The 144,179-nt window shown below is 33.7% G+C and overlaps 3 protein-coding genes across 8 annotated transcripts; 2 read left to right on the top strand and 1 right to left on the bottom strand.

Annotated features, from left to right (window-relative positions):
• Positions 1–29,923: 29,923 nt before the first annotated feature.
• Positions 29,924–75,082, top strand: LOC128239041 (deleted in malignant brain tumors 1 protein-like). 2 transcript variants are annotated; one of them, XM_052955473.1, is made up of 14 exons: positions 29,924–30,147; positions 47,737–47,913; positions 50,521–50,668; positions 50,970–51,136; positions 53,749–53,896; positions 54,239–54,405; positions 57,960–58,136; positions 60,290–60,437; positions 60,710–60,876; positions 62,505–62,652; positions 63,000–63,166; positions 68,782–68,967; positions 72,417–72,584; positions 73,852–75,082. In XM_052955473.1, exons 1-14 carry the CDS (start codon positions 30,078–30,080, stop codon positions 73,893–73,895), a joined length of 2,082 nt encoding a protein of 693 aa, XP_052811433.1. In that variant the 5' UTR covers positions 29,924–30,077; the 3' UTR covers positions 73,896–75,082. The 2 variants fall into 2 exon arrangements, with proteins under 2 accessions (XP_052811433.1, XP_052811432.1); XM_052955472.1 differs by having other exon boundaries at positions 72,417–75,082.
• Positions 75,083–75,204: 122 nt separating this feature from the next.
• LOC128238806 (uncharacterized) lies at positions 75,205–84,948 on the top strand. Of its 5 annotated transcripts, none has more exons than XR_008261775.1 (7): positions 75,205–78,083; positions 78,602–78,673; positions 79,914–80,022; positions 80,812–80,913; positions 81,807–82,231; positions 82,581–82,652; positions 83,367–84,948. XR_008261775.1 is itself a non-coding variant. In XM_052955065.1 (6 exons), the coding sequence occupies exons 1-5, from the start codon at positions 78,173–78,175 to the stop codon at positions 81,823–81,825; spliced, it is 330 nt and encodes a 109-aa protein (XP_052811025.1). In that variant the 5' UTR covers positions 75,205–78,172; the 3' UTR covers positions 81,826–81,898; positions 82,126–82,155. The 5 variants fall into 5 exon arrangements, 2 of the variants coding, with proteins under 2 accessions (XP_052811025.1, XP_052811026.1); XR_008261774.1 differs by having other exon boundaries at positions 75,205–78,200; XR_008261776.1 differs by lacking the exon at positions 79,914–80,022.
• Positions 84,949–88,354: 3,406 nt separating this feature from the next.
• Positions 88,355–108,487, bottom strand: LOC128238947 (pyrokinin-1 receptor-like). The gene is made up of 4 exons (XM_052955289.1): positions 107,919–108,487; positions 93,669–94,202; positions 91,371–91,496; positions 88,355–89,432 (listed from the first exon to the last, which is right to left on the bottom strand). Exons 1-4 carry the CDS (start codon positions 108,232–108,234, stop codon positions 88,837–88,839), a joined length of 1,572 nt encoding a protein of 523 aa, XP_052811249.1. The 5' UTR covers positions 108,235–108,487; the 3' UTR covers positions 88,355–88,836.
• Positions 108,488–144,179: the final 35,692 nt, after the last annotated feature.

Genomic DNA, 144,179 nt, shown 5'->3' with positions numbered 1-144,179 from the left:
TTTTTATGTATTTCAATAATTGTAATATGTTCTCTAAAACTATCCTTAAAATAATTGGAGATACCTCCCACTATAACGATATTTTCTTGTATTTTTATATTTAGTACCAAAGAAAGGCTCATAATGAAAATTTCCTATGTCTAAATTTATAGTATGTTTTTCTGATAGGCATGTCTATGTTAAAATTACTATATCATATTCACATATAATGTTCACAAATTTAGTATTGCCAAGTTTTCTACGAAGTCCATTTATATTTCACGATCGACTGCAAATTACAAGTACTACTAAATTGGGAGCTATGTTTTGTTATATTAACAATTACGGATAATCATTAAGTCGTAATTATATAAAAAAATAACTTTTGAAATTATCACTTGACCTTTGAAACTGTGCAGATAATAAATGTTTTGCAAATCAATAATTAACTTACGACGTAAAGTAATCTTGAATAAGCATACACATAACGCACAATGACTATTGGTCGAAAGAAGATATGACCTTCTGGTGAAAATTTTCAATGTCTCCCAAAGGTCGCAACGATGTTACCCAAAGGTCGGATTTGACCAAATACTTTGGACACTATTTACAAGCATTTTTAGTATATTCTTACTGTGGCTCTACATCTGTTATTGAAAGTGTCATGTGGGTGATATTTCGTTTCTCATACATGCAAAATATTCAAGTAATAAAAATATAAACCCATCCAGATGAAAACAATAAACAAGCAATCTTGATACTAATTTAGTACGAATATCTTAGGTTGTACCGAGTACTCTCGAGATTGCTCACCATTTGACATTTGTATTAATTCTTTTATTTGGAGAAACATTCAGCGCATTATTTTTATGTGATCATCAATACGCCTTATCAAAATACCTTCAGATTTATACCTGTCCATACAAGTAAAACGCTTATTAGATGAGTTTGACATACATATATGTAGCATAATGCAAATGTTACGAAAGCTGAATTGGAGATGTTAATCCAACGTGCTCATGACCAATGCGTATTATGTTGGTTTGAAGATGCTAATAATAGCAGAAAGTTAAAATCGTATGCAGTTATGAGGAAAAGTTATATATATGAACCCAATCTTAACTATATTAATATTATGAAGTATAGAATAGCATTACCACGATTCAGGTGTTCTAAACATAAACTTATCATTAAAGAAGGTATATACAGAGGCATCGATTGAGCAGAAAGACTGTGCACAAAGTGTAATATGCGTACTTTATGAAATATATGCTGAAATATTTGTATTTAAATGTGCTATGTAAACTTTTTATACGCAATAAGGCCAGATTTTTTTTTGATTTTTTTCAAAATTTTCAGAGAAAGTTTTCAAAGTTAAGCGCCATGAGGAGGGAATAAAATTAAGAAAAAGATGTCGAAAAATGAGCGTCGAGGAAAAATAAATAAAAAAGATTGATTTTTCGTATTTTTTTTCTTTTTTTCGGAAACATTTAAAGAATGTACGTTTTGAAGTTGTGCACTCTTGTTTCGCACTCCATACTGCCTGTTGTATAATAGATCTGTATAATAATGTCAAAACAAGAAGACGTTTTCACAAGTAGCCTCAATCATGCACCATTGAATTGTAACCAGCCCCTCCCCCAACCCAGGTCTTGAGAATTGCGGAGACTTTGACTTTCAGTCCAGCTAATCCTTGGTAAAACCCTGCCCTGCGTAAAGACAGGCGACAATCTACTGGTCAAATCCACGCCAAATCCCCTGCACCCTGAGGTAAGGCCCATTCCCCCACTATTTTCGGCGCAAAATCAAAACCACCGCATTCTCTCAGCACTGCGGGGCCACCTGGAAGGTAAATAACCGCCCATTTCTCTCGTTATCCCCTTTATACCCCCGGACCTAGGGGCCGTGGTTACAATTGACTGGTGCATAACCTGGTTCATAATGCACGTTTAAGGAACTTATTTCAACATTAATTTTGGATATTCATTTTACTTCCTAAACGCCACAAGTCAACTGATTCACACCACATGTAAATATATTCTTCAACTGTAACTCCACAGTATTTAACACTGCACTTTTAAATAAAAATTAGTAAAATTACAAAAATTATTATATATGCATGATTTTAATATGAGCATATATACTTTTGTCGTGCTTTTTATAGTCACTGAAACTGCACCGGCAAAACATAAGGCATCTGGCATATTGTTTGTGTCTAAAATGTTGATAAATATCATTGTGGGTACATATATTGAGATAAACAACACATCTGAACAAATTTAATGTCTTTGATATACAAGAAAAGAAACAAGGTATGTAACTCAAACTTACCAGATTTCACAGTAGAGTCCATTTATTTCAGTTTCTTAATCAACATACAAACAATCCATTTTAAAATGAGTAACATGAAAAGAGGAGCCAATGCCCATTAAAATGGTATGCGATATGTTGGTATAACTACATTGTCTTTAGACAAACAAGCCAAATCCAATGTCACATTCTCGTCTTTTTCTGTAGTCGGAACATGTACAGCAAATTACAATTCTCAATGTTTCCCCGTGTAAACAGGTCTACACACAGAAATATTTTAGAGATCTTATGCTTTGGTATAAATATCACAAAATGAAAAACGCACTGATTTTTATAAACAACAGTCTTCAAACTAAATCCACTTTAAAATTTCGTAAAGGCGGCCACTTTCCTTGCAATCGCTTAGATGATGATAATAAGCAAGTTTCAAGTTTTATTTTCATCATCACATATAATATGCATGTGCTATCACAAAACAATGAAACACATTTCAGTTAACATCATAAGCAAGAAGCGCCAGCTTCCGCCATCTTGGAAATTGTGTGCGATAATTTGTTGTTGTTGTGAAATTAGCAATAAGTTAAAAAAAACACTAAATTTTATTTTCTATCGGAGATCAAAAAAACGGGCGGCGGAAAAAAAAATAAAGTTAGGAATTTGAATATTTTTCTTATTTGGGTTTTGCAATATTTAGGTACGGCGCTCCCGTAAAACGAAAAATAAAGAAAAAAAATCTGGCCTAAGATATGAGTAAACCAAACAGGCGGGTCCGTGTAGATGCGTTCGTGCGTGGGTGCGTCAGTGTTTGCGTAAGTGCGTCCGTTAGGCTTATTAACACTATAAGTTGAACATGCAAGGAGGATAACGAGTGTCAAGATTATAGTCTTAGCTTTATAATAATGAACATTTCTAGAAATAGCGAAGACTGATAATTATTTTGGTTTAACAAGAAATATATATCTCATCACATTAACATAATTATAAGACAAAAAGAAAATAGTAGCTCGATTAGATAAAAGGTCTTCATTATTTATCACGTACATAAGTGCTGAAATAAGTTTATTTATGCAAAGATCTTGAATAGCTTAAACACCATAGTCATATGATTCTTTTAAAAATGATAAATTACACTTTAATCAACAAGTTATTTATTACAGCAGTACAAGTAAGTCAAGTATAAATGCGTACAAAAAAAACGCTATGGCGTATAAAAAAGGATAATTTCGAACAAAATATTACAAAAATGCTATTCAAAGTACATGCAAAATACAGATATAATTTGTTTAGTCTGTATAAGATTAAAACAACACCAATCTTATTTTGGTTACGATGTATGTGTCGTCTTAGGTGTCAATATATTTCCACCTTTTTTGTGTCGTCTCTTCTTGTGTTCTGGCTTTTAGTGACGTTAAAGCTTTACGATCACTTCTGATTTATCTCTTGCTAAAATCATTTTTCATACAACATTTAAGAAACATAGCAATAAGTCTTATAAAGAAATATGCAAAACATGTTTTGTGGCATACTTCTCACTAACTACATTCCCTGCTTTGGGAGGGTTTCTGCATGTTGCCTAAAAATACATCAAGGCAAAATCTGCATGTTTAGTAACGTAATAATACTGCCCTGTATCACAAATAAGTCTTATTTATTTCATTATATTTCATTATATTACTGACAATTTCTTATTTCAATATGAGATATTCATGAAAACACACACCTTCCCCACCATTATTTGGTTTTTGCTGCCCGACATTTTTTAAGGAACATTTTATGTGACTGCGCAAAACAACTTGAGCCAGCCAATTCTTTGAAGGTTTGTGTAATTTTCCGTCTTAGACTTATGCTTTATGGCTGGTTGTTGGTACATTCATGTTTTCTGTTCTTTTTGATAATAGTCAGTGTTCTCTGTGACATCTTGTTAGGAAGAGGCAGTGCATTTTTTCTTTAAATCATATAAATTTGACTTCCCAAACCTTTTCGGTCAGAAACGATCACAATCAATAATGAATTAACCAATATAAAATACTGCCATCTAACTGTTATGCTTTCATCAAGGCTCCAAATTATAAACAATGTGGAATATTTGAGTTATAAACGATTAAACCCAGCTGATTGTGAAAATGCCGATCACCAGACGGTAGGTGGAGTCGAGATAACAGGACTGACTAATCAACAACCGTATCCGCTAATGCGGTATGCATCTTCTTATAAAGAAATCTATGTAAACACCGTGAGAGGTATAAAATCTTAACCGATAAATCAATATACAACCCCATAAAAATGCACTGAAGATAAGTATGAAAGTTATATTATGCAAGTTCACTTTTTATGCTTTATGGCATTCGAAATCATTTTTTTCTTTTGCTAATAAAAGTGAATTTGCTGTTATATGTATCTTTATAAATGTATATGTATTTTGAAATATAACTTGAACTTATTTTTTTTTTTGCTTTTTCTTGTGAATAAAAGATATGGTTTCCCTATTCTTTGTCTAATACATTTGACTTAATCATTTACCTAATAATAAGAATTTCAATGTATGAACGCTTCAAATATATGCTTATTTATTTGTATTTAAATGTTTCAAGCTTATTTAGATTGAACCCACTATAGGTGCTATAAAATGCTGTTTAAATAAAATAAAATTATATCGTCCGCATAACAATGTTTACATTTTCTAAAACGAAGTGGGTAACCAAATATAGCAGAGCGTACTCATAAGGGGTCGCTGTTTAATAATTACTTCCTTTACGGACGTCAAAATCACACCAGGTTATAATATACTACTATTATGGCGTTTCCTCCATGTTTTATCATACTAATAACAACCATCTTCTAACTAGTTTAAGAGGCATTTCTAGTTCTTCACATTTGCACAAATGCGATTGTTTCAACTGGTAAATTATTAAACCAATACTTTGAGCGAATAAGCCAGGACACGGTGCCTTTGGGTGCCATTATTCGCTTATACCAAGTTTTAGCCCTAGATGTCCCATACGTACCGGTACCCAGTCTTTAGGCGTCACACCACCCCATCTAGTAGTATTTACCCCCAACAAAAATCCACACCCTGGCTTATAAAGGAAAACTCTGTGGTCCTTGACACTTAAAGTCATTTTGAGTAGACCTACCCGATCCTCCCTTATTGGTTCGGGTCCGGATGGTAAACTAAATGTCACCTAACTGCCTGTATCCAGTTTCCGGAAGTCACATTGCGCACTTATAATCCTCCCAGCCCAGAGTCCACATACTCGCGTATAATAGCAAATTCCGCGGTTCCTGACATTAAGACTCATTACTAGTCAACTTGACTCAAAGCTGGCCCTTATTGGCTGGTATCAGATGGTAGCCCTATATGTTCCCTACGTACCAGTACCCGGCCTTTGTGCGTCACATCACCCCCATCTAGTAGTTTCAATCTTAAAATTTGCATATATGCCTATTTCGCTTAATTATGTAAAGGATAAATTTACACCGTTGCCCATATCGCTATTTCTGAAAAAGGGTATAGGCGTAGACAAGTTTAGTATATATATCTAATATTCACATGTTATTTAGCAATTCACCATTAATCAGTCTAAGTCATTTTTGTCTAACTGGCTCCTACAATGATATTATATGCTAATAACTTGGTTATACTTTTTATTTCGGCTTATCCAATCTAGTGATTGGCTTCTGGTTGTAGTTATTCTCTTTTTCATTTGTATCAGTTATCATCACTTGATCAAAATGAGGCCTATTGTTTCATGTGGCGCTTGTACCCCCTAAACCTTCAGCTCAGTTTGAGGTTTAAAGGTTTTTTCCTGAAATAATTAAGTTAAATCAATACAAAATGATAAATTCAGACGGTTGGCTTCCTTTTAGACAATAAATTATGCTTGGGAAATAAAAGGTGCAGGGGCTGCTGCCCAATTAAACTGCATGTTTAATTTAATTTAAAAAAAAAACAGAAACTTATTAAGTTATAAAATGTAATCGAATCAATTGCATGATTATTTAATTTCTGATACAAAAGTCAGCTTTAAAATTAAGCTATGCATGTAATTTTGAAAATCTTGTTGTTCAACTGTACGACTTGTTAGGGGGCATTTCTACATCTTAAATCAAGAAAAATCATTATAAATGAACTATATATGTATGTAAAAAATAAAATATAATATGCATGCAAAACTTGATTTTGAACACATTGATTTTACGTTTCGATTTGTGAACAAAGATCTGTGCACTTAATTAAAACAATACCCGATTAGTTTTAGCAATATTCTAATGCATTCAATTAGACCACTTTTTTCTAATATAATAGTTAATCAATATAAATACAACATAATATTCTCGATTGTTATATCTAATATGCAATAACACCCTAATGATGGCTTACTTCACTTTAATTTGTAATGCTTATGTGTAAAACAGCTAGGCTGGAAACTCGAAGCAGGAAACTAACTGCTAAATGTATCAACTTATCTGTACCAGCATCTTAAGGATTGGGGGAAAATGGCGAAGTGTATGTTTATACAGTAGATATCAATAACAGTGTTTGTTTATCTACCTTTGAGAACGTGTCAAACCATTTGAGAACGAACCATACTTTATCAGCTTAAACAACCTAATCTCTTTACCCAAGTGATGATGCTATGCGTTAGAAATACCGTTATCAAACCTCTGATGAATGAGAATGAATACTAATCCAATGTCTAAATACATGACCAAAACAACTCCAATAATCCTTTCGAATGCAGACAATTGATTTCCCCATCCGGATGAAAATATCATAGTATTTGAATAGGTTAATCACGAAATTCTTAAACATCAATTTAAATATAGAATTTTTAGCTATAAGTCCTTAAAACATTTAATTTTGTATTTGAACGATAGACATCAAATTATTAAGCTTGGAATGAATATTCACGAAGATTAATAAACTATGTAGTTCTCCATTCTAGGACTCATCATGTTTCTTATGCATGAATGTAAATAGCATTTCCTTTGAAATACAAAATATGATTATCCTGTATGCGGATGGTATAACAAGCAAGAATTTGAATGTTTGCAGAAAATAAACTTAAACAGATTGTCGGAGTGGAGCGATTGGGAAAAACAGTAACATATAAATAAATAAATAAATAAATATATAAATAAATAAATAAATAAATAAATAAATAAATAAATAAATAAATAAATAAATAAATAAATAAATAAATAAATAAATAAATAAATAAATAAATAAATAAATAAATAAATAAATAAATAAATAAATAAATAAATATACTTATTTACTTTTAAGCTGGGAAATATGAGGTCATATTTACCCAAAATAAATTATTGAACGAGACGATAGAATAGAGAATACTGATTTTGAGGTTAACAACAACTGTATATTATTTCACAAAAATAAGTTAATAGCTGTTTATCTACATGATAACGCATGACGTAGCATCACGTCATGATAACAGTATAGTTAATTGAGAATTCAACTGATATTAAACGCATTGTCAATCAGGTACGACAGTTGTATATTGATCAGAAAGAATAGCCTTTAATCATAGGTCAAATTAATCAATCTTAATACATGAATATTTATTGAGAAAATGAAATACGAACTATAAGATCTTAGTGTGCAAATGTTTGCTGTCTTTTTACAATGGAAAACTAAAATATATTTTGTCAAACTATCTTATATGTATTGCTATGTTCATAATTCGGGAACTAAGGGACACATTCAGAACAGCCGCTCGCACTAACACTCTAACCACATTCCCGCAAGGGACACTGAAGTAACTTTAGTGGTACAAGGGGGATGACACTCAAGAGATATGTTCGTAATCACACGCCTCACTAACACTCCACTTCATCAAGTCACCAATACAATAACAAATACATGTACTTGTTCATGATCATTTCGGATTATGGTGGTGTTTTCAGTAAACATAAAAAATATGTTTATATAAGATTTGGGTACTTTATTGTTAGAAATGGTGTCAAATAAAAGACAATTACTATTATAATTTGAAATTAATATCTTAAAACAATCGCTTGAATAAACATTTTGGAAATAAACAAAATGATGCAAAACGCATTGAAATGCACGTGTGTGTGTGTTTTAATATGCAGCCGTTATGCAATGTATCACGTTAATTAATTAAAAACATTTTTATATTAGTTTTTTCTAAAACAATGCTGAAACCATTGGTTTTTTATGCGAAATGCAATACTCTGGAGCGATTATTAACATTTGTTTCAAAAACTTGATCGAGCAATCCAGCGTCATAGCAGCGTAAATCTTGGGGCCTAACGGCCTGATGGCCTAGCGGTCTAAAATTCCGATACCACTCAATCCAACAGCCTAAAAAAAAAGGAAAAATGCTTATATGTTCGTAAGAACATTGACCTTTGAATAGAAACATCTAATTTATCATTGTTGAAAAGAACGCATATTAAAAGTTTTGAAATACGGAACGTTGTTAGGCCGCTAGGAAGCGGGGCCGCCAGGCCTCAAACTTCATGCTGTTAGGCCGCTAACTTTGCGTACATGGTTTTACGCAACATGTTCATTTCAGACCTTGGTCAGAGAAATAATATGTATTTTCCAGCCTACATTCAGTTGGATTTATTCTATTATTATTATTATCATCATATAATGATATTATTATTATTATTATTATTATTATTATTATTATTGTTGTTGTTTTTGTTGTTGTTGTTACCGTCATCATCATCCGATCATAGGCTCCCTATATTTCTTGATTTGCTTTCAGTCCGAGATGTAATTTTCTTTAAAAAGTAGATTCATTCGTTTATTATTTCCATATAATGTGCTTTTTATAAAGTCTTAATTTATTTTCAAACTCTAAGACCTATTTAAAAAAAAAAAACTACAACAGAAAACGAATTTTAACGAATTTTGGAACTGTTATTTTAAATATTCACAATCCAAAACATATGTTAACATTAAATACTGTAAACACCACCATAGTGAAACAGATAATCCGATATGATCATGAAAACATACATGTATTTGTACTGAATTGGTCATTTGATGAGATGGAGTGTAAGCGAGGCGTTTAAAAACAGAAAGATCTTTTGAGTGTCACTCCATTCATTCAACTCAAGTGATCTCTTGAGTGTCCCTAACGGGATAGTGGTTGGAGTGTGAGTGTGAGTGCATGTTCATTCGGCCCTAATTTTAAAGAAGATTTTTAAAATAAGACTAAAAAAGAACATGGAAATCCTTGTACCACACAGGGCCAGTCTAGAGAGCAAAAAACCTTAATTTGAACAAACTGTGTAAAGCACCATTACACCGTGCTCAAAAACTTTATTTCAAGGGTCTGCGACTTGCGGTTTCAGGAAATTTTCTTTATTTTCTTTTTTGACTTCAGACGCTATTTACTAAGGCCAAGGCATGCTTTGGCCAAAGGAATATTATTTGATTTTTGTTAGTAAACAGCAAAAATATGAGGCTACATACAACTTATCAAAATTCTTGTCCTTGTGATTGAGAGACATCTTGGGCAGGCCAATTTTTGGCAACAAAGCAATCATTTTATGTTGTTGTTAAATTGGCATTAAAAAAAAAAATGAGGCACGGAAGAGTGAACACCGCCTCCCGCACTCATCCACCAATACTTGCACGTGTCTTCTAGGGGAAGGCCTTGATCTTAGGTAAAACCAAACACACGTTCAAAAGCATGTCAATACGAATATCTTAGTGTTTGGTTTACAGCCATAGTCAGGCGCGTAGCTAGCCCTCTATTGATGAATGTGCTTGCACCCCCTTCGGAACATTTGTAAACCACGGTGCAATCTGGTTCATTCTGGTCGTTCTGAGGTGCTTTATTAAGTGTTTTGAAATAAACATCAGGTAGTCAAGTATGCGTATTGCAACGTTGTCTGTTTTGTGTCAATATCATATGGATTCAGCCGAGTACTCGTATATCTATATTTACGCGCCTGATAGTCCATTTAACTCTGAATTTTACTAACCTGTGACGGATATCGACCGACACTTGTATCCGAGAACAAGGTGCTTGAAGACAAATATATGTGTATAACGGCCCAAATAGACCTGCAGTACTAATGTGAACATTGCAGTGTAATGGGGATTTGAACGTATGTACAAGGTAATATTATGATGCACACCAATTGCTTGGTCCGGGGTTGTAAGAATCCAATTCAAGCAGAAAATAAGTGTCATCTTCAATGTTTCGATATACACTTTTGCAAAGAATGGTTGTTATTGGGTTGATTGTTAAAACAAGAAGTGCAAAATGCATTGTTTGCACAATATCACAGACGGCGAATTTTGTCACCACATTTTCACAGCCCATTCCTGAACGTAGTAGTCTGGGTCTGTTTCAGCATTGATTCAAACCCGCCACTACTAAATAAAGTCGAAACATGCGAGAAATTTGAATTAGCTCGTGAGACAAAGACATTCTGCAGGTCACAACTATAATGGGTTGTACCTGCTATAACCCCGTTATTGCACTTTGGACACTTATTCATCAGAATTTTATGAGGATGTGTGTACTGTTGCATTAAAAATCATATTTTTTTATACTTTAAATGTTATATCTAATGTGCATGCCCTACTAAAACGGGCCAGTGTTTTTTGAGTGCCTATTTGACATGAACAATGATGACCTTAACCCTAAACTAAAAAAAAAACATGAAAGTTATTTATACGGCCGCTTTTTAGAGTCATGATCGCGCCATGGATTTAATAAAAATAAATACCCTGTAAAATACATCTGATAAGTTCAATTCAAATTGACGAAAGTTGTGCATTGATATATTAACGCAACTGCATGTATTCAGAAAGTCTCTGACGTGTGGCTGAACCAGTGTTAAAATGATCATAGTGAAGAAAGTGAAATTTACTGACTAGTTAATTAAGATATTTCGCGCTAACTGTACAATAAGTAAACAGTGAAGGCGTGTCACAATGGAACTGAAATATATGGATTTCAATACAACTTTTGAAGAAGCGCAACATTTGGATTTTTTTACTATTATTTTGGTCTTTGAAGATATTATTTTAGCAAACTTTTATACAATTATCTAAACGAAAAATAGCTCATTGTGATAAGCATACAGATAATTCCCTTTCGAATTCCCAAAACGCTTAAAAGGGTAAAATGGCACAAATTAAACCAAACAAAAAAATCGGCTGAACTTAATACTGTTTTAAGGGACTTAAGATGTATCGAGCAATTGGGGCCGGAGGTCTGTAAATGGTACATGATAAAGCTGACGTCACAGTAATCTTGGACCCTTTTTTATTATCGAAGATTTAATCGGCTGACAACGCGATCTGATTATTTTTGAAACGTATATATCGCCCATGTGCATTTTAGTCTTAGCAACAATAACTGTTTATTCGTCGTTTTGTTTAAAATTCGAAAATCATATCACGAATAACGTTTGAAAAGTGAATTCTTCGACAGTGTATACTTTTGAAATTCTTTTTCGGGCGGATTCATCTTCCATAAAAACGTGGTTTGAAATATTCATTTCAATTTGAACATCATAACTATTGCATTGAAATTGTAAAAAATAAAATAAAAAAGTTCATTCAATAAGTTTTCATAGAAAACATTACCGATAAAAATAGGAAGATCAACCATAATTTATGTCCACTGCCTCATGGGTTTTAGACCTATTTGCGTCGAAATGAGAAATCCTGAGATGAATTGTGCGGCTTCTGCAGTCTGCTCAAAACTACATGTAATCATAACGAATGAGATTTCGGCGCATCACCTTCTGCTCTTAAGAAATGTTTTGATCAGTCCCACAGAAGTACCACAAAGGTTTAAAACAAGCTTTACACTGAAGAGCTGGCCGGAACGATAAGTATTGAAAATGTATCTGTTCACAAACTTTGACATTGACTCATAGATGTGAGTGCGAGGTTGGTGCCACGACACTTGAAAGTGACGATAATGCAAATGGGGCAATTACCATAAAAATATAAAAATGAGTCATTATCACCATGCGGTTGTGCGGCATAGTTGTTTCGCAAGAGACCCTGCTTCGAATCCTAATCCCGAGTGGAACTATTGCTTATCTAGGAAACATAGTATACTGGATACTTAATATTGGCACCGTTTAGGGGCCATTTTGAGTTAACAGTTTTCGGTTTCTAACTTATATTGTCTGAAGGTTGCAACTAAGTTAATCTTATCACTTTCAGCTGTTAAATAAAGCTTAAAAAGGTCATTGCTTGGGTTCGCGTCTAGGTCCTCTCACTAAGTGACCGATATTCTATACTGTAATAATTAAGAAAACCCAAATTATTTTTCTTATAAAGATTACACATAGTTGAGAACCTAAATGTTGAGAAAATGCATTTATCAAGGTTATGAAAAAAATATCATTATATCGGTATAGAAGCTAGAAGCACATACTTGTACAATGCACAAACCCCCCTTGACCTACAATCACGCCCACTGCTTTATTTTAAGAGATTCTATCGACATTTCAAGATATTTATGATGTTTTTCACATTTCAATTTAAAAGTTAACTACTGTGTATTCCAAAGTAATAAAACACGACTTGCATGAACATATATCCTTATATACTCGGTTTTAAAGTCATGCTACAACACATTTAATTGTCAACATTTAAAAACAAGTATCTCTAAGACACAAGTATTATGCTATTCTTGAAAATGTTAACTCTTACTTACGCTTATATAAAGGCAATTAAGTATCCATGAGTTATTTACAGCGACTAAAACATACATGCTATGAGTAAAGGGTCTGGCATTTACAGACTATTCATTTGCATATGGTAGACATATTTCATGCATTACTTGTGAAGTGGTAATGCAAACAACACAATGGAACAACTCAATGAAGTCCGAATTCGTCGGTTTAAGTGTCAGCGGCCAGTCATTGTCAGACGGGATACTAGTGTTGTCTTTACGTCGTTCAGTTCAGGATTCAAGCGATTGACTGTTGAATGTTCGCAAAAATCATATTTTAGTATTCTTAGAATTGGACTTTCTTTGGACATTAAGCAAGAGAGGACTTCTGTGACATTTCATGTGTTTCAAATTTCGTTGAAGAGTTACTGGTCAAAAGATCTTATTTAAAGATTCACTCTCACGCCCAAATTAGAGTAACCTCAATTGAAAGAAGTGTTTCAATTTATCAAAATTAAGAAATATAATTAAAAAATATAATGAAGGACACCGTCTTTAATATGAAACAAAGGAACATAAAACGGTATTTCTTTTATGAGACAATACTTGATGACTATTATTATCTTAGGACCCACCAGTCATTTATGTTTTGTACGGTTTTAGCTACTGAATACATGTTTATAATCTTGTTATAAGTAAGAAATATTTTCCATAAATGCATAATTTCGCAGTTCGTTTCGCCGATAATAGTTAACACATATAAATACACGGAAACAGCCAGTCATCTAATTATTCACTAATAACGCATCATTACGCGTTAAACAGTATGTAACAGAATTAAACTTGTGTTTTACTTTTTTAAACCGTTCTTTTTCTAAAGTAATATGCATATATCAACTGAACCTGTACCAATAAACAAGTATAAATTGAAAATAAATAACCTATTACACTTGTTTTATTTCTAATGATTTCGGCAACATTTGTTGACAACGGAAATAGAAAAGGCTATTAATGGCCTGTATGATTTGAACACAATTTATGGAATGAATATCAGCAGCATTCACTCCTTACGCATTCCATAAAGAAAATCTTTTACCTTTGATTAATGTTTATGTAGATCCAGACCAGTTAAGTAACATTAAAAGATGACAGCTTTTGTATATATAAAATCACAGATTTCGTTGGCTTCAAGACAAACATATCAGTTTGCATGATAAAATAATACGTGCAGGTACATAAGTGTATATTTTTACTCTCAAATACAGATATTGTTAAATTAACCACCAAAACCTGTTTTAATATACTTGAATTCCGATTCAATGTTTTGTACAAGTAGTTAAGTGATAATCCTTTTAGATGTATCATAGTTTCTTAGCTTAAAAGAGTCATTTAAATAAGAGTAATTATCTTTTTTAGAATAGACTTAATTGTTTTTCATCCTTTATTAACAATGTCAAGATATGTTGTTGTATTTTTAGTCTCCTGTAATTCAATTTTATGAATGGATGTGCACTGAACTCTTAAATATTTGTAGTTTATGTTTTGTCATGTTGTGTACATATGATACATGAATATACTATAAAACTGCAGTGAAAATCATTTATTATAGCACATTATAAAAAAATATCAGATAACTGTTGTGAGTCACAATTGTTCAATTACTAACTAAGATATAATATGTGCTTTATTTAGCTTGCAACTCCGAGCATATTCATTTTATCTGAAGTATTATATCCGAACGTATTTGTAAGTATATGTACCTTAAATGGTTTTGAAATGAACTGTTCCCATTTATATCAGTATATAAATATAGAACACGGTTTTCAGTAATATAGAGACGAAGCACATGCGACCATATTTGCCATTCGTTATTCGCAAATAGTTGCGTCAGGTCCGTCACCCTTGGTAGTGACTGTAGGCCAAATTGAAACTTCCTCGACGTTTGGTTCGAATGTCCAATTAAACATTTTAAAATACAACTATTATAAATTATATATTAGCACTTTTGTCATTTGTGTTTATTAAATTTTCAATAAAATAATTAATACAACTAAAAAGAACATGCCGTTCTTATAGTCTGCAAAGCATTGAATATACATCAACCTTTGGGCGACACGAAAACACGGAACGTACGCTTATTGCGAAAATATTTTTTTGAGGGAATTTCGGAATCTTTAAAATTGAAAACCATTTACTTTTCTGTTAAAAAATATTATGTTCTTTACATTTATGAATTCTTATCTCAAACATATACCTATGACAAGAAAATTATTGATAAAAAATTAAATGTATCCCAAAGGTTGTTTTCAAAATATACACACTTTTTAAAAATTCATGATTTTTCCTTAAATGGTATTCCTGCTGATTAGTGCTTAATGACTGAACCTTTTTTAAAGCGTTCAAAATCGTTTGCAAAATTGTTTTATTATTTTAAAAAATAAATTGATAGAAAAAAACACAATTACTTTTGGGCGACACAACATATATCCTATGGGCGACACGAGTCTCCCAAAGGTTGCATCAAAGTTACCCAAAGGTTGGATTGGTCTAAATATATATATATATATATATATATATATATATATATATATATATATATATATATATATATATATAAATATATATATATATATATAATATTATAAATATATATATAAAAAAAATAATATATATATATATATATATATATATATATATATATATATATATATATATATATATATATATATATATATATATATATATATATGATGTTACAGTTTTTAAAGAGTTTGTTTCTAAAGTATTAAAATTATGCATTCCAAAATACATCTGAGTAGACATAAAATGTTAAGACAACCGAATCTCTTTCAATAATGTTATTAAATTGTTTTAAATAAACCATGGTTCAAATTTACACAATAATTCCATAGCATTAAGTTACTTCTCCACTGTTGTTGACATACCGTTTTCCATTGTTCATTTGGTATTTGTTAAATCTGCTTTTGTTTCCTGTATTGTGTCCAGGACTTTGCATATTTTTATTAATAAAATGTATTGCTTTCAAGATGTACACGGTATTGTAGAAACTATTTTATCAACGAATCTATAGCTGTTATATAAGAGCCGCTTTGCTAACAAATAACAATTATACAATTTGTCATTTGCCAGCAAACTGTCGCATACAAAAACACATCGTTACAACTAACATAGGGGAAATAAAACTGCCACACCTTATCCGAATACACAAAAACAACACCTGAATGTGCCGATATTTACTAAGCAAATGGGGTCTAGGGTGATTTTATCTAATCCGACCATACAGAATACAACCTCCGTACATGTGCTTTCATTAACTTAACATACGGAGTATACGAATTCTATATACTTTCCGACCACATGGAAAACGACCTCCCTATAGGTATTGATATTTACCAAACAAACGGGGTCTACGTGGACTTTATTATATCCGAACACGCAGTATACAGCCTCCGTACACATGCCTACATTAACCATACAAACAGAGTATAGGAAGTCGATATACTTTCCGACCACATTGAAAACCACCTCCCTACACGTGCCGATATTAAGCTAGCAAACGAAGTCAGTCAACTTTTTATCCGACCACACATAATACTACCTCTCTACATGTGCCGACATTAACTAAGCAAAAGAAGTGTGCGGGGACTACGTCTTTTAAAACAAAACATACGACAAGAGTCCTTAATGTGCCAACATAACCCATTCTTGCACACCTGATAGGCGTTTCCTATGAGTTCAGCCGTGCTGGAAAACTCAATGTGGCACCCCATGGCTAGATGAGTCACGCGCTGTGACGCAATTTTTTATATCTTTTATTTTATACTTTAATGAAGCATAAGAAGGATATTTCATTAGATGGTTTCCATAAACATAAACTTCACAATATTTTAGCTTGAAAATTGACAAATAACCCTTAAAAAACGTTATATTGAAGGAAAACATCATCGCAGGCGCTTTTTGGTGAAATGTGAGATATGAAAAAATATCAATCATGTGTGTCCGGTCCAAATAAAACAATCCGACACCGGTAACTCGTTAAGCCTCGTTACCTGGCAACGCAGGTGCCCTCGGATCGGATTTGTTCAATCCGGACCGGAAACACATTTTATATATTATTAAGAAAACAACAACTTCAACAATATTTAGTACTCAGTGGATCTGTACAATTAAAATTATCGGCTGATATCTAGTGAGACGCCAACAACGTCACTGCTTTCCAATTATAAAATTATTTGACTGATTACGAAAGAAAGAAACTTTCGTTGGTATTTAACAAGCCATTACTTAATTGATTTCTACTAAACGAAAGTGTTTCTTCCTTGACTTGATCAAGTGTACTGGTCAACAATGTGCGACAAACCTACTAAAGTATCTGCGTCGGTGATAGCTGTTCCTATTGCGTGTGTGCTTGTATTGATTCTGGCTGTGACAACCCCATGCTTCTTCAAGCAACAAAGAAAACGACGGGACGCTGAAAAAGGGGAATGCACTAGTGCTGTCTAGGAGTATTGTATCGCAAGTCGGCATCAGAACAAGATTATTATTACTTGCAGAAAAAATGATGATGGTAATTACACTATATAACCACACAATATAACAACCAATTCCGCCAATATGTGCCCTGATGTCACCTCCGCCATAGAATTGTCGAGCTTGGCATGGACATAATAAAGAAAGCAATATGTATATATTAAATACACCAAAACGACCCACTATAGACTAAAATTTGCCAATCATGGCTTGAGAGAGAACCCCGACCCCCCTTAACATCTGAAAGGGGCACACGCCCTTAGTTGTAAAGTACATTTATGTTTGTATTCTAGTGTGCTCAGGTGAAATTAATGAATTATGTCTTCTATCATACTGACATGTAAATGTCGTCAATTTTAGAGTGGATGGCCACTGAATGCGTCCCCTGAATCTACTAGAATGATATTAAAAGGCATAAAACGGTTGCTACTTATGTATAGTGGATAAAAATATCTAGATGATTTAAAGATGTATCCAAATTAAGTGTAACTCTAAACTAATATGAGTTTAATATGCAATGAATTTTAAAGCCAAGCGCTTAACAGCTGCCAAACAGTTGACATCGATCTAACTGTTTCGTCGTCATATTGGATTGATGTGTTTTGTTTAAAATTGTTTTACAAATTTTGGAAACGATGCAAACCGTTTCTTTTCCAAAAACTGTGTGTCTGGTATATATACATGTACAAGCACGGGCAAAAGAAGCCGTTGTGGTACCAGTCGTACGTTTCATCTTATATAAGACGTCAACCTGGCTCGTAAGTTTCGGAGCGTATACTCGATTCTATGTGAATAATAAACCTACACTTACATACACAAGTCCATGAACATACCCAGAAATAGGTCAAATAAACGCCAAGGAAAATGAAATCATAACATGAGCCCGTTGTTGACACTGCATTGTTCACGACTATTTTCAGTGTCCTAGTAAAGAGCATGTTTTATTTTCTCGAACTTAGCTTAGTTAATGTCGGCATCTGCACGGAGATGGAATAATGTGTCTGGTCTCTGTAGACTTCGTTTGCTTAGTTAATGTCGGCAATTTAAGGGAGTTGGTATTATGTGTGGTTGGTAAAGGTGTGGTCTCTGTAGACTTCGTTTGCCTGTTTGTTGTCGGCACATGTAGGGGTATTATTTGAGCATTTAAGAAACACATAACAGCTGTCATCATCTGAGACAATGTTGAAGATATATATGTATATTATCCACAATTTGTTAAACAAAATTCTAAAATAATCAGATCTAAATAATATATTTTCAAGAGTTTCAGGATTATTCTGCGTTGTCATGTAAATGACATATTCACACTGTTACCTGGATATATACGTTTTTATTGAAGAGATGGATTTTTTTAAAATACCTGAAACAGGTCTGCTTTTGTTATAGGCTTTGAGATAAAATAAATAAAGATTAATCATTTATTTTGAGTGTTATAGACACTGACAACTGTTGTGGACTGTAAAACGTAATGGTTAAAACATATGTCAATTGGGTCTAAAAGCTATTTCTCGAAACGTTTAATGAAGAATAAAACAAATGGTATAGCCTCTTAGTGTAAACAATGAATTTAATTCACCTTATTACCTACTTTATGACACAAGCTTACCCATAGTGAAATAAAACCTAGGCCTATATATCAGACCAGAGACAAAGAGTATGGATAAGTTTCATGAAGCCCTCAGTGTTCAGTGTTAACCCCGGGCGAGTTGTGTAGGGAGATTTCTTATTCGGGGGAAAAAGAAGAGCAATGATGAAATTTTCAAAATAGCTTCCTGTAACAAAGTTAATAAGTTGTCCACTGTATGGCATCAAACTGTAAACATAGTGTTCCTTTTGAATTCTTATTTTTGAAACATCGTACTATGTCTCAAGACTTTGCGTACACAGGATTGGTATTATCAGAATGATGAAATTCTGGTATAATAAATATTTAAGGTTAACTTTAAATGGTTACATCATACTTTATTTATAATAACAGGCTGATGTTTCAGTTTTTATAACCTTCAAACATGCGTTATTTATCATTCATTTCTTTGTCTTTTGGTGGAAACCAAGACGTCAGTGGTTCCATCAGTCCTACAGAAATAAATTTGTTTATCAAAGAATGGTAATTTTGCACAGCGTTTCGAAAGGAATACAGTATAGGAACATATTGGTTGGTGAGATAAAACACTTACTCATTATAGTTTTCTTTTTTATATTGAATTGTTATAAGTCGAAACAGTAAACGCGACACGGACCTTACATACTTACCATGTCTTTGAACGTACATTTTCCATCTTCTACATTGTGTTCGTTGATAGTTTATTTTCTGTCAAGTACATCTTAGTTTAAACCAAGTGGGTTATCTAACTTATAATACGTCTATAACGTTGGTGTCAGTTTATAGTTTGCCGGCATAACAAAACAACAAAGATCTGATTGTATTATAAGGACACTGGATTGTCCACTTAAGCCTACCATAATTTGCTTAAACAATATAATTCTCCGATACTATCACACACTCATAAATTGTAATAATGCATGAATATTAACAGTCTATTTTATCCTATATTCCTAAATGTTTCAAAGAAATGTGCAACAAAACCAGTTAAACATATACTAACGATTGAAGCTGTACATTTATGCTCTACAATATATATATACATTTTTTTCAATGATTTGAAATTGTTATATTAACATTTTTTCGTGATTCTAGGAACAATTATCAACAACCTAATACAAGGACCTAACATACAATTTTAGATATGAGTTTTAGCCATTGGTAATCATGTGTATTGGATAACGATCGAGGATAAGGTCATTCTGTACAAAAAGGTACATGTGCACTGTATTCATGTGATCCGTGCATAGAACTTTGATATGCAGAAAGATCGATGTAAGAGTTCGATATTCGACTTACACACCCCAAACATTGTTACATAAAGAGATGTTACGAAACACTATTTGAACGGGTGCGTGTTCGTGTGATCTTTGTTTTGAGTGCTACGTAGTTAAGGTAGGAGTATTTTGTAGAACGGAACCTTTGACAATTGTAAATATATGATCTACGTCACCGAGGTCTGTGTACTTTGTAGACCTTTACTGAGTGCAGACGATACCTTGTAATTGGAAAATTTTAAACATTCAACTTACGTCCTACAGGTATGAGTTTGCTCGTGCACGATGAAAGGTATTGAAATATATACTATCACGATAAAAGCATGTTATACACGGGCTGGTCAGCCTACGCGGTAAAAGAAATAGTCTTAAAACATCTCAGTTATTTTTTTCCTCTATGATGCTTAATTAATACGGCGTCAAAATAGTGTCGCAAACGCCTTTTAATGTCAACTGCAACTAGCAGTACAGGTAGCTACATGTAGAAGTACAAGTAGTGTTTCGAAACCTCTTCAATATTTCTTCATTCCATTTTGGTAATTGATAACTATTAGGGAACTATTTTATTTTGAATATTTTTATTACATTAGCTCTGCCAAATTGCAGAAGAATGAAACATTTATATGAAATGAATATTCCGTGTGGTATAATTATAATAAGATGGGATATAAAAGTAATATTTGATAAGGATTATAATTATTTATGTACATTACATATGAATGTATGGTTCCGCCTACTCCCACTGATGTTTTTAACAAAATGGAAAAAATGGCTAGCATTTTTATTTTTTTAATTCGCTTTTATTTTTGATCCAACAAATACAGAATTAAATTCATGTGGCCGTTTTGAGTTGTTTTAGCTTTTTAAACTAACTGGAAAAGTAGCATGAACGGTATTATCACAGTAAGGAAATGAATCCAGTTTAAATTATAATTACTAGTCTTTATGAAAATTGCAATATAAGGCCACACCAAATTAATGTTTCGTTCCTCGGATTTTTGCAAAAAAAAATGGAGCGAGCGAGCGAAAAAAAAAAATACAATTTTGTCAGTTTTCATTAAACCCGAAGCGAGCAAAAAGCAAAAACATTTTTTTTTCCTTATAATCAAGATAAAAAATCAAGGTTGTTTATTATAATTGCCCTTATGCCCATTTAGATGCAATCTTGAACTAAACCTGTAATGGGCATTAGTACTACTATTTATTCATCCGTGTTTAGTACAAACCTTATATGGATAAATCAAATTTCTAATATAATTAAAACATATTATTATGACGATCATTCATAATACAAAAAAAGCCTTGCTTATAGTTAAAAAGTTGAAATGAGTATATAAATCTTCCTGAATCACTTTATCATCATTTGCAATTGTATTTAGACATACTTTGGATTGATTTTGGATTTTTTTACACAGGCATCATCAAACATCAGACTTTATATATATTTAAATTTCTAGACTAAGTTTTGTTTTTATTATCACAGGAAATGCAATGGCATGTGCTTATCAAAACAAAAAGAACAACATGTATGTTCAGAGTACTTTTATGGACATTTAGATGTTTTATGCACCAGTCAATTGTAAATGGCCCCCCTAAGTTCGGAATAGCGGGGACTTTGACTTCTGGTCCATTCAATCCCGGTTAAAAAACCCGACCCGCAGGGACAAACTGCTAATTAAATCCCTGCCAAATGCCACCGCACTTCAGGATACCTAGGTTAGGCCCATTCCCAGCTTTTTTCAGTGTGAATACAAAACCACCCCATTCACTAGGCGCTGCGGGGTCACCTGAAAGGTAAAAACACGGCTCATTGCCCCTGCTGTCCCCGGTATAAACCCTGACCGGGGGTGAGGGGTGGGCGGGGCAGTGGTTACAATTGACTGTACTGTAGTTAAAATAATTGTATGTTGACAGATTTTTTTTATATGGCATGTCCCGTCGTATAACACATCTAATATTTAGGACTACAATTGACAGGTGCATTATAATCCCGGATTATGATGCAAATGAAAACAAAATTTAAATATACTTATATAAATTAAATATACTTGATAAACTTAGGCTTACCTATGTTTTGATATATCCAGACCAGTGCTTATATGGCTATTTGTGAAAAGATATTTGTTCAATGTTGTTTTGTCAAAATCTGGTCAAAAATGAGCTTAATACATCAGTTTGGACCAACCAATGACTCCTGTTCCTGTTAAGTCATCTTCAACATCGTCGTAACAAGGTAAAATTTAGGTCACTTGTATTATGACTTGAATAAAATATTACATAGTTGATCATTCCGATTTCCATCCAAAACAGGTCACTTACTCACTAACAACGTAATATAATATTAACCAGTCTCAGATACACATGCTTTATTGTATAATTATTGCTTTAATTAATGATCCGTTAGTGCATGAGACGATGAACAATGACTTCAAGCATGCTCAAAACATATTAATTGTCAAAAATAAGATTTAATTTGCAAAAGTCGAGCTACATTGTTTATACCGGAAGCCGCAATTTTGATTGAATTTATTGAAACTCATGCTAAACCGATCGATACTGTATACAGTATAAGAACACCACGCATCGGTAACTTCCCTTTACACGTAAACTAGCGTAGATAATTATAATTGATTATTTTTTAGCCTTTAAAAAAAAGATTACCCGAAAAAATCTTGTTGGCAATCAAAATGTAGGTGCGAGCGCACAAAAAAAATATTAATATTTTTTTTTACATTTTCAAAAAATTAGGAGCGCTAAATCCGCGGAACGAATCATCAATTTGGTGTGGCCTAATGTCACACTTCAATTTTAGGCAAATTGTCTTTTCCGATTAATGAGCTCATTGTACGACTAATGGCCCCTTATTGTTGCGAAACAATAGAAACATCGCGAGACAATATAAATGAAGTGTGCTGCTCACGAGGTTTCTATTGATTATCCATAGATGTGAATAGATGATCAGAATTGATGACTTATCAAATTTAGGTCCAGTTCAAGGAATCCGATCCTCTAATAAACTAGTTTCCTTGTAGCCCTACTAAAAATAATGTTAACGTTTGATGGCTGGTGATCTCATAGTATATTGCTTTCACTTGAAAAGTAATTAAAACCACGCTGATAGTGAAGAGGCCATCCAGCATACAGTGTCACGTGACCGAACAATAAAGCCCTCTAACAAGTGCGCAGTTGCAAACGATAATTCAAACACCGTTTATTCACGCATTCAAAATATAGATAGCAAAATAGGTTATATACACAATATATTTCTTACAGGAAGGCAATCATGATCAGAAAAAGTTTTATATCATACGTAGTGACAACCAGCTGAGTATCAGATTCATTCATTATGAACTGAACTATCATTGTATACAATACAAGATGTTCAAATTGGTATTCAAATTAATTTGTACTGATAGGCACTAACAATTTTAATTCAATGTTATACAAAAATGAGAAAACAAGAACAAGCCAATATATGTTAGTACCAAAATCGCTAAACAAAACTGTATGTTATGTACCTTTAAACTTTTATATTGATAAATATTTCTAATAACAAATAACAACTTCAAGTTTGACAAAATTATCACTTACTTTAAATTTTTATGCGAAAAACTACAGAAACAAGCTCAGTAGCAAAAAGTTTAAACATATCCCCGGTTTAATGGCACAGGGTAAACGCCAAAGACATAGGACATAAAAGCAAAATAAGACTTTCCGCATACAGAAGAATAAACATAATGTCCAAGAAACACATGGTGTATATGTGGAATGATATGATTTACGCAAAACATAAATATTTTTCTTTAATCTAAAACGTGATTTTGAACCTATAACAAATGTATATGTACATATACATACACATGCATATACACAAACAAACTCACACAAACATATACACGTACACATATTAAGATACACACATCCTGACATACATACATCTGTACCCTGAGAAAAGTTGCATATATCAGTAAGGTCATTGTAATGGTTTACCTAGTTCTAGGTAATATAATAGACCATATGTAAACTCCTTTATAGACCCCCTATTCGAAACGAAATAATCTGAATCCCTAAAATGATTAACTAAAATTAGAGCATTAAATAAGTTTTCTTATCTAATAAAACAGTTTGTTTCATTAAGTGTAATTTCTACAATTGTTTATATATAATATAATCCTGCAATAAATTTTTGATCTTTAAAGCTGCACTCTCACAGATTGGTCAGTTTTGACTATTATTTAATTGTTTGTCTCAAAAATAGCTGATTTTGGCATCAATGACTTCAATTCAGTATCTTAAGATAACTCACCAAAGAACAGATCTCAATTGTTTGAAAAACTGCCGAAAAATCATTTTTCTTAAAGCGTTAGAAACGCGTTTAGCCACATAACACTTTTTTTGAAGGAAAATGTGAAAAACTGCGATCTGATCTTTTGTCAGCATTCTTTTATAACTGGTTTTCCGACTTTAACGCAAAAATTGGCTCATTCCAAGACAAGAATTAAAAAGTTGTCAAAACAATAAAGTGCAGCTTTAAATTTTAATATATCTTAACATATTTAAACAGTAAAATAGCCAAATAAATTCAGCTACTTTTTCATTTATCTTTCATCTCAAATTAATTAAATCAAAATTAGACAATTACACGGAACAAGGAAAACATGTTAAGTGTAAGACAAAAGCATGAAATAAGTGGTCAGAAGAATATACGGAAGTTTTATTTGACAATCTGATCACAAGAAAATGAAACAAAGTAAATTAAAACTAAGTATTCATTATATTATTTAGGAAGATATTTATTGATCCAAAATGAATTTATAACAAAATAACATCGGAACAATGTAACAATATAGATAATCTTTGAATTTCAGCTCTGATGTAGGGAAACAACGTGGGCATTTGTTACCTTTCGAATTTAAACAAAAAACTCAAATTATTTTTTTTTAAAAACCGTCAAAATTGCTTTTTGCTTTGTCTTCTTTTCTCTTTTAAGATTGGCTAGTTTTATTTGTATAAATGAATACTTATTAAATATATGATTACACAAATGTTTCTTAGCATCTCCACGTCGATGACAAAAACACTACGTGTGTTTCATTGATGTGACCTTCTCTTAATTTGAAACATTTGTTATTTAAATGATTGTAACGTGATTTGTTATCGTTTTCCATAGAACAATAATTCAACCATATATAATGTAGTTCATAAGCGTCTTCCGTTTACTCACAATAGGGAGACAAATTATGAAACATAACCATCACAAGATATAGACATTATTATTCACTGAGATTGATTCAGTGTACTTCCTCATTTAGCACTTACAAATACTTAACTTATTATATTTAACGTTTAATTATTACATGTACGCATACTAATAACAGAAAATACATAACAGTGAAGCTGTTAAAGTTTGTATATATTTGGTCTTTGTTTCAATTGAAATTGGGCGCCAAAAAATGCGTGTTTGTCATAATATATGATTTTAGGTTATATGTTAGGTAGGTCGAAAGGTTAGACTTTCATCTTTACAGTAAAATTGTTATACTTTGTATATTTGTTCTTTGATTTAGCTGATATTGGACGACAAAACGGCGTGTTTGTTAAAATGTATGAGTTTAGGTATAATGTTTTTGTTTTCTCTGTGTGCACATAAAATCGCTTCAAATGATATCAAACTATTATGGGGTCACAAGGCATCCAAATTTCACATTTTCTTTTTATAGGATATCTTTTAGAGCACAGCTTGCTATTTAAGAATTAATAGAAAAATGCGTAAATATCTGATTGACAAAGAGATCGCAGCGTGTATTTTTATGCACGTGTAACATCGTGCCAATAAGAGATCATAAGTATAATGTTTTAATAACCTAATCTACATTCAACTGAATGAGATATACCATATTCAAATAATGTAGGTTCGTTATCTTGAAAGCCACAACATACAAATACTTGAATGGTTCAATAGCAATATTTACAAGTGCGAATTATACAATGATATTTCAGATGAATTCTGAGATACGCTTCCAAGAAAGAAAACAATCGTATCCATATGTTCCTTTCCAGGAAGGCAATACGAATTCTGTATCATTATATTTCCGTAACCCGTACGATATAGGCCAGATGAAATAAATCCTTGTATAGCGGTATATTAAAAATATTTATTCTCGGAAATGATTGCAGTACCATCGCTATCATTTAAAAAAATGCAGATGAGTTTAACCCTTTTACTTTCAAGTACATTACGTAACTGTTTATTGTGAGTTTTGGTAATGCTTAACGGTTTGCCATTGTTGTTTAAATTTGAGCATTTAAACCAGTCTTCACCATGAGGACAATGTATTCATTATGAGGACAAGTGTTCGCTAATCAGGCGGTGTATAAATGGTGAGCATGAAGACTGTGTATTAATTCTTTTGACCAGTCCTTGACATGAAATCAATGTATTAATGATAAGAAGTCTTAACTATGAAGGAAGGTACAAATATATATTCACCAGGAAGACCATGCTTCAATTCCTAAAACCATTCTCCATCATGAAAACAGTGTGTTAATGATTTAAAGGTCTTCGCCATGCAGGCATAGTAATAATGCTTACCTCACCGAAGTCTTCACCGTGAATGCAGAGTCTTGAATATCACCATGAAGACCGTGTATTAAAACTTTTCATAACGACAGTATATTTATGATCACCATGAAGACAGTGTATAAATGCTTAAGACAAGTATTCCCCACGAAGATGTCAAGATTAGTTTATACCATAACAACAGTGTATTTGTGATTAAGACCATGCTTCACAACGAAGTCAGTGTATTAATGATCACCACGAAGTCAGTGTATTAATGATCACAGTAAAGGCAGTGTATTAATGATCGCCGTGAACACAGTGTATTAATGATCACCACGAAGTCAGTGTATTAATGATCACCACAAAGACAGTGTATTCGTCATAAATATAATGTTTTCATGGTGATTATCACTACACAAAGACAGTGTATTTATAATCACCAGTAAGACAGTATGTTTATGATGAAGACCAGTCTTCACCACGAAAATGGTGTATTAATGAATCCGACCAGTCTTTGTCACGTAGACAGTGTCTTAAAAATAAAACAATGAAGACAGTGTATTAATGATCACCACGAAGACAGTGTATTAATGATCACCACGAAGACAGTGTATTAATGATCACCACGAAGACAGTCTATTAATGATGAAAACCATTATTTACGTACAAGACAGGGTACTTATGATTAAGACCATTCTTACCATGATACAGTACATAAATGCTTATGCCAAGTCTTAACCGTGTAAACAGTGTCTTAATGAATAAGAAAAGTCCTCGTCATGAATACAGTGTATAAATGATAAACACCATTGTTTGACACAAATACAGAGTATAAATAAATATAAACGATTTAGACCACACGTAGGCCTCGAAGATGTTGTACTTATGCTTTTGACCAGTATTCACCATGACGACAGTGTATTTATGACGTATGCAAATGATTTAGACCAGTGTTTGCCACGACAACAGTGTATTAGTGAAGACAAGCCTTCGCAACCAAGACCATTTATTTATGATTAGGACTAGTCATTATAACGAACACCGTGCATTTACTTTTAAGCGCAGCCCGCTCCATGAAGACGGTCTATTAATGCTTAAGACCAGACTTCACCATGAAAAAAATGTATTCATAAGTGTCAACAACTATTCATAAGTGTCAACAGAAAAGCAAAATTATAATCGTCTTACCAACGACAGCAGATGTTTCAATCAATAGAAACAAATATGATCGTGATTAATCAAATCAAAATTGTTTGGGTCACAATAACAATATGGGTCGTTAGATATTTAGAGAGAAAGGAGTCTCATCTGATAAAGAGGCGAGAAATGAATTTAACTCTGTCCATGCCAAATTTAGTTTTGACGAGCAATTTATTTCAAGAGTCTTTTGCGACGTCTGTTTGGGTAATAATGAGATGAACAAATTGTAGGAAAGAAGATTGTACAAGATTTTGGATAAAAAACATTTACATTCTGTCGGAAATGTCTGTCGAAAATATAACTATGTTTTTTGTGTCAAAATGGCACAGACAACCTGCTCAACAATGGAAGCAAATTTCTGTTTCTCTAATCTTATCGGCGTTAAAACACATCCTCCTTCTTTATCTACAAAAATGGTGACAGCCAACAAATCTCCATTGATATTTATATGACAATACTACATAAACAAGCTCAGTAGCCAGAAGTTTAAACATAAAACACGTTTAATGGCAAAACATGTGAAAATGGAAGTTTAAGATGGGAATCTGGAAACGATAGTCACCAACCTTTAGATAAAAAAATGTGTCATTTATGTTTTTTTATGTTATTAAAGTATTTCACATAAATGATAATCGGGCAATCAGATACAGTGGCACTTTTTCTTAGATATTCGGTTAAAAAAGCGTTTATTTTAATTGAATAAATAACATGACAAGTATGCAGCTGGGGTCTAGTGCGTTCACTCCAGCATCCTTTCAAATTAACTTTTGATGCCCCTCTGGTAATACATTTAGAAACTCTAAGCCACTCGACTGTGACCTGTCAAATGGCATCGAACCTGGGATAATCGACACATTGATTAGCAGTATTTCAAAGCGGAACACTGAATCCTTATCGTTCACTTTGATCGTAAAACATTTAAACATGGGACCAGACGTTGTTATTTTAGAATATGAATCATGACTGTTGTTCACATGAAACTAATGTCAATGAGGTCGACGTTGCATGGTTATTTCAACAGCTACCATACAGTGAATGGTTCTTAACCTGTTAATTATTTCATTTTTGAACAATTCGTTTCCCACAAAATTACAATTCTTTAGCACCATAGCCTATTTAATGGCACCACAAGGTTCACAAAATCGAATCTAGTTCACCAACTTTTTGTTAATTAAAACCTTTAAATAGGTGAAGAAATTGCTAAAATCTAAGGTATGTTAACACTTTTTATGAAATCAAGAATTTTACGTTGTCAACATTATGCTTTAGCAAGTCGTGCAAGTTTAAGACAATCATTTATTGATTTTTTTTTTCAGAACTTTATTTTAACTTCAGTTTAAAACAAACCAATGCCAATCAGATGTGGAATTACATTCCCCGATTTTATTTTATTTTTGCCCATTAAGACCGTTAATAGAAAAAAATAAAACTCATTATTTACGTCCATTTGCCCTCATTGGCACTTCAACAGAAGACGCATTGAAACATTTTTAACACATAACAAAATGTTATGGCTCCAATTATTGTCCGCTGTTATGTTTCAACAACTGAATGTAGCATGCTTGCCAAAATATGGAACCTCGAAATTAAATAAAACATATTTAATAATTTTATGTTTTGGTCATCTAAACGACTATTGTACCCCAGGACATGGTGGCCATATCATAACTACCTCATTCACTGTTCGACGTGATGGAAAGAAAAACTTCCTCATTTGCATCCTATTAGAGCCAAGGTTGAACGCAAACAGCGATTGTATCACTTTTATTAAGAACGTACAGGGATAGTGTGAATGAGCTAGACAATTTCTTGACTAATTTAAGAATCATTAACATCATATTCAGGGATATATATCTGAAATAATTATATATCAGATCCATTATCTATTGGATTTGTGTCTTTAAAGTGGTGTGATACTGCTATAAAACTGCAGATTGTTTGCCACCATGGAAACTGGCCCGTTTTGGATGCTTTTCATGATAGAGCTTATTTTTATTCCGTGTACAAACTGTCAAGGTAAGAATATAAATCTACCTTCAAAAACTAATCGCAAGTATTATTTCACAGAAAATTATGTAGTATTAAAGAATTAAAAACATAGCTCAGTGCACACTTTATGCCGATACTACAAAACAAAAAAGTTAAAATGCAAATTAGATAATTATGTAATTCATATATCTGAAAGTGACGAATGTAATTTACAATAATACTATATTGTTTGTGGAGCTAGCTAATTGTTTACTTTTAAGCTTGGTCATCATAGATATGGCGATTTATTTAAATATAATATGATGAAATACGTGGTACTTTTATTAACTTATCAGCATTGAATTATGCTGTCAATATATACGGATAAAAATCATTATTGATCAGGGCGTCAACCGAGGTCAATAATGATTGTGCGATTCATATGAACATCATTTTTTACAGCTAATAAATATTTACTGTTTAAATTCATGAAACCATGATTTTTGGCATTTGTTTTTGAAAACATGTCCGCGTTTCCTTTGTAATTATAGAGGCAGGAGTCCATACATAACTTTTATTTTTTATAGTGGTATTTAACCTTATAAAGGGATAATTTATTTAGAGAAAATGTATGCTTGAACTTTAATTGAATTTAAATCGATTTTCAACATTGTTTAAAAGTAATTAATAGACAAAACGAGAGAGATTAGTGACATAAGAAATAAATAAACTCTTCAAATCATTTATCATAAAAAGAGGTAATTTTACTTTAAAAAAATATAAATTGGCTAACGCCTTGAATAACTGTGATTATAGTCATTTTTATTTGTAAAAAAAGGCCTCCGGCCCATAATACAACCTGTACAATACAAAAAAACAAAGAATTGTGTTTTCTTTATGACATTCATTTTTCCTTATATTTTTGTTTCATTATTACATTTCAAATAATGCTATTTTTTTACATGTAATTCATCTTCTATACATCTGATATCAAAATTAAATAAGCAATATCTACACATTCGATTTTCCCTTTCGATACCCAAATGTCGAACAGTCTTAATTAACAATTTATGGCTAGAACATAGAAATCTCGCTAACGATTTCCTCACATAAAATGGTTGATTAATACATAAATACTTTTTTTCTGGATTTAACAAAGTTTTAAATTGCTTATATGTGTAACATCGTGTTGAGCTTCTCACATTTTCGAACCATTTTTGTCTTTTACAATCAACTAACCTTTGCTTAAATAATATTAAAAAATCACAAACATTTCCAACCTCCTTACTTAGCCAAACAAAACCAAAACCATATTTGTATAATAAATTCTTTACAGTTGTAACCAAATTTTCCTTCCTATGTCATCATGTCGTTTAAGCATTAAATAACAGTTTTTTGGATAACGTTCATTGGACATATAATTATAGAAGTGTGCACTAGTACTCAATACATTTTACGTGATGATCAATACATAGAGGAAACCTCCCGCATTCCCCCAATGCAACACAATCGTTAACAATATAATTTACCCCAAGGAATTCCTAACAAAATTGAATTTGTACTTGTTAAAGAATATCAGATATTTCCAAACCATATTATTCAGCACCGTAAATAAGTATAGGCTTAGCCATAGAATCAAATATTTTAAATATTCAGTTTGAGAAACGTAGCCAAATGCCCTCTGGTAAACCTTTATAGCTTGAATTGACTAAGGGCTTGTGCAGCTTATTTTGATTTTGCCAGGATAATTTGGGCGTGAAGATAAGTCCCATGTACTTATTATACTGATGTAACATTTACCGGGATGCCATTGAAATACCAATGCTTGTACGACCGCAGAGGCCCGCCATTTCTAAACACGATTATGTCTGTCATCTTCTTATTAATAGTCATACCAGTATTTTTGCAGAATTTTGAACTAGATTTTAGATGTAATTCACTAGCAGTGTCAGCGCAGTTCGCCACGTCATCTGCAAAACATTATGCATATTATATCCGCGATATGCTCAGTAATAAAGATACCCGTATGCCCCTTTGATTGTAGGAAGGAAGATAACTCATTAATATATAGATTAAAAATTATTGTATTGGTTACGTTCCCTTGTCTCCTGCTAACCCGCTTACAAATAAAGGGTTGTGTAACTGTGCCGTCGCCAACTCGGACGCACCCGCGTAGATTTGAATACATAGACGTCAACATAATGAGGAGCTTTCCCTGAACTCCTATTTTATGCAAACTGGTAAACAAGTTATGGTGTACCAGTCCATCAAACGCCTTTTCAAAATCGAAAATTTAAAATATTATCTGTTATCAGTCCGAAATCCAGCCCCTGCCTCATCGATTTTGTTAAAGTGTTCTGCCCATGTACATTATCTATCATGTATTTTATTTGAAAATATTTTATTCATAATATTTATAAGAGAAATACCCCTATAATTTGATCGGTCTTCTTTAGAGCCCAACTTGTGCACTATCTCTCCAAATATCCGGAAATACACCCGTATTTAAAACCCTATTAAATAATTGACGCGACACTGGAGTTATGGCTTCTCTTGTACTATGGTTATTTTTTGAAAAACATGCAATAACCTCCCCCGTCGGTAATATCCCAATTTAAAATATATTCGTATCAAAAGCTATATCGTTCAGGTTTGGTTGATTATCATTAAACAAGTATCCTCCAAAATGTTCCGCCATGTAGCAGGGTCTACGCGCAGAGGTTCTTTTTTCTAATACGTTTGGACGTTTTTAACAAATTCCAAAAGGATTTTGGATAACAACTAGACAATAATAACTCATTCCTTTGCTGTTACAATTTCCTTTAAGTGAAACACGTTATTTTGAAATGTCTATGCAGTGAAATATAGCTTTGAAAATCTAACAACCCGCTAGTCCATCGAAATCTTCGTGATGCAGCGTACTTTAATTGTTTAGCTAAAGCACAGTCTCTGTCCCACCAGAATTGAGTGTTTGGAATAACATCGCGATTTGTTGAATTAACGTTATTTTCGCGCATTATATATGGTCCATATGACAGCAAATGGTATAATTTATCAAACACTCAAGCAAATGGGGAAAGTGCAATTTCACGGTGGAATGTAATTGCATCTTAAGTAATTTGGTTTTTATATGAAATAAATTGCCAAAGGTAAAACTATGATTTAATATATTTTCTTTTGATTGCAACTAAACCCAGACAGACATATTTTGCAACTTTGAAAAACTATCAAATGATATATTTTTCGATGTTTATTTTCTTGCAATTCTGCAAACAAAACCGATTCAAATCAAACCAAAATAAAATTTGGTCACCAGGCATTAAACATACAAAAGAATATGGAGTCGCTCGGCATTAAACATACAAAAGAATATGGAATTGCCCGGCATTAAACATACTAAAGAATATGTGGTCAACAGGCATTCAGCATTCTAAAGTAAATGGAGTCGCATGGCATTAAATATACTAAAGAACATGGAGTCACCAGGCATTAAACATACAAAAGAACATGGAGTCGCTCGGCATTAAACATACAAAAGAATATGGAATTGCCCGGCATTAAACATACTAAAGAACATGGAGTCACCAGGCATTAAACATACAAAAGAATATGGAGTCACCAGGCATTAAACATACAAAAGAATATGGAGTCGCCAGGCATTAAACATACACTAGAATATGAAGTCACCAGGCATTAAACATACAAAAGAATATGTGGTCACCAGGCATTAAACATACAAAAGAATATGTGGTCACCAGGCATTAAATATACAAAAGAATATATGGTCACCAGGCATTAGACATACAAAAGAATATGTGGTCACCAGGCATTAAATATACAAAAGAATATGTGGTCACCAGGCATTAAACATACAAAAGAATATGTGGTCACCAGGCATTAAACATACAAAAGAATATGTGGTCACCAGGCATTAAACATACAAAAGAATATGGGGTCACCAGGCATTAAACATACAAAAGAATATGTGGTCACCAGGCATTAAACATACTAAAGAATATGGAGTCGCCAGGCATTAAACATACAAAAGAATATGGAGTCACCAGGCATTAAACATACAAAAGAATATGGGGTCACCAGGCATTAAACATACAAAAGAATATGGAGTCACCAGGCATTAAACATACAAAAGAATATGTGGTCACCGGGCATTAAACATGCAAAAGAATATGTGGTCACCAGGCATTAAACATACAAAAGAATATGGGGTCACCAGGCATTAAACATACAAAAGAATATGTGGTCACCAGGCATTAAACATACAAAAGAATATGGGGTCACCAGGCATTAAACATACAAAAGAATATGTGGTCACCGGGCATTAGACATACAAAAGAATATGGGGTCACCAGGCATTAAACATACTAAAGAATATGGAGTCACCAGGCATAAAACATTCTAAAGAATATGTGGTCGACAGGCATTAAACATACAAAAGAATATGTGATCACCAGGCATTAAACATACAAAAGAATATGTGGTCACCAGGCATTAGACATACAAAAGAATATGGGGTCACCAGGCATTAAACATACTAAAGAATATGGGGTCACCAGGCATTAAACATACAAAAGAATATGGAGTCACCAGGCATTAAACATACAAAAGAATATGGGGTCACCAGGCATTAAACATACAAAAAATTATGGAGTCACCAGGCATTAAACATACAAAAGAATATGGGGTCACCAGGCATTAAACAAACAAAAGAATATGGGGTCACCAGGCATTAAACATACAAAAGAATATGTGGTCACTAGGCATTAAACATACTAAAGAATATGGAGTCGACAGGCATTAAACATGCAAAAAATATGGGGTCACCAGGCATTAAACATACAAAAGAATATGTGGTCACCAGGCATTAAACATACTAAAGAATATGGAGTCGACAGGCATTAAACATACAAACAAATTTGGGGTCACCAGGCATTAAACATACAAAAGAATATGGGGTCACCAGGCATTAAACATACAAACAAATATGTGGTCACCAGGCATTAAACATACTAAAGAATATGTGGTCACCAGGCATTCAAAATACTAAAGTAAATGGAGTCGCATGGCATTAAATATACTAAAGAACATGGAGTCACCAGGCATTAAACATACTAAAGAATATGGGGTCACCAGGCATTAAACATACAAAAGAATATGTGGTCACCAGGCATTAAACATACTAAAGAATATGGAGTCGACAGGCATTAAACATACAAACAAATGTGGGGTCACCAGGCATTAGACATACATACGAATATGAAGTCACCAGGCATTAAACATACAAATGAATATGGGGTCACCAGGCATTAGACATACACATGAATGTGGGGTCACCAGGCTTTAAACATACATACGAATATGAAGTCACCAGGCATCAAACATACATACGAATATGGAGTCGCCCGGCATTAAACATACATGCGAATATGGGGTCACCAGGCATTAAACATACAAAAGAATATGTGGTCACCAGGCATTAAACATACTAAAGAATATGGAGTCGACAGGCATTAAACATACAAACAAATGTGGGGTCACCAGGCATTAGACATACATACGAATATGAAGTCACCAGGCATTAAACATACAAATGAATATGGGGTCACCAGGCATTAAACATACATACGAATATGGGGTCACCAGGCATTAGACATACACATGAATGTGGGGTCACCAGGCTTTAAACATACATACGAATATGAAGTCACCAGGCATCAAACATACATACGAATATGGAGTCGCCCGGCATTAAACATACATGCGAATATGGGGTTACCAGGCATTAAACATACATACGAATATGGAGTCGCCCGGCATTAAACATTCATGCGAATATGGGGTCACCAGGCATTAAACATACTAAAGAATATGAAGTCACCAGGCATTAGACATACAAAGGAATATGAAGTCACCAGGCATTAGACATACAAAAGAATATGAAGTCACCAGGCATTAGACATACAAATGAATGTGGGGTCTCCAGACATTAAACATACAGAAGAATTTTGGGTCACCAGGCATTAAACATACAAAAGAATATGGAGTCGCCCGGCATTAACATACAGAAGAATATGAAGTCACCAGGCATTAGACATACAATGGAATATGAAGTCACCAGGCATTAGACATACAGAAGAATATGAAGTCACCAGGCATTAGACATACAAATGAATGTGGGGTCTCCAGACATTAAGCATACGTAGGAATATGGGGTCACCAGGCATTAAACATACAGAAGAATATGGAGTCGCCAGGCATTAAACATACAAAAGAAAATGGAGTCGCCAGGCATTAAACATAAAAAAGGATATGGGGTCACCAGGCATTAAACATACAGTAGAATATGAAGTCACCAGGCATTAGACATACAAAAGAATATGGAGTCACCGGGCATTAAACATACAAAGGAATATGGAGTTACATTTCAACAATGTATGCCAACTCACTCACTCACTCACTCACTCACTCACTCACTCACTCACTCACTCACTCACTCACTCACTCACTCACTCACTCACTCACTCACTCACTCACTCACTCACTCACTCACTCACTCACTCACTCACTCACTCACTCACTCACTCACTCACTCACTCACTCACTCACTCACTCACTCACTCACTCACTCACTCACTCACTCACTCACTCACTCACTCACTCACTCACTCACTCACTCACTCACTCACTCACTCACTCACTCACTCACTCACTCACTCACTCACTCACTCACTCACTCACTCACTCACTCACTCACTCACTCACTCACTCACTCACTCACTCACTCACTCACTCACTCACTCACGCACTCACTCACTCACACACTCACTCACTCACTCACTCCGGCACGCACGCACGCGCGTGCACGCACGCACTCACAGACACACACACACACACACACACACACACACACACACACACACACACACACACACGCACGCACGCACGCACGCACGCACGCACGCACGCACGCACGCACGCACGCACGCACACACACACACATACATACATACATTAACACATACATGAATACATACATACATACATACATTCATTCATTCAATCATATTTGATTCTTTCATTCATTCATTCCTTAGAAAACACTGAACAAGACCCTGCATTGTTTCAATGTGTTTATACTGTTCCTCTAATTGCTGTTTTTCCTGACATTTCGTTCATTTTCGATTATTATTTTGGCGACTCCCAAGGGCTTTTGATGGCTTTCCGTGAGATCTTTCTGGAAACTTCTTAATGTAAACATTGAAATTATTTTAACTTTTTCTATCAATGAATGTTTCATCACAACGGCAATCAAATCGAGTAAATTTTGCATCGCGGTGCATAGAATTATTTTTTTTTATTTTGCTAGCCTAGACACTCGCTAAATGGCCTCGTTCTGCTTCTGGACACCACAAGATATTCCAGTTTGTGTCCAAAATGGCCGCAAGTAGATTCAAATGTAAAATATTCGTACATATGGGCATGAATATTGGCATGTAGTTGTTAGCCATCACATGTTTAGTTCTAGTTCTAGAATAAAGAACATGTGTATTTGCATTATAAAAAGAGTTTACTAATCATTAATGTTCAAATTAATGTGTATGGCATGTGTAAATAACAATATTGATGTTGTTAAGACCACTTTTGAAGAAGAAAGTAACATTTTGATAAACTGGGTTTCTTCAAACCCAATGCTAATCCTGACAAATACTTAGCAATTTCAGTTTGCTCAAACGTTGTTAAAACATAAAACAGTTCAATATACATAATCACATCATTGTTTTAGAAGAGTAAGTTAAACATTTAGGCGTTGGGGTGGATAGTTTATTAAATTATAATGCCTAGATTTCTTAAATGTGCAAAGGACCAGCTAAGCAACTGAAAATTCTTCAAAGACTAAGCAAATTGTTGACAGTCAATACTAAGCTTATTATCTTTAAATATTTAATCAGATCCCATTTCAACTACTGCCCTGTTGTAATGATTACACCTCAACTTACTCAAATCTTCTTCATATTGCCAACATTACATATTACAGGGAAAGATGTATCGTAATTAAAACAAGTCTTACAAATGACTGTACAGGATCTCACAAGAATATGTTCAAAACTATGTATTTCTTAAAACATGTCATTTTAATCTCAGGTATTTAAACTATGTAGACGTGTTATCAGTACGAACAACTAAATATGTGAATAACTATTTCTGCTTTGAGGTCAGTTAGGTATGGAACAGCCCCCCCCCCCCCAAAGGAAATAAGATGCTCTCAAAACTAGCTGGAATTTAGAAAGGTGATCAGCACCTGTACAGGTTATTCTTGTAAATGCTCAGTGTGCAAATAATCTTATATAACTTAAACAAATAAGAAAATAATAAGAATTATAATTTGTTTCACTGAATATCTTTTATCCTATGTCACAACAAGAAAGAAGTGTATTTTCAGTGGGATGGCCTACACCCACTGGTCAAGATGTGGCATTCAAATATCAGAAAAAAATCAGAGGGCATTTTGAATATAAATACAAAATATATAATCAAATGACAAGGGCTGATTTATAATTGCGATTTTTTTCAAATTTATACATTATTAAAATCTGTCGAACACGTTCAACTACTTGTGGTTTGTTTTCGGCAAGTATTTGTTATGGTTTTACTATATGACATTTTTAATTAAAATTCTAACACAGTGGAAGGTGCCCGAGCAAAGATTGGATGGTAACTTGTAGGTAGAATTGACCCGATCATAGAAGCAACCTTGCCTTTGTACGCTACTGTTTCTGTTAATATCAGCAAACTCTAATAGTTTTTAAATTACATGATAAAATCAAGTACAGTGCAAACTCGCTATGTCGACGTCGGATATCTCGACTTTCCGATTATGTCGACTTTTTCTCCGGTCCCGAATTTATTCCTTCCTATTCTACATAAAATAAAACTGCTTGTGTCGATTTTTCTTTCTCGATTTTTTCGCTATGTCGACCTCCTATTTCAGTCCCAGTGGTCGAATTTCACACATTTTCCTTGTCTCTTATGTCGAACTGTAGATCGAGATGTAGGTGCGAAAGTTATCATGGAGGTTTGCGGCATGTCGCTAAATTACCATGCGTGTCAAAATAACAAACTTTCATAATTCGAGGTTAATGGGTTACTAGGTGTAAATAATTAAAGGTGTTTGTTTATGTTTTTGATTACAGAGTTTATTGACGAAGTTACGTGACGAAGTTATTTCTCTATACAGCATTTAGAACACAAACGGGCATAACATATGTGCTTTACCGTTTTCTAACAATATACAAGTGTATGCAATTGTGGTTTAATATTTGATTTGTGTAATCCATAACACTACGGAAAATGGTTTAATATACGGGAATGTACTGAAACCCGTACATCCAACGTGTACGGTAAGTGTACGGAATGTTGAATATACGGGTGTGTTCGGACCCGTATATTCATAAAACTCGCACATCTTGAGTATACGGGATTCGATGTACGAGCGTTTACTAACCCGTGCATCTGTGTTGTAATAAAAAAAAATGAATTCTGTAATCAATTTAGGTCTTTGTGTGTTTAATTTAATAGCATATATGAAATGAACGACATTTATACCATTGACTTAAAAAAATCACTGTAACGTAAAAAACAGGATGGTGTCAGTAAAAATCGCCTTTGTAGAAAATTTAATGCATTAATGGGTTTCGACAGTTTTTGATGAAATGAAAAAGGTCTAAATGATAATAAATAATTAAATTGGTTAATACTGAGTTGATTGACTAACGACTAGTACTTAAATTATTTTTATGGATATACGGCACCGTACATCTCCGTATGTATATATTGAGTGTACGGGCATGTACGGTCTCCGTACATGTGGAAAATACGGGAAATTATGTTCTTCCGTATATTCATCGTGTACGGAATTATACCATTCCCGTACATGATGCCCGTATATCATGGATGTACGGAAATATACCAGTTCCCGTACACGCTGAGTGTAACAATTTCCGTACACTAAGGATATATGGAAATTTACTCTTTCCCGTACACCCATGTTATAAAATATTTTTGAATTTTGTAATCAAGTATGGTAATTTGGTGTGTTTTTGAGAGCATATATGATACGAACAACATTTAAACCATTGACTTGTATACTTTTTTTCGTTTTAAGTAAAGAAACAGCAATGTGTTAGTAGGGTTACGTTGTGTAGGACATGTAATGCTTTTCGGGCTTTAACAGCCTTTGATGAAATTAAAGCGACATGTTTATAATAAAAAATAATGAGATTCGGTAATCTGGTAGGGTTGATTTACGGCTAGTACTAAAAATATTTTGATGAATGTACGGCACCTTACATCTCGGTACATGTTGAGTGTACGGGAATTTATGCTCTTCCGTACACTTTGAGAGTACGGGATTATACCATTTCCGTACACGATGAATATACGGGCTTATACATTTCCCGTATATTATGGATGTTCCCGTACAATCTGAGTGTACGGAAAAGTAACTATTCCCGTACATTATGGATATACGGAAATGTACTCTTTCCCGTACACCCATGCTTTAAAATAGTTTTAAATTTTGTAATCAAGGTCAATTGTCCTTTCATTTGACAGCATATATGATATAAACAACATTTATACCATTGCAGAGAAACAGGAATATGTAATTAAGAGTCACGTTTTGTATAAATTGTAAATGCTTTTTTGGGGTTTTAACAGCCTTTGATGAAATTAAAGCGACATCTTTATGATACAAAATAATAAAAATAATAAAAATAATAAGATTTGACAATGCTGAGTGGTGTAACATTTGACAGCATATATGATACGATCACTATTTGTTACATATACCATTGACTTATTCGTTTTTCCGTGTTTCACAGAGTAACAGGGGCTCGTTTTGTAGAAATATTAACGCTTGTATGTGTTTTAACAGCCGTTGAAGAAGTTACAATGACATATATATTATACAAAATAATTGAATTCGACAATGTTGGGTGGATAAATTCACGGCTAGGGCCCGGTAATGTTAAGTTTCCCGTACATGATGAATATACTGGCGTGTACTAATCCCGTATATTATGGATGTTCGGAAATATACAAGTAACATTACCCGTAAAAATGGAAATACGGACATGTTGTGTTTCCCGTACACGCTTAGTGTTTGGGAATGCTTAGTTTCCGCGAATATAATTAATATTCCAATGGGGCATATACGTTATGAGGGGAGGGGTTCACTCCTAAATGTTAGGAATTATATATATATATAAACACATAAGCAGACAACGGGAAAACTTTTTCTTCTTTACAGGACATTGCGACAGGTAAACACTGAAAGTTTACCTGTCGCACCAAATTTTTACCTGTCGCAATGTTACAAACATTATTCAGTTACATCGGTCTAAACCTTGATTTAAAGCCTCTTTTTTAAATAAGTTTTGTAATTCCCCATTATAACAGGTTTAGATCTTTTTGGTTAGATTTGTCCTACAGTACTATAATAAATTACAAAAAAGCTAAAGATCATGTAAAAAAATCAATATTCGGATCTTATGTCATATTTTTTTTCTTCCCTTGCCTCCCAAAAAAACTCATATCTGGTTCGTCTACCCATGGAACAGCAAGATCTTACTCTTTTAATTAATCTTTAAATTAAAGATACAGTACGGTTATAAAATGTAACGAATTGTACTACAAGTCAAACTCAGGCACAACATTTATGCAAAAACGAAAGTAGAGTTCTTGTTATTGGCAATGTTAAACAGAGCGGAAAGAAAGTCAGCTCGGTATTTAAATTTACACGATTGCCGGGAACCACTTCGCCGAAAATAAATACATACGGAATTTTGTAATTTCCGAACATTTCCGTAAATTAAAAGTATTAGAGTACGAGCTGAAATCGGAACCTTACGCGTTTTATCGGCTTTTACGGAAACATGTCGAAACGGGGTTTACAAATAGTGATACACGGATTAACACGCTGAATAATCATGATATAATAGTTAAAAATAACTCTGAACATTGATTTAGAAACTGAAAGTAAATTTTCCGAAAATTAAACGGTGCTGATTGTAATTTTTCACCGGATATTGTGACCGACCAAAACAAAAGTTTCGTCGTCAAAATGAAAATATACCGGACATGTCCGACTGTCCGACGGACATTCGCATTGTCTGACATAAGGCTATATCACTTTTAGTAATTTGTAGGAATTAACTAATACATTTTTCAGATAAGTCCACATACGACTGTTTCAATTTATGGGTGACCAAAGAAATGGGGTGCAAAACTAATATACGTTGTTTTTACATTGAAAGGTGGCACCTAATATATTTAAGAAGTGTCATTACTGTCTTTTTCTCGGGTACTTTTATGGCCTTTCCAATTAGTGCATGTCGCGCGGAGATCATTTCTTTTCATAACCACATGGCTAGTGGGTCATAAATCTACGAAACAAAAATTATTATTTAATTTCATCGACAAACTGCGGAAAATATTATTATCATATTATGCATGAATTGATAAATGAATAAATAATCAACAAATGAATAAATAAATGAATAAATAAATAAATAAATAAATAAATAAATTAATAGATAGATGGATGGATGGATGGATGGATGGATGGATGGATGGATGGATGGATGGATGGATGGATGGATGGATGGATGGATGGATGGATGGATGGATGGATGGATGGATAAATAAATTATACTTCTGAAGTGCAGATTGTCATAGGTCATGGCGGATAGCAAAGCGAACTGATAAGCCACGCCTAATTTGGACGCTGATTGGTCATTCGGTTATTGGCCGGCTAGTTTTACTGACAGCCCACGTCATGCCAATTAGTCACATGACCATTTGCTTTGAAAAACCACATGGCCAGGGGTCATAAAACTATACGAAATACAAATATAACACACAAATTCTAAAACTTATTAATTAATTTGACAGACTGCGGGAAATTTTATGACCGAATTTAAAATACATTGAAATAATAAAAACTTAATAAATATATAAATAGCCAGCTTCTTTATCTCACTAATTATTGTATTTAAACAATTGTGACAACTGTTTTGAAGAATGCTGATAAAATCAGCTCTGAGGTCATATCTAAAATAAGAGGCATCTGTTTTAAAAGAAATTTGACTGAATACTTATTAAAATCAAGAACAATAATTATTAATTTCAAGTTTACATGATATTGAAAGTTTTGAATTGAAACTTATTGTTCATCTTCGTGGTTAAAAAAAAAGTTTGACAATTAAATCAAAATTTAAGAAACAGCAAACCAGTTTTATTCCATTCCTAAATTTATATAAAACGGCTCTAATTGTTAGCTCCTTTTTCATAATTTGTTACCCATTATTTACTTTATTTTTATTGAAAGCGGTTGACCCTAACGAGTTGCAATAAAAATGCCCTTTCTTTAAAGTTGCACTCTCTTAAGTTTGACAATTTTTACTCATTTAAGTTTTGTCTCAGAATAAGCTAATTTTGGCATCGATGTATTCACTTCAGTTATTAAGATAACTCACAATAATGATCTCAACTATTTGGAAATCTGCCGAAAATTCTATTTTTCTTAAAGCGTTAGTAGTAATGCTTTTAGCCATACAACATCATTTTTTTTCTTTTTATGATATGCATATTTATGCGACTATAATAATTTCAATTTACGATAATAATAATAATAATAATTATAATAATAATAATAATAATAATAATAATAATAATAATAATAATAATAATAGTAATAGTAAATAAAAACAATTTTAGTATTTTGTTTAAATTTTCAAGAAAAGCGTAAGTTTCAGCCAATATTTAGCTGCTGTCATTTAACCAATCAAGAGCGTATAATCAATAGCCAATCGTAACAGCGGGATGCAGAAAGCGCGAGAATCGATATCATCTGTGTCATTACATGAGCCAAATAGCAACAAGGAAAAATACCCAACAATAATGAGGTAAGACTACGAGCTAGCATATTATAAGATATAATTGTTATTTCATTTTTGATTTTGATGGGCTAGTATTATTATGTCTGTGAACCGTGCATTGGAATTTATAATTCGAACGTGAACAATTGAACTACCGGATAAACTTTAATTCTGATGAAATGTGTTTGTTATTTTAATTAAGGTACAGCATTGTGAGCTTAAAATAATTTGTAAGTAGAATAAATGCACATCAGAATAAAGATAGCAATCTAAAAGGTTTGACATTTTGACATTAGACAATATTTGGCTCGCTGGTACAATTTTGAGGGGAAACAGAATAATAAATATGTATGCCTTTATGAATTTATACAAGCTATGTATTGAATTTACTTTGATTAAATATAAGATGGCATACATTGACAATATTTCATAGAAATGTCATGTACGACACAGATTTATGTTTATGTATTATCATCACATCTGGGAATGGACTGGTTGAATTGTTTAGAGCTGCACTGTCACAGATTGACCGTTTTGACATAAACTATTTTTGTCTCAAATTTAGCTAACTTTTGTATAAATTCCTTCAATTGAAGCACCCATATCACAGTTAATTGCTAAAAACACTGCCAAAGATTTTAATGCTTTGAGAGTGCATCTTTAACAAGTCTAGACTAGAGACATACATAGGTTGTGTCACATTTCCTAATGGTTTTTCGATCACGGGGTTTTCTAACTTCATTATGATGAATTCGCCATATTGCTGTATTATATCAAATCTGCATTTCAAATGTCTGTAAGCCATAAGCTTGTTGTGTCTGTATATTTTTTTTTCATTGACCTGATGTTCGTGCGCAATTTGACCTAATGCCTGAAACCAAGAAATCGCAGAATGGAACTCATATTAGTTGTGGATTTTTTTCTTGATGTTTGTTTTATCAGCCTGTATAAATTGTTGTTTGACTAGACAGTGGAATTTTAACCATACAACATTTTGTTTGAGCAAATGCCACAACGAAATGATTATGTTAAGGCAGATCTAGAATGACATTTAACATTGATTTCTCAAACATGCCATATTTAAATCTTAAGAATTTATATAAATAGTAATTTTTCGTATGTCTATAAATTATGTTTTATAAAAAAAAAAGCATGCATTTGTTATTTCTTAATATCCGTGTCTAACACGGTCGAACCCTACCTAGGTCCATCCCGTATAAAGTCCGTACATTCATCCGTGTACGGGTTCCGTATTCCAATCCCGTACATGTTGCGTGTACGAGTCCGTATATACATCCCGTACACGTTGCGTGTACTGGGTCCGTATTTCCATCCCGTACACGCATATGTATGGAGTCCTATATCCATCCCGTACACGTTGCGTGTACGGGTTCCGTATATTCATACCGTACACGTTGCATGTACGGGGTCCGTATATTCATCCCGTATGCGTTGCATGTACGGGGTCCGTATATCCATCCCGAACATGCGAGTGTACGGGGTCCGTATATTCATCCCGTACACGTTGCATGTACGGGGTCCGTATATCCATCCCGAACATGCGAGTGTACGGGCTCCATACATCCATACATATATTTTTCCCAAAAAATGCTATGCTAAAAATATGTATTTCTTCAAAAATACGTGAAATAAATAAAACAATATTTTTATAGACATTGTAAAGCAGTATCATATACACTAGTGATGAAGTGAACATGAACTAGAATTAGTATGAATTAGTATTAGTTTTGATCTAGGAGTCTCAAACAAGTGGTTGTATTTACGCTTTAAGCATTTGTAGCGATTGAGTATCAAAAGGCCCCTTTTTAATATCAAAATACCATAAGTAGAAAGTGTCAATCATCTAGAGTATTTTTTTCTATAAACTTGTCCAATTACAGGGACAATTTTATGGTACGTTCGAGTGCCTTTTACGGTGCAGGTACTGGCCCGATTTGGCTGGACGATGGTACTTGTCAAGGAAACAAAAGTGTGATCAACTTGTGTATGTTCAGACCTTGGGGACAGCACGACTGTTCTCATGGAGAAGATGTCGGAGTTGCATGTAGTAAATATCATCTTTCACTTCTCCATTTCTTGGCAGTTCGATAGAAAATGCATAATATAATAGTACAGTACATTTATCCAACATAAAAAGTATAAACCAAAAAACAACAACAAAAAATGTTTTCAAGAAGCATGGTTTGCATTTAAGAAAAAGGGAAATAATCAAGTGGAATACTGATGTATCAAGCCTTTAATAATAAATACTTAAATAACATAATGATCATTCGGAGATATAAATGATCACTTACAAAACATACACTATTCACAATAGCGACAGGAAGAGGAGTTTAGCATTGAATATGTATACAATAATGCTTGAAGCAGCATTTCCAAGCTCAAAAAAGCTTCCAAGATGGACCAAATTTTAATAAAAAAATCACTTACAAATAGACGAAAAGGAGATTTATTTTAAACTTATGTTTTAATATTTTGGACATATTTGGTGACATTACTTCTAAAGTGAACTAATAAATAAATTAGATCAATTAATTAAAACCTTATCTATCATTGTTTACTTAAAGTTTCATATAACGCAATAAACAAACATTATGTCAAAGATGGTCTTAACGTTCTAGTGTGTATGAACAGAACTTGAAACTTTACCTTATTGATTGTTCAAATTGGCAGTTATGAATTTCGTTTAAAATACTGACATTTTTACAATAGTGCATAGAAAGTAAGATATAACTATTATAATGAAGTCTGAATGACTATCTCGGTTATTAATTTGAGGTATGTCGGTAGGCGGACGCTTAGACGGTTGTTTGGCAATAAATTGTTTTGTTTTGTTTCTGGGCTTAAACTTGGCCATGCCAAGGTTGATATCAAAAACGCATATTCATAACGATAAAATAGCATGTCGCATGCTAACTGATGTGAGTAGGACAAAGATCGATATATCACTTAAGATTAAATGGTAATTCATTATTGTCTTTTGTCTTGTCCAAGGTGTAACATGTCCATAAAATAGGGGAATCCAGCATAGTTCAAGTGTTAAGGTGAAACTTAGTAGTAGTAGTAGTAGTAGTAGTAGTAGTAGTAGAAGTAGTAGTAGTAGTAGTAGTAGTAGTAGTAGTAGTAGTAGTAGTAGTAGTAGTAGTAGTATGAGTAGTAGTAGTAGTAGTAGTGACGAAAAATAATGTTTGTTGGCTTAAACCGTTATTAACGGTTTAAGAAAAATTCATAAATTCATCAATTTTTGATTTTTTTTTTCAGCGGTCTTATATAACTCGTTTACATGGATTTTTGCAAAAAAATGGCTCGTTCCAAGACAAAAAAAAAGTTGTTCAATCTGTGAGATTGCATCTTTAACAAAGCATTCTATAAAAGATATTTAAAATAATGATATGGAAATACAACAAGGCTGCTTACTTTCCTGTAGTAGTATGTATTAGAAACATGTACAACGAAATAGAAATTGAATTGAATTAAGCTTGGTTGAGGCTTTCCGTTGTCGTATGATGTTTATGCATATACATAATTGAAACAAATCAATTTGATCAAAGTAAGTAAAAATGTTGATAATATACAACACGTTTAATTCCCTTAAAGGATTTGAAGTGTACATTCAAATTTGCATTCGAATTAAAATGCTACTGTTTGTTATATATCACAGGATTCTGCTCCGTGCCGGCTGTAGAAGACGCTTCAACAGATTCGGAGGCAACGATTGACTACAAGACGAACGTAACGTACTCATGCGCAGGAGGCTACATCCTTACAAATGGCAATTTAGTTAGAACATGTCAAGCTGACGGTCAATTGGATGGTATTTCCCCAACTTGTACTCGAGGTATGTGGGTATTAGGTAGGAATATTCGGCAACTTATTTGTGTAAACCATATTATTCACATTTTAATATGTTTTGTAACGCACCAAACACTCTTTTCAGTTTCAAATAAAAACATGAACAACCAGCGCTATGAAAACATTAAGGTCCACTTTAGATCGTGTTCCTAACACTACCATGTCATTTATAGAAAGCTCATCATTCCCTTAGAATACTTGTAAACCCAAGTCTTAACATTCTGTAAACCTAATCATTTTGAATTTGTGTGTCACCCTTGCCGTCATTATTTTGTGTAATATGATCATTGAAACGATGATAAGCCTATGTCAATTATAACAAGCTACCCAAAAGTTTTATCAGAACTCTTGATAAACTTTGTTTTAATAAACATGATTTGTTTAGTGACATATTGAATTCTGGTTACGAGTACCATTGTAAACTATAACAATGACATTTTGCTTTGCACATTTTGCCCTCGTGATCATGAGCCATGGCCCCCTGTGAAGGCGCAATATTAGCTTTGCTGATTGCAATATATTTGGATCACTGTGTGATTCAAAAATCAAGAACAACAGTTTATTTTGTGTTATGTGCTGCTTGATATTTTTACAATGTTTCGCTATACAACTGCGCTTTATTTGTAAGACATTCAATTGTGTACTTTAAGCATTTAACCCGTTCTTCCTCCCTCGCTCCATCCATCCATCAATTTAACCATCCATCCTTCCATCCACAGAAAGAATATCTCGAGTGAACTAAAACATTAAGCTTTGTGTTGTTATTATATTTTTAAATACTTTCTTAACTATCATTGCTTATTCCATGCATTTATTATGCAATCAACTCAACTTATCTTTATCTACACCTCACGTGTTCATATCATAAACAAACAATAATTGATTACTTATAGAAATGACAATATATACAGTACAGAATAAGCAAAAAAGCGTTCTTACCTTGGCAATAAATACAATTGTTCAATGCAAAAACAATATGCCGCCTACGTGTTTGCATAACATAGCTTTATGTCTTAGACATTCATATACATATACACTCTCCTCAAGAACTGTTTGCGAGTCAGTTGGTAGTCAAGAACTTTGAGTTCAGCGCCAAGAAGTGCGAGGAATAATTTTCTCCGTCCATTGATACTTGGATATTAACAATCGGATATCTTTGAACCAGTTTTTTTTTATAATGTAGTACACTGTTGCTTTGGAAACACTTTGGTGTTACATTTTGAAAAAAAAATCTAAAATCTTCGACATAGGTCTATTTGCCCACAACAAACCTACAGTTCACAGTAGTTTTCCAGTGACTATTTAAACAATGCTACACATTACCTAAAAAAGCAACGTTGTGCCGAGAATGTTTTTTTTTATGTGTATCAAAATATAAATGAAAACGTGAAAGAATGTCTTTTTTCAATAATGAATTTACAAAAACACACCTTTCTCTTCGAAAGTCATTCTAGGCTGGGATATAACGGCGTTTGTGCGGCCATTTTAGTGGGTGTTTAGCATCAATATGTGTTGTGTCCGGGTTGTATCGTGGCCGTGCAAAGGTTTATATGCAAATACCAAATATTTACCACAAGAAGCCGGCCTGTCGCGTACAAGACCGATGCTAGTAGAAAAAGGTTAATAACAAATACCACACTTAAGAATCATTTGTAAGTGTCAATTTTGTTTTTGTTTGTCTGGACTGTAACATATGTTTCAATTCAGCGGCGAGTTTGGTATTATTGGTGAGTTGACAATGCTCTATTATAACATAGAAAAGCACATGAAGCCAAAAGTTATCATTGAATACTTCTATGCTTTTTCACAACAAGGTAAGTTTGCACACACCTTTAAATATGGCAGAATATGGCAAATTGAGAACACGGTCGCATTGCAGCATGTCTAGTTAATCTATTTTCGTTTTGGCACAATGATTGTGAGTCATATAAGAATGTTAAAATTATCATAACATTGAATTTATCCATCATAAAAACAACATCGCCACAATATTTACTCGACCACCTTACAACAGGCAATAAGCATTGTGGAAGCTTTTTCACAATGGAATATTGACAATTAAAACGATATGAAATAATTGAACTTCTTTTTAAGGTTCTAATTAGACTACAAAATGGTTAAACGGAACTAGAAGCTCGTGTTGAAGTACTAAGCACTATTTGAACATAGAGAAGCATATAGATCATATTATTATCTTTACCATCTGCATGCTTATCCAACACGAATTCAATTTGCACAAATCGTATTTCTCAAAAAGAAAACTGGAAGAACTGTGATCTGTCTAGTAAATATGCTTATCCAACACAAATTGCACAGACCTTCTTATTGCGCAAATGAAAAACTGGACAAACTGTGACGTGTCTAGTTAATGCGTTTTCTTTTAAGGACAATGGTTTCGAGTCATATTAGAGACATTCAAAGTATCAAAGCCTTGCTTGATTATTAATTCAATATTTCCTTTATTCAGGCAAAACCGTTACCATGTCTTTTCGACTACCTCACGGCATGCGGATGGAAGCTTTTCACAATGAAATGTCGACATTTTAAAAACATTGTAAACATTGAAATTCAAAAGCATTTTATAATGATCCAGGTTCAAGTGCTATTAGACTACGTAACGGTTCAACGCTATTAGAGGGTCGTGTTGAAGTACTTTACAATGGAACATGGGGTACGGTCTGTGGGGATGGTATAGACATAAGCTTTGCCAAGGTCGTATGTCGACAGCTCGAATTTACTACGTAAGTTATTTTCCTACATGGGTTAATTATTTCAACAACACCAAGTACTTTTTGTCAAACGTGAATTGAATTTATGCACAAATGTCTTTGCTTTAATCACTTTAACATGCATAAAAGTTCAAAATGTATTAGCAGTAACGGATTTACAATTATTTTTAATCAGGAATCGGAATGAGATAAATGGCATTACGCTCAGAATATTCGTAGTAATTTGGTTACCAATTGTTGTTTTTTAAATGTTAAATCAGTTGCATATCTTATGATTGGAAAGGGTCAAAGATTAGAGAGAATGCATTTCCAGGGACAATGTGGCGGTACGATCGAGTGCCTATTTCGGTGAAGGCAGTGACCAGATTTGGCTGGACGATGTTACTTGTCAAGGAAACGAGACTATGATCGATTTGTGTATTTCAAGCCCGTGGGGACAGCACAACTGCGAACACAATGAAGATGTCGGAGTTACATGTAGTATATGTCACCTTTTATTTATCCATTTCTGAAGGTTACAAATGGATTGAAAACGAATAGTTTGATAACATGGTTCATACTTCAATGATATATACAGTATACACACATTATTAAACAAGAAACATTTATAACCAATAGGAGATCAAAATAATTCCATATCAACATAAGATATTTACGACAATGTAAGCGGTTTGTTTGTGTTCAGTATAAATAAATAAATCATTAGTTAGTTTTCTTAATAATGGAATAAATATTATTCTAGAAATGGCCTCAAAATATAACTTAATTTTGAGTTTCATTCGCATGTGTGGATTTAGTGAGGAATCATCATATTTTATTTTAAACATTGAAAAAGTATACATTGATGTAATTATAAAGCATTTTAGCTAAATCAAGCTCAAAAGGGCCTCCAAGAATGCTGCCAAAATTAAACCAAATTTTTGTTCCAAATGGGAGTTTTGTTTACGATATGGGAACTATTGTTAGACTTCTATTTGTTATTTTGAATATATGTAATGATTTCGCCTACATATAATCTACTAAGCCAACCTTTTTTCAAACATTGCCGTTATGTTCGTATGGTTTAAAAAGAAATTAAAACTTCACCGTATTTATTGTATTTATTGTTCCAGTTGACAGGTCTAAACTTTGCTTGAAATAATGGCATGTTTACATTTCTGAATGAAAAGTAATATATAGTCTAAAAGCTAGAATATTAAATTCGGGTTTGTTTGCGAACAGGCGGTTGGGTGAGCGTGTGACAAAACTTGGTGCATTGTTTTTCTAATGTCAAAAGTCAATGTCACATTAAAGAGACTTGACAACAAAAGATACAACTGCAAACGAACTAAATTTGTAAAATAAAAATACTTCAAATCGATTTCGTTGTGTAAAACGCATTGAACCTTACTAACTGCCGTATCACATTGCTCACAGCACATTTACCTTTCGCATTTATGTGTATTTTTCCAATTAAAATTTTACTAGGTTTGTATACCACGAAGATACAGGTATATTCAAAAAGCGTCGGTTAATGTATCTGTTCTAATCACGTGACTTTTACAAGCTAAAATACACACTATAAACTTGAAAACCAATATGCACTTTACTAACGGGTAAACGCAGCTGAGAAAGCGACGGAATATATTATGAATCTTGTAAATTAATGTATAATCGACCTCAAACAAACTGTTTTTACCATTTCTAGGCTTATCTTGAGGAAATTCTTGTTTGCCGATATTGAGACAATCTGGTGTCTAGTCACATTTAGATCAGTGTTTAAAGCTAAACGTTTATTATACAATATTTACACCTCAACTTCCATTCCTTAAATGAACTGCCTTTCGGCAATTGCGTTCATCAATCGATGAACGCAACATCTTCGGATATGTTCGGGTCGCAATTCATCGCATAACAATATAAATGAAAACAATTGATCTTGTTATTGTTTGTATTGTGTCAGCAGGTCCCGTAAAATATAAATCACCATTTTAGAAAGTGGTTCCACTTTATTATATTTTAAACGTTTTGTTGCCCAAAGAGTTTCAATTTTACGCTTAAAAGTGATTTCAAGTGGTTGATCTTTTCCCGCGTTATTGTGACGTCATTTGAAAAAAATGTTTCCGGTAACAGTCGGGTCGTCCTATTTACAGAATGGGTCAGAAAGGATTACTGAAAGGTAATCCGAAATGAAATGAAGTATTTTTTAATGTTTTTTTTAACAAAATAATGAACTATTGGTGTAAATATAAGGAATGAATTGCGGGGTTGATGTCATTATCGGGGATATAAACGCAATTGTGCTGGTTAAAGTACGCTTGGAGTCCTTCGGACTCCACATACTTAGACCAGCCCAATTGCGTTCATACCCCGATAATGACATCAACTCCGCAATTCATTCCTTAATTAAAGGTCAAAATATCAAGGTAAGTGTAGGATGTGCTTGCATTCCATTTGTTTACACGCATATTCATCAATTTGTTACCGTTTACATTCCTAGGCTAGTAAAAACACACTGCTAGTAATGCGGTATCAGACCCATATACAGTTTTCGGTATTTCATTCAGCAGCCCTCTGCAGAACTGTTTTATCAGTTCGATAAATCACTACTTTTAACATAGAGAAGCGTATAGATCAAACCATTACCTTTACCCATCTGCATGCTTATCCTACACAAGTTCAATTTGCACAAACCTTCTTATTGGGCAAAATGAAAATTGGCCGAACTGTGACGTGTCTTGTTAATACGTTTAATTTTCAAGAAAAATGGTTGCGAGTCATATTAGGGACCTCAAAGTATCAAGCCTTGCTTGATACCGTTACCATGTATTTTCTGTTACACGAGTTAAATTGGCACAAACGAGTGCCAACTATGAACTGTCTAGTAAATACGTTTTCTTTAAGGAACAATGATTGCAAGTTATATTAGAGACCTCAAAGTGACAAGGCCTTGCTTGATTATATGTTCAATATTTCAGGCAATACCGTTACCATGTTTTTTCGACTACCTAACGGCATGCGGATGGACTTGCGGCAGCTTTTCAAAATGAAACGTCGACATTTTAAAAACCTCGTTTAAATTGAAATTCAAAAGCATTTTCTTTATTATTTAGGTTCAAGTGCTATAAGACTACGTAACGGCTCAACGCCATTAGGAGGTCGTGTTGAAGTACTTCACAATGGAACATGGGGTACGATCTGTGATGATCTTATAGACATAAACTTTGCCAAGGTCGTATGTCGACAGCTCGGATATGCTACGTAAGTTATTTTCCTGAATAGGTAAATAATATTGTTGAAGTATTTCTGGGTCAAATATTTGGAAAATATTTTTTCTCCGCTTTAAAACTCATACATGCACAAAATTCCAACTTTATAAGCAGAATCATATACACAAATGATGAAGTGAAAATGACCTAGAATTAGTATGTATTAGTATTAGTTTCGATCTAGGAATCTGAATCAAGTGGTTGTATTTACGCTTTAAGCTTTTATAGCGATTGAGTATCAAAATGTCCCTTTTTGAATATTAAAATATCAATAGTGGAACGGGTCAATCATCTAGAATTAAAATATTTATTTATTAGACTTGTCAAATTACAGGGACAATGTTACAGTTCGTTGGAGTGCCTTTTACGGTGCAGGTACTGGCCTGATTTGGCTGGACGATGGTACTTGTCAAGGAAACGAAAGTTCGATCAACTTGTGTATGTTCAGACCTTGGGGACTGCACGACTGTTCTCATGGAGAAGATGTCGGAGTTACATGTAGTAAATATCATCTTTTACTTCTCCATTTCTTGGCAGTTTGATAGAAAATGCATAATATAATAGTACAGTACATGCATTTATCCAACATACCAAGTTTAAACCAAAAAACAAACAAAAAAAACATGTTTTCAACAAGCAAAGTTCGCATTTGAGAAAAAGGGAAACAATTAAATGGAATGCAAATGTATCAAGCCTTTAATAATAAATACTTTAATAACATAATGATCATTCGGAGATAAAAAATAATCACTTACAAAACACAATATTCACAATAGCGACAGGAAGATGTTCGGAAGAAGGAGTTTAGCATTGAATACGTATACATATATGTTTGAAGCAGCATTTTGACCATTCCAAGCTCAAAAAGGCTTCCAAGATGGATGCCAAATTTTAATCAAAATGAACGTTCACTTACAAATAGACGAAAAAAGGATTTGATATTTTGGACATATTTGCTGATATCACTTCAAAATTGAACTTATAGATAAATTAGATAAATCAACTAAAACCTTATTTATCATTATTTACTTTAAGTTTCTTATAACCTAATAAACAAACATTTTGTCAAAGATGGCCGTAGTGTATTAGTGTATATGAACAGAAATGGAAACTTTAAAGAAATGATTGTACACGATGGCAGTTATGAATTTTGCTTAAAATACTGGCATTGTTACAATAGTGCATGAAAAGTAAGTTATCACTATTATAATGAAGTCTGAATGACTATCTCGGTTATTAATTTGAGGTATGTCGGTAGGCGGACGGTTTGACGGTTGTTTGGCAATAATTTGTTTCGTTTTGTTTCCGGGCTTAAACTTTGCCATGCCAAAAACGCATATTCGTAACGATAACATAGCATGTCGCATGCTAACTGATGTGAGTAGGTCCAAGATTGATATATTACTCAGGATTAATCAATTATTGTCTTTTGTCTTGTCCATGGTGTAACATGTCCATAAAATAGGGAATCCAGAATGTGTTGGTGGTTGTGGTGGTCTGGGTAGTTGTAGGAGGTAGTAGTGGTTGTTGTAGTATTCGTAGTAGTAGTAGTTGTAGTATTCGTAGTAGTAGTTGTAGTTGTAGTAGTAGTAGTAGTAGTTGTTGTAGTAGTAGTAGTAGTAGTTATTCGTAGTAGTAGTATTCGTGGTGGTAGTAGTAGTAGTAGAAGTAGTAATAGTAGTAGTAGTAGTGGTAGTAGTAGTAGTTGTAGGAGGAGGAGGTGAAGGAGGAGAAGGAGTAGTAGTAGTAGTAGAAGAAATAATTTTGATGTCTTGGTAGTTGTAGGAGGTAGTAGTGGTTGTGGTTGTAGTAGTAGTAGTAGTAGTAGTAGTAGTAGTAGTAGTAGTAGTAGTAGTAGTAGTAGTAGTAGTAGTAGTAGTAGTGGTAGTAGTAGTAGTAGTATAAGTACTATGTCAATGAGCATTTGCTACAATTGGCTTTTCTTTCATAACTATCAGATATATAACACATTTTAAGTTTGTCTCTCAAAAAATCTTTTGAAAAGCAATATTTTTTTATTATAATTTTGGCCCTTTTCCTTTTATTTATTCAAAAACGTAACAAAACAATATTTTTCCTTATAAGAAAATCATTTTTTATAGATATTACTAATTTTCTTCATGTCAAGCTGAATAAATTGTTTTGAATACGTTTTTACACTGTTGGGCAATGGACACCGGAGCTTTAGCTCAAAAGTGATAAATCGATAAGCGTTTGGTTTTGACATATGGAAAGTTTTCTATCATTTTTTTGTATTTTATGGTTATATACTTATCAAAATCGAAGAGTTTCGAATAACTTGATCCTGTTCAATATAGGTGTTTGATTGAAATGTGTCTCCTCTTTTGTATAATAGCCCAATTCTCGCCAAAAGTTGCATGATCGCTCGCAAATGTTCATTTATGTGGCACGATTTTAAACATAAATGAACAAATTTAAAATCAGAATAAAAACTGAATCGAGCGATTTATTTGTAATAACATTATCTAGTAACGTTTAAAATATCAATACGATATATTCTGTTGTTACGGAGATATTCATACCTTTTGATGCCCTGGCGGTGTACTGGGGATAGATGAAGCAAATAAATAACTGCGCAGGGGATAGCTATTAAGTGGACTGAGGATAGTAACGATGTTTTTAGAATAAAGAGACTGTGATAATGATTACGGCCATTTTCCAATACGCTCGAGGGAAATTGTTTGATGTTGTCCATATCGAGGGATGAGAGCAACAAAATGTTGCAGATTTTTTGTATCTGTATGCACTTAAAACTGTTTCATTAATACAAATTAGTTAACCATTATGTGTTTTTCACAAGCATCAACGTTCGAGTTGCAAATATCTAAATATATGATTTACACCGGTTATTTGATTTATTGAGGAACACAAAACATATGGTCGTAGCATTTATGTGGTGTTTGCTATTCATATATATAGTATTGTAAATCAAGTAATACGTTCACTTACAAAACATACAATATTTATAATAGAGACAGAAACATGTTCGGAAGTAGGAGTTTAGCATTAAATAAGTTTACATTAATTTTTGAAGCAGCATTTTTTTCATACCAAGCTTCAAAAGGCGTCCAAGATGGAGATCAAATTTAAAACAAATTGAACGTTACATTTCAAATAGACGAAAACATTTTTTTTTGTATATTTTTTGGACACATTTGTCGATATCACTTCTAAAGTGAACTAATAGATAATTTACTTAAAACCTTATAGATCATTATTTACTTGAAGTTTCATATAACCTTATGAGCAAACATTATGTCAAAGATGGCCGTGATGTACTAGTGTATATGAACAGAAATGGAAACTTTACCGTAATGATGCACAAGTTGGCAGTTATGAGTTTTGTTTTAAATACTGGCATTTTTACAATTATTGTGCATGAAAAGTAAGATATCACTATTATAATAATGTCTGAAAGAAACTCTGGGTTATTATTATGCGGTATGTCGGTGGACGGTGGACGGTTGACGGTTGTTTGGCATTTTTTTGTTTCCGGGCTTAAACTTAGCCATGCTAAGGTAGATATAAAAAACGCATATTCATAACGAGAAAATAGCATGTCGCATGCTAACTGATTTAATTAGGTCAAAGATCGATATATGACTCAAGATTAGATGGTTAACAATTATTGTTTTTGTTTTGTCCAAGGTGTAACATGTCTATTTAAAAGGGGAATCCAGCATAATTCAAGTGTTAAGGCAAAATATATATCATTGTTCAATCATTCTTGTTTATAACCCGATTTCAACATCATGATATGAAAATACAACAAGGCTGCTTACTTTTCCTGTAGTAGTATGCATTAAAACATGTACTACAACGAAAATGAATTGAATTAAGCTTGATTGCATTATATACGAGGCTTTCCGTTGTCACATGGTGTTTATGCACATACATAAATGAAACAAATCAATTTGATCAAAGCTATTAAAAATGTTGATAATATGCAATCTGTGTACTTCCCTTAAAGGGTTTGTAGTGTAAGTTCAAATTTGCATTCGAATTAAAATGCTTTTGTTCGTATTATATCACAGGATTCTGCTTCGTGCCGGCTGTAAGAGGCGCTTCAACAGATTCGGGGACAACGATTGACTACAAGACGAACGTAACGTACTCATGCGCAGGAGGTTACATCCTTACAAATGGCAATTTAGTAAGAACATGTCAAGCTGACGGCCAATTGGATGGCATTTCCCCATCTTGTACTCGAGGTATGTGGGAATATTAGGCTACTAATTTGTGCAAACCGTATTCAGACTTTAATCTGTTTTTGTAACGCGCTAATCACTGTTTTCAGTTCCATATGTAAACATGAACATCCAGCGCTCTGAACAAGTGGAGGTCCACTTTGGATCGTGTTATTTACACTACCATGTCATCTAAAGAAGGTCTATCATTCCCTAAGAAAACTTGTAAACCCACGTCTGAACATTCTCACACTGTATTTTATTAATTCTGTAAACCTAATAAATTTGAATGTGTGTGTCACTCTTGCCGTCATTATTTTGTGTAATACGATCATTGAAACGATGTTAAGCCTATGTCAATTATAACCGGTTACACAAATGATTTATAGAACTATTGATATACTTTCTTTTATTAAACATGATTTGTTTTATAAAATATTGAATTCTTGTTACGAGTACCATTGTAAACTATATCAAAGCCATTTTGCTTTGCACATTTTGCCCTCCTGATCATGAGCCTCGACCCCCTGTGAAGGCGCAATATTAGCTTTGCTGTTAGCAATATATTTGTATCACTGTGTGATTCAAAAGTCACGAATAACACTTTGTGTTATGTGCGGCTTGATATTCTTCCAATGTTTCGCTATACAACAGCTCTTTATTTGTCAGACATTCAATTCTGTACTTAAAGCATTCAATCCTTTCTACCTCCCTCGCTCCATCCATCCATCAGATCAACCCTCCATACTTCCAACCATTGAACAAGAACATCTCGATTGAACTAATACATTTTATTTTTTGGTTATTATTTTTAAAACATTAATACTTTCTTAGCTATCATTGCTTTTCCGTGCATTTATCACGCATTAAACTCAACTTATCTTTATTTACACCTCACGTGTTCATATCATCAACAAATACTAATTAATAATTGAAATAACAATATATACAGTACAGAATAAGCAACAAAGCGTTTTTACCTTGGCAATAAATACAATCGTTTAATGCAAAAACAATATGCCGCATACGTGTGTGCATAACATAGCTTCATGTCTTAGAAATGCATTAACTTATATATCATATATATATGTATATACACACACACACACACGATCGGTTCAAGAACAGTTTGCGAGTCAGTTGGTAATCAGGAAGTAAGAGTTCTGCGCCAAGAAATTCTAGCAAGACTTTTCTTCGTCCATTGATACTTGGATATTAACATTCGGATATCCTTGAAAAAGTTCGTTTTCAAAAAGGTTAAACACTTTTGCTTTGGAAACATTTATGTGTTACATTTAAAAAAAATCTAAAATCTTCGACATAGTTCTATCAGCTCACAACAAACTTTTCTAGACCGCACGGAACAGTTCACAGTAATTCCAGTGACTATTTACTGTTGGCTACCAAAATCTAATTAAGCAACGTTGTGCCGAGCATGGTTCTAATATGTGTATCAAAATAGAAATGAAAACGTTCCCGTATAGGAAATAATTTCTTATTTCAATAATGAATTCACAAAATCAAACCTTTCACTTCGAAAGTCAATCCAGGCTCGGATATAAATGCCTTTGTGTGGCCATTTTGGCGGGTGTTTAGCAACAATATGTGTTGTGTCCGGGTTGTATCTTGTCCATGCAAAAGTTTATATACAAATACCAAATATTCACCAGAAGAAGTCGGCTTGTCGCTTGCAAGACCGATGCTAGTAGAGCAAAGGTCAAATACAAATACCACACATAAGAATCGTTTTTAAATGTTAATTTTGTTTTGGTTTGTCCGGACTGTAAAATATGTTTCAATTCAGCGGCGAGTTTGGTATTATTGATAGGTGAGTTGACAATGCTCTATTATAACATAGAAAAGCACATGAAGCCAAAAGTTATCATTGAATACTTCTATGCGTTTTCGCAACTAGTTAAATTTGCACACACCTTTAAATATGGCAAATTGAAAACCCGGTCGCATTGCAGAATGTCTAGTTTATACATTTTATTTTTGTCACAATGGTTGTGAGTCCTATCAGGATGATCAAATTATCATTTGCATTTCCATTATAAAGACAACATCGCCACCTTTTTACTCGACTACCTTACGACAGGCAATACGCATGGTGGAAGCTTTTCACAATGAAATATTGACACTTTAAACGCCATTAAATAATTGCACTTCATTTTCAGGTTCAAGTCTTATTAGACTACGCAACGGTTCAACGGAATTAGAGGGTCGTGTTGAAGTATTTCACAATAGAACATGGGGTACGGTCTGTGGGGATAGTATAGACATAAACTTTGCGAAGGTCGTATGTCGACAGCTCATATTTGCTACGTAAGTTATTTTTCTACATAGATTGATTATTTCAACAACACTAAGTATTTTTGGTCAAACATGTATTAGGTTTATACAAAGTTCAAAATGTATTTTTCAGTTACGGATTCACAATTATTGTTATCGAAGAATCGGAATGAGATGAATGGTTTTACGCTCTGAATATTCGTAGTGATTTGGTTACATTTTTTTTAAATGTTAAATCAGTTGCATATCTCATGCGTGGAAAGGGTTTAGAGAAAATGCAAATTTGCATGAAAATGCATTTCCAGGGACAATGTGGCGGTACGATCCAGTGCCTATTTCGGTGGAGGCAGTGATCAGATTTGGCTGGACGATGTTACTTGTCAAGGAGACGAGACTACGATCGATTTGTGTATCTCCAGCCCATGGGGACAGCACAATTGCGGACATAATGAAGATGTCGGAGTTACATGTAGTATATATCATCTTTTATATATCCATTTCTGAAATGGTACAAATGCATTGAGAACGAATTGTTTGATAACATGGTTGATAATTCAATGATATATGCAGTATACACACATTATTAAACAATAAGATACAAAACAAAAGTTTAATGGAGAACAAATATTTATATCACTGGAAAAAAACACTAAAAGGAAATCCATATGTTCATAAAAGAGCATACTTAACCTTAACTAGAAAATTGTTAAGGAACATTTATAACCAATCGGAGATCAAAATAAGCATAAGATATTCACGGCAATGAAAGTGCTTTGTTTGTACTTAGTATAAACGAATATATCATTAGTTAGTAATCATAGTAATGGAATAAATGTTATTCTAAAAATGACCTCTAAATGTAACTTAATTCTGAGTTTCTTTCATTTAGTCAGAAATTATTGTAGTTTAATTAAAAACATTGAAAAAGTATACTTTAATGTACTTATAAAGCATTTTGACTAAATCAAGTTCAAAAAGGCGTCCAAGATTGCTACCAAAATTAAACAAAGTTTTCTTCCAAATAAGAGTTTTGTTTACGATATTGGAACTATGTTTTGACTTCTATTTGTTATTTTGAATATATTTAGTGATTTTTACTACATATAATCTAATAAGCCAACCTTATGTCAAACATTGCCGGTATTCTCGTATTGTTTAAAAAAGAAATTTAAACTTCACCGTATTAATTGTCATTTTTGGGGGTTATTTTTCCAATTAGAGTTTTACTGGGTTTATTCACCACTTAGATATAGGCATAGTTAAAAAGGCGGTTTTTCCATCTGTTCTAATCACGTGACCTTCACAAGCTAAATATTCACACTATAAATTTGGAAACCAATATGCCCTTCCTTAAACGGGTAAAATTAGCTGAGACAGCGAATCATGTAAATTGGTGTATAATCGGCCTCATACTAGCTGTTATTAACATTTCTAGGCTTGTTTGAGGAGTACTGGTTTGCCTATATGGGGACAATCTGGTGTCTAGTCACATTCAGATCAGTTTTTAAAACTTAACGTTAATTAAACATTAAAGGTCAAACTATTTAGGTTAGTGTAGGATTTGCTTGTATTGTACTTGTTTAACATCCCTGCTATACATATTCATCAATTTGTCACCACACTCCTAGTTGAAGCACACTGTCAGTAAGACGGTATGAGATCTATATATATATATATATACAAGTTTTCGATATTTAATTCAGCAGCCCTTTGAAGAACTGTTTGATCATTTCGACAAAGCACTATTTTTAACATAGGGAAGCATATAGATTATACCATTACCTTTACCATATGCATGCTTATCCAACACGAGTTCAAATTGCACAAACCTTCTTTGGCGCAAAATAAAAACTGGACGAAATGTCACCTGTCTAATTATTACGATTTCTTTCAAGAACAATGGTTGCGAGTCATATTAGAGACCTCAAAGTATTAAAGCCTTGCTTGATTATATATACAATATTTCAATTTTTCCGGCAATACCATTGCCATGTCTTTTCGACTACCTCACAGCATGCGGATGTAAGCTTATCACAATGGAAGGTCGGCATTTTAAAAACCTCATTTAAATTGAAATCAAAAGCCTTTTTTATTATTAAGGCTCAAGTGCTATAAGACTACGTAACGGTTTAACGCAATTAGAGGGTCGTGTTGAAGTACTTTACAATGGAACATGGGGTACGATCTGTGATGATCTAACAGACATAAACTTTGCCAAGGTCGTATGTCGACAGCTCGGATATGCTACGTAAGTTATTTTCTTGAATAGGTAAATAATATTGTTGAAGTAATTTGGGGTCAAATATATGTGTTACTTTTGAAAAATATTTTTCTCCTTTTTAAAACTTATGCACAAAATTCCAACTCTATTATAAGTTTCAGATACACAATTGATTAAGTGAAAATGAACTAGAATTTGTATGAATTAGAATTGGTTTCGATCTAGAATCTGAATCAAGTTGTTGTCTTAACGCTTTAAGCATTTGTAGCGATTGTGTAACAAAAGGTCCCTTTTTAATTATCAAAATATAATGAGTAGAAAGGGTCAGTCATCTAGACTTAAAATATTTATTTATTAGTCTTGTCCAATTACAGGGACAATGTAACGGTACATTCGAGTGCCTTTTACGGTGCAGGTACTGGCCCGATTTGGCTGGACGATGGTACTTGTCAAGGAAACGAAAGTGTGATCAACTTGTGTATGTTCAGACCTTGGGGACAGCACGACTGTTTGCATGGAGAAGATGTCGGAGTTGCATGTAGTAAATATCATTTTTTACTTCTCCATTTCTTGGCAGTTCGATAGAAAGTGCATAATATAATAGTACAGTACATTTATCCAACATAAAAAGTATAACAAAAAAACACACACAATTAAATGGAATGCGAATGTATCAAACCTTTAAAAATAAATACTTAAGGAACATAATGATCATTCGGAAATCAAAATGATCACTTACAAAACATACAATATTCACAATAGTGACAACAAGATGTTCAGAAGTAGTTGTTTGCATTGAATACGTATACATTATTATCAATGTTAACTTTCATTTAGACGAAAAGAGAGCTTATATCAACTGCAGTCAAATAATAAATAAGTCGGAGTAATATGTCATGGAAGGTTAATAAATATTCATAAGCTGGGGTCTGTTCACAAAGAATCTTAAGAGCGATTCCTTGGTTGTTTTGAATACCTTTCTTAATCACAAAATTGTTTCGGAAACAGACCCTGATCAATAGATATGTTTTGTTAAAAACATATAAAGACATTACCATGTCTTTGGTGTTGCTACTACCTAAAATACTTGTACTCTAGTAGTAGGAGAAGTAGTAGAAGTAGTAGTGGTAGGAGAAGTAGTAGTAGTAGTTTTAGTAGTAGTAGTAGTAGTAGTAGTAATAGAAGTAGTAGTAGTAGTAGTAGTAGTAGTAGTAGTAGTAGTAGTAGTAGAAGTAGTAGTAGTAGTAGTAGTAGTAGTAGTAGTAGAAGTAAAAGTAGTAGTAGTAGTAGTAGTGTAAATAGCAGTAATGGTGGCGGTGGTGGTGGTGGTGGTGGTGGTGGTGGTGGTGGTGGTGAAAGTAGTAGTAGTAGTAGTTGTAGTAGTGGTGGTGGAGTTAGTATTAGTGGTGGTGGTAATGGTTGTGGTGGTAGTCGTTGTGGTGGTGGTGGTGGTGGTAGTAGAAGTAGTAGTAGTAGTAGTAGTAGTAGTAGTAGTAGTAGTAGTAGTAGTAGTAGTAGTAGTAGTAGTAGTGTGACGAATTTACCACATCCGTATAAAATAGTTGACTGTAACCTAAAGAGTTGTTTCTCTATTTTTGTTACGAATAATTTTGTCCAATCAGAATGCGGATCGCAGCCAATCAAAGTGCTTGTTATTCAATCTATCGACTGTCTGTTTATACAACCAATGGAGACATTGCTTTGCTTGAGCGCTTTTTGCGGCGTATATAAGGCCGGGTTTTTTACATACAAATAGTGAACAGGCGCTCGGTACACTCCGCACACGTTACAAATTTTGTGGTAGCGGTGAGAAATAATGGATAGTCCGAACGATATTCGCCCACCTTCTGCAATGGCAGACAATAAAGATGCGACATTATTTCATCATGAAACTGAGAAGTTACGGCTTCAGAATGAATGTTTACGACTACAGTTAGAAACAGAACGGTTACAACGGGAAATGTAAGTCAGGCATGGTAATGTGATACAAGAAGAAGGAAAAGGTGATGTGCTACGACGCCGTTGGCAAGTAGCAGTCAGTACATGAAGCGAGGCCGGCCTGATATTCCGGTGAATGATGATGATAGAACCCACTATGATAGAAAGAAATGATACAGATAGAAAGAAGGAAAATCATAAAGACGAGATGCTACAGCACACAGATGCACCGTCCGGTGGAAAGGGGTATAAGAAGCCGGCACCCTTTGATGGAACAGGGTCGTGGCTTGACTATAAGTCACACTTTGATGCCTGTTATAAAATAAACAATTGGACAGATATTCAGAAAGGCTTGTATCTAGCTGTATCATTACGAGGACAGGCTCAAGGAGTATTTGGCAATTTAAGCTCTGACAAGCATAACTATATGAAGCTTGTGACTGCGCTTGAAGAATGGTTTTCACCGCCAAACCAGACGGAACTTTATATGACACAGCTGCGGGACAGACGTCTAAAAGCTACATAATCACTGTCTTCGCTGGGACAAGATATAAAGCTTTTGGCAAATTTGGCGTATCCTTCAGCTCCAGCCGAGGTTAAGGAAACATTGGCTAAAGAGCATTTTGTAGATGCGTTGGAAAGCAGTGATATGCGCCTCAGAATTAAACAAGCTCGCCCAGTAAATTTGAACGATGCCGTTTGACATGCGGTTGAACTTGAGGCGTTCAACAGAGCTGAAAGGAAACATGAAGATCGCATTAGCATACATGCAGTAGACCAAACATGAAACTACAACTTCAACGGAGCTGGAACAAATAAAAAAAAGCCTTGCAGAATTGACGAAAGCTGTAGCTGTACTAAGTCAGCAATGTTATAACAATACTAAAAACTCATTAAAAATAACAGAGGTTATGCTGAAAGGCAGCAAAACTTTAATAATCAGCAGCGCTGGAACAGCGGAAGCTATGGACGAGGACGCCAGGTTTTAAGCGCCAACCGAAAAACAACTTTGTTTCTTCCATTTTTCCATGGCTTGGACTAAGTCGACACCACGAAAGCCTACTATCTCACCGTTGTATAAAGATAGCGTCTCTGGCAGGGAAACCTTTGTCAACCATGCCAACGTGTGTCAAAAGTCACAAATTGGTTGTAGTACATGCGGAGCTACATTCAAGAAGATAAAGATTTTGAAGCAGCATAAAAAGCGTGTTCACCAGAAGGAGACCGGTGTATGAATCCCCGTTGTAGATAGGAGGAAAGAGCCAGATGATGCTAATAGAGTTGTTAATGGATCGTGTAGAAATAGGGAAAAGCATGAGGACAAACAGGAAAAAAAAGAAAGTGCAAGGAAGAGATAGGCAAAGTTTTTTTGGCATTATTCTAAAACTTACTATTGTTGTTGTTATGTTTTTGCGAAAGGAAGATACGTTACAAATGATTGTTTTAAACTGAGATAAAAGTTACGAATGTTATATTTTGGTGTTTTTTTGTGTAACTGCAGGACGCAGTAAGTGGGAGGCGTGGGTAATGTGACGAACTTACCAAAACCGTATAAAATAGTTGAGTGTAACCTAAATAATTGTTTCTCTATATTTGTAAAGAATAATTTTGTCCAATCAGAATGCTGATCGCAACCAATCAAAGTAATTGGTTTTCAACCAATCGACGGTCTGTTTAAACAACCAATGAAAACATTGCTTTGCGTGAGCGCTTTTTGCGTCGTATATAAGGCCGGGTTTTTCATAGTATCGGCATTCTCGTTGCAGTTACCGTATAATTTACAGCAAAAAATAGTTGGTATTAATCAACTTGAACTATGTAGTTGCTTATCTAAAAAATTAACTTTATTTACCGAAATGCTCAGCTTTGGCGTATTGTATAGTTAATAGCTGACAAGTGGACCGGGTTGTTGTTGAAAGATACGATAGTTAATTTAATGCCTATACTTCTATGCTCTTGTTAGAAAGCTCAGCTATCCTGTGGGGCATAGTAAGATGGAACTTCAACAATATTTCAGGGAAAGCTCTGCTTTTCTGTTGGATGAAGTGTATTTATATTTAGATTGCAGATGCAAAGAAAGAAAGTGAACGTATTTTATGTATATACCAAGAAAGCTCGGCTATCTGGTATTTCATATCTGAGTAGTATTTTAAGCATTGTAATTTTCTGCCAAAACTTTGATAAAATAGTGTACAGCCACTCGGTACACTCCGCACATGTAGTAGTAGTAGTAGTGTAGTAGTAGTAGTAGTAGTAGTAGTAGTAGTAGTAGTAGTAGTAGTAGTAGTAGTAGTAGTAGTAGTAGTAGTAGTTGTAGTAGTAGTAGTAGTAGTAGTAGTAGTAGTAGTAGTAGTAGTAGTAATAGTAGTAGTAGTAGTAGTAGTAGTAGTAGTAGTAGTAGTAGTAGTAGTAGTAGTAGTAGAAGTAAAAGTAGTAGTAGTAGTAGTAGTGTAAATAGCAGTAATGGTGGCGGTGGTGGTGGTGGTGGTGGTGGTGGTGGAAGTAGTAGTAGTAGTAGTTGTAGTAGTGGTGGTGGAGTACTAGTAGTAGTAGCAGTAGTAGTAGTAGTAGTGGTAGAAGCAGCAGCAGCAGCAGCAGCAGAAGTAGTAGTAGTAGTAGTAGTAGTAGTAGTAGTAGTAGTAGTGGTAGTAGTGGTAGTAGTAGTAGTAGTAGTAGTAGTAGTGGTAGTAATATTAGTAAAAGTAGTGGTAGTAGTAGTAGTAGTAGTAGTAGTAGTAGTAGTAGTAGTAGTAGTAGTAGTAGTAGTAGTAGTAGTAGTAGTAGTAGTAGTAGTAGTAGTATTAATTGTAGTAGTAGTAGTAGTAGTAGAAGCAGTAGTAGTTGCAATAGAAGTAGTAGTGGTGGTGGTGGTGGTAGCAGTATCAATAGCAGTAGCAGGAGCAGAAGAAGCAAGTGATTGTCCCATGATAAAATAGCTTGACATTGAATTCATGAAAGAATGGATGATCACGCTATATTTCACGACTGGCGTGAATGTGCTTATAGTAACCTTTGGTGGTCTTGTGGTTTATTTTATCGATATATTTCTATCGATATTTTTCTATTTTGAAACTATATATTTGAAAGAAGCATTTCGGAAAAACGTCCTGAAGTTGTTTTCCAACTGTGGATTTGACAGCGGACGAAAATAAAAAGTGACATTTCCACTGTTTGAAACGATTGTTTTTCAATGATAATCTCTATAAACCATGGGAAAGCATAGAATATAAATGGAATAAACTGAAGATTTGTCGAGAAATGATTCTGTTAATTATATGTTAGTTATGATTATCTCCTTCGGAAAGTTTTAAAAATAGTATATTTTGAAAAAGTACAATAAGTGATAAAAGTTGGTTTACTATGAAATAACTATTGCACGAAGCTTGTAGTTAGATGCAAAAGGCAATTTATAATGACAAACCTGGTGGAAGGAGGTAAAGTTTATGTGACTGAAAGGGTTTTATTAGATATTGAGAACTTAATAAGGAATGGTTTTCAACATTATTTAATTCCCTACCTTCGAATAAATTCAATAAAAACACATGAATATTATGAAAATTTTAAAAACAAAAAACCCCAAATACTTTTGGTAGTATTAATAATTCTGCCAAAGATTTTAATTTAAGTAATTCAACGAAATACGTTCTTCTTACATCGGATTGAAGCTATATAAGTTCAAAATACAATACATGCTTTTAAATCATTTGAATGATGTAAAGACTTTGGCAATGTGGATCTGTTTAATGAATATTAAATCGAATCTGTAGATACCATTTTTTGGCTTATATGTATACTCAGGCATATACATGTAGCGTTAAGGATGATAACAGGCAACACTATTTAGATTAATAATAGGATACTAAACATTTAATAATATATATTTAAACCTGAATTCATAACCTTAATTATAACATGTTTATTTAACACTTAACATATAATCCAATCAGAAATTATATTTAAAAAAGAATATATGAACATACATCAGGCGATGCTTTCTTAAAAGCATAAATTACGTAATTGAAATCGAATGGTATCTAGCTTGCTTGTTTTTTGAATGATTTATGTTATCGTACGTTGTTCACAAATACAGAAATCATTTAGATCAATTAGAACTAGTGAAAAAACAACTGTGTCAATATTTGTTAAAGCCCCTTAAGGTATTTGAAGTGTACAAAGTACTATGTTGCAATCAAAGTGTTATTGTTTGTTATATATTAGTTATCACAGAAACCTGCTTTGTACCGGACGTAAAAGACGCTTCCAAAGATACTGGGGCAGTCATTGTTTACAACATGACCGTAACGTACACATGTGCAGGAGGCCACCTCCATACATATGGCAATTTAGTTCGGACATGTCAAACTGACAGCCAATTGGATGGTTCTCCCCCAACTTGTACTCGAGGTATGTGTGTTACTGGTATCAATATTCGGACACTGATTAATAAAAACATTTGACAACCTAATCGCTTTTGCTCTCATCAAACACAGCTTTCAGTTTCAAATGCAAACATCAAAAACAACCGGTCTGGCATAGGTTTAATTTAAATCGTGTTTCCAATTACATGTTATTTATTGTGGGCTTACCATTATTGTTGGATAAATGAAAACCCAAGTTTTAACAATCCCATTCAGTATTGTATTTATTTGGTAGGCCAAATCATTTGTTTCGTTAATATACTGAGCCTGTTAAAACGTCAATTTGGTAAAAATTGATCGCTCAAGGTTTATAACGAAATAAATTGAACAGCATTTGAATTTAACCTAAATTCCTGCCGTAGTTGACAAGGCAAACACTATTTGTATTAATACAAAACATAATAAAGGCTAGTCAGAATGAGCTTAATCCTATTTTCATTTCTTTTCTTCAAAATACACCGCACTTGTTAATATGCTATTATAAAAAAATATATTTGAAAAGTGTTAAATTTATTGGAGGGATAGAAGTTCATTAGTTAGAATGTTTCCTTTTCTTCAACACGTTTTATACACAATTTGTGGCACCGTACCATCGGTGCCTAACAGCACATATACAACTCCCACAAACACACTCCTCGGTGCACGTGTAACGTACTCGTGTAATTCTGGATATTCGGCGAGGGGTACAGAGACCATTGTTTGTTTGACAAACGGTTGGACAACACGACCAGTATGTCATCCAGGTGAGACGTACATTAATATAACGAATGATCGTATTTAGTGTATCGAATTGTTTACAACTTAATGAACAGTTAGTCTCATCATGGTTGTTTTTGAACTTTATTTGCCCAAGTTCGTTTGATTATGAATTAGCTAGTGTAGCTTGTATTCAGAGGCACTATAACAAATTTAATGCAAATAGATTGGATTTATGTTTAACAAAATAATGTGTCAGTCTGTTTTCGGAAAAAAATGTTTATTACGGAAATAGCAATATGCATTTTAAAAACTTTAATATGTTAGAAAAGTAGACCTAAATGGCTATCAAAATATTTTAATTCATTATCTTCCTTTAAATTAAGTAAACTACCACCTGAAAAAATTAGTAATATATCGAAAACATTAGTACCAATACTTTTGGTGATAATAATTATGATGCTTTGTTTAATGATTTTGTCAAATTTTATCAACCAAATACAGTCTATCCAAAACTAGTGAAGCTATCTGATAAATAAATAAATAATATATGCTGTTAATCGTTTTTCAATTTAATGTATGTGGCGATGACTATTTGTTAAATGAATTTGTTATTGATATTTATTCCGCATTTGTGATCTGCTCTAATTTATGTTGAACTCGTGTTATTTCCCTGAACAATGGACTGAATGTATTCTAAACCCTTCAACAAACACATGTTCATCATGGTATTTCAGATGGATTACTTTAATTTACAGTGTCATAGTGTTTGTTAAGAAAGGTTGAATATCTGGTCAGAAAACGCGTCAATAGAGTGACGGCATGTGTTTAACACAGGCTTTTAAACCTTAATTTACATTTCAACAATCAACGTGTTTCTTGCATCAGGTTTACAATCAACATACGCTGGATATCTAAAAGGGGTTTACCTTAACATTTACATTGGGTATTGTTTACGCATTCGGTCCTAAAATCACCATATACTAAACGCTGTTGCGACTTGAAAGGGGATTAACTTGGACTTTTCAATGGGCTATTGTGTTGGTTTTGCTGCTGCAATACGTTTATGGTGACTGTGAGATACCGATATCAAATCATCTGGAAGCGAGAACCGCGTGTGCGAATTTCACGCTGCTTCTCTTCATTTGAACTTATGAGAAAGTATGTTTAAAAATCATTTAAACCCAAATGTTTAGTTTACGAGCCTTGTCGTTTTGAAATTGAAAGAAAATGGTCCTCAATCTTCTCGAATAAATCTCAGATTAGTAACGCTGGCAAAACGTGCGTTCTTTTTACAATAACTTGTAAAACAACAACAAACGTAACATAACCCTGACTTAATTGTGAAAAAACTTTGCTAAGGGTGTAATTCGTAACTGTCTTACACACGTGTTCTCCATATTTTGGAAATTCCTGCTACACGTACCTCTGCGCATGCGCATAATACGTTTGTCGCCAAATTGATCTCTATGCTAAATTTATATATACAAACTTATCAATCTTTTTGTTAATATGCATGCGCCTGTCCATCCACTCGTCCATCCATCAATTTATCGATTCCTTTCGGTAACCCATTGATTTTCTGGCGTCAGCCGGCGTGTTATAATGAGAAGTGACGGGTTGGTCGACGGAAACCACCGAACAGCCCCTGATTTAATTCCAATTTAAGTGTGCCATTCACAAAAAAGTTCGAGTTTTGAGACAATGTATAAGTAGGTCAAATATCGAATAAAGTAGTGCTTCTTCCCGATCTAAGTTTGCCTTCCATAATATGAAACAATATCCAGATAAAACAATCAGCAAGATTTGTTTGACATTAACATTATATGTCGCGATATGTACGTTTACCGGCAAATACAACTAAATTTGATACACATTTTAATTAAACAAAATTAAACGTGAATTCAGAACATCAAATTTATAAAATTCTATTTTGTTTATTTACCTATTAGAAGGTAATTTTATCCAGAATTTCAGCATATAAACGTAATACAGGCTGCGCTTACTTTTACTGAAAAACAAAAGAATGCAATTGTAATCGTCTTCTAGCTTGATTTCATTCTAATGTCATTTTGTGTTAATGCAAAAACAAAAAAGCATTCAAACAATTTTTGTGAAGATGCAATCTGTTAAAGTCTGTTTAATTATTTGAAACATTAATACAATGTTGCAATCGAACAACTAATGTCTGGAATAGTTCGTTATCGCAGTTACCTGTAACCGGACGTAGAAGCCGCTACAAAAATTTGGGAAAAGATTTCTTACAACAGGGGTCGAATACATATTTGTGGCAGCTTATCGATGTAACATTCACAAAACTTTTTTTTCCAGATAAAACCTTCAACATGTTATTCACTGTAGGATTGCTGTTCTTGTAGAATGATTTATAGCAAATCCATGTCTAAATAATCGCATTCAGTATTTTATGTAATGATCAGCCAAATCATTTCGTATTGTAAAAAGGTGAATACGGGCAAAATTTCCATTTGATAAAAATGGACCCTGCGAGATTTTAAACGAGCTTCTTTGACATCGGTTGGTTTAAATATGATATATATATATGTCGTAGTTAAAATGACAAATATTATTTTCGTTAATACATAAATAATAAAGTTAATCAGTTTAAGCTTAAGCATATACAAAAATTGTACTTGTGCAACACAAAATACATATCGTTAATATGCTGAATAAGAATATTTGAAACAATATTAAATGTAAATGATTTGATTTTTTACACAGATTGTGGCAACGTACCAGCAGTGCCTTACAGCACGTATAACGCTCCCACAGACACACTCCTCGGTGCACGTGTGACATACTCGTGTAACACTGGATATACAGTGTCAGGTCCAGGGACAATTGTATGTTTGACAAGCGGTTGGGCCACACGACCAGTCTGTCATCCAGGTGAGATGCAAATAAATAAAATGATTAATCGTCATCTTCGTATTTAGTGTAACGACCTTCCATTTGTGTTTGCAAATCTCGGATTTCGCAAACTCAAGGACCATTCAATAACGGTGCAGTTGAATACCGGGCATTAATTTAGCTACAAGACTTCATTTAGGTATGTTTTAGGAAGTTTTTCAAATTGACCCGCAATCTTTGGACCCCAGCGTTGTTTTTTTACAGAAAAAACACTGGGTTTTTCACCCTCCCGCTGGTTTTTCCCCAAGCTTTTGAAGTTCCACAGCTTTACAAAAGCTGGTGGGGGATCCCGCGGAGTTTCAATAAAACAAAATTTAAGTTATATTAGCACAAAACAACTTCTTTTATCAAAATGAGCTTTATGCTTCGACACCGGAAGCGAAATAACGCGCCAGCTTTTCAGTAAAATATCCGGATCCCCGATAAGGCACAATCCATAAAAACTCCCACTTCAGGGCTATTATATAACTGTAATGATGTTAATTATCACTAAGTTATGGATTTTGAAATACATGTCTTTCATTTAAAAATGCCAGAAATTTAATGTTTTTTTACGGGAGAAAACCCCAGCAAAAACCAGCAAAAAAAAACCATTTTTGACATTTTTTTGTTATTGCACTTTATTTAAAGTAAAGCCAAATGTGTTTACATACGTATCTCATTCATTTAATATAATGCCCATGTTAATTATATAAATGATATACTTAAAGGTAATTTTCTGAAAGGTATCCCTTGCTTATACAGTACCCGACAGAAAAAGGTACGTTTGCACAAAAGCAGTCGGTTACCTCCCTCCAAACTCCTGTCCTTTGTCCTGATTCATCATCGCAGACATCTGATGAGTTCAGGACCAGATTATGCCCCGAAAATGAATAGTCGTGCGCAAGATAAATTGCACTCCTCCTTTCCCGATAAGCCCCAGATTTCGCAAAAACATGCGGAACATTCCCCCGAGGTAGTACATCGTCTTCTCACAGCCAGTCTGTGCGCAGATGTACTGTACTCATGCATTGAAGGATATAACTAAATCTCTTGTATTGGATGGTAAATCGACCTGGCAGTCATTGTAATAAAGTTTCAGCAGTGTGCACAATCATTTGGCTGGATTACAGATGATTGTAAACTATGCTTATTACAAATTGTTTGTCAGGAAAGGCACATGAAAAAAGTGCTCGATTGCTTCAATGTAGTCCATGAATGCCCTACCGTTCTTTATTAAGCAAACTTATGGAACGCTTTGGTTCAGAGTTTGCCGCCTCCGCGCAGGCCACGTTTGCTGATGCTTCTTAGGAAAAGGGTAAGAATATGAAAGTGGGCAGAAAGGATACAGGAACTAGCTGCCGAAGCTTACCGTTCACTTCCGGAGACCTTCACACTCAAGGCGTGCAAGATCGTGAAGCTGGTCATAGCACCTTCATGCGTAAGTATACAACCATCGGAGAGGCCATGAATAACATTAGGTTGTTTCAGCATTCCAAAAGTGCTATTGGAAGACTAAATTCGTTCATAAAGCTGATGATTTTGACGATGATAGAGCAAATGTTGACGCCGTTCAGCATTCCACTGGACCTGCGTTAGACATGAGCGTTCTGCAATAAGAATTACAGAGGTTGCGAGATGAGGTGAAGAGGCTAGGCGAAGCGAGGCCCACTCAGCAGGGTAGCTGTCAGCAACTTTTGAACCGCCCGCGAGGTACGTATAGATGTTACGTTTGTGATAGTAAGTCACACATGATTGCTGAATGTCCCCATAAGAAGGACTTTAAGGCGTTTCTTTTAAATGCAAAAGGGTGAAGTACTGACACCAAAAATCTGAGAACGAAATATCAATCTACAATATGTGCTAAGCGTTGTGTATACGTCATCATTTTAGGTGTGTTTATGAGAAAAAGAAAGTATGCAAATTGAAAATTGCTCTTTAAGAGCTTTCACTCGCAATTTTTGTAAGTACCTTAAAACTTTTCCAATTTTTGCCCACAAAATGCGAGTAGTAAATTCGAGCCCTGTAACATGTAGCTTTAAATCCTTGTCCTACTCATTTTGGATGACAGTTCATTTTGTATGGGTGTAAGGTAAATTAGCATACATTACATTAATAAAAGAAAAATGCTAGTGATTTAAGAATATTAGAACTTAGGCCTTGTCAAAAAATACAATTTATAATGCAGACTATTGGCTTAATCTGACTGCATGACAGTTTTCTTCAGAACCGAAAATAAATATTTATAAAATATGAGGGACTCAAGTGACCTTTAAACCAGGTGGCTTCCGAGTACAGATTAAAATTACAGAAGAGTTCAAATTTGCTGCAATTATTTATTTGTTCTTTAATTAAGCTGATGGTTAACACATAGTTTGAAATGATACTTCTTATCTTGAATTGTGATTATTAAATGCACTTAATCTTTACTGGCTCAAAGGGGTGTTTGCCAGGCAAAAGTTTTTGAAGGGGCAGTTTATTCTGGAGTACAGAGGAGTACTGTGTAAACAGCAGTTTGATGGTGATGAAATGATCAAACACCATTTTAGACATAACAACAAGGAGGACTGGTATGAATATATTTTTTGTTGTAAACTACATATAAATTGGTGTAGTAATAAATTGATATCTGTCTTCCTTTATACACTTGTATTTTAGCATGTCTTTTTTCGACGAAAATGTCTGGATATTGTGATGGCCATAGCGTTGTGCCAAAGATCCATCTCAGTTAAAAGTTTTTTTGTAAAATTATGCATAGACATAATATCTTGTCGTGTAAATTAAGCCCTATTGCCAATGCAAAATCCATACATTTTCCCCATAGCTGAAAAAAATGCGTGTTTTATATTTAGAAAAAAACATTTTTAGCAATATTTAGGTTTATTCCCCAAATAAAACAACATTATCAAATTCATTTTGTTTCGTTTCAATGTTTTAAACAGAAGCATTATTCTTCTCAAGATAAAAACAACATTATCAAAGTCAATTTTTCGTTTCAATATTTTAAACAGAAGCATTATTGTTTTAAAAATAAAAACAAAATCCAATGACACCAAAGAGGTAGAAAAACACATAGGGACATTTGTCATAATACATTTTCTTTCTTTGTAGTAATGTTATATGTTTTAATTGTTTTTAATAGCATCGATGCCTCAAAATATTAGTGTCTGGCACGTATGGTCCACAACCTGGACCGACACACAAAGCCTAATTGCAAACTAGTAAAAGTTGTTGATGACAGACATCAACCAAAACTCTGTCTGTATGCAACTGAAATGATCAGCAAAGACACTTAATTAAGGTACGATAATTTTCTTGCTGATGTACCTTGGAGAAACTAAAAGGTAAGCGATATAATGTTTTAATTTTCTCTTTTTTTTAATTGAATCATAATTATAGTGAATACATTGTGCTCAAACTCTGTTTGATGTTAAATAAAGTCTGACGGGTATTGCTTCTCACTTGGGTCAAATTTGCCTTATTGATTTTCCCTACTGATACCCAAATTTGGTATGAGCTTTATGAAATCACAATGTTTAATAATAGACCATCATACAACCTCGACCTCTAGTTTCAGTAAGTGTTGAATTATTTCTGTCATCGCTTGTTTGTTTTTTATGAGAATTTTCCCTTTAAAAATTATATATAATTAGGATACTACTCTATTTTTGGCTTAATTGAAATGAATGTTTTAATTTATTACATAGCCTATGGGCAGACAAGACCTAATCAATAATTGAATTCCTTGTAATTGAGAATATTTTATTAGATGTACACAATCATTGCTATTACATTCACATAGACTTAGGTTGAATCCAGACATGTATTTGCGACTTTATGAAGTAATTTAAACCAGAACGTTGACATCAATGACTCTGCATTTACGAACTTGTATACCATATTTTGCAGAAAAATGATGTCAAGCCTGTGGTTTTTGAACAATTCAGTAATAACGAGAAGTTCCTTGTTAATTGTTTTTGTTGTTGCAAGTTTTTTCAGAATATGCAAAACTACATATATAGTGTATGTGAAAAGCCTTTTAGCATACGAAAATATTGATTGTTAACACATTCGGTACTTTATGTTTCTAAGAAGCAGTGTACATGGAATTAAATATTTAATAAAAAAAGTTCACATTGACTTAAAACTACAAAATTCTAATGCAAACAATGTTTTTGGGGGGTATTAAAACAGCGAGACAATATGTCTGGCAAAGTTTACATTTACACACGACAAATTGAAGATCTCTTGGCTACTGGCAATGACATGCTCTCTGACTCATTATACGTACTCTGATATTTGCCTTCATTTTTTTCCAATATCACCTAAAAGTTGTATAACGTTTCCGCCCAACCATTTGAACATTCCTGATTGTGTTCACCATTTAAATAAGATTACGGAAAGCCCTGTCCTATGATTGCCGTAAAAGCCACAAAGTAATAAGAAATGCAAGAAATTTGTGTTTAATAGTACATCAGAATGTTTGTGGGGATCTTAAAACTGTTAAAATGAAAAGTTTTTTTCCATAATAAATTTCATTATGTGATTGGCCTTTGTTGTGACCACACAATCATCTATACTGCAGTTCATAAATAGGTTAATTAACTCTTGTAGTATGTTCAATGCTTCTTTGTGTGTTAGAATTGTACCTTAGAATGTTTGAACGTTATCTAAAATTGTGAAATGATTTTATGACTCTTTATATACATTTGTTTGCAATGAAGACATATACTTTTATAATATCTCATAAATGATCATGAATTTACCATCCCTAAGGGGAGCATATTAAAATCATCTGTGTGTCCTTCTGTCCCTCCCAGTTGTCTGTGTCAGGACTTGTATTTATTTATCTATAGACTGATTTTAAAATAAATTTGCAAATGTGTTATGCATACAAAGACGTCATGTCGCGTGCAAGGCCAATCTCCCTACCTCTAATGTCAAGGTTACAGTATATAATTCTGCATAATTATAAGGACAAATGTGTATTGTTGGTGGTGTCCGGACTGTTACCTTTTCATGTATGAACAGATCTCAAAGTCATTGTAATGTTTTAATGTATGGACAGATTTTTAAATAACTTTGCACATTTGACAAGCACGTAAAGACAACATGTTAAGACCTGTGTTCCTTTTTCAAAGATCAAGGTCACAGGTTTCTATGTTTTATTACCTCACAAAGTATGCGAAACGTTTTTAAATAATGGTGTGTTGCTGTATGACAAAAGTGTTTTTCGAAATGACTGTATGTAATCTAAAATTTAAATTGTAAAATGATATTACAACTCCCGAAATCTACGTTTGTGAACATAAGACAAATACTTTAATATCCCATAATGGCATTATGACATGGCAGATCTGCGCGTGGTATAGGATTTCAATGTATTTCAGATCCTGATAAAGATTGCAGTTGCAGGAACTACAGAGGTCACATAACCATCTGCAGATGCCCTCGGTGCATCAACAGAAGTCTTAAACATGCTTATCATGGGAAACTGGAGTACTAATTAGTTCATACTAGTTTATTTAACTTACCTGATTGTGTAAAAGCTAATTTATTTTAAACACACTCCATTTCCTTAGTCACACATGATACAAGATACAAGATCTGAAACAGGTACATACTTTTATCTGTTGCACATCGACAAGCACTGACTATAAGTACCTCATGATGTATGCTAAAATTTGTAATGAATTGTGTGTATGTGTTGAAGTTAAACCCGAACGTTTGTTTAGCTTAATTCAGTAAAACTTAAGCTTGTTCTCAATTAACAGATTCATTGTGTCTGGGTTATTTCATCATCTATTGGGTGTCACTTCGGGGACATCGTTTTTCCGTAATGACAAACACATGTTGATTTATACATCTAGATCTTGTATGTTCGAAATTTTGTGATGTAAGTATCTAGTTAGTTAATTATTGCATGTGTTATTTTTGTACCTGAATACCAGTATATGTGTGTGAAGCTTTTAGCTTTGTTTGTAACAGTGTACATTTAACTTAACTGTTTGTTTCAGATGCTGTAGGGAACTGTTGGACAGTTGCCCCATCCACAGTTGTCTCTGAACATGCCGAAAGGCCGCCTCAAGGTAAATTGAATTCGAAAATCAACTTACTTTGCATAATTATTTCTCGCTGGTGACCACAGTCTGTTAATGTTAAAAACTTTAAAAGACTATGTTTTCTGTGAGTTGGTACCTCATAAAGTAGACATACTGCTTGTAAAGATGTACCTTGGAATATGTTTTTGTGTGTTGCTTATAAATGTTAGATATCTTGTTCCCCATTAAAATCTGGCTTTCTGTTTATAGCGCTTTTAAGTATGCTAAAAGCTTGTAATGATTTGTGTGTTGCTCACTTGTTTGGGTACAAACATTCCAATCAGTTTTTAGCATGTCTGTTTTTCGAATAAAAATCTCATCACCCTGGTGTCTCGTCGGTAGCGGGGGAGTGCAGAAACTTAAAATAAATCACAACTCAAAAACAGTTTTAATGAGATTTTGTATACATGTTGCCAGTGACGATATGCACATGTAAACTAAGGGTTTTAAGTCTGGCATTAATAATGATTGAGTTATAGCCCTTTTTAGGATTAAAAACAAAAACATTACATCATTAAAGATAACCACAAAACCATCATTCTATTGGAGCTATTTAATATTTCAGAGATTAAATGTATGCAAACACATTATCATTGGCCATAATTCAAACGTCTTTGGAGATATTCTAATGAAATTTGTTACACATGTTCAGAGAGACAAAATAAATATGAAGACAATGGGACGTACTTTGTCATTAATAATTATTGCATTATACTAATTTTTCTACTAAGAAAAAACACAGATTAGCCTTTGCATTCGCTCTGCGGCGTTTGCCTTGATAAAATCAGGGACAACTCTGATACTTGGTCATCTGAGGCCATAATGTGCAATTTTGGAAGTCCTTGTTCATATTCTAGAGGCATTTTAGTTGGTCAGAATGTCTGAAATCTAGGCCATTAATAAAACTGTTAAATCTGGTGTTAAAAGTGGGCATGATGTTTGGCTTACAAATAGCTATTTTAAACAAGTCTTTGATACCGACTCTAAATCAACCTGATGTAATTACTATCATGGCATGGTATCATGTCAAGCCTGTACATGCTTAACTGACCTTTTGGCTTACCTGAGCACCATGTATCTTAAGTTATCTGAATTAAATGTGACATTCACATTGTATTTTAGGGCAGTTGTACTCACGTGAACGCTTTGGACCATCATGGCCATCATGTTAAAATATGAGCATATATTATTGGTTGAAACATTGATTATTATTTCATAATGAACAAAGGGAATGGCAGCGAGACAATATCTGAAAAGAATGATGAAGTCAATTCTGCTAACAGCGAAATGTCCATGGAGAGAGAAATGGAATTCAAGTTTGAGATTAAATGTTTAAGGTAAAGGATATTGAAGACAGTTTATACTAGGTAATGGCAGCTCATTTGTCAAGACCGTCGAGGTCTTGTTTCCTTCACCGGTAAAACCAGAACGTGTCTGTTTTAAAAGCGTCAAAAAGACGTACATGTTTCTCTGATGGGGTTTGCACTCACAACTGTTTGAGTGAAATACCTGCAAAAAGACTAGATAATTAGCCTTGCTCTCAAGGAAGCTGGCTTTGTCATTTCGTTTTATTGATTAAAGATGTGTTCAATACACATATTAAAAATAATGTAAGTTTCTTTCATGTACTTCTATATACTGTAAAACATTGGTGCCTGCTTGACCAATAGAAAGGGCTAAAACAGATACAGCTGCAGTACATGGTTGATCAGAGTGAAAAGTACCTGCGGAAAAATATTTGTAGGTTATATTCTCTTCGAGAGACATCTTGCGTTCACGCAGGGAGGAAGAAGCAAACGTAAGGCTTGAACAATTTCAGGAATAAATGCACTGTACGAAAAAACTTGAAGAAAGGGGCCGGAGAAACGAAATCTATATTTCCCAGTTGTTTCACAACCTGGAGCTGACAAATCTGAAACCATTTAATTTTATTATGCCATTAATACATGTTTTAGTTTACCCTTCTAAATGCAAGTTTAAAACGAAACCAAACAACACAAAAAATATGCACATTATTATCCTCTTGTATTTTTTTTTGTTTCGAATGAACTGATATTAAAACAAAAGAAATATAATTGTAGCTGTTTACAGCATTGTAAAAATGTATTCTGTTTATGGTTTTTAAGAAGAGATGGACTCGAACTCGCGTATCGGTTACTGACACAGACGAGCAAGTGGATACAGTCATTCAGGCCCTTGAAAGGATTTTCTGTAAACAGGATAACAGGGTTTGTCAGTCACTTATACAGAGCTCAAAATAAGAGGCTTATATTTTAAAATACCCTTTGCTTTTTGGCATACGCCTTTTGAATTTCAAAATACCCTTTGCTTTTTGGCAAAAGCCTTTTGAATTTTATATGCAGGGATACCGGTTACTTTTGGTTCTCAAAACACTGTATGAGGTACACTTTTTTGTCTGACATGATTATGAAAATTATATAGTCTTTTGCTTTAATATATCTTTTACACCCAAACACCAGGAGGGTAAACTAACTTTTTGCATTTAAAACTTATATTTTGGATGAACAAGCCAGGAATTCTTATACTACTGCTTGACATTACAATTTTGATCAAGCCGTGCTGAACAAAACGCCGAAATTGAGTAAGCCCGGGAAGCATTTTACCAGTGCAGGGCTTGCGGGCTTGTGCTAATTTCGACAACTGCAAGTAAACAATAAGCTTGGCCAACAATGGTCGGCAAACAGTACCCTTTACCCCCAAAGAAGTAATAGGAGCTCTGCAATTAAAATTTAACTTTTTTATTGTATTCAACATCATTAAGTTGTTTGGAAATATGGTGTTCATTAGTCAACAACATTGATTTCCAGAATTACTAGAAAACGTGATCGAGTCTTAGAATGACTATGTAATGTCATTACAGTCCCGTTTGGTTGGCGTCTGCGTTTTTACTGCATCGTTCAACATGGTCGTTATGTCATTTGTTTTGGTCTTGTAAAAAAATCGCAAGTTAAATTTGAACGGAAAGAAACACGCTCATTTTCATTTAATTTAAAACAAATATATTGTAAGAATAATAATCTTATTTTGCCTAATTGTTAACTCGGTGCATTCACAGAAATAATCCATAGTGGAGTGAAATTATTGTTGATTTCTATTTCAGTACCTTGACTATCTGCTGAGGGTTCTTCTTCCACAAATGCTTGTGAAGATCCATATGGAAATACACATGCCAGCAATGACCAAATCTGTCAAGTCTGTATCACTTTAATCTCTGGAACTTGGGTGAAATGTTCACTACATCAAGACAACATGTGTAATCTACACTACAAGGGTGCTTGATAAAGGTTTAATTTAAGGTCAAAGGTTCATGTCATAGGTTTCATTTGTATCCATTAGTGACGGATTAGATATTTTTAGGAAAAATTCAGTTGTATAATAATAAACCTTTTATTATTCTCTTTTCTATTTATGCATTTCAGATCCCGTTAAAGACGATCATACAGTTGCACAAACTACAGAGATCTAAGAACCATATGAAGATGCCCTCGTTGCATCAACAGAAGTCTTGGAACATGCAGTAAAATGGTAAACTGCAGGCTTAATTAAGCTTATTATCTGTAAACAGGTACATTTTTTTTATTCTGTTGCACCTAGACATGTATCTCATGATGTATGTTAAAAAGGTAATAAATTTTGTGTGTGTTGAAGTTAACTCTCAGATGTTTATTAACCTTGATTCATTGCGGCTCAAAATGACAACCCTTTTTGATAAATACATTTAGATCTAATATTTTGGTAACACTATAATTTATGTATCCAGTTAGTTAATAATTGCAAGTGTTATTTCTGTATCTGAATACCAGAATATTTGTTTGAAGTTTTTAGCTCTCATAATATTGAAGCAGTGTATATTCAACTTAACTGTGTGTTTCAGATGCTACAGGGAACAATGGTGCAGTTGCCCCATCCACTGTCGTCTCTGAATATGCTGAAGGACCGTCTGAAGGTAAATTGATGTTTGTATGTTGCTTACAAAAGTATACTTATGTTGTTTCCCATTAAATGTTTTGACTCAAAATTAAGATATTTTTTTATAATCCAATAGCTTTGCCGCATTATGGCTGTCTGTTATATCTTTGGATATAGTATGCTTCCAGGCATTGGTGAAATGTGTGTGTTGAAATGAAATACCTCTGTGTGCACTGGGTCATCTTCTGTCGAAAAACTTAGTTGTAAGGTCACTTAAAAAGCCGTACTATACTCTAGAGATCATTTTGGCACAATCTTGAAAAAATATTTTCATAATGTTACTCTTTACAAATTATTGGACAACTTTGATACTTGTTTTTCATAATTGTATTACTCTTGAGATTGACCATTAATTAGACAACACCGCTCAAATCAATCATATTTGTTTTAAAAGCTTTCAAATGACAATTCTCTATGTGTTTTACCTCGAAATGTATGCCAAAAGCTTGTTAAGATTTGTGTGTCGCTGTGTGTTTAAATTTGACCTCTGAATGCTTGTATGCAACTTATTATTGTGTACATGAGGCAAATACTTTATATCTCAGAAATGATGTTGCGATCATGAAATGTTGTGTTTATGCCCCACAAAAATAGGGGAGAGGAGGTATATAAATTATGCTAATTGGACAATTTTAGTCCTGTTATACTTTTCCTTTAATTTTAATACCTCTTCTCTATTGATATGTTTCAGATTCTGTGGATGCTAGTGGTTCCCTGGATGCATCCGTGGAAGTCCCAGATTCTTCTGAAGATTCTGATGATTCATCCAAAGAAATCTCTGTACCTCATGATGACAGCCTTGTTGATTCCGACTTTGATCCTGAGCATGATGACTCTTCTGACTACTCTAAAATTATACCACTATTCAACTATATAGATGGAAGAAACAACAACTAAAAGCTCTGGAATTAAACCAGTTTTGAACAATATAGATTCTGACCAAGATCCTGCGCATGATGCAGCTTCTGACTGATCTGAAAGAACGTAGATGAGAGAAATGAAAACACTGTCATGCCAAACATAGATGGACAGTGATATGTCAGTATGTGCAATGAAGAGGGAAGCAATTATGTTGCTTGAGATTGTCTTTGCGATATCTAGTTGCTTTCGTTTTTAATGGACATCATTGTTTGTGCCGCCGTACGTTTCATTTTAGGAATTACACTAAACAATCTACACATGGTAGATAATCATCAGCTTTGGTACTATTTCGTCTTGAATATGTTACTCAAGTGCATAGGAGACCAGGCAGATGACTTTATGATTTTGTGTGAACGACTGGACACATAGCATCCCGATTTCTGCCCTGCAGACCATTGTCAAAAACAAAATTAACAAGGAACAAATGCTGCGTTTGGCAGGTGATATAAAGAAGCTGCAGAATTACTTGGAGAAAACTGCTGACGAATGCCTGTCAACTTTAGACACGGACTTTGAAAAGTCAGGCAGGAAAATGCTCAACAAAGTTAACTTATCCCGTCTGGTAATGTTCAACAGGACAATAGGTGCAGAAGTAGAAAGGATGAACGTTTCTGATTATAATTCTAGGAAAGCTACAAGTAAATTGAAGAGTGCACTCAGTTCAGTAGAAAGGATGCTTTGTGCCCGATTTGACCGGGTGGAGATTAGCGGGTAAAAGGGCAAAATCGTGCCAGTCCTATTGCTGCCTATGGTACAAAAGAGTATTGACCTTTTGTTGAAATACAGGAAAGAATCAGGCGTACATGAAAAACACCTTCCTATTTGCGAGGACAAAATCAATTATGACTTCAAATCCAATTCGAATGTGCGACACACTTAGACATTTTCGATCAAACCTGATTTTGACAGCAGAAGAGCTGTTCACGGGCAACAGACTGAGCAAGCATGTGGCGACAGTGTCTCAGATTTTGAATTCATGACTTGGAGGTGCTTATGAACTTCGTGGGGCATGTTATTGAGGTCCATAGTTCATTTTATCGACTCCCCCAAGGTACCATTCAGGTTACCAAAACGGGCAAACTTCTGACAGCGTTCAACAATGAAACAATTGGCAAATACAGTGGCAAGTCTCTCGACGAGATCTCGTTGGATGAAGGTGATAGCTCATCACCATTTCATGTAGAGGTTAATTCATGTAAAACAAATAGCATAATTTGTTATTCAATGTATATAAGATGCATACCATGCTTGCATTGTCAAATTATTTTAAGTCATATTACATTTTTAAGAAAATCACCTAGTTTACAAATATATTGTTCTCCCATCGAAATATTCATGTATGATCTTTTTGACTAGGGTTAATCAGCTCTTGAACTCAAGGATTCTTCCTCATGTATACCTATATTGGAATACCTATATTTCTGAAAATAAACAATATATTTTCATGGAATAACTTGAATTCTAAATGACATAATATAATGATATTTGATCTAGCAAAATAGCTTGCATCAAGGTTAATGTTACTATGAAATATTAAAACTTTTATTCTATAACCGATGTATGGTCACATACTTTGCTACAGTTGAGAACCTTCTTCCGTGCTACCGTGATATTGTTTAAAATGTTTTGGTTTACTTACAGAAAACATTATATTTTTTAAGTTTGGACGACTTATAACATAACCTGACATACACATTAATATTCAGTATGACGTAAAAAGAATACCGCGTCGAATTTATATAAAAATGTTCTATAGATAACCTGATTGACATATCATGGTTTCAGACAAAAGTGTGTCGTTATGCGTCGCCGTGACCAACTGTGATAAATAGATATGTCTGAGTTGCCCCCCACGACCGTCTCCCGTGGTTAATGAAACAACGCCTAAAACAGATTCGGTGAAAGAATGCAAGAATGTATTCTACATATTGTTGGAAATGGTGTTTGCTTATAGGCGTTATGTAGTTTGATATTGTATTTCTCGAAGCAATTAAAGATCATATTGTGTTCGTTAAGAAAATCCCTTCATTTTCAACCAATATATTTCCCATCGTAGCACTAAAGTGCTATATGCCAAGAAAAAAAGCAGATGTTTCAATCTCTACAGATATATAGCTACTCCATTAACCTTAGACACATCTCTGACAAGAATAATAACATTTGCCTTGTAACCATGTGCTGTTCATATTTATGAAAGTATGTCACATTTGAACAACAAAAGTTCTTTTTATAGACCTATGTGAAGTGTTTATGCATACTAGTTTTACGTCATATAAGAATATACAAGAAACAAAGACACATACATACACATTAAACCTCAACATAGCATAACAGTTGTCATTACGATGTCAATCCATATAATTGAAACAGAAAAGCATGAAGCGTATATAACCATTAAAGTTCCTCGAATGTTGCTAAAATTGCAAGGAAAATGATGCTTAATTTTACTGACTTTTATTTACTCATTAGCTATACAGCAATGCAAGAAAAAATGTTTTGTATAATAAAGAGTGTTTAACCGTTTGTCCCAAACGCCTAAAATAAATAGTTTTTCAGGCAGGTTGATGTCAGAAATACATCATCATCAATGTCGCTTTTTTATTGCCTATAAAGTATTTTTCAAAAATACATCAATAAAAAAGAATTATATGTCAAGTATTTCCATTGTAATTTTCACTCCTGCCTTGTGCCTCTAAATAGGGTACATCTTATATGTACTTCTATCAGTTAGGTATGTGTCAGCAGGACACGAAGCAGCACCGTGCTGCACAATCGAGTTATGATAAACTATAAAAACACCGGAGTGTCTTTGCAACATACGCAGTGCACAATATCGTAAGATAATGGACTTCAGTAAAATGTGTATTTCGTGTCATAAACAAAATAGAATATTTTTCACTTGAAAAAGTAAACAAGGCCTGTGCTTACAGTTACTTCTATTACTTTCTAACTATACAATATTACTACTCACAAATGTCAATTTAAAAACCAGATCAGAAGATACGCGTAATATATGACGATGCATTAACGTAAGTACTGTATGCGTACCGCATTGTTTTGCACACAATGGCGAACACAAATTGCATGACTGACTGCTTTTAAAAACAACTTAAAATGGCCTAGGATAAATACTGGTAGACATGTTGTGTAGATCAAATGTTGTGATTCGGCAAAAAATCACTTAACGTCTTTGGTTACATGTAAAAGAAATATTATATCACTGGTAATCCCAGGAATAATCAAACTGGGTATATCATCAACTCATTCTCCCAATTTTCAAATGTTTAAATGTCAAGTTTATTGTTTTAAAATATTTCACGAAGATGTTGTAAATAGTTTTGTTATTAATACGCAGCGACACTAATTTTATGTATATAAAAGTACATTAATTCCGTTATCAATGAATGAGATGTTGTTAGTTCATAGGCACTGGATGTCTGTTTTTGTTCAATTCTAATTGGTTAATGTCACACTGGCAACTGTTGGTTTTTCAAAACTTGTTTATTAATCAGACACACTTAAAAATGGATAAAAAAGTCAGAAACAAAAATAAGGATCAGAAGCACATAAAATGGACAGCGGCTGGCTAATGGACTTGGAATTTACAGGTTCTTTTGTTTAAACACACTTGTCATTTCCTAATGACGGACATTATCCGATTTTAGGATCATGCCGATTTTGCTTGCTTTTTGGAAGAATTTTCTGTCAGAGAAATGTGACATGCGTGCTAGCATTGACGGAAAACAAGCAAGTAATGTTCCATCCAGTAGAAATTATTTACGAGCTTTGATGCGACATTTATTTCCAGAACACTGCAGTTCTTTTAGTTTAATGAAGTACTACAATATTGCCCAATGCCGTGTGAAGGTGCTGGTTTATGCTCGTTTCGTGATACAGAATACACACACTATAGCGGCATTGTTGGGTTTTCACAGCCACCAGGCCCGAGTTCCGATCGGTGACAATTACCAAAATTGCACTTAATGTCAAAATGTCAAAACTCTACATAACAGTTGAAAGTCTATATATTTTACTATTATTTTCATGTTTATAACTCAGTGTATTTTTAAAAGGTTTATAAAACGATCGTTGTATTGAATCATCGCGGGGCTTTATACGAACTACTTTTTGAAAGTAGAGTTTCGAAGTGGATAACGTAAAAACTATGGCATACCTCAACTATGCCGAAACTAAGAAGCAAACGTGAAATATTTCCCCACCTAGCATCATTATGGTTGATTTTTTTTAACGAATCATCTTAATACTATTCCTTTTCTGTATATCTTACTCTGCATAAAATATATAAAGTTAAACATTAATAACGTCTTATAATTTTTAATTTGTAAACTCATAATTCGTGACAACTGTTTTGCTTTATTTCAGTTGACAGGAATCTCAACGTTTTTGTAATCTTAACGCCGATCGTGATATTTACTTTAAATGTATTAAACTTTTTCAACAATCTGGTGACAAATTCATATCTTAGTACTTGTGCTTATATAAAATTTAAACATCTATCCGGGTAAATTCAATAAGTACTCAATATTTCATGGAAATATAGGCTTTAATATCAATTATATTAACATTAATCACTTCATTACAGATAATATAATATCTTGTAATAAAATAATGTGTCTGCACATTAAGTGCAATGTTAACATATCTCATTGTCAGTAAATGCATGTGTGTTAGTTTATATAAACTCGTACTCGAGCGAAGGCATACTCGGCGAGAGCTCCGATAAGATTGTTTGTCATATTAAGAATTAGGAGCATAGTGCACAGACAGAATGTTAACCTGGTTAAAGCTATTCTGGATCAAAGCACTGCCACACAGGACTCCCGTTCTAACGTCCCTCCCGGAACTGCCCGGAGTATCGCATCTGGATCTCTAGTATCCAACCCTCATTCTTTAAGTCTACTCATATATGCATTTGACTGGACTCGTAGTCATTTTTATCTTATGTCACTAATACATTTGAAATAATTGACGTCATGATGGCGTTACGGCTTGGTTTAGCCAGACTGAGGGCAGACCTTGATAATATAAAAAAACAGTACGAACACATGGAAAACCGACAACGCAACTCAAGGCGCAGACTACCTTATCGGAGGAGCTGACATTTTTGGTCCAACACTTGAAACACTTGTCTGTCGTGTTTTACATGTACATTATAAGTACTTCTTTCAATATGATGATGAGGATTATACCTCATCCAACACAGTCATATTTGTACACTGCTACACTCTCAGCGTTATTCTCAGTATGGGGGTGTTTGAGGTCGATTCCGCATCATAGATGTCATCATTAACGTCTGGTATGTTAGCATTTCGTCTGCTTGGGTTAGCCGTGACATCTTTACGTCGTAGTGTTTTTATATCCTGAAACGAAGCCACTAATCCATTCTGTCGAGGCGTTAAAGAACTTTGCCGTCTGCTCGTGCAGCGTTTATGACGACAGAGTGCGTGAAGCCCTCCGTCAGAATGAGCGTGCGAGCTGCACGTTGGACTTCGGCTGGTTTTATTCAACAGCGTGTCAAGTGTTGACGGTTTCTCTAACGTTTTCCGGCCGCGTGAGGCGTGTTTGTCGTTCTTGTAGTATGTGACGAGCCTTACTCCTTTCTTCTCCTGAAACGGACGGCTAATGGACGGTCCCCGGGATGAGCCTGCCTCTTCATCATTGTTTATAAACTTAGCCTTGAGCATATAAAAGGTTGGCAGAGAATTAGCACTCACGAAACATCTGCACAGTGTCCGTTTAAAAGCCCGTCGAAATTTTCTCGACAGCAAATTATATAAAATTGGATTAACAGTTGAGCTGAAGAAATACAGGATTCCTGAAATGAGAAATCAGAACGCAGTCAATCACGAGGAATGGTAGCTATCGAATCTCATGACGCAGTACCTGGCAACATGTCAAAAATGATAAATAGTGGCTGTCATCCTTAAATTGACAGTGTTTAATAAATCCCTAATATTCCCGCGGACTCAACACTTACCATATGTTCAAAGTATGCTTTGATGGAATTTCTTGGAGACATTTGACATTTCTTTAATTAAGTACAATGTGTCTGTGAAAGGTTTTACTTTTCCAAAGTCATTAGTTTTGCGTTATAGTTAGATACATGAAATATAATCAAAGTGATGGTGTATGGAAGGAGTAAGCGTAGCGAACGTGCCTTTCTTAATCATAGCCCAGATAACTGACGTAATACAACCTACTTGCCTGACACATTGTCAGAAAGGAGACAAAATAGCTTCTAAAGTCTGAGCAAGCTTTTTCGCACATTTGATGTTGACGTATTGTTCTAACTTGACATAGAATTCAAAACGAAATATTTTGACCATGTTTAATAGCCCTATTTCTGACTAAATTGGAGTGGCTGCCTCCTTAGAGTTAACGAGAATTCGACACAGCATTGACATTATTTTAAATTACTTACGTGTTCAAAATAAAGGACATTCTCTAACGCATAATGTTAATAAACATCATGGCTAAACATTATAAAGGAAAATATTTCTTGAACACAAAATGTCTTAACACTTGTTAAGTTCCTTAGCTAAACCCACTATTTTTTATTTATTTTTTTTCTACGATTTTGCGAAATATTTCGTTTTTTCAAAGTTTAAAAGAATTAAAAAATAGCAATGTATTGTTATCACAATAAATATATTACATATATTTTAACAAAATCAAGTTTGAATGTATTTTGTCTTTTATTACATTAGTAATATAAATAATCCTGTTCAGCGTTAGAAATTTCGATAACCTGGGGCATTCATACATACTTATATTGACATTAACGTTTTAAATAATGGCATTTGTTCTGTGTGGCATTTTTAACAAAGAGTCAGCTATTTAATATATTCGATGTAAAGTCAATAACGTTAAATACATCTCCCCCCCAAACAAAAAAAAACAAAAACATAAAAAAAAATGGATTATGAGTTAATTCTAACTGATTTGCGTTTCAGACATTCTTTGCTTCAATTAAATGACTGTTGAAATAAAATATAATACTTCAAAATTCTCTGTGAGCCATGAATATTGAGTTGAACATAACCAATTAACGATGTTATGTTTAAATTTTCGACTTCTCTGCTTGTTTCTGTTTTTCATTTTTCATTTAAATATTGACTTATTTTAAAACAAGATTCTTTGATGTGTCAAAATGAGTAACTAAGTATAGGTAAGCTTTTTTATTAAGATCATCGCGATGGGTCAGTTGCTCGAACTTTGCTAGCGGAACAATAGCGTTCTTCTTTGAAAACAAAATGAATAACACACGTAACCAATACATTGCCAGTATTGTTTGATTTATTCGAAAAGTATGTCCTTATTATCTAGACATTATCAAATTTATCAAGGATTTTCAAGAGTCTATAAACACTTTCAATATGGACTACTTGGCTGAAACAACTAATGAAATATTTTCAAAAAGTGGATTGACCTTGCAGATTCACACTAGTTTAGTATTCAAAAGTGACGATACTGGCGGCAAAGACATACACAAAGCCAATTGTATTGCAGAAATATATTAAACAGGTTTTCCAGAACATATGTAGATATGTAAGATCAGTGAAATGAATTAGAAATATTGTATAAGCCAGTAGTAAAACAACATATTCTCGCCCCAAATTCCAAGACTTATGTAATTTTGCTAATTATGTTTGAGTTAATTAACTGATACATTATAACTGATTGGAGGTTAACAATTCACGAATATTATAATTGTTTGTATGTTTTCTTCTTTGTTATCGTTATGTGTTTTTACCTGACACGTAGAAAAGGTATCCCTGCACTTCGATGAGATTAGGGGTCCAATGTTCCACGTACAGGGTCATGAGTCGCTGAGCATGGAATGGAGCCCAGCACAGGAAGAACGCTACCACCACCGCCACTAAAATATACACATATAAATTTGACACGGCTTAACAGTATGCTAGCTAAAATTGATGAAGATACAAAGCGCATCTTCCATCGGGAGAAATGTATTTGGTGTATAGGCCTCTATGTTGAGCAAAATATAATATATCAAATCGAAGTGTCAGATGTCATGTCAAGCTCATAAAAGGTTATATAAACTCTACTCATACTAATGCTAAGATTGAATGGCTAAGACAGACCTGAGCGGCCCTTGGTCCTTCAATACATTCTCTCGAGAGAACAGTTTTTATGGCGTGAAATGCAAGTATGTTTACTATTTTAATTAAGATCTGATTGATATGATCAAAGGATGTCCATCCTTTCTAAAATTAGTCTAAGCGCAAGTGAATTATTCATAACCATAAACCTTTCAAGGCTGTTAACCCAAATTTACATATGTTGATGTTGATTATATGTATATTTCATGGCCGCTCGTGTAAGATAGATGAGATCTGGTGGCATGTGATGTTGTGTGTCAGTTAGTTTCTGATAAAAGTGTGCCCTCGGCAAGTTCTGTTTTAAATGCTCATACCTTGGCTCTTCCCTGGTTCTTAATAGTAATGCAAAAAGCTACAGAAAAAAGCTCAGTAGCAAAAAGTTTCAACATAAACCCGGTTTAGTGCCATTGGGCAAACACCAAAGACATAGAACACAAAATCACAAACAAAAACCTCATAAAACCTCTTGTGAACAGTCGTCCCTTTATTTTCCATTTTGTACGCTCATAAACCCGGTTTAGTGCCATTGGGCAAACGCCAAAGACAAAGAACACAAAATCACAAACAAAAACCTCATAAAACCTCTTGTGAACAGTCGTCCCTTTATTTTCCATTTTAGAAATCAAATTTGTACGCCGGGATTTAAATACCTCTTGTAAAAGTCGTTCCTTCAATTTCCTATTCTTGAAATCAATTTAGTAAGATGGGAATTAATATCCTCTTGTGAAAGGACTTCCATTGAAAATCCATTCTAAAATTCTTATTGGTGAAATGGGTCTGAACGACCACTTGTGAATAGTCGTCCCTTCAATTTCCATTCAAGAATTCAAATTGGTTTCCTTCGGACTCCATACACTTTGACCATCCCGATTGCGTTCATAGCCCGATAATGACACCAATCCCGCAATTCATACCTTGATTAAAATGATAATGGATTGGCGAATATCAAACAATACAACTTTTGATTTAGAGCAATGTATAGATATACAGATTGTCAGCGTAAAAACATCTAAACATACAATGCGAAGGCCTATAACTGATACTGTTTCCATTTCCTGGACTCTTTGATGTAGCTATTATGTTACGAAGCCTTGATGAGTATGAAGTCCCGTAACGAGTAAGCTGAACCTGGAGAGCATGGCAAACATCAAAATGCAAATCACTATACGATATTGTCGTATGTAAGGATGTGATATGCACACATTTCCTATTGCTTGTGATCTACATCATGAATATTTCGTTTTTACAATAGTGCTTGTTAAATAAAACGCATATTGAAAAGCAAATTTAAATTAAACTAGATGCCACCAGCCCCGCTCCATTTGAAACAAACAAACCTATAAATATATACAACATCATATGTTCATCGATAACACTTATTCTTATGTCAAAACAAAACATCTTGGTCTTTCGTCTTAAATTAACGTTAGTGAATATAGATCAAGGATCCTAACAGATCGGGCCAACATATTTTTGTACTTCTCGATATAACTGTGTGGTATAACTGATTATTAAAAAAATGACCGTAAAAGCCAATCTGAAAATAAGACATGCCAAAATTAATCATATATGGACATTTTAATCAATACTTCCACTAAATGGTAACCCGGATTTGTTTCAAAATAATGCGGTATTGCGGATTCAGGTCCGAACATAATCGGACTCTCGGTATTTAGGTGGCTAGGGTCACATGTCAAATCATGACGTATTTGGATTTCAGAAAAAAAAATGATCTGCTTGTTATGAGTTAATTTGAAATGATTTAGATAAATCAGGACATGAAAAGTGTCCGCGAATCGTACAGGAAACATTCTGATAAGACATGTTGGACGTCCATGCAGCTTTGCCTTCAGTACCTGAAGGACGTTGATACAAACTTAGAGAGATATAAGACAAGTAGAAGTAATTCACTCTTGCATGCAACTCACCTAGCATTCTGAGGATGGCCCGGCGTGCTCTGGTGGCGGTGGCCTTGCCGTACTGTGGACTTTCGGGCGCCTTGAGTTCCGAGGCCCCCAACCTGACGCCGATGAGCACGTAAATGAGCGTGATGACAATCATTGGAACGAGGAAATATATAAAGGTGGACAGTTGAAACACCGTGATCATGCGGCCCGTCCATCGAAGCGGAATGTTACAAACAAGCGAGTCCGCGATAGGCCGCTCCGTCAACGGATCGCTCAAGTAGTAGAATGTCCGTGTATGTACCGGGTAAGGCAAGGCACTGAACGTCGATATAGTCCATATAACAATTATACAGCGGGTTGCCCGTGACACGTGACAACATGGCTGTATTTTGATTGGCTGACATATGGCCAAGTAGCGTTCTATGGTAAAACCTGTGATGGTGAGCACCGAGGAATATGAAGTCATCTCCATGACGAATGTCTTTAGGATGCAAAACGGCTCCCCGAAACGCCACGGGTACGCCTCCCAGATCGAGTAGACTTCCGGCGGCAGGGCTGAAATATACAAGCGCCTAGATTATGAATGGACGACAGAAATAAGAAGAAATATAAAGAAGTTTACGATATAAGACAATATATCTGCGGCTTTCGCACTTTTCAAGTAAATGTGAAAGAAAAAATAACAGATTGGAAGCGTAAACACGCCATTTACTTCAAGCCTACTATACTTTATAACTGCACAGAGTTATGTTGTAATAATTTATTTCCGCAAATATCAGCGTCTGCCGTGAGTCAACAAACGAGTTCGAAACAAAGCTTCTAAGTTAAAAGACTGCAAATGAATGGTTATTTTCAAACAATAGATGCAGTATTGTAGTTGGTTAATTGTACTTGAACTGGGGAAGTTGTCGAAAGGTATCCAATGCGACAACAATTCGGGTTAGTCGTCCTAAAGGGAAAAGCGGGTATACGATCGGGTGAAGTATACCTGACATATTTATTTACTGCGTGGCTAAACTCTTCATTTGAGTGTCCGCATTGCTTTAGAATGCAACTCTGGCTGTATTAGCAGTGTTTTCCGAGATAAAAAAAACTTTGGGGTCATGATTAAGCAGTGATTCTTCGCTTCGAATAGCAATAATTTGCAAATTGAATGGAACGCATTTAAATAATCATCTAAAATGTGTTTTGACATATATCTTGCTATTTGTCAAAAAACGCCATTATCAATATGAGCCATTCTTAAAAATGGTGTGACAAACATATTTAAATATATCCTACTTAAAACATATATATTTTGCAAATAAAGTGAAATAAGTTATATTTATATTGCATGAATGACTCTTATTGGCACGATGCTACACGAGAATATGGTTTTGTGTTGTAGCGGAACAGGAGTTGCCAGAGGAAACACATGTTCATGTTTTTAAATACAAACTTAGTTCATATACGCCAAAGCTGAAAATCGAACAAATGGCACATTGAGGAGCGTGTGATCTAACCTACATAAAGATTTGCAGTAACGCTATCTAACAACCGTGTTTTAATTCCTTGATGAATATCTGACTATTATTTCCATCAGTACAACCATCTATAACGGAATATTGATTGCTGAGCAAGCGATGGTATCGTGAAGTTTTCTCATGAAGTTAAAGGTTTCAAACTGCATAATGTTCCTGCATATCGAAAGTCAATTCAAACGACAGCATTGCCATTGCAAATGCAAATAATTTCAGGATAATGGTCAATTAATGATTAAGACATTGTGTAGTGCCTTCGCAAGAGCTCGAGCGCGTGCTCAAGGAATGCCGTGTAACCGTGCAACGACCCCGGGGTTGACGAGATGCCAGATGCTCTTGTTACACGGAGAGCGTAATGTGTCGTAAAGCCGCTTATTATCTAAAATACCCCTATAAACAGCAACTGTAATAGAAAAAGCAAATGATATCGTTCTATTACATAACTGCTATACAGCATTTGCAATCCTACATTCCTTCCAAGCTTTATTCGTGTACTCATACAGTTCTGTCATTATAGTATAAGAATTACCTGTGAATATCTTCATTTACGTATATGATAATGATGAATTGGATACCTTGGCATTGAAAATAATCTTCAAACGCATATACAGCTGTTGAACACCCTATCCCGAACACCGTTTATCCGAAAGTATCGCTATTTCGAAATTATTTTTTGGTACCGAATTTATTCCTTCTTTGTTAAACTAAATTTTTAATCATCGCTATTCCGAAGGAATCCTACAGGCTCAAGATCAAAACCAATCTGAAATATGCATGAGGAATGCCTTGCATATTACAGTGCAATTTTAACCACTCGTCTACATTACCACTTACTCGTACAATTATAAAAATATATACCAAAATCAAACTAATCATTAATAACAACTCGTAACTATAACGTTTCTAGCGTCTGTGATTGCTGCAACAGGTTCTTTCAATGACCTGGTCTAAAATACAATGCAAATATATTTTACTTTAGTAACCTTTTTGTAGCTTTTACACGTAGGAACGTATACCTTTTTAGTAGTTCATCGATTTACTTGGGTTAGGGCCCTAATTGAACCTAAAGTGGTATGGTGGCAAATCTGGATCTTCTATCGCTACGCCTCGTAGCCTCTATATGTTCTTATATAAATTAAATGAGTTGTTATCGGTTGTTTTATTAACATTTTATTTATATTTAATAAACATTGGCGTAATAAAACATATTTTGGGAGGTAAAACTGAAATTTGTCAAGCAAGTGGTCTTTAATTTGCAGATTATTCGTCAATGAGGTGAGTGATGTTTCAGTTTTGAAACGGCTACGTCTGTGCAGGCGAAGTCATTTCGCCAGGGGCTAGGAATTATTATTCGAAAATGAGATGTTAGAAAGTTGTATGTAATACTTGAAGGAAGGGGATGGTAATTGGAAGAACGTGCTCAATTCAAATTACTTTAATATGGAAGAGAGCTAAATTGGAAGACAGTTTTTAAAAAGGCAACACTGCTATTTCCAAAGCAATTGGCTTAAGGGTCATGTTGTTTTTCAATTATCGATAATTATAAGTTGCATAAAATATGAAATTGGGTGTTGGTATTGTCAAACACACATGAGCCAATATAGAAAAAAACAGCATGCTCCATTACTATGGCGACACAAAACATGACATTCACAATATAAGACCAAATCCATATTTATTAGTTATATATATAGAATTCATTATTTAATTACATTGAAAATACAGCTACAAAATGATAAATGAAGAGCACGTGTATTTCGTCTACGACAGTCCATTCAACCAAGTGCAATACATAAACAGATTTGCATTTAATAGTAAAACACAGTGAATTTCAAATGTATCTTTTCATTAATAAAACATTTATTGAGAACATTTCACGACAGAAACTGTAAAAGACATAACGTTTTCACCTTAAAGCAGTCTGTAACTTGGACCATAATCGCGATACACTTAAAAGAAGTATCTAAAAAACACAAGGATCTTGAAAATACACGTACTATTTTTCAGTATATTATTTTAATAAAATATTTTGTCTGATAATCGTTTCATTTATAAATCGTTTTTTTTTTATATTTCTCTAATATATTGTTTTTACATATCATCAAACGAAGTGTTGGTCGTAAATAGTAATCAAACCCGAGCCTCAATGGTATAGTAACTGAATGCCCCTCGTCTTATAACTGTTTTCCTCCGCATCAGAAAAGCAATGCAATCTTAGGGACCGACTATTAGAAATTATGACAGTTTAGGAGAGTTCCAGGATTATTGGCGCCATCGCGACTTGCGTTCATGACACATCTGTTCCTTAGAAAAATCCGTCCGGTAACTGGCAACACAATATTGAAGAATATCAAACCTATCTGTCTATTTATCAGAAGATTTCAATCTTGAGAAGCCTTACTGTGAAACTGTGTACGGATTGTTCAACGCTTATCATAGAAGGCAGCAATGTTCTTATTTGTATACAAGAAGTCAATATCAAATATATGTTATAGGATTCATTTTTCTTATGTATCGTCTAAAATACTCAATTACAAAGTATGTCTGCAATAATTAAATATCATATTTGTTCATTGAATGTTTCTTCCTGTTAAAAAACTATTGCCAGGTATAGAAATACAATTTATTGAATGAACAATCTATAAGAAACCGCTGACGGGCAGAATATAAGAAAGTCGCATCTGTTTGTCATTGGTCTCCCTATTGGTACCTCATTCTAGAACACAGACGAAGTGGAGTATAATCCGAAAACGTACGTTTTAAAACCATCAGTGAGTCCCTTTAAATACCAATGCGTAAAAAATGATGTGGCATGAAGTTGAGTTGTAATAAAGTCCAAGCCATGTTCAAGAGATTCGAATCTAATGACACCATTATTTTATGATCAGTGTCTGCCAAGCCTAAGTCTTGTTCTTTAAACGGTTTTCCTAATGTTTTTTTTTTGCAAATAGGCTTCTCCTAGTAGTTCTCATCGCATTTTAGGAAACTGTATTAGATTAAATAACACCTATATTTGTTTTTATTTTAAAGTGATATATACTCTCATTTTCATTTTTTGCACTAGGATGTTTTCCTTTCACATGATTCCATAGATTTGTGGTAGTTCCCAAGTACGTAAGACTAACACTGCACAACTTGCACGACACTGTTTTCTTGTCTACAGACCGCGTGAAATAATTCCAAACTTCAGATGAAGCAGGCATTTTGTCGATTATTTTGTTTACGTGTATTTGTTATATTTATTTCCGAACAGTTCGAGAGAGCTTATTCACAAGGAATGATGGACATCAAATTTTATGCGCATTATATTCAGTGCGATTTTAGCTACATTGCTCAGTTTAATTGACATACAAAAGAAATATTTTGTGTTATTGCTGACATGACGAACCCTTAATTGGCATCGTTTAAAATAGGTTCCAATCCCCTCTCAACTTTATTTATTGCATTGCCGCTAATTGGCAGGGGACGGCACACGTAAAAATATTTGTTTATTTCGCCATGATGATGGGCCTTAATTGACACTTGACGCGCCACTGTGTATTGTCTAGATGCTCGCGCCTCGATAATTGGTGACATGCGTGGGTCTATTGACGAAACGAGGGTAAATTAGAGCGTTTTAATCTTTAAATATAAATGTTAAATAAATGTTCAAGATGGAACAAAATTTAGAAAAAAAGTAAAAAATAAACGAATATTCGAATACCGATTTTAATATTCGAATACCATTCTTTTGATCGAATATTCGAATATTCGAATATTCGTTTGCATCCCTATTAGATATATAATTATCCTTACATGTATGTGCTATGAGGGTTGGCATCACTTACAGCTCTTAGAAGAGACACACTAAACAAAATCCCTTCCAGTGTTCTAAATAACAAATCTGCATATCGCGTTGAACTGGTAAGCCAAAACGCAAATTGAGTGTCTGACCCTTGCAAGACTGCGGATGCTCTTAATGAACAGTTGTTCTCTAAAAACATTATCAATAGCCAAGATTGTCAGTCAATGTGGTGAAATTGAGGACTGCTGCCCCTTATATCATACACAAAGACATCGCCTAGTCGACCAGTGGTGTGCTGTCAAGCATATGTCACTTCAAATTATATTGTTTGGATCCAAAAACGCCTCGGACCTGACCAAATCAGCAACTATATTAAACCACGTTCAGCACTACATTCGTCAAACTAAACGTTTTTGATCTCCTTTATATACATAAGAACAACCTTGATTCTACAACTGACATGTCCTATCCATACCCCCGCCACTCTTCCTGCTCTTTACGTTACTCTCTTTTGCTTCTTACACACTTCAAAAGCATTTTACCACCCACTACTTAAAATATGTGTCATTCACCTTTCACCTTATCCATTAAAGTTTATCGAGATCAGAAATCTACAAATAATAACAACAATTTTACCTTTACGAGCAGTTTGAAAGAGTGACAAAAGCAAGGCATAGGATAAGCTAACAAGCTTCCTTTTCAATTCCGTCATACTAGTAAAAATCAACAATGTGCAAACGTTCGATAACGGCAGTCAAAGCAAATTAGTGAAAAAGCAAACCATCTTGTATTAAAATCATAATAATTCATGAGTGTGCAAATTTAAGTCACTGGATTTGTCCCAAATCTTTCATCGAAACTGCTGTCTTTAAAGAGTACTCAAGGAGGTATTATTTAAAGACCTTCACTATGAATACAACAAGACATAGTAATATTTGACACCTGAACTATTAACTAAAGTTAACTTCACCAATACTTAAGCAGAAAATGTCTGAGTAATATCATAAATAAATAAACATATTTTCTTTTGTAAATTACTCCACAAAATTGTAACAGCAGGACCAATAACAATATTATACTAATCATGTTATGCCAAATAGAATGGAAAGCTTGCGAAGATTTCTCAGATTGTCTCAGTAATTTCAGCCCAAAGTCTTGAGCATGTCGCGTATGCATATTTATAAACCACTTATATAAATGTATTCATTTTGTCCACGAGTGACATATGTTAAGGGCAATATTAGGATACGTCAATACATTTAAGAAATAAATATCATGCGGTTGATTTGATCACGAGGACCCTGCCATTGTAGAAAGAGGCCCTTAATGTGAACTTAATTAACATGTATAATGCATTTTGGTGTATATATTTGGTTTAATAGGCGGGCATAGTTAGCTAAATACGAGTTATGTTTGAAATGTAGAGTAGGTTTTCTAAAAAATGAAATGTTTATAAAACTTCCAAATAAGGTTTCATATGAAATTGATATTATGATTTTGTAATTATCTAGGTATTCTACATACTTAATGAGTATTTCAAGTGACTGTTACCCCAAGGTTTTGATTAAATTGAGAATCATAAAAAAATAAAATAATCTAACCGAATTTGCGATGGAATTTAGGAGAATGCCTATCTCTATATATATTCTATCCATAGATGATATTTGTTATGTATTATTGCGACTATACTCACAAAAAGTAGCAGGCGGAAGGCCTTTCAACGCTCTAGGCGCTTCGAGTTTTAAACTGACTACATTTTAACAAAATTTAATTGTGGTGTAGATTAACGGTTACAAGTCTGCTGGTCTAGCGGCCTACAGCCTTTAAACAAAAAGGATACACTTTCCGGTGGTTTACTGAAATGCATCAGTCAAATAGTAATAATTATTTATGTATAAGTTGCCTTGCAAAAAACCTGGGTGCAGCCCTTGTTTCGTTGATATAACATACATTAGAGTATGCTGATAAACTCCATGTTTTCTATACGAATAGTTAGTACAACTCGTTGGACATAGTCCTTCAACATTTCCAAAAAACTCCGAAACTTTTAACATGATGAATATGTGACCCTTGAAGCAGACATGTTACAATGTCCAGAACAATATTCAAAAAAGAAGCGCTACATATTATGTGAGTCTTTTTACTTTGACATGTTAAAAGATCTGCATAATCATTTTTATTCTATGTGTACACCCTGCTATATTGATGTTACATGCATTACGACGGATAGAAAAAGAACTGTTCGATTTCTATCAAAACGTCAAGCAAATCGATTTTCAACATAAGCGGATGATTTTTGTGGTACGAGCATTAGCTCCGTTTCAGTAACATTATTATCATATTTTTGTAAATGTTGCACCAATCCAATAGCGAGTCACAATTGGCTCCTGATAGGATATTTGGATGTTCTGCTAATATTGACCATATGTCGTGATATCTGAGCTACATCGATAAAATTTAATTTGTGTCAATAAAAGTAGTTGGACCGTTTGTGGGATGAATGAACTGTAAGAAAAATCTTAAAATGTCAGCATGTTGAAAACGTTCACTATTATCCTTGCTATCTTTGGAGCCTCACCACATTCATATTATAATTACATCATAATTTGATCATTAAACTAGAGACCCCCCTCATTATTTAATATAACTGTTTAGTGTCTATTTGATTATTGTCCTCCCAGGGAGCCATATTTTGCACATGTTTTTGTCAAAAGTGGAAACAGAAAATGAGCTTTTCAAGATGGAAAACAGAATATAGCTTCTGGCGTATAGCAGTCTACATTTCAGAGCCACATAGTCTGGTAGGTCTCCGATAGTGTATATGTTCGCCTATATCGCTTACAGTCTTATAATACCGATTACAAAATGAATCAAAGGAATTAAATCTATTTGCATGCAAAACATTATTATATATATCGAACTATAAGATTGTTTTGAAGCGAGATACCATGCTATTAAAATCAATATCAATTTCGAAACAAATAACATGATTCTCACATATACAGGATTGTTTATATAACGATTACTATGCCTGTTAAGAAAAAAATGAGTGGAGAGAAGATTGTATAAACAAAGGCGACAAGATAAATACCAAAAGTAGAATGACCAGAGAACAATATAAAACACGGGGTATTGAAGGGTGACATGGGTGATAAACAAAAAAAGGACTACACATTTTGATTTATACATCTAAGTCAGAACTGTCGTTTGTATCACTAAAATGCACTTTTGTCAAGCACAAAGATTTATTTTTATGAAACAAAAATGAATATAAAGAGCGACAAAAATACCCCAGTAAGACCGAGCATAAAACACTACATTGTGAAAAACAACACATGTCAATTGTAAGAGAGAGGCGACCTAATATAGTTTATTACTTTCAATAAAGTGCAAGCCATAAAATTGATCGCACCGTAAAAACATCTCGGGAAATTAAGAACACACATACAATTAAACAAACTACGTCCATTACATATATTGCATAATATAAATTTGAAAATGTCACTTTCGATGACACTTGAGTGCCGTTACAAGTTTGAAAAACTGAACTGACCTGTTCAACAGCTAAGTCGATTTTGGAGCACTAGTTTATGTAATTCACGATTTTATTTCACAAAGCTATTTTTACTGATTTCGTTTCTAAACACTTTTGACAAGTGTGTGATAATTGCTAAACATACATTTTAAATTATATAACAAAATACTACCTTCGTACATATACTAACATAAAACGACAATGTCAACTATCCATCACCTTGTCAATCAAGTTTGTTAACCAAGTCGTGTTGAATTCCAGAAGTTGTGATATGCCATTTTTACAATACTTGTCAGTTAGAAAACATGATTAGTTCCTACACAGATCGAGCTGTGCACAACGGAAATAATGAAAACGTTTCGGTTCTTGAAACCTATCGTAATACCAAACCAATATATATTCAAGTCATTAATCTAGTCTTGGGGTTTACTTATAAGTTTATCATTTTTTGTTTTATTGTTAAGTTCCCTCAAGTTAATGCATACTTTGTTAAGGTTTACCTTTTGCATGTATCTTCATTTAGGACTGTTGGGATAAGAGTGAGGTTTGTGCACTTAAACTGGTTTAAGCCCCCAGTAATTTTACATTTTACTGACCGTTCCAAGGCGGTACTTAACAATCCTTGATAAACATACCTAGCGAGTTCATATTTGAATAGAACATTTAAGAAGTACTTATTTTAATGAGATTATAGCAATAACTTTAGAGGAAAATGTTGGATGAAATACCTGCAAATATGATGACGTTCAAACGTTTACATTATTGATTTATTCGGGATTGTTGGCATTAGAGTGAGGTTGTGCACACAAACGGATTTAAACTCGCAGTAAATTTAAATTTTACTGACCGTTCCAAGGCGGTACCTAACAATCCTTGATAAACATAGTAGTTTTTTATATATAGTATATATGCACTTTCCTGCTTGTGGAGTTTTGTGTTGTTCTTCCATGTTTCTTGTTTGTGATTTTATGTTATATGTCTTTGGTGTTTACCCAGTGCCATTATACCGGGTTTATGTTTAAACTTTTTGCTATTGAGCTTGTTTCTGTAGCGTTTTGCATACATACTGAAATGCAATGAACACTTTCTTTCGTATTAAGAATATTTTATATGTATCAAAGATATTTATTAGCATTATGGCATAAACAATCATTGTTTCCGCTAGTTCCTACGAACGAAAATATAGGAAATAAGCCATTGAACTATTTTTGTTGATTCTAAATTAACATTTTTTATTTGGTTCATGTTTATTATAGCTGATATCTACAACATGGCTGACAACAAGAACGGTAGTTTAAATCCAGTTTATCGAAAAACAAGGGGGGTTTTTTAACGCGTAAGAAATATCAATGGTTTACAAATGTTTCTCGTAGTCTTGCGTAGAATACGATCGGGGAATGCACTTTGGATATGTTTGAGATTCAATCTCTTATAAGAGCTTATTTAGGTTATCAGACAGATTCGTGAATTGAAATGAATAAAAATACGACTTACTGAGTCCATCACAAAATTCACTGTATCTGTTTTTATTTCTTATAAGGGTGTAATCGTGTCTGAAGTAATAGCAGTTAATTTAAATAAAGAAATTGAAACACGAAACTCATCGCGATATTGTAAACTTATCTTGCATCATATTCGAGCATATTCTTGCTTCAGCAAGCATGCGCAGCAGGAGGGATGATCATGTTTCACCAAGTGTGCACAGAAGGTGGGGTGATAATGCTTTAACAAGTGTGCGCAGCGTGAGGTATTATCGTGCTTTAACAAGTAGGCATTGATATTATCATCAGTCCGGCGAACGATATTTGTTAAATGATGCGCTGAGAAATTCAAACAGAGGCTTAACCTTCATTTACTTATTATATCTTGATCTTGTCCTTTTAAAACATGTCTTCGAAACAGAACTTTAACTTGTCTGAAATAACAAGAATTAGAAAACATCCGTTTATCTTTGTTACCCAGACGTATATAACAAGATACAGTTTTTCGTATTCAGCAGCCAGCCGAAACTAATGTGGGTTCAGTAGGCTTCCTTTTTACTGACTGTTTCAAGGCATATCTATAAAGTTTATTAATAATTATTACATAGGTTGATGCAAGTGTCTAATGCTGTGCAGTTTTTTATGTTGGTATCCTTTTATACTTTGTGTGTCTCTCGTTTAGTTTATGTTGGGTTTTGACCGTGTGTCTTTAAGAAGTGTCATCGTAAAAGGATTGGCTCCGAGCTGTTTCTCTTTAATTTTAAATAGGTTGCAGGTAAATGTTATGTATACGAAAAAACAACAGAAACAAGTCCATTAGTCGAAAACTCATATCATAAACCCCGTTCAATGGAACAGAACCAAAGCGGGAAACACAGTACAACATCACACACACACAAACAACACAAATCATATAGAATATATAAAACTAGGGATGTTTATCAAGGATTGTCGGTTACCGCCCTTGAACGGTCAGCAAAATGTTAATATACTGTGTTTTTTATGTCTAATCATACTTGATTATTGTTTTTGTTCACAATCTTTATTTTTCTTCTTTGAGCATACAAATCGACATTGTGAAACCTTGGTGAGGTAAATGTACTATGACGAACTCGATTCAACACTATTTCTTTGAGTATGAAAAGTATGAAAGACGCTGTTGTCGATGTTGCGTTGAAGTTTACTTCACTTGATAGACAAATAAATGCTGAAAGGATATGTACACTATTGTTTTGAGATTAGAGTGTTCACAGAGTCTATAAGACTCCCATTATATATTTATTCAATGTAATGAAATTGTCCTGTATACTCTTATTACCTTGCAATATACTCAACAACATCAATCTGTGCAATGATTACCTTGAATACTAGTTCACTCCCAGCCATTATTATCTCGGTGATAAGATTGGGAATTGTTTGTGTCTTACACATCTTGCGTGACGTTCTTGAAACAATCAAAACAATTTGAGGTTTTGAGCAATCAGGAAGACGGAAGACGCACTTGGCCAATATACATACGTGGATAACTTTGATAACGTAATACAAAAAATGAAGTGCTCTCATAATTGTCTATTGGTTGATAAATTGAGAAATTCTTTTTAAGAAAATGCAGATGAACACCAATTAAACACTTAATCTATCTCATAATATAATTTGTATGAAAACGGTTTGTCTTGAACGGGGGTTGTGTTTAAGCTTTCGATAACTGGACGTGTTATTGTAGTTTATCATTTTGATATTTCAATGGACATTTCCATTAGCGAGATGACCTTCATGTTTATCATCTTAACATTAATTAATTTCTACTATTTTTGGATCAGCCAACGCTCTTTTCTTTTACGGAACTTTAAATTAATAAATATCTACAATATGTCAATATATAAAATATCAGTACAAACTTCTAGTAAAGTATAGTATGTCTTGTTTTTACTTATTAATTATTTTTGAAAATGACTTCATTGAAATAAAGCACAAAGTCAGTTTCATTTTTTTCATAAACAGTCTAGTAGGTGCTTCTGGCATTTCCGTATTATTCGCTGGAAAGAACATCATTGAAATACAGGTCTGGTTGTGGCCTTTAAAACGTTTGGGTGCAATGTAGCTCTTACACTCTTTTTCAAGAGAAAAATCATAATAACTTATGGGCTATTCTATTACTCTGCGGACGACAAAATATTCTAAAATCATGAATTTTGGTTAAATATTATGTCAGGGTTACAAATTAAAATATTTCGCATAATAAAATGAACTGTGTTTGAACTGACACAAACAACTGTTTCATTGGAAATATGTTTTCTTACTGCACAGAAATATCGGTCGATATGGCCACCGTGGCGAATATCATTTGTTTCGATTTTATTTCGAATAGGTGCCTTCTTCTCTACACCAGGACTTATTACAAAAACACACTTTTAATTTTGATTGCATCCATTATTTTCTGTAAAATGGTTTCCAATACTGTATCTATGAATGCTTTTTACCCGAATATACGTTGATCTGTCGAATTTTATAGTTTCAAACAATAATTTCATCACCTCTTTGAACAGTTTTTGCATTTGGCAATATGAATAGTATTCCATGATTAAAAGTACCTGGGGTTTACTTATAAGTTTTATTATTATTTGATTTAATCTCAAGTTTCCTTAAGTTATTGCATACTTTAATACTATTTACCATTTACACTTTTACTTTATTCGGGATTGTCGGGATAAAAGTGAGGTTGTGCCTATAAACAAGTTTAAACCCCCAGGTAATTTACATTTTACTGACCGTTTCAATGCGGTACCCAACAATCAATGATAAACACCCTTTGTTTTATTCATTCTGTATATTGTGCGTTGTTTGTGGAGTTTTGTGGTTTGTTCCGTGTTTCTGGTTTGTAAAGGTTTATTTTTCTGTACTGTGTCATTGGCGTTGACCCTGTGCCCTTGAATGTTTGACTACTTGACATGTTTTGTCGTTTTTCATTTAAATATTAAATGATGTTTGTAATCCAAAGGTTTAACATGACAAGCATGATGACCATGCGAAAACATGCTATTTCAGGCTTACGGTGTAACACCTTCGGTGTATTGATACTTAAGCATCAGTGGAGCAATAAAGACATCGGTTGTGATTAATAAAACTGCAAACAAGTTTTAAAAAATGTAGTGCGATATCAAGCATACAAAGAACAATAGCATAAATATATGCAAATGTAAATGCAGTACAATATCATTATTTCTTAACATATGTAAAATATTACAGAACATAAAACCAGTACTTTTTCAATGCATTATACTTTGCTTTATTTGGTATGAGAATTCTTTATAATACTTGCGTTACTACGCGACCGCCCCATAAAGCTCAAGATTATACTATAACATGATCGATTGTATGCTGAACACAGAGTATTTGTGTACGTTACAACAAGAAATATTTAGATAGTTCAAAACAGCGCACTTTTTATTCTGATCTGCAGTTAATATGTTCGATAGTGTATGTTGACAGGTAAAATTCATACCTACCTAAAACGTTTTAAATGTATTTTAATTATTTACCTTTCAACATTTTGAGAAACAAAATAACCATAATGCACTGAACGAAAGATAAATGTTTAAATCTGTATTGTAATATTTACCAAACAATTTAAATTGTGAGTTCAGAGGCAGTAGTCATTATTTATCTTAAGTATATTTTATTTTAAATTGTCAAAGTAAAATTAAAACAAAGTATAAGTGTTTTAGGATATTAAAATATGAATTGTGAATTCAATACAAAAATACATAAAAAATAATTTTTAAATAGTTATTAACCATATGATCAGTGAGATACTTAACCTGGGAAGAGGACTTAAGATACGAAATGACTCAATATGCTCTATACACATGCCACAGGCTTGCAGTGGCACCGAGAATAGGGGTTGGAATAAGGAGCTATAATGAATAAAACAAGGAAGAGAGCGTTACATACCGATAAATAGGGTAAGGACGTCTGAAACTGCGAGGTTGAAAAGGTAGTAGTTTGTCACCGTGTGCATGTACGAATTCCGCCATATGACTATACATGTGCTTAGATTACCAACAACGCCCGTAATGAAGATGGCGATGTAGATACTTGTAAGGAGCAGAGCTATGGCCGCACCCTTCCGGCGCTCTCCGAGAGACTGTAATAGTAGAGCGGCAGGGTCACCTGGTCCGATCCACGTGCCATTCACGTATGCGGGGGTGTTGTTGGTGGGTTCGGGCGGCAGCTGTCCTAGGTCGTTGTAATCCCCATAGCTGACCATCTTCACTCACAGACTCTCCCCAACTCGAAGTCTTTCTCCATCGTTTTTGCAGTACAACACAATTGTTTTCTGTTAAATGTGTGTGATAATTATATATTTCAAAATGAAAGAAGTAAAACTAATCCAGACACAAACATCACTATTGACATATACAAAAATATCTCGCAAACAAATAAACATTAAATGATTGCTCACGACATCATTCCAGTGATCAAATAAACTGTATGATCCCCCACAAGAAAATGAAGTTCGTCTATCACGCCGCGTTGATAACCTACAGTAGTGATCCGAGAAGAGCCCCTGCAAATAATGCGCTGCCAGATTTCCAATAGAATGAACAGTTGCAGAATGGTTTGGTCCTTGTTAGCCTTGTTCATGTAGATACTATATAGCTGATACAAAGAACAACGAGAATATTTACGATATTGGTTCGGAATTTTCTTAAACATTTTTTTAAACAGATAAGGCCGTTTGGCATTAAACAAATATTGACAATTTTGTCCGGGTTACGTTGAGTGATGTTGTCAAAGATACTGCCTTTCACTTATTAGCATATATATGGCTATTAGTTGTGTTGCATCAATACGCTTCCGTGTTTCGTTTATGTTTTATAAAATAAAAGCACTAAGAGCCCCCTCGTTAATATTATATTAAAACATCTAGAAGGTTAACATTCGTGATATAAATACAACGAGTTATATGAAAAGCACTTAAATAAGGTTTGAAATGGTACACTTATTTCTCGTTCATTCAATTGGCATACCGTTTATTATTTTCAACCACATCACGAAACTTTTTGAAACGAAATAACATTCAGCAGTTAAATCACCCTGACAGCAGTTATTCAAGCAGTAATAATTCATTTTAAATGCATTGAATTTGTTATTGAGAAGTGTTTACTGGTTACTTAAATTCTATACTATATGTTTAAATAAACTAATTATTTGTATACATATTGATAGAAAAAATGTCATTTTAGATATATTCACTCTTAAAAGGATTTGGCTGTTGACGTAAAAAAACGGTCCAATAATACAAAACGAGTTCAATCGATAGACGTTCCTACTAAGATGAATTCGTTCGTACAAAGTAAAATATGGAAACTATCTATTTCAAACATAAATTCTTTAAAATTTAATATAACTGTGTAATTTAATAATCGAAGGAACTGTCCGGACCTGTTGCAATGTGTTTTGTAAATAACACAGTATAAAGAAGACACGTGGAGACCTAATTTCGGAACAAAAGTACGTTCGTAATTATACTACCTTATCAATTTACAACGTCCTTGTGAATGTCAATGCAACATATGCGTATTTATATCTTATCAAGTTACAGCGTCCTTGTGAAAGTCAATGCAAAATATATCTTATCAATTTACAACGTCCCTGTGAATGTCAATGTGAAGTAGGTATGGCTTTTTGCTAGCCATAACTCGTTAGTAATTTTCGTAGAAATTAGCTTGGTAAATTATGCTTCTTTTACTCTTCTGCGATTTCGGGGTGATGGGTTGTTAAAGCATTTTAGTTAGCTTATGTTGTCATGCACCTCGACAATGCATCAACGGTTGTATGTTCGACACAAGGTGCGTTTTTTTCATAAAGTTTTAGTTTTATTTTATGCAACTTAAGTTCAACTTGGTTTTTGAGCTGTTCCACGCATTGGTCCAAAGCAGACACGAAAGTTATTCAAGTTGCTTGCTGTGAAAATGTACATTTAAAATAGGTTTTCGTGTGAATATATCTAGATCAAACATTAATCATTTTCAAACGAATTAAATATGTCCCAACAGTTTTGGGAATGAATGCGATGTACATAAAATTTATTATATGTTATATTTTTATATATAGATAAGTGGAATATTTTCCCTCTCTCACCCAAAGCAACGAACCCACAACGGGTTCGATCACCTCCAGGGAAACTTTCTTATGACGTACCGTGGGAACGGACATTCATGAGTGTGATTCTAAAGCTATAAGCATCTTTACAATCGAGCGAAAGAAAATGGTTATTCAATAATCTAACTCATTCATACGTAAGTTGTTCTCATTTAAACTATACAGTGTGTTTGGTACTCTTTTAAACTGAAGACCTAATACTTACGAAATATATCAATGTCTCTCAATAATGGGCGAAACTGGTCATGGGGGCGGGTCAACTATGTGTGTCTTTCATTTTCGTTCTTTTCATTCTCACATTTATTGTTTTTCTCTCAACCGCATTCCTCTTGTAATCCTTACCAAACTTAACCCTTAAGTTTACTGTTATTTACTGTTATTCCTCATTCCGACATTTATACGCTTTTAAGTGAATAATTTAATTGCATTAACACAATCATCTTTATAATTAATTCATATCACATAATAAAGTATTCACATCTGATGATATCTTTCTGTGTAAAGGTGCATATATTTTTTATAACATTTAAATAAACTTGCAAGATTATATTGATTATAACAGGACTGGTGTAGGAGGACCCATTTTGACGGTACACAATTAGGAACCACGCGAGCATGCGTCCGCGGGAATAGTTCAAAGACGGAGACAAAAAATGTGAACATGAAGGGCAGCGAACACATTATGATACGGCTTATATTATAAATAATCTAAGACAGATATTGCATTCCATCGCTGTTTTACTGCCAGGAAAACATCACGTTCAGTTTCGCTGTTTTCAGTTCACAAACCGGAATTCCACTTGTGCTGTTTGAGAAATTGATGTCAAAATTTAAAATCATTTGCCATGATTGAAGACAAGCGGTGTATAAATTGGTGTAGAATGTGACAGTCGATCAAGTATGAAGTTTGTATACAAAGATGTTACTCAATGAAATTTCAAAATATTTCAGATATATTCCCTTATAAAAAAAGTTCATGAATGTTATCCTTTTTACTAAAATGATATAATGTTGCATTGATTAACTTCTGTTTTTTCGTTAACTTAAATGTTCGCATTTAAATAATTGCTTCGATGAAAATGTTTATGTTTATTGTATGTATTTTTGTTTGTATATGCTATAGGTGTGTAAGTACCTGAACGTATTTTTGAAATGTTAAAAGAATGCATTGGTATAATATATTCAGAACATACGTATATAGTGATCGACTTAACATTTTCGTGCAGACTTGATTAATCATTCAGATCAACTAAATTTTCCGAATACTACAATAAACATTATTCCAATTGCAAACGTGTTCTAATAATGAGGCAATATCGCTTTTAATCGAATAATATAGACATGGTCAATTACAGCGCTCCTAAAACCTGGTTTTGACTTAGTTACACATACTAGCATTTTCAATATAATTCCTGCATAAAATGATATAATTAAATATAATTATGCTTCTTTACAAATCGTTTCTTTACAAATCACTGCAAATAGAATTTGGTGTGCGATTTGTGCGATCAACACCATATCATGTTTTTTTAATAAAAATTTCAGAAGAACTCATAGGCATCAAATCATAATTGAGTGTTTTTGAATATTGGAGTCATGGAGGAATACAAATTTTATAATCATGTGAAACCGTCTCATCTGTTGTGTATTTCCGTCTTCAGGGTTAATTCCAGACAATAAACGGCTTTACAACACGTTACACACTCAGCGTATCAAGAGGATCTGGCACACAGTCAACCGAGGGCGTTTTGTGGTTGTCAAGAATTCCTGACATATTAAAAAACGCAAACCGGCGCCAGCTCTCATATAGGTACTCGAAAAAAAACTACCTTTATGTTGTTCTTAAAGTCACATATCAACCATTTGAAAGACAATGCCATCTATTGAACGTACATAGGAAATGCAAATGCTCTTAGACATACACGAAATGGGTGTAAATGGATGCCATTAATTTCATTCCGGAATTGCAACGAACTTACTGCACTTGAGAAAAAAGAATGGAATCAAATGAATGTAGAAAACGTTTTATTGTCAGTTCAGTCGATGAACAATCAACATTATAAGTTTTGCAATAACGGTAGAAAATAAACTGCATCAAAACTGTTTCTTCTATTTGATCTCATTTATATAATTACTGGGAGTGTCTTAATTTGTGGAACCAAGATGCTTCGCCACTTTAATCCAGTATTTTGTTAAATTAGCAAAGGAGTAAAAAGCACTTCGGACCAACAAATACGAACAAAAAGTATTTTTAAATCTTGATTTTTTTACAACAAGCTTTTGATAATGCTTCTCCAAAATGCGTGCACTTTCCTGCACAAAACGCCCTCTTTTAATTGGAAATGGCTGAACTAATTATTTTTAGGGTTATGACTATTGTATTGGAGAATTTTCTTCACGCCTTACATTGATTGAGTTAGGTCACGCAAATTTTGACCATTTTCAAGACCTTAAGCATATTCGACTGACTACCATCTTTGACAAACATGGGATAAGATATGCAGTTGATGAACATGGAAATCTGTCCGTTTCTTGCCACCCAAAGGGGTGTTACGTCAGAATAAATAGATAGATAGAGCTCTTAGTACTAAGGGGTCGTGATAATTTGTCAATCAATTGTGACACCTTGTTTTGTTAATATTGTATGTAGTAAATGCTGGTGAATAAAGTACAATATTGTTAATTATACAGTGATAATGCGATATGGCTATAAGAAATTGTATTATTTTGTTTTATGTACATACTGTATGAAATCGTGTTTTTATAATATAATTAACGGATTTTTAGCTTTTGGCACTTCCAAAAAGAAAAACATTGTAATTAAGTTCGGTTGAGATTCGATGTGAACGGACATATGATGACAACGAAGCAGACAACATTATTACCTTATGTATGCCATGCCGCACATTTGACATAGAATTCAGTTCAAACTTGAATTTCTTCAAAGAATGAATGTATTTCGTCGCATTAATTTCGGAAAGTTTCTTTTCCGTTTTAATAGCATGCTGTATAAGCGATTGACATCTTCCGTATTAAAGTAGATTTGCCAAAGATTTTTCAAACAGGTAAAATTAATCCAAAATTGAATTAGTTTGCCATCTGCAGTGTGATCGGGTTTGTTCTACTTGTATGTCTGTTATTTTCTATTAAACTGAATGAAAAAACTAATAATAACCAAACATGATCTTTCAATACAAAGCGAGTAAGACAAAAAGGTTTAAGTTCTCTTTTTTATATCATATTGCAATGAAGACTACCGTGATAATATTTGTTCGAGTAAGTAAGGAAATGACCCACAAAGTTTCTTAATATTTATGCCCACGAAATATTAGCTTTTGCACGATAATCAGATTGTACGAATGACAGTATATAAAATATATTTCGAGGAATAAACAAAGTTCGCAAGGAGTTAACATATGTAGTGTGGGTTTGCAAATACGAAACCACTCAACTTCGGAGTTCGAATATTCATTTACGTTGTCGAATGAAACCTAAAACATATAATAAAACATATAAAAGTAAATGCTAATCATATTATCAATAACACAAAATACAAAGACAATGGACAGTGATCGGTAAATATATCAAGGGAGACTTCGCGGTTGAATACATAAAACATTCTAAGAACTATGAGTAATAAACTAACCAGGCACGTCTAAATAATAATTATATATGAAAGAATATTTCAGCTCAAAGATAAGAGCGAATATTAAATAAATAGTAACAAATGTTGCAATTGCAATCTTGACTTGCGTCGATGACGATTCAGAACGGAATGATATATGTTTATATGTAAATAAGGGCGTGTGCAATGAAGCGGGAAAAAGGGGAAAAGGCATTTTGAACCAATCGATCACTCTTATAAATTTAGACAAACACGCATAGCCAGTATTCACGCTCTGACGCACTCGGACATAGACGGACATTGACGGACATTGACGGACAGTAACGTAAAGAGGACAATAACCACGTAGCACAACACTAAACACGACGATACACAAACAATAAAAAACAATATACGATATAGAACCATACCAAACACACAATCTGATAAAATACTGAAACATGCACCTTGCTACACATATCCGGAAGGTTCTTACAAGGGAATACGTATTTTTGACCAGAAGTTCATTTTGGTGTTGGCTGAAAGGCGGACAGTCCTTATAATCAGAAGGCATGTTAAAACTCAAGTCAATGAGTCTGTTTGCTGCTGCATTGCTCACCATCTTTAAAAATCAGAACCTTCCAAGTTGTATCGAACCAAATTACTCTAAAAAGAATACAAAGTAGGATCACACTCGTTGAAACTTTTCGCTATTCTTATCACACGGCCATACCTGTTACACGCAGTTTTATTTTCTTTCACAACTTTGTTTCAAAAACATAGCAAGCAAATTGTGTTGCTGCATTTAGAGTTCACTGTTCTGATAACGAGTCTCAAACTCAGTTCTAAGACATACAGTTAGTGTAAATCGGGATTTGTATAACGTTCGTAAACCGGAAGTTTTTAGTATTTTAAATCACACTATGATGTTGTTACTTAAAATAGCAATCATACAGAAATTTGCTTAAATATCATCGAATCCTATAGTGTTTAGTTTCTTCGTTTGTTGACCATTTACATGAACATTCAATTTACATTTTGAACAAAAGTCAATCATTTGATGTAAAAAGCCGTCGCCTGCATCATGAATGAACACAACGTGCCATTCTTGTTTGTATCCTGTGCTTTGTTTATAGTGTTTTTTTTTCTATATGGTTATTTGCTAAACAAGTAAATAACATAAATCTTGCTACAAAATTGAGACGACTTAATGTGCTTTTACAATAATACACTGAAAGCTACAGGAACACTAGTATTCGAAAAACAAACCCCGTATAGAGGTAAAAGGCAGGGGCAATAACACCAATAAACAAGAGACCCAAAGTAAAACCTAAAAACACCACATACACAAATACAGACACCATCAACAGACCACACACACATCAAAATAGCTTTAACGATAAAAGATGGGATTACCTCCTTGGAATGGTACCATAAATTCACCGGAAAACGAGTCTACTGCTTAAACTAGTTTGTGTGGCCATAACCTCAGCCCTGTCATAACAATGCCCACCCAATTCTGTATCAAAAACAAGGATCTTACACCTTTTCAAGTCCTCAAATAATACTTGCATAAGTTCTCGCACGTTCTTTGAATGCTATACGCACCTATCCATTGGAAAATGTCTTTGGATATGTATCTTTGATTATGTTATATGCATTTTTAATAACATCGATACTTTTAATGTAAGACAAATTTGCACTTAACAATCATGACAGTTTTACAGCAAAACGATAGAACTCCGTGAAGTCGTTCTTGAATTTGAAAAGTTGAGCTACAAAAAAGGTGCTCAATGGGAAAAAACAAAATAATTAGCCGCCTTTTTTTAAAATTCTAAACTACTGAAAATCAACTCACTGAAACCGGACTGTCCCAAAATATCTTCCAGAAAAAAAAGAAAAAAATAATTATCCAAATAAACAACAAGCATTTTAGTTTTGGCAAAATCACGGCCTCAAAACGCCAGCTCCACCACTTTTCACGGTGGTGCAAAGAAAAAGAGCTGTCGACACTTCCGTGGTGGAGCTGTGCCCTATGTTTGCATGAACAAACGTGAGTATGATTTATATGTTATTTGATAATTTCATTTAACGGACATTTTTCGAAAATCGGAGAATGTGGTACCGTGTAAGAATACTTCTACTGTAGGCTGGTTACTATTTCGTTTCAATATTGTGCGAACTGTGGTGCCAGGAGCTTTTCTCCCGAATCAGACTTGTGCATATTTTGAGATCTGATTGCACAGCAAGTACATCGGTGCTTACACACCCCGTAAGAACATTTTCACGCATGCAAACATAAGTGTTATGTATAGTACCTATGCCGGAACACAACAAAACTGATAAGCACTTCTTAAAAAGGAAAAATGCACATATTTATAAAAGTGGTGGCGCTGTTGCCCTAGTGGTTGCGCTATCGAGTATGTTTTGTGCCTGAAGTAATATAAAAAGTTAACGCTTTTGGAATGAATACAACAGTTGCTATGTTTATCATTCATTGAACATTATGCTGGTTATGCATACTACTTGCGGAAACAAAACTCTACGCGAACTACCTTAACCTTACTGAAAACTATTTCGAAAACAAATGGCTAGGTGCTGTTAATTTTACCATAGAACTATAAGTATCTATCATGTGTGTCCGGTTATGAGAGAGGTATTCTTGCATACCGGACGTGTGTTTCCGGTCATCATTCGCTTGTTAAAATGAAAACAAAAATTGTAAACCACATAGCTCAGATGTTATTGTTTGATCAATAGGCAACGTTAAACAATTTACAAAGTTACACATATATGTTTAGATTATTAAAATGTTCAAATCATTGCTCGGATATATTGATTATCACAATATTCTTACTTATACAACTTTGCCCTAAAGTTACTCGATGGTACATCAACTTATTTAAACAAAAATCACATAAGACAACACCATTGTTCAAGTACATGACATTTAATCGCTTTTTTGCTAATGCTGCAACGCAGCGAAACAATTCAAACAATTTTATGTGAAGGAATATACGCAATTGTTTAGTAAAGTTATAAGCTAGCGTAGATGCTGATGTGAGAGATTATTGGTAAAAACGTACCGTTTCTTACATATATTAAAGTCATATGGTAAACAACCGCGGTCAACGTTGAACAAAGTTTTGACGCCACGTTTAGCTATGAAACAATACCTCTTATTCCATTTGCTCACTGCTCATTTTGGTTACTGGCTAGGGAACCCTTTTCGACCAGCAATGGGAATTTCTTGAATAAATTGAGACGATATGGTGCTAAAAACTCATATTTTGATGTATTGATTAAATTAATAAAAACAGAAGCCGCTTATTCAAATCATCTTCAAGTATAATATCAATACATCCAATTATCCCAGAGGACGACGGGACATGGAAACTTCAAAAATACTTGTACATGTGACGCATACCGCAGTTCCTCTTTTGCCACCGACACCAGAATAGAAAATCCGACAAATGTTCATAAAATGATTCAGAATAATACAGCCAACACCACAACCACCGACATTTTCAACGATGACAGCAATAGTAAACATATTTACGACAACGGGCATTGTAAGCTTTGTACACTGACGATGAAACGAACCATTAATTATTTCAATGTACGAGTTCATTAAAGGTCCTGGCATTTTAATGACACACACACTGATATACTTTTAGTACGTGTGGTTGTTGAATATACAACGTTTTATTTATAGTCCGTGAAGATGTAGAATGTTCGAGATTTACATAGTTGATTAATTTGACACGATTCAAATTGAATTAGAATATTGCAAGAAATACATCTTTTTTATATTTGTGCTTTCGCATTACAACATTTGATAATTTGGATCACTAATGTTTACGTTTTACATTAAAACTAGCCATATCAATACATTCACGGATATCGTTGGATCTTTCAATAGGTGCTAAATATCAGTGCAGTATTTTGGTAATAAAGTTGGTGATTGCAGTAGCCAAGATATTTTAATGAATATCTAATCTGTTATGTATTATGTTATAATGATGCTGTGTGTCCCTCGTTGAATCTCAATATGCCTTGCCCGTTGTATATTTCAACAGGATCATTGTTATTAATTTTTGGATACTGGGCTTATTCCAGTATTTCTCTTTCTATCATAAGAAACATATTAACAATACCATAGTCAACTGTATAAAAATACGATATTTATAAAGAAAAAAACATGATTATCATTAACGAACTACAGATAATTTCTTGAGGCTCTTATGTTTCAGAAGGTTTGACCTAATTACCCTTTTTGAGAAAAACATGTATGCTGCTCATTTAAAAATATTATATTTAGGAGACACTTTAATGGATTGGAAATGCTTCCGTTCATCCCCAGATAGCACCGGTTGTTACTATCGCTATCTCCTGCAACATACAACTTTCTCTAAGAGAAACACTTTTCAAAGTGCGGGTTGTTGTGAATATAAAGTCGTAGGTAAGAATTTCACCAAAACTATTTTGTCAATTTCAATTAATGAAATTTAAAAACAAGAGCTGTCATAGTATGTGACGAATGCCCCCGAATGTGATATTCACCTATGAACAAGGTCTGTACATGAAAAGTTAAAGATCAAACACTGACTATGATGTATGCATGTGGATCTTGCATACGACACACAATCTTATATAAAGTGTATCTTTCATCTTAGAGATAGGATCATGGGTCTTGCATGCGACACGTCGTCTTGGTATGTCAAACACATGTTGCAAGTTATTTTAAAATCTGTCCATAAAAGAGACAGCCCGGACACGACAACCTATACTCTTTGTCCTTATATGGAGCATTCCTTTGTGAATAAACACTAAGTGTGACGTTGGCCTTAAAGGTAGGGAAACGGGTCTTGCACGCGACACGTCGTTTTGGTATGTCGAAAACATATTTGGCAAGTTATTTTAATATCTGTCCATACAAGAGAAAGTTACAGCCCGGACACGAGTTATTGAGCCGGACGGACGGACGGACCAACGGACGACCAGACGGACGGACGGACGGTGCGATTTTAATATGTCCACCTTCGGGGGCATAAAAAGCATAAAAGCAATTATATGTAGACATTCATACTTCATGGCGTCTGGTCATTTGGTGCGTTTAATTAGCAAAACAGGTAAATGGCATATTCAAATTTTAAAAAAGTAGGATACATTTACACATTAAAGTGAAACATTCACTAAGTCGGTACAAAAAAATATATTTCTGGAAAACGCATCTTATAATTAAGAAATTAATGTTGACGCAATTTCAGTTGGCTATTGCAATAGGAAGTATAGCTTGATTGAACAGTTAAGAGTTGTATACGTTTATTGTTTTAAAATATGAGCATTGGGGTATGTTTTTTATCAATTCTAAATAATTTAAGATTTAAAGGCCCATATAGTTGATACGAATTGGTGTTAAAAGTATAGACTTAATCATCAGACTAAAAACGAACAATTTTGTATGTTATTTTGGTTTGTTCCCACTTTCCCAACCGCTAATTTTCTTTTTTACAAATAATCACCAATTATCTCTTCGCACCTCTAACCTTCCTGTATTTTGTTCTGTACTGTTCAACAAAATATGGACTACACACAAACACTTGAGCTTGCAATATATTTGCAGTATATTATTTCACTGTTTTTTTATAACCGATATGTTGTTTTACTCTGTTTAAAATACACACTTATTGTAGAATATAACTATAATTTTGTCATTTGTTTGCAATGCATATCCATAAAAACAAATATAATTTATTTAATATTGTATAGATCAAATACAAGTTGTCACAATACTAATTCAGAAATGATTGCAAATTATTCTGAAAACAATATTGATGAGTCCTAATTGATGCAATTAACACATTCCTGGTAATAAACAGTTGGAAACTCACTTACTAACTGTAAAATGGCAAACGCGCTAGTAAATGAACGGTTCATAGAGAAAAAGCAAAGGAGGCCAGACTCTAGTTCTAAATGGCAACATGTACAGCCTGAAAACCAGAAAACGTGAGAATAGGTACTGGAACTGTGTCAACCAAATCTGCGATGCTGGATCAAAACGCAGTACCAATAACCCTTTTATTATATACCTTGTTTGCAGAACATTTACAAATATTTTAAAAAGGACTATTTTTTATGCTGTAAATCGGAGCTTATTCTTTATGGTGCAAGAATACATATTTACAATTTTATATTTTGAACATGACTTATCGTTAGTTTTTTCAAGGAACTGACTTTAAAGTATACGCATGACTTTTATGAATATTCAGCTAAATAGCTTAGATATTTCAAACTTTAATTCCAGTGAAATTATAATATTCCTAAAAACAAACAAAACGCGCTGACGTCATTTCGTGGGAAAAACATGTGTGTCAGCCATATTATTCAGGTTTTGTAAGAGTGCAACACAAACAAAATGGATTTAACGGTGGATTAGAGTGTTTCTGGTGTATAAAATAATCGCTATCCCTGTCAATAACGTGGATCCTACTACGTTTCTGAGGTGAGGATCTGCACATATGGTTAACAACGATTTGACAGTTCACAGAGGATATGATCTGAGATTGGTTGGATAAAACAGGCGGCGACCTTTCAAGCTGAGCAGAGGTTGATTGGACAGGTTGGATGACTGTGGAGACATAGTTAGAATCATTTACATGTTTGAGGTGTTGTCAGACAGAAAATTTGACATATCCATTTGCATGTCATCTGATGTGAAAGCATAGTTATTCACCGACTGAAGATTTTTATGTCCTGTCAGTTGCCGAATGGTGGTAGGCGCTACTCCATGGAGAAGCAGTCGCGTGCATGTAGTCTTGCGAGCAGAGTGATTTGTCTTGCGGCCAGGTAATTCGTCCTTTTCTGCCATGTTTTTCATTATACCCCTGAAAGTGTTTTCCCCTACTGGTTCCTTCTTATTCCTCGTTATTTTTTCTGTTGTGGTTGACCGCCGAATGGAAAGTAGATTCAGGATTGCACACATAATCTGGGCGTCGTTTTTTTTAAATTCCTTGTTTGCTTCAACCGGACAGTTTTTTGGATTTACATGGGCATACTGTTTTGGTCTGAAGGCGCGTTGATCAGAACTGCTTTTCTCATCTGTTCTGGTTTTGGTATTTCTCTCAGAGTACTCTAGGTACTCTTTGCCCATCACATCAGCCTTCAGCTCAAGATCGCCCCATCGTAGCATGTGTTTTTCTGAACCCCCCTCGCAGACCAAACATCATTGTGTTGTTAAACCACATTCTGTTTATTAGTTGTTGAGGGCTTTCATTCTCCAGACACTTTTTGTCACGTTTTCTCCTCATCTAGAGATATGGGGTGGGAAACATTTGGTCGACTTGCCTTGCCATTCATTTTCAGCTGTTTTCTTTTTGAGGCAAGAATAGTTCTTGATGTGCTGAATTTCTTGTCTTGCACCATACTGTTTTCATAGTCATTTCCCCTAAGAAACCGGTCAATCCCCCTGTGGTAACTTGTAAGCGTGTCTGTTTCATATTCGGAACCATCTGCGCTCCGAATGGATAGAATGAATAATCCGATGTAATTATCAAGATCTGCCACCGGTACTTTTAGCATGTCCCTGAACTCAAATCGATGGGAATCCATCAGCCATCTACAGAATAGAAAGCAATATGTGTCAAGATTCAAGAATAAAACAAAAATAAAAATGTCTTTTGTAAAAATGTCATTAGCTCTATAATAAAGATATGTATAATAACATAAAATAAAACAATCACATTTTTTACTCTGGCTAAATTGCATTGAGTTCTAATGCTATCTAAAAATTATGGTATTAAAAATGTGGTCTAAACTAGTTTTCATTTTGCACAGTGTCAATGTTTTCACGTTGTATTTTGATTAAAATATATATATTTATCGGATGTTACGCAAACAAGATCCAAGAATATTTATCTGTTCTACATTTATCTGTTTTACATTTATTTGTCCTGTAAAAAACATTCTACACTTCTCTTCTTTAAAAATAAAATATATTTGTTTGTTTTGATGCTATAGGTGTGTGCATGTTTATAGAGTCTGTAATTTATACTATTATCATTTGGAAACCCTTCAAGATATCAATATGAATCTTGGTACACATGTTTACAGTGAAAATGGGCAAGATCGATCACACTGGCTAAACTATTTGTTGAGTTATGCCCTTGATCAACTGCGAAAATGGACTAGCTTTGCGCAGCTCGGGTTTTTTATTTAAATAAATCAATTCATCAAATTAAATACTGATTTGACATAGTTTCCAGTGCTAAAACAAATATCAGACTTGTACAAATTCTCAATATTTTATAAAGACCTTTGGAATTGCCGATTGCTGTTAGAGTTTTCACTGTGTTCGGATTCCTCATGTCTTTAATAAAGTTTTCCTTATCATTTTCATCAACACTGATGAAAATTGGTTGCTAAGAACCACAGTTGGTGACGTTTGATGAGTCTCAGCATAGCCAGATGGGCGGGGCACTTGAGCACGATTTAGTTCGTTTACAATTTCACCTTTCTCTTCAGAATCAGTCGGTAGCCCCTCAAAGAAAAACTCCGCAAACAGAAATTCATTGTCCTTATCAAGTAAATCGAAGTCTCCGTCCATATTGAATGCAGAATAAACGAAATCCTTTACTAAATACTACTTATTAAAATGTAAACAAACTTGACAGCAGTCTTAGCAGACGAACTGTACTGTACTGATATTAATCGCTATTTAGATTGTTTTGTTAATTATTTAAATCGTAGTTAGTATTAAATGCTAAGCTATTGATTTAATGATATTTTAAGACCTTAATCACAACTACAATATTTTTATCTCGTTTTATTTATTTATTTACCGCCCACTTTACATGTTTACTTGGTTTTCCATATTCTATAAATAGATCCATGACCTAGTAATGAAAGAAGTTCGCGCATTTGTCTATGACGTCACTGGGGTTGAATACGGACTACCGTATTTTGCCATATGTATTGCGTGTGGATTAATGATGGGTGTATAATAAATGTAAATATCAACGAATAAATGTTAAGAAGGTATCAATGATAACCTTGATTTATAACGATTTACGAAAAGTCGTGCTGTTTTCTTTTAAAACCTTGAGACGCTGTTTTAAAGCCTCGATTTCCAAAGATAATTGTCGTCTTATTAACATTTCGTGATCAAAATTCCTGCATTCAAAATGCATTAACTTGAGAAATTTCACTGCATTGGAACTAAACTTTTTGTATTTCTCTGGTTCAAATTAATATTGTGGTTTTTTTTGTTTAATTTTCGACGAAACGTGCAAGTTCATTAAATTGATCACTCACTAAAACATGAATATTATTTTGGAACAACTTAAAGTGCATTCTCAAAGCAAAACAAAAGTTTAAATATTTTCAGATGTGATCGTCGAGAAAAAACTGTTTTGTCCGAGCAAAAACAAATCGTGATAAATTAATAGTAACCTCTTTCTGAATAAAACTGATCAATTGATTAGTTACTATCTCGAAACAAATTTGTCAAAAAAAACACCACTAAATCATCTGAGATGAGATCAGTTGTACAATCGCTGCGACGACGCGCTATAACATCCCCGAGCAATCCCCTCTCTTATCATTACGGCACTGCACTCGATTTTAGCTAACATAAGTCAAGTATAACTGATGTGTTAGTTGAATACTTCCAGCTGACCTTCCGGAACTGAAACTATAGCGAATTGTGACGTAGCTTCCCAAGTTTGGTTGTTAAGCACGATTTGAGTATCGAACACAATCTAATTGTATTCACTTGCAATAAATTTAAACAACATCTAAACAAATTATTTAGCTAAATGTAATTGCACTGGTATCGTTCTATCATATAACGAAATGCAATACGACCAAATAACATAAAACATTGTCAATCTTGCAATATCCTTTCCAATTTTCTCCGAATAAGTACAGTCTTGCGAAAGGACTACATTATTGATACAAATTATTTAATAAGGTCGGTAGAAAATTATTGTTTCCAGAAAACGCATTTCATAATTTAAAAGTTAATGTCGACGCAATTTCAGTTACCCATTGAAATAGGGAGTATAGCTTGATTGATACAAATTATTTTATAAGGTCATTTATCAAGTTGCGGTAAATTCCATCTACCTGAAGTCATACACGAATAGTTGAAGTATGTTTACGTTACTCTTTACTTACGCTATTGGCTGTATCATGTAACTACTTCTGAGCGAATGTTTTTTTTTTCGAGAATCGGGCTGCAGTGAATATCACGTCGTAGGTAAAACTTCCCCAACAATATTTTGTCAATTTCAATTACTGACATTACAAACAGCATAAAACTTGCGCAATTTTATGTTTACATTTACTTTATGACGTCTGGTCATTTGGTGCGTTTAGTTAGCAAGAAAGGTAAATGGCATATTTAAACTGTTAGGAAAGTAGGGTACAGTTACACATTAAAGTGAAATATTCACATAGTCGGTACAAAAACATTGTTTCAGGATAAAGCATCCCGTAATTTAAAAGTTAATGTCGACGCAATTTCAGTTACCCATTGTTATAGGAAGTATAGCTTGATTAAACAGTTCAGAGTAGTAGACGTTAATAATTTGAAACATAAAGATTAGGGTATGCAGTTTCTTTATTCTAAATAATTATACACTTGTGTAAAATTTAAAGATAAATTTTAATAAGATTTAAAACGAATAATTTTGTATTTTATGATATTTGTCTAAATGATCAGCTGAAAGAAAATTCCACACTTATCAACGATGAGTTAAACAAATGTTTTATAAATAGCAAAAAAAAATATATTCTAAAGAATTAATGTAAACATCAACGAATAAATGTGAATAAGGTGTTTATGATTACCTTGATTTATACCGATTTACGAGGTCGTGTTTATCCCTTTAATCCCTTCAGTCGCTGTTTTGATACCTCAATTTCCAAAGATAATTGTCTTCTACTGAAACCGTGATCAAAATTGCTGCAATAAAAATGCATTAAATTGAGTTATTTCATTATATTGTATCTAATCATTATGTATTGCACTGGTTCAAATTAATGCTTTTCCTTTTTGGTTCGACGTTATGTGCAACTTCATTTAATTGATCACTGACTAAAAGCATGCATGTCAATTTGCTACCACTTAAGGTGCCTTCTGATAGCAAAACAAACCTATAAAAAAATTCAGACATGATTGTCGAGAAAACCTGTTCTGTCCAAGTAATTTTCTCCCCTTTTGATAATAGCCTCTTTTAAAGCAAATTTGTCACGAAAATACCTCTGCATCATATGACATGTGATGAGTTGTTCAATGACTGACACGACCCGCTTTGACAAACCTCGATCAATGCCTACTCTTAGCATGACAACACTAAATCACTGCACTAAACGAAACTCAATTTTTAGCTAACATAAATTGATGCAATTTGATGGAGGCAGCAAAGTATATAAAAAAAACTTCCACCTGACCTTCCGGGACTGAAACTATAGCGAATTGTGACGTAGCTACCCAAGTTGTAAGACCAGATATGAGAGTACGTTGAAAACAACCAAAATGTATTCATTTCGATAAATTTAAACACCCTCTAACACATATATCGAGCTTACTGTAAAAACCTTGACATCGTTTTACTATATAACAAAATGCAATACCACCAAATAACTTGAAGAAACGTCGTAAATCGTTAAATACCCTTTCCAATTTTCTCCGAATAAGTCCGTCCTTGCGATTAGTTTACATTATGGATACAAATCATTTTTTTGACTGACGTAAAAGGAATAACGCTCTGACTTTATATAAAACACGTCTGTAAAAAGACTGATTGAAAGATAATGGATTTAGACAGAAGTGTGCCGTTATGCGTCGCCGTGACTTACTAATATATAGACATGTCAGAGTTGTCCCTTCGACCGACTCCCGTGGTTAATGGAACAACAGATTTGGTCACGATTGTATGCACGAATTAAATAGTTTAGATTGTTGAATATTGAGTTTGCTTATAGGCTTATGTAATTCGATATAGTATTTCACGCAACAATTAAAACCCGTATTGTGTTTTCAGTTTCAAAAACAAACAAATATATATTTGCGACGAATGCATTAACAGATTTCTTTTAGAAATTAAACTTTTGGATGGCTCAAACATTTTGAAAAACAAAATATTGTATTCACTGTCTACATGAAATGGAGCTAAAGTCAATGACGTCATTTCCGAAATAAGATAACTTGCGCACACAGCTTGGCGCGTTTTTTCTAATAAAATACAATTAAATGTTTTTAATACCACCGGAAAACATATAATTAAAGTCCCATTGACTTTTAGTGTTGTGACATTATTTTTGTATGTATATCCAAATGGCTTCTTTTCACCATTTTGACATTTTTACGTTACCCCCTGAATGATAAAAATGCAATTACAAAATGCGACAAAACCGAAAGTATAATCCAAGTATAATCTTAATTAAGGCCGCACAACGTCATTACGAAATTCGAACATCACGTGACTTTCTGAATACCTCAAATCCTATGCAGCTTTAAATACTAATGGTCTGTATTTTTTAAAGATACACTATCAATCCCAAATGAAATTTATCACAATTAATTCAATTGTTTTAATTTACCAAAAAGGATAAATAAATGTCGAAAACAATGGTCCTTATGAAGGATACCGAATTTAATTTAAAAGAAATGTGCAGAAAACACAGTATTTCTACCTTGTGAGACGATGGTATATCACAGTAAATAGTTTAGCACTCACCAATAATTTAATGTGTTTTGCGTTTTCAGCTACTAAATACACGATTACAATCTTGTTATCAGTAATTAATATTTTTCACAAAAGGTTTATCACTTTTAAACTTTATGTTTGTTATACATGTGTATTTATTGATTTTGAATGTCACTTCAGGAAGATTTTGGTTTATACAGTTTTCCCGTAAATATAGTAATAACACTTATTTTATTCAATGATATCAAAATTGCAGAAAACATTTTAACATGTTCAGCATCTTTTTATAACATCACGTGTTATTGTAAATCAACCAATCACGCAACAACAAAGCATGGAAATTGTGGTTTTCAAAGACGATATTTCAGCAAATATCAACATTTGCTGAAGGGTTCCAGCTTTGAATATCTTAGTTTTAACACTCCTAATGATTTACCACACTTTATTTCCGCATTAACACAAAGTGCAAACACATGAGCGAGTACCTATCTGCGAGTTTTCAATAAACAACATTGATTCTTTGCTCCGCCCACTTATCTGCCTCATAAGCATATAGGAAGTCAGTGGACCAGTTTGGAATTTCGTTGGTTCTTTTTAATAAAGCATCGTGTGGACCTCTTGAATTTAACAAACATTATATGAGACTATATCATAGTAATATTCTTACGTTTTTATCTAACCAATTTAATCCTTAGTGGCACAAAGGCTTTATCAGGGGATGTTTGCTGATTTCAGTGTAAGATCGTATTTTATTTCGCAAGTGTCAAAAGATAACATATGTTCACGAGTAGCGGATCTACGAGTTAAACAAAGCAGCTTTTCTATGATCATGACTGCATATTTTCATGAAGCATGTAGCATAGGTCTATGAGGTCAGATAGATGTTTCCCCTTTGATTCACTGAGCAGATTATAGTTCAAGTCACCAAGAAACAAACAGTTATCAAATTTAGTAAAACAATTGTCAGCTATTCTTGTAAAAGTTCAAAAAAAGATTGTTTTGTTCATATTTTGGCGTCTATATATACAAGACCACTTGTTTTTAATGAAAATCAATTAAAAAGTCATATATTCTAGATCCTCCACTTCCAAGTCCTTTCTTCTCCCATCAGTGATATCAGACCTGATAAAGCAGGCTATTCCATCTACGTGTGCCTTTCTCTGCGTTGAGCTATAAGCTATCAACCACAAACAGACTGTCCAGGAAATATAGGTCTACAACCTTAACGTTCAAGAAATTATATCTGCCCTAAAATCATTAAAGAAGAAAATTACCATTATGTAAAAATAAACATGTCATGACCACTTTGTTGTTTAGAATCAAAATATTTGCAAGTTTGTCCTTAATCTTTCCACATGACTTCAAATATTCTAAGAAGTTACATGTATACAAATGTAGGCAGAGCTCATACTGCTAGTTTAGCTCTTATTTTTAAAATACATAAATTTTGAAGTTTAAATGGGAAAGTGAAATTATAAAAAATGCTTATTTCAGTTTTAATATTTAATAACTTCAAAGATAGTATTAATGTGCCACTACATATGCATTTACATAACTTTAATTTGAAATCGTATCACACTTATCTTAATTATCAAGTTTATTTGTATAACTCTGTCAGATTCCGTGAATGGCATATTGTGACAAAGCATCCCATACATATGCACTGGTTTGGATCTGCCAGTGTATAGTATAGTGTATTCATGGCATACTGGTCATGTTCATATGTCTGTAGTAATTATCACAAATTTGCAAAATTCCTATCTATAGAGAATAATTGCCTCTGGTCAAAACCAGCATGAAGCTCTCTCATCTTTAGAATGATCAACATTGCGCTTCTCATTTAGGTTTTTTTTGTATATTGTTTAGATGCATACGTTTGATACATCTGCTAGTAAATGATTTTACATTTTGTTCAGGTTTATCTTGCAAACCGTTCTTATAAGTTTGGTTGACATTGAGAAATTTTGACAAGCAAATCATCTAATGGATAATTTATGAGAAATTTCGTGCCACGAATTTGATGGCATGCAGTTATATTTTTTCTTGTTCTTCAAACACCCCTGAATATTATACTGGTACTGGTACTGGTACGCTTGTTTATTCATATATTCAGACTTCAGCAACACAGGATTCATCGTCAGTTTGAAACTGTTTGACTCAGTTGAACATATTGATTCGTTAGTACATTAATTAGAATCCATACATCCCGTTTCATCTTCATTCTCCTCATCAAAACCGAGAGCCAATACTAGGTGAAGCAAGTCAGTCGAGTTTTTCGGAAAATGCGGAAAAGGGAGTAGTTTTATACAAAACTACCAGCTTATGAAAATGATTTATACTCAATAGTATTTTGTATTACACTTGAAAATTATCAATCTTTTACATCGTTATGTAATAATGAGTTGTCAAATATGGTTCAGTTCTACTTTAAATAGGCTCAATATATTCTATACTTTTTAACTGCCAAATTTAAACTTCTGTTCACTAGCTTAGCACTTTAATTGAAAAACTTGTTAAAGCAAAAATGCCTACCATACATGTCCGTAGATTAAGAACTATGGCTCTGAAAACGTTCAAAATTGTAAACAATATTGCTTCACCGGTTTTATCTGACCTTGTTGTCAAAACTGAAACACATATTAGCTTTAGATATTCCAATATATTACAGATTCCATATTCCAGATGTATTGCATACGGCAAAATTTATTTCAAGAATGCTGCTACGGGGTTGTGGAACTCACTGTCGTACAACTTCGGGACCTGCTTTAGCTTAAAACAATTTAGAAGCCTAATCTCGTATGGACCGGCAGGGACTGCAAGTGGATTGCTTGTAAGCATGGTTGGTTTGGTCTTCGCAGCACCGGTGGAGTATACATGCATGCTTATGGTTCCTCGGAGTGTTATTATCAAGCTTTGTGTCTTTTTGTTTGTTTTCTGTCGCTGAGATGTCATTGTATAGTGATTATATGTGTATCATTGTGTTCCCCTTTTATCATTGTGTATCATCTTGTGATTAATTGCTTGTAGCTAGTTGCTTATTCTTGCATGATTTAGATGCTCCTTTTTCTGATTGTTTTTCAATCTTGTTGTCATTGTTTATGTTTGGCTGAAACTTGCAGTCGATGATTTTTTTGCTGGTTTGCCTTTATTTTGTTTGTGCGCTTCTGTCGTAGGTAAAACTCAATATATGTTGCAAATGTATATTTAATCAATGCTGTGCTATGTTATAATACATCATTATTTATTGAAATGTTAACTAAATTTATGTGATAGCTGCTTACCTAGTGCAATATTACTTAATGATATCTCATTATACCTAGAGGCCTTTTTAGTCTGAACTTTTTTGTAATATTTTTGTAATTATTGAAAAATATATATATAAAATTGACATCTTAGCTTGACACTAATATAAATGCTACTCGTATATATTTTATCTATTTTATTAAAGAAGCATAGCACGCAGCTTGGCTTCTACACTTTTTATTACTGTTCTTATTATCATCATTTTTTTTTATGAATCTAATGTATAATTTTAAAGTTATATTTTATTAGTATTTGCAAATATCACTAAACTACATACTTTATGTTTATCACACGAGCTTAGGTTGAACTTGTTGTTATCTTGCCGACTCAAAATAAACCTTATCTTATCTTATCATTGCACGATAGAAAAGAAACAGCGTATTGCGCCACTTAAAAGATAAAACGTTTTCATCAATTCTAAAGGCATTTATAATGTCCACCTTTTATCTTCGGAAAAGAACACTAACATTTAAGTCATCATATTCACGGTGAGGAATCACGTGATTTAAAATGGTTCTCACATAGGTCACCACGAGTCACAACCCATGTAAACAAACAGGTAAGTGACGTTAGCTTCAGAACTACTATTCTGACAGAAAAGATATAAAAATATTTCTGATCCTCTAAAATACCATGTAATCTTCTTCTTTTATGCGTGTGACATTTTTCAGATTTGCTTGTATTTTAATGATGCAATCCTTGGCGAAAATTTTAGAGTGACATCGTTCTACGAAATTCCGTCAAGTCGTATACGGATTAATAATTCTTGAATATAGAATTCGCGGTGCTATCATTGCTGTCAATGTTCACTGATCTTTGTACTTCGAACGATTTCGAATTTGAATTATATGAATTTGTAGTTTCTTTTTATCAGTTTCATGGTTTAGAGGGATTGTATTTACTTGTTATCTCAGATTTTAAGGATCATATTATAGAACAAGATACCACAAAAACATATTTAACAAACATCTTATCCTTTATGTAGTGTTTCAAGGTTGTGTATGTGTATGTGCCTACAAAAAATAAATAAGTTTTCCATTAACCTCAAATTTCAATTAGGATTATAAATATGACATGAACATGGCCATTCTTTAAATTAATTGTGTACGTACACGACAACCCCAGACAATGATGCCATTATAATGGTTAAAATGACATTTTTTCAGGGTTGTGTCTAATTGGGTCCATGTCATATTATGAGATAATGGAAGATGTATTTAGATTCAGTATAGAACATTTAACGTTAACCGCACAAGAGTGATTATTTCATGGAACAAAACATATTATTATATAAATCAACTTTGGCTTATGAAAAACATGCCAATCACGTGATAGTGATAAATGAAAGGCAGGAAAGGGTGTATGCGTGTCATTTCTACGGAGACATTCATCTTGGGAACATTTTTTTTAACATCCAAATTTATATTATATTACAAATATAGGCGACAGCAAAAATTAAATAGATGATAAAATTATTGTTGTAGTTGTTATTTGCTAAATTGAGCATGTTCAGATATGTTAATTGTCAAATATTGGCAGTGTTAGTCTAAGAAACATTACTTTTTCGCGCATTGTTAGATTTACAGGTTTCCACGTCTATTTAAAAAGAAGCAGAACGGGGTTTTGCCTGGGCTAGTTACCCAGAGATAAATATTCGATGTTATTACTATACAATGCATGGCTTAAATTTATTCAGCCATGCTTGTTTTATTCTGAAATACATAGTGACATACTCAGTTAGTGGGTGATTATTATTTTAAGTATTGGTCGGAATATTTGACCTTCGGATATGTATGTTTTTTCAAGCAATTGTTGTAATGGAAGAATTGTCTATTGTTTTGTTTGTCATTCATCGGTTGTTGCCCGAAATAAACGATTCTCATACGCAATGTGTGTTTTCTTATGTTTTGTTAAGGATAACTTGAGATACAATCTATCCCTGGAGGCCGTTATGAATTTGTAAAGTGAGCGAAACTAAAGCAGATAGATTTAAATATCGCAAGAGTCAGATTTGAAGTAACATAGTATGTCCATGTTAGAAATTAAACTGAACGTTTGGACTGCAAACTCAAATGGTTTTCCTTTTCTGAAATGGCGAATCAAACTTATATTTTTGAATTATACATTATAATCACTCAAAAATAATGATTCGAAAAAGCGATATTACGAAACGTTCGTTGACAGGACCAACGACAATCAGTGTGGTAATCAAATATGAAATTTGCTGACTGAGTCTGAAAGACAGTTTCTAATTCAAAACATAATTTTAAAAGTCCATGATAATGACATAACATTACAATATTCCAAGTCGGTTTATATGTATACATGTTAACCAGCACTTTGTAGATCTCTTTACGCCAGACTCTCTATGCATGCGCGCCTTGCGTTAAGCAGCACCGCATCGAACTGGCGCTCTACGAGTGAATTGAACCAGTCAAGATAGGTTATGTTTTTTATTGAGAGGTCAACTACAAGAAATGATCAAAACTCGTGAGCGCAAACACGAATATAATGATTATATCACGAAATCGTCACATCTTATGTATATTTGCGTCTTAAAGCGTGGCATTCCGGATAATAAACGGCTATACGACACGTTACACTCTCAGCGTAACATGCGGATCTGGCAATCCGTCAATCCGAGGGCAAATGTTTAGTTGCCGGGCATTCCTGACACATTAGAAACCACAAACCTGTGTTGTTCCTAAATACATATTGTAAACATATTCTTACAAAAAAACACATTTGCAAATATAACGACTCTTGACAATGAAAGTTATCTTACATACAAATAAAATTCATTTTCATGAAAACCAGTCATTGCATTTGGCAAATCAGCACACTTGATACACATAATGGATGCAAGTGAATGTAGGATCATAGTATTTGTTGTCAGATCGCTCGATGAGCTCTCAACATTCTTTTATAGTTCTGCGATGACATGTGAAATATACATTGCATTAAAACTGAAGAATTAAGATAAATTCCCATTATTATCCAGAATATGTTCGATCGACGTCGGAGGAATTACATATTTTTTAACTAACAACTGAGACAGTCAGTGCTTTCTTAGGCATACTCCAGTACGCCCCGGATATAACGGACTTATTACAAGAAACTACAGACATAACGGATATATCATCACAAATTCCGGATATATCTAATATTTTAAAACAGACAGACAGACAGACAGAAATGTCATTTAACAGTTTCTTGACAAAATGTAGAAAATATAAACACACATATAAATATTCAGTACGGTCAAAACGATGCATGGCCTAAAAACTAAGATTAGAGAAATGTTTAAGTGAATTAAATTAAAGAACAAACAAGAAGGTATCAAAAAACGGAAAAAGAGATACATATCAAAATCAAACTGTGAGATATATATTAAATATAGTGATGAAGTATTATGGGAGGCTATTTACAAATGGCATAATACTTGAAAGATCTAAACGATGTTATCTATAAAAGAATTTCTTAACATAGATGCTTGATTTAATGAATTTACCTAAGCTAGTTAGCATGCTTACGTTTTTTTGATAACATTTGTTTGATAAACTTGTACATACTTGTGTTTCTAATATATCTTTTAATCACTTTTTTCTGAGGTCATTATATACAGGACATATTATGATAAAATAGTTATCGTCTTTTAAATCATTAGAGTTACAAACAGTACAATAACGTTGGGCTCCATCTATTCTATTTCGGCTATATCGGTCGGTGTCTATATGCAGTTTATGAGATGACAATCTTAGCTTAGATAAAGACATTCTTAGTTTCTTTCGTAAATAATCTAGGTAAAGTTCAATTTCAAAATGTGAGTTTATATGTGCATGGAGTACTACTATTGCTTATCCGTTCATACCATGATTGCTTAAAGACATCGAGCACTCTATTCTGAAACATAATATAAAAGTTTTGCAAATTAATTGAGATTTGATTTAACCACACATATGAGAAACCATACATATCTAACAAAGAGTTTACCTTATTGGCCCAGTTGTTACGATAATCAAGGTTTCCTAAAATGTCACTCTATAGTTATTTTGTGATAATGCTGTGGGTAGAAATAGTTTTACACCAAATCATTTATAATCCTAGCATATCTATTGACGTATAAAGGGTATCTACCTATTTCACCGTAAACGGCCATGTTGCATGAATTCGTGTTAACACCAAGAATATATTTACAAAATTTAAGGTGAATACGCTCGATCTCTTTCGATTTTGAAAATCCCCATATCTAAGACCCATGATTCAACAATATAACAAATTCCGGATACAGCGGATATAGCGGGATAATAATAATAATAATAATAATAATAATAATAATAATAATAATAACATATTTATTTGAGAAGTAAAAAACACATAATGACATAATTACAAAAAAACCTAGCATAACATCATATTTACTATGTAGCCTTCTTTGAAAAAAAATGTATGTCAATAATAAATTATTTAAAACATAAGCAAAACAACATCACAATGAAATCACAGTTCAATGAATAAGATATGCACATGAGCACATTGTTTCCTGCTTATAATATAACAAAATAAAGTAAAATCTCATTTCGTATACTCACCGACAAACGCTCGATCAATCACAATTGAATGTGTTCAAATAATTAAGCATTGGCATAATGCAGCGTACTCATTGTGATGCACTATTTAAAAGATGAGATTTATAATTATTTACATTTAAAGGCTGTTAACATCTTTGCATTCCTTGTGTCATCAGGACTTTGGTTCTAGAGTGTCATACTGTAATAAGAAAAGGAATTTTCCAAAATATTAGCTCTGGGTATTTCTTTAACATAGGTCAAGTTTTAAAACCAATCGAAGTGAATAGTGTTCATTTATTGCAAGATTAAATATCTCTGGCATATAGACAGTGGCCATGTCATAAACAGTTCTTGACAAAAATGGCGCAGTGGTAGAGCTATTTATATAGTTCTGTAAAAATTATAAATGTATGTTCTTGCATTACTCTATGGGATGGCGAACGTTTTGTTTTTTAATGATAATTTTCGAAACCTATTTGCAAACTTGTTACTTCATTTGTGTAACCATTAGTGTTTTTGTCCCAAATATGACAACAATAATCAAATATTGTAAGTATGTATGCATTATATAACATTCGTGTCATTTCATCTGTAAGGTAAAACATTATATTCTTTCGAAGAGTAATTTTAGAATCGATCTTTTTCGCAGGCAAAGTCTTTTTGGAATGTCATTTTAGATTACTATCTATAAAGATTCTAAGCAATTTGTGAACATTGATATTTTCTAAATTTAAAGCTATTCCATTGATTATTAAATTTAGGTTGGCGGCTTGTTTTGTTTTGTGGAGCGTGCCGTGATTTATTTTTCACCAAACGATAACGAGATAAGTTTATATGGTAGATAACATTAAAGGGGTCAGGAAACAGGGGCATGACATGTTGGGAAATCAGCCCAGTCTTATACTATTATTTATCATCGATGTAATATTATCACCACTTTGTTTTATTATTTTGGGCAAATCCCATCGAGCCCAGTAGTTTACATCAAGTTTAGCAAAATATAACTTAAAGGAAACATTTTATTGCCTATATAAGCCTCCAAAACACCCTCTATTTCACGTTAATGTTCAAGGCTTGAGATCTCTTTTGAAATATGTTTGTTATATTCGTGATATTTGTAAAATGTTTGTTAAATTCATTTATAATATTGAGTTTTCCATTTATTAACTATTTGTAATCAAAACGGCAATGTTTCGATATTGTTTTTATTCAAATGTGAAATGTAGTCATTTTTTTCTTAAGAAATATAGTACCTTTGTTACCCTGAACTGCTTGATGCTATCCATATGACGGATATATATTACCGAACTCCGGATAAAACGTATACATTATAACAAACTTCGGATATTAAAAAAACTTCCGACATGACGGATACATTATAACAAACTCGAGATAAAAGGGATATATATCTATTAAAAAATCCGGATATACCGAATATTACGGATATATAATAACACACGGATAGCAATTAGTGTATAACAATTGTAGATCTCCTTACACTTAGAATAAGAACATGTGAAGCGATTAAAGGAGTAAATGTTTTATCACTCAACTTGCAGACGATACAATCCATTTTTTGAAAAATCCGACTTTTATTCCAGCATTTCTGAAAATAATTGGATCAATTGGCATCTGTTTCTGTCTGAAGCTCATCGGACTTAAAACACAAGGATTATTGCTAGGTACTTCAAATGACACTGACAAAAGTATAATGTCAAGTAAAGACAATTTTATATTTATTTTATTTTTTTGGAAACAGCAAAACCCAATGCATTAATTTAAACTGGGAGCAAAACAATTATAAATGTCAAAAGCATATAAACTATTAATATTGGAAGAAAAGAAACTTCACCTTTTTGGCAAAATCACTGTGATAACATCATTAATGCGGCCAAAACTTAAATACTATTTTGTCTTCTAATCATGTTATGAAAACGGTAAACTCTTTAATGAAATGAAACAAAACATAAAAGACCCTGTTTTCTACCGAGACTTGCTCAACACAGGATAAGAATTTAAATGAATTTCAAAGACAAGCAATATTAAGAATGACTTTTTTTCACTTCGAACACAAGTCATTTGGGAAAATAAATATCAAAACATCAATAATAAATGTTAACTGTCAAAAACTGAATTGATTCTGTGTTTGTGTTTCTACACGATATAATTTCATTAGATGATAAGATAGACGTAGGAAGAATAATGCAAAATTATAAAGTGAAATGTTACTGGATTTTAGAGGTTAAATAATAAGAAGAGCTATCACAAACGAGAGGGAAAATATAATTAAATCAATTCAATCTGGAAACAAAAAGGTTAAAACGTGTTTAAATCTTAATTACGACCAAAGCAGGTAGTCGATCTCACCAATAAAGACATGTTTCATATATATAACGCTATATTTCAAAAAACCTTTATACATAACCCTAACCCCAGCAAACCAGTCAACTGGCGATCATGATATTTCATTTTACATTGGATATACCAAATAATAAAGCAATTATCTTTTATTTGTACACAAAGCTTATGCTATTTTTGTTTAGTTTAAACATATTTTATTCATCAGTGTTTACATACATACCATTAAGACAAACATGAACACATGTACAATATAGAGAAAAGGATCAGAACAAAAGATAAATATATCTTAAAAAGTTCTTTTTCAAGCCTTAGCAAAATATATAGTTACTGACGGACATTTGTACAGCTTACAGTGCAGATGACACAATGAGATTGATATCGTTGAATTTATTAAAGAAGTGGTATTTAAGTAAACTGATGAATATGATTTTGCTTATTTAATATTATTAAATATTTTAAGAGAAATTATTTACAGACGACGTACACTGACAAGATAGTAGTTAAAAGTTGAACAATTCTGTGTTATTAAAAATGTTAAAGTAATCTTAGTTTATTTTAATTAATCGAATACAAAAGTCGTTGATTCTGTTCAAAAACGGAATGAGAAAGTCAAAAAGGAGAAAAGAGGAAGACAGAGGAAAGGGTAGTTGGTTTAAATGAAATAAATGTTTTTGTTTAGATGATTGGGTTGTTCACAAGTCATCATGATAAAAAATGTTCATATTTAAACATTTTAATATATGTACATGTATGTTCATATAATGATTTTTTTAAATTCCAACACGTTAGAAAGCAAAAAAAAACCATTTAAGATTTGGTCTTTTCGTTGGTTTAACATGGTACTTCCTTACAAGTACAATGAATAGTACAATACGCAAAAATATGGGGTATTTGTTTACACGTGCGTCCCAATATGCAAATATATTGTACGGTCGGGTGTTGGAATGGAGGGTCAACGATTAGACGTATAATCAAAGTATATACTAAAACGATATATTATGACAAACTTCGGATATAACGGATATATTATAATATGATATTTAAAGCAAAATATGATTCAATTTTATTTAATAATTTGAGATGATTACATGTACAACACTGTCAGCACTATTAGGACCACAATGGCAATGAGAAATTAAGCCTACATTTTGTGTTATCCATGGTTAATGTGTGTTTGAGATGGTCATTTTTTGTATATAATATAGTGATCTAATTATGATACAAATAATAACAATGATATATTGATGATATCTTATTGTGATATAGAATGAGTTGCATATTTATTCTGTTATGTTTATTCAAAACCATGTAATTTAACTATGTTAATACATATGCATTTTATACCGATATAAATCTCAGTATATAACGGATAAATAATTAATAACTCCGGATATAATGAACAAAAGATCGGGCCGAGGGTTTGTTATAAGCGACGTCTACTATAGTTAGGATTGAAACGACAAGCAAATTAGGTTTCTGAATATTTATGCTCATAAACTATCGAATATTTGAATAACAAACCGTTTGCGTGGATGATTTTTATCTGTTCAGAATATTGCATCAAAGAATCAGACCTACAAATATGTGAAAGTTAGATGCCTGGTGACCCCATATCATTTTGGTATCAGATAAACATGATTTATTTTCAGAAATAGAACATACATTGAAACTGCGTTCCCTCGAACAAGCGGTCGCTCGAAAACCGGCGTTCCCTCGAGGTCGAAGCTTGGTCCCGAACTTTTTTCCTTCTATTTTCATATAAAATATACCCACGCTGCCTCGAAACCTAATTATGTCGAGCAGTCGAGCAATATCCTCGGTCCCAAGTACACAAATCGTGCACAAAACCTTATGGCTCCCTCGAGGTAATAATTTCACACTTTTTCCCGAACGCGTGTTCCAAAATAAACAAACAATTGCCAGGTGTTAAAATTTTCGCAAGTTGTAAAAATTGCAATTACAGTTAAAAGGCAATTTGATAAGGTGTGAAAAACCGTTTATCACTGTTAACGCATGACCGATATTAGTTGATATGGGCATTTGAGATGATAATTATGACAAGTTAATGACGAGAAGTTAATTGTGAGAAATTTAAATGAGTAATAAAAATATGATTAAAACACTACCATATCGATCCAACATCGGAATCTCTGAAAAGAATTCCTTCTTGTCACTTTGTTTTGCAATATGGCAAATGAGAAAGAACTTACAAATTGTCGAACACCTGAGCAATCTAGTGAAGGACCCATGACTGGGGGGATAGCTAGATCGGGTTCCTTACTTTCAAAATGTCACACCCAAATGAAAGAAAATAATTGTCAAACACCTGAGAAATCTAATGAAGAACCCATTACTTATACCAAGACACCAACACGCCCACTAACGTCCTTTACAGGAAAGAATCGGTGTCTTAGTAAACAGTCTGTTTGACGACTTCAAACTTAAAATACACTGAAAGATATTTCATATCAAACTGGAAAATTGAAAATCGGGTCGCTCGAAACATCGGTTCCCTCGAGGTTTTGCCTCCGTCCCTGGCGACCTCGAGCGATCGCCGTTTTACTGTACAAAAATTAAACCCCTAAAATAATACCTCAGTTTGGTTTTGCAGAATGGGTTATTTCACTTTCGATAGACGTTGACATAAATAGCAAGTGCACACACTATTATAATTGTATTATTAATGTAGGTTTGGTATTTTGACAGCAAGTTAACCCCTTTTAAACGAAACCACAATTGTTTGGGTGTCGCCTGTCATCACGTTTTAACAGTATGGTTGGTTGTATTGTATTTCCTGAAAGTCAGCTTAGTTGTTGATCTGGAACTTAAAGCACCCCATCAGCAATTCAATCTGGACGGCACATACATTCTGTGAGGAAACTAGACAATTAGATTGATGTTTTATAAGAACGTTTTACGAGTCTAGCAAATTGTTACCCATTTATAGTTTGTCTTTGAATTGCATTGTCTACCGCCTTTTTTATAATCTAAACCATCCAAGTAATAAACCTACATCTTAAAGGAAACTTATATTTGTTACTCATTGTTTGAAATTTGTTCGCAACTGCAAACAATGGTCAATTGTAATTTAATTTGGCATTAAAAGACATCCAAGACATTGATAATTATTGAGGACAATACAATGTCAAACATTAATGTATATACAACGTAGCATTTTCAACCATGAATGAGTAATATAGAATTACGTCGCGAACAACACAAGGCGTAATTTTAACAACCATTTGACTTCGGCAAAGTAGCATTGATGCATTTAACCATCCTTGTTGCGACGAGTACTCGATTAAGTTAATTAATATGAATTACATGTTTCATACGTTCTGATTAAACACCAAAAAGGCCGGTTTGACAGTAAAATAAAACAAATATCCTGTACTGTGTTTATCCAGCTCAGTTTGGATCCTGTCCTGTACTGATTATCCTCCTCTATGATAATGCTCTATCAAATTATCAACAGTGCAGATTAAAGACGAATTCTTGTCCCTGTCATATCCAGATATCATCGTTTTGTTATGTGTGTTGTCTTGTGGCGTTATTTTCTTTAGTTTGGTTTCAGTTCGATCGTGATCCTGGTTCTTTTGAACAATACCCTTGGTAATTTGCAGACTACCGGGCTTGTCCTTGAAATTACAATTGTTTTATCAAGGTAAGATATTTTTCACTAAGTTTCATGTGAAGTTTGCTATCGGTATTCCAAAAATAAAATGATGTCAATCACGAGTCAAAGTTAGAGTACCAATCAATTAAAAGATACCGAAAAACACACCCTCAAATACGCTAGGGTCAACAATGATATGTTGTTAAATTTGGTATGAAATGATATATTCATATGCTGATTATGCTATTTTAGTTCATTTGGATTTTTTGTGGGAGAGGGACTGCAACCACACACACTCACACACATCATCCAACCCCAACACACACATGGATCTGCTACAGTATGGTACAATTTTTTTCATAACAGAAGCAGTAACAAAAAAAATGCGCTGGTCATCACAGTTTATTATTGGGTGTTTAGACTGGATCGGAGTTGAAGGTACTACACCTGTCTCTGTACATAATTTACATTGTTTTATCATAACATAAATCAACCTTATTACCAACTGAAAACGAACTGGGTTATTACAAACAAGATATATGTCCATACCATATCACGTCCTGCCTGCCTTTAGTTCTTAATCTCAGTTAACATCTTGACAAATGCCTAATGTTCGTAATATTAAGTGAGTGGACTGGTACATAGAAGGTTGTAACAATTTATCCATATTTCTTACGTCTGACGGAATAACATCGGGGGAATAATTATTGAAACTGTGATTCTCCCATGAACGGAAATAAAAATTGTGTTTAGTGTTTGGTAATATTTTAAGGCATGTTTACGGCATACAATTATGTCGTTGTCAGTAAATAAACATTCGTATTCCATTATAAAATTAAAGCAAATTAGTTAAAGATATAAAAAAAAAACATCTTCTTGTTGCGCGGATGTCTTTCTTCACAAACACTGACATGTCATTTTCTCCTGTTCGAGTCACTAAAAACATCAGTGTATTGGAAACGCAGCCAATTTGCAAAGAAAAGATAACAACACATAAAAACATTGTTTCTTTAAAATTCTGAATGTTATTGACTTGTAGCTGGTGTCATTAATCTCGAATATGTATGATCTTCAGGCAACGCAGTGTTTTGCACATCTTTGTGTTTCGGCTCGCCGATAATGAGATTTTACGCCTGCTCTTCATTGGGAACGACCGTACACCTGATATATTGAGAATATTTAAATCATTAATAACTGATGTATGGAGTAGACGGAATGACATATGTTATTTTATGACAAAAATGTGCCGATATTTGTCGATATAAGTAGCCAAGAACGACGTACACGTTATAAAGTTGTATATTGTCAGAACTGCCTCTTTAACTGTTTCTCGCTTCTAATGAGATTTACCAATGCAGATAAGCATGACTACAGAATATTGCTGATGGATGTTCTGTTATTTGATTGATGAGTTTATCAATCAAGATAGTAAAACTAAATTATGCAATATCTTTTTTCGAATTAAGTAAGACGGCGTATGGATGTAAAATTAATGCAAGGGTGAACGATTTTTTATATTTTTGCATATTAGCAAATTGGTTGATTTATAATGGACAGAAAAACATAAGCTTAAATAAAACACGTAGTGGAGCAGATCACGGGCATAGGTAGATCGCGGACAGTAAAAAATTACACTATGAGCGTTACATGCAAATATGGCATCCCGTCAACCCAAAGGTCACTCTATGGCTGTGCTGAAGTCATTTCGTAAATATTTCTTGACAATAACCGTATAACTTATTTGGACCAAACTAGTAAAATATATTAACTGTCTACTGTAATAAAGTTGGAAAGTACGAGCAAATTAGTTTTCTGAATAGATTTATTCTCAAGCTTATTAGCTTTTAGAAGACAATAAACTAATGGCTGTATAATAAAGCGTTTGGGTGGCTGATCATTATCTGATCAGAAAATTGTATAAGAATTTGACCTACAAATAAGTGAATCTGATGTCTGGGGAACAAATACAAGTTTGGTATCAGATAACCATATCGGTTATTTCAATTCCGATTTAAGTTAAAATTAAGAGCAAGTAACACATTTTAACAGTACGGTTTGTGGTATCTTCGGATGATCAGCTTGCTTGTTGGCATGGTACCTTCGTAGACCAGGAGAATATCAGTCAGGACGGTATTGTAAAGACAAAATGTATTTTGAGCTAGATGTCTAGTTTGATGTTTGATAATTTAAAGCACGTTTTAAGGGGCTAGCCTTTGTAGATTGTATTCAGCTTGTTGTCGCATTGATTACAATCTGAATAATCCATAAAATGAATCTACACATTAAAGGAAAATTAATCTCGTTATTCATCATTTGAAATTTGTTCACAACTAGCCTTCAAAGTAAAGTTAATTTTGAAATAGTTAAGCATTTAAACAAATCCACGACCTGGATAATTGTTGTTGACAAAACAATTTCAGACCAATATTTCTAACCTTAACGTTAATGAGAATGAAGATTTATAACCTTGAACGAGTAACATTGGATTACTTCAAGAACAACAAACGGCGTAATTTAACAACTGTTTGACCTCGACATAGTTTAATTAACTTGTAATAAGCAATCAAATTTAAGGCGGATCCGTCGACATATTGTGATTTACTTGTAATAGGCTATGCGTGTATACGCAGTTTATTTGCAAAGCCATCTAACTTGTTGCGGATCTCTCGTCTAATGGTAAAACACTGGACTGTCAACCCAGGTTCGATTCACTGTATCCACACTATTAATAATAATCATCTTCAGGGACAGAAGTAAACATCAATTTGTCCCCATCTGACAGTGACAAAGGCTGAATAGTTGGTAAAAGGATGACATCATGCCAGGTGTTATCTGGACCTGTGTTGATCCGTTTTTCTGTGTATACCGTCCTTTGTTGATCATTGTGTGTGTGTATCCTGTCCTGTGCTGATCCATTTCTTTGTGAATCATGTTCTATACTGATTGACTACAACCACTGTTAGGTTTTATCAAGCTTGTTGAACAGTACAAACCCAAGACGTATCGAAGTTCCTGTCATACCTAGTTATAATCGTTTTCTAATATTTCCTCTCTTGTGGCTTAATTTTCTTTATTTTTTTGTCTGGCCCTGGTCCTGATTCCTTTAAACAATGTATTGGGTACATTTCAAGATATTTAGCTTGTCCTTGTAGGAGCAATTATTTTATCAAAATTGTGATATATTGTTCAAATTTCATTTTATTTCATTGACCATGTGAAGCATGCGATCGGTATTTCATTGATGCAATCAGGGGTATTTTTTCCATGCGAAATACCCGCCACACACACAGATTGATCTGCTAGTGTATAGTACATATAACTTCCAGACAAAAGCTGCAACAAAAAACAAAGTGCGCTAGTCATTATAGTTGCCAAATAATGATTTTTATTTGCCAGTAACTATTCTCCACATAGTTTTTGTTATCATTAAAATGCATTGGTTTGCAGTAGCTTGATTGACGTCACTAGTAAGTTTTATTTCTCTTGTTTGGTATTTGTATGGCCTAAATTATTGTGCCTTTAGACAGGATCGTAGTTGAAGGTACGGAGCTTGTCTATGTAATGCAATCATTTTATTATAACTTAAACCAACCTAATTACCCGCTGAAAACCACTACAAACAACATATTTCATCGACTGTCCATACTATTTTACGTCCTGCCTGCCTTTAGTCTTAAATCTATGTTTACATATTCACCTCTGCGCAAAGGTTGCCCTATTAAGTTGTGTTTAAGGACATATAAGGTCGTTACTGTTCATAACATACTGCTCACGTTTGGTGAAATAACATTAGAGGAATAATTAAGAAAACCATGTTGTTTGATTCCATAGAGGGACATATATATTGCTGTAAAGTGTATGGCAATGTTCTAAAGTGTT

This window comes from Mya arenaria, chromosome 6 (assembly GCF_026914265.1).
Source record: "Mya arenaria isolate MELC-2E11 chromosome 6, ASM2691426v1".
Lineage (NCBI taxonomy): Eukaryota > Metazoa > Mollusca > Bivalvia > Myida > Myidae > Mya > Mya arenaria.
The sequence above is the reverse complement of the archived record's forward strand: the minus strand, read 5'-3'. Positions and strand labels throughout refer to the sequence as shown.

Bases quoted from the DNA above. Each gene is read 5' to 3' on its own strand.
- LOC128239041 (XM_052955472.1), top strand. From the start codon at position 30,078: ATGGAAACTGGCCCGTTTTGGATGCTTTTCATGATAGAGCTTATTTTT. The intron at 54,406-57,959 runs GTAAATATCATC...ATTATATCACAG, and splicing joins AGATGTCGGAGTTACATGTA to GATTCTGCTTCGTGCCGGCT. The intron at 62,653-62,999 runs GTAAGTTATTTT...GTCCAATTACAG, and splicing joins CGACAGCTCGGATATGCTAC to GGACAATGTAACGGTACATT.
- LOC128238806 (XM_052955065.1), top strand. From the start codon at position 78,173: ATGATACAAGATACAAGATCTGAAACAG. The intron at 78,674-79,913 runs GTAAATTGAATT...TAATGAACAAAG, and splicing joins TGCCGAAAGGCCGCCTCAAG to GGAATGGCAGCGAGACAATA. The intron at 80,023-80,811 runs GTAAAGGATATT...ATGGTTTTTAAG, and splicing joins TTTGAGATTAAATGTTTAAG to AAGAGATGGACTCGAACTCG.
- LOC128238947 (XM_052955289.1), bottom strand. From the start codon at position 108,234: ATGGTCAGCTATGGGGATTACAACGACCTAGGACAGCTGCCGCCCGAA. The intron at 94,203-107,918 runs GTATGTAACGCT...TGTATATTTCAG, and splicing joins CGTCCTTACCCTATTTATCG to CCCTGCCGCCGGAAGTCTAC. The intron at 89,433-91,370 runs GTAAAAACACAT...TTCTCATTTCAG, and splicing joins ATACCTTTTCTACGTGTCAG to GAATCCTGTATTTCTTCAGC.